This window comes from Schistosoma haematobium, chromosome 3, assembly GCF_000699445.3.
Source record: "Schistosoma haematobium chromosome 3, whole genome shotgun sequence".
Classification (NCBI taxonomy): Eukaryota; Metazoa; Platyhelminthes; class Trematoda; order Strigeidida; family Schistosomatidae; genus Schistosoma; species Schistosoma haematobium.
Window position 1 is genome coordinate 27,892,139 of NC_067198.1, and position 115,737 is coordinate 28,007,875.

General features: G+C 36.2%; 5 protein-coding genes across 8 annotated transcripts; 4 read left to right on the top strand and 1 right to left on the bottom strand.

Annotated features, from left to right (window-relative positions):
• Positions 1-17,367: 17,367 nt before the first annotated feature.
• On the top strand, positions 17,368-19,364 carry MS3_00010624 (uncharacterized protein; the record flags this gene model as incomplete). Its single annotated transcript, XM_051219010.1, has 3 exons — positions 17,368-17,484; positions 17,750-17,813; positions 19,267-19,364. The coding sequence occupies 3 exons, from the start codon at positions 17,368-17,370 to the stop codon at positions 19,362-19,364; spliced, it is 279 nt and encodes a 92-aa protein (XP_051069478.1).
• A 6,802-nt stretch (positions 19,365-26,166) lies between these two features.
• Positions 26,167-33,136, top strand: MS3_00010623 (uncharacterized protein; the record flags this gene model as incomplete). Its single annotated transcript, XM_051219009.1, has 4 exons — positions 26,167-26,283; positions 31,685-31,780; positions 32,046-32,109; positions 32,994-33,136. 4 exons carry the CDS (start codon positions 26,167-26,169, stop codon positions 33,134-33,136), a joined length of 420 nt encoding a protein of 139 aa, XP_051069479.1.
• A 15,952-nt stretch (positions 33,137-49,088) lies between these two features.
• Positions 49,089-57,093, top strand: MS3_00010625 (uncharacterized protein). 4 transcript variants are annotated; one of them, XM_051219014.1, is made up of 6 exons: positions 49,125-49,166; positions 53,148-53,521; positions 53,556-53,769; positions 54,341-54,465; positions 55,831-56,037; positions 56,846-57,093. In XM_051219014.1, the coding sequence occupies exons 2-6, from the start codon at positions 53,372-53,374 to the stop codon at positions 57,020-57,022; spliced, it is 873 nt and encodes a 290-aa protein (XP_051069482.1). In that variant the 5' UTR covers positions 49,125-49,166; positions 53,148-53,371; the 3' UTR covers positions 57,023-57,093. The 4 variants fall into 4 exon arrangements, with proteins under 4 accessions (XP_051069480.1, XP_051069482.1, XP_051069481.1 ...); XM_051219011.1 differs by having other exon boundaries at positions 53,239-53,521; XM_051219012.1 differs by lacking the exon at positions 55,831-56,037 and having other exon boundaries at positions 49,089-49,166.
• Positions 57,075-73,697, bottom strand: MS3_00005426 (uncharacterized protein). Its single transcript, XM_051213498.1, has 5 exons — positions 73,500-73,697; positions 66,351-66,496; positions 66,086-66,314; positions 59,296-60,158; positions 57,075-57,704 (listed from the first exon to the last, which is right to left on the bottom strand). Exons 2-5 carry the CDS (start codon positions 66,489-66,491, stop codon positions 57,159-57,161), a joined length of 1,779 nt encoding a protein of 592 aa, XP_051069484.1. The 5' UTR covers positions 66,492-66,496; positions 73,500-73,697; the 3' UTR covers positions 57,075-57,158.
• Positions 73,698-83,472: 9,775 nt separating this feature from the next.
• AMBRA1 (WD domain, G-beta repeat) lies at positions 83,473-109,335 on the top strand (the record flags this gene model as incomplete). The annotated part of the gene is made up of 9 exons (XM_012939674.3): positions 83,473-83,793; positions 87,236-87,438; positions 88,048-88,304; positions 98,064-98,725; positions 99,684-100,139; positions 101,734-102,199; positions 104,010-104,473; positions 105,450-106,032; positions 107,277-109,335. The coding sequence occupies 9 exons, from the start codon at positions 83,473-83,475 to the stop codon at positions 107,714-107,716; spliced, it is 3,852 nt and encodes a 1,283-aa protein (XP_012795128.2). The 3' UTR covers positions 107,717-109,335.
• Between the last annotated feature and the right edge of the window lie 6,402 nt (positions 109,336-115,737).

Genomic DNA, 115,737 nt, shown 5'->3' on the forward strand with positions numbered 1-115,737 from the left:
TTTTACGATCGACTGCAATGATTGATTTAGGGAATAACTTTCTGCGATTTAGCAACTTCTCGGTTCATTTTTAACTCTAAAAAGAAGAATACAGAAACCAATGTAGATCTGAATGCATGATGATGAAATGGATCGTACTCTGCTGGTATAAGACTCGTAAGCGCCAAGTTATGTACACTTCATTCCACTCAGCTGGATGAAACAGTCGTTTCCAGAAATATTTCGGAAACCTTAAGTGCAGTGTAGTGTGATCGCTGTCTTCTAAGGACGATAAGGTTTACATATCAGCAACATAGGTACAATTATGTAAGAAGATGAGGTTCCTATAAGACGTGAAATAAAACTCACAGCTATCGTTTGGAGTTTGGTCAAAAGCGACTTTTTCTGATCTTTATTATTCGAGCAACAACTAATGATTGGAAAGTTAGTTTCTGATGCTGTAAACGTATATTATCCCCAGTGAGTTTCTGATAAACCGCCTATAGCATCAAAGCAGGTCAAAAGATCATAAATTTCTAGGACCCAACTGTATTGAGACTAGTAAATTTTAAAGTCTTCATCCATACCATCTTATCTCAGTCCTTTTGCTCGAGCACGGATATTGTAGTCACCAAGTATATATGTGCTTGCTTAGGGGAGATATCTCTGGTCAGCCCTATTCAGAAATAAACCACAAACTCTTCGTTGTTAGATCTTATCTACAACTCGTTAACCTTCAGTGCTTTTCTATCTGTACTACGAGTTTGGCTCTCAAAGTTCACTGCTACTTCTGGGATGCTGTGCTCACTGTAAGAGTGAGAACATAAGACATCCGGAATGTCGATAATATTAGCAAGCTTTCACAAACCTACAATAATCCAACGTCATATTTAGTGATTCATTCGCAAACGTTAATGCAGAGCAACCGGCTAACCTCAACCACTTACCACTTACACCCAATTACCGAGTAAATGTATGTTTTTGTGCTAAAAATACATCTGAAGAAATAAAGTCTCAAGACTACAATACGTATAAGAACCTAAGATATCCTCTCTATATTCTCTGAAATATATGACGATACTAATCAATTCATACTTCCTAGGATATTCGCTATGACATTAGACACAAGTGTATACTCAACTAACTGGAAAACTAGCCACATTATCATACGACATGAGACTGGGGACACAGCGAATGCTGCTAGTTGCAGACCCATGAATATCACCCTAGTTATTTAATAAATCACGGAGAAGTTTGTAAAAGGCAGTACTTCAGACTACTAACCAATGTGAAATCATATCTTGACAGGTAGGTCGTGTTAAATATCACTTTGAGTTGTTTGATCATATAACACAATGCCGCGAGTTTCGAAAAGTGGCTATAGTCTTCTATTTTGATATGTTTGGCAGTTGACAAGTGAAACTCCACCTGGAGTCTCCTAGGGCTAATGTCGGTCCCAAGCCCGGATAAAGGAGGAGGGTTGGGCATGGGGTTAGTGACCCCATCCCGTAGAAAACCAACTTGCTAAAAAACGCTGACCAGCTGACAAGGTACCTAACAGCACATCATGTGATAAACTATATTCTGTTGGAACCTGCGACCCACTACTTAGCTGGGTTAAATCATTCTCGGATTATCGGTACCAAATCGCCAAAATCAGCCAAAATACACTAGCACCTAAAAGGGTAGCTTGTTGGGTTATACAAAGGGTTGTTTTGGTCACCTTATATTCTTAATATATATGATATAAAGTCTGTGTCCGCCAAGTGATTAATTGCTGTCCTTTTAAGCTCAGTAGTCTTCGCATAAGCAATACATTGAAAACGGAAGGAATACAAAGGTATTTCACAGAAATAACTTTCGAAATGGAGTGGGATCAGAGTTGCTTCGCATGATATGACACGTTAAGGCTGGAACGCTTTTGAAGGAGAGTTGGGCTTAGTCTTACAGTTTACTGTAGACACATAAACTGTGGTATGCGCTACTTATGAAGATAAATATAAGTAGCATGTAGCAAGAATTGGAAGTGAGAAAACTGATGTTGTTGGCTCTCTTCATTGAAGTGTGTAGTCCATCCTTACTGCCTACGAAGAGAATATTGTTCGACGTTTAGCGGGACTGAATGTTTACTGATAAGTAGGTAATTAGTGTTCCCAATCATGAATTTCCCCAGACTACACATTTTGACAGTACGAAATTGATGAACTCTATTAAAGGCTGTATGGATTCATCCATGAAATGTTTTTATAGTTCATGTATTTCACAGTCACATTTGTGTACTTAAATATCATCAGATTCTTGAGTTTCTCAATCTGACTATGTTCAGGCTGAAGACCTTAAGTTTTTTATCTTAGAGTCTAAGGAGGTCAGAATCAGCGTTGGCTATCTACCGAAGTATCGATTTCGTTGTTTACATTGTTTTACCTGTGAAAACTCTTAGATTTCGTATGTCAGACTTTATTATCATCCTTTTATTAATTGATACGATACTATGAAACATAGTCGCCTATTTCATATTATTTCACTTCATAAAAAGCGGTGCAGATTTCGTAGTACTACACTGTTAGTTTTCTATATCGTAGTATACAGCCGACCTGCAGAAAATAAAACTTGTTGAAGCAGTGAAGGATGGAAGTGTTGAAAACATGTAGCGCGAAAAAAGTGCTGAGTGTAACACAACAGTTAATGCAGGTGTTGTGAAAACACATATGCGCTCCAAATAAATGTAGATGCGTGGCACGTTCTAGCATAGATGTTGTCATGATAATGTGTTTATTCCGAAAATGTCGAAGAAGCTTCTAGCTGATTTGATTGCACGGTCGATTGGAAATGAACAAAGTTAAAAGATTGTTCCATGACACGTACATGTGTCGATCCGAACCACTCGTTTTTATCAGAATATTAAAGTTAGGGAAACTTTGTTGCTTTCAACCGTCGGATGCATTATGTCGACTTTTTTGGTGCTGTAATTTTACGATGTGACTAAAAAGTCAACAAAGAATAAGCGACCTTCTAAATGAACTGTCTACTGATGTCTATTACGTCCGCTTTAATATGTTCGCGGATGGTTATTCATTTCTTACTTGTAGAAATGTTGTAGAATGATGGTCTACTATGATATTAGTACTGCGCTAATAATAGACCTAGTCCTAAAATTGTAGACTTTTCATGATATAACTGCCTAATCTATAAGATCTTACGTAGAAGTCATACCATCTTCTACATCAACTCATCGTATCATAACAATCACCAATACATAATGTAGAACAAGCTTAGGCTAGAGATAGAACAATATATTTATTCTGAATAAAAGATATAAGAGGACATTCAACAAGGACCACGCCTGCAAGGCCGTGCCATGCCATTCGATCAACTCCAAGTAATTCAACTCCTCGTTAGGTATTTCTTCGCGTTAAATATTGAACATCTATTTTCCGAGTAGTCTCGTGTTCAGCTTTGAGGATTGTGTGGTTATGGTTCAATTCCACTACACCCTCACAAGACCAACTGTAAGTTATATTTGAAAGCAGCGTATACCAGCTTAGTTTAATAAATAAGTTATGTCAAACCAGTGGGTAAATTGCATCTGAAACTAGTTGAGAAAGTAATACAACCATCTATTTTAGGGTAAAGCAATGCATAGCAACGAATATCATCGTCGAAAACATTTGATTTCTGTTAGACATCGAGAACTATTAGATTCAAAAAAATAAAGACGTTTTTCTTTATGGTGAACAAGAGTATCTTGATGGTCAAAGAGAACAAACGTTTTGACCAAAGTCAGAGGTGGTTGAGAGTGAGTTTAACAATTCGAGTTTACAGTGAGTTAGAGAAGTGTCCTAAGTGAAGTATGATGTACGATTAGCAGGGTGTTTAGATTAGGGTCTTTAGATAGTACTTACATTCAAAAAATGACAAGATCAGGATCCAATATTCCACATCCTTGTTTCCAGCTCGTATAAACCGATGGACAGTTTTGTTATTTGGCATGGCGCAAGGTATTTGTTCATGTCCAGTGAGCGGCCTGAATACACCAGACAGTTTGGATGTTAGTTGTGAAGTTGCATGCTTTGCAGCTCAACTGAGTACGTTTGTCTCAGAACAGTAGGGTTTCTCGATAACAATAGCTGTCATATTAACATGCAGGAAGTTGGTTGTTTGCAATATGAAAAATAACAAAGTGGTAATTTGAGTTCTAAGAGGAGATGCTTGTTTCAAGAATAATTAACTGGTAATGCGAACGGTACGAGATTGGATTGAAAGAATAGGAGGTTAAAATAATAATAATATATTTCTACCAGGACAACTGCACGCCATTTTTACAGGCGTGATCGATAAATTACATTTCTTGGCTCATAGTATGATCTCATGTAAGGTCGTTAAATAAATGAAATCAACAAAAGTGAATAACAGTGCATTCGTGAAGGTGTCTTTGAACGTTAATGATTAGGTTTATGCTCTAGTATTACACTGAGTACAGTTTTCGAAATATTTTGCAAAGTGTAATCGTGTCCACGTTACACACCAGATCCGATCTCGGCATAACTGTGTTCGATTTGTGTTCGTGCTATGTATTTAGACAACACAACTTTTTAAGTTTACAGTTGTTATAAAGCAGATTTGTAGAGTGCTTGGTGTGAACTATGACCCTGAGAATACCTTCGACTCTCCTGTAGTTCAACGAGAATAATCCCAGCTACTGGAGTGTCCACTTAAAATCTATGTTCTTATCATGTCACTCGCATGATTTTCCGTATCTGTATTTGGTCTAAGAAATTTATGTCTCTCTTGGAGACAGGAGGCCCAAGAACTTTGTGGACTTTTAAGTGAGGCCGTGTGTTCGTTTCATACGGACTTAGGAATATATGTGGTGATTGTGCTATGATGTCTTCGCATGAAGTGGAAAAGTGCACCTGTCTTAACTGCATCCCGCTAAATGATTTAAGCTGGCATCTAGGCTCTCTTTGGTTGCTAGTCCAACGTTACGCTCTGAGGAGCCAACATGAAAATCTCTGCAGAATGTGTAAGTACACTATGTCAAATGAGGTTGAATGTTCATTACATGAGATTTCCACAGGCAAAGTTTCAAAGCTCTGTCTAGTATCCAACTCTTTATTGTCATAAGGTCCTCTTGAAGCTCAAATGGGTTTTTTCAGCTCTAATGGACATCTAGATCTTCGCGTTGTCTGTTCAGATTAGCTCCGTGGAACCATTAATAGAAACCAGAAACAGGGTTGCGCCAAAGATAATTCCTTGTGAAACTCCTGATCTTGAGACCCCCAGGTAACATGCACTCCAGTTACTTTGGTTCAAAACACCCTGTTCTCTAGGTAGTTTTGGACCAAGGATGAAAGTGGGTCAATGAAACCCATCTTTGCAACCTTCGTCATGAGAAGTACATGTAGCACTGTGTCAAAGGCTTTTCACAATAGAGGAATCGAGGGGAGAGATTTGCAAACCTATGTGCATTCAACAATATTCCCACACAAACGCATACATAAAGCTACATGGGTCTCACCGAATCACATCACGGAGAACAAGATCGACCATATTTGCATGAGTAAGAAGTTCAGAAGGACACTGGAAGACGTGAGACCCAAGAGAGGATCTGACATGGCTTCAGATCACCACCTGGTGGTTGACAACTATATGACACAATGAAGAAACTGGCACGGAGATATAGTAAACCAGAGAGACTGATCAAGGTCGAAGAAGGCAAACTAATCTCTGAGATTCAAAAACAGAGGAATAGATGGGTGGGACATTCGAAGAAACTCTTGAATAAGTCAGCTCTACTGAATCTCCAAATGTCGAAACAGCACACACAGATCTTCCTATAGGTATCACCCAACGACGATCAAAGAAGTGAAGATGACCATCGGACAATTCGAGATTAAAAAAAGCAACAGAAACTGACAATACACCAGCTGAAGCATTTAAGTCAGATATGAAAGCAACTGCAAACACTCTTCACGTTCTATTCAGAAGGATTTGGGTGAAGAGCAATTACCGATGGACTGGAAAGAAGGGAACCTCATCAAGATACCAAAGAAAGGAGATCTGAGCAAATTTGAGAATTACAGAGGCACCACACTACTATCGGTAACAGGAAAAGTTTTTAACCGTTTTGTTGAACCAGATGAAAGATTCAGTAGATGCTCAGCTTCGAGATCAGCGGTATGGATTCCGTAAGAATCGGTCGTGCGCAGTCTAGATCGTGAATCTGTGGATCATCGTTGAACAATCAATTGAACGGAACTCGTCAATGTACATCAACTTCCTTGATTATGAGAAAGCATTCGACAGTTTGGATAGGAGAACATTATGGAGACTTCTTCGACACTATGGTGTGCCTAAGAAGATTGTCAGCATCATCGGGAATTCATACGACGGACTGCACTGCGAAGTGGTGCATAGCGAGCAACTGACAGACGCATTCCAAGTGAGTACCGGAATCAGACAAGGTTACATACTCTACATTTTTCCCTTCTTCTAGTGGTTGACTGGAAGCACGGAATACAATGGACAGCTCAGAATCAATTAAAAGATTTTGATTTCACAGATGACTTTGCCATTCTGTCCCATGCAAACCAAAAACTGCTTATGAAGACAACTAGTGTAGCACCAGGCTCTGCATCAGTAGGCCTCATTATACGCAAGGGAAAATGCAAGATCCTTGAAAACAACACGGTCAGACTTAATGGAGAAGCTCTGGAATCGTTCACTCATTTGGGAAGCATAATCGATGAACAAGGGAGATCGGATGGAGACGTAAATGTGGGGATTGGCAAGACAAAAACAGCATTCCTACAATTGAAGAACATATGGAACTCAAAACAACTATCTACAGTTCAACATCAAGGTGAGGATCTTCAATACGAACATCAAGACAGTTTTACTGTACGGAGCGTAAACTTGGAGAACTACTACAACCATCATCCAAAAGGTCCAAGTATTTGTAAACAATTGTCGACCGGGTGCCATCAGTAACAGCCTAATATGGGGAAAAATAAACGAACTCTCATCTGAAGAGGAAATGAGGAAGAGACGTTGGAAGTATATAAGACACACATTGTGGGAATAATTCAATTGCACCACGAGGCAATCCCTGACTTGAAATTGTGAAGGGAAACGAAAATGAGGAACGCAAGAGAATACACCGCTTCGAGAAATAGAAGCGGACAGGAAAAGGGTGAATAGCAACTGGAACGAACTGAAAAAGATTGCCCGGGTTAGAGTTGGGTGGAGAATGCTAGTGAGTGGTCTGTGTTCTTCCATGAGGGGTAACAGACGTAAGTAAGTTGCACTTTGGCTGCTAGTTTGGCCTGAAAACATCATTCACTTCAAAATCCGGCGTTGTTTATTTGTTTCTTGATGACAAGTAAGGGCTACGGTATAAAACTTTCAGATGCTTTCCACTGATCTAAGGCTTTTCTTTTAGTCTGTAGCAAGCGATTTGTATCTCTTAACTTAGGACCTTTATCTGGGTATATGAATTGCATAATACTCTGAATGATATACCTCACTATCTTTCAGTGGTCATCCCCTGTTAGAATCCACTACATTCGTGGCCAAGGAGCGAGTTGAAGATGTTCCCTCATCATCGTGTAATGTCCCTTAGTGTAGTCAAAGTATTGGACGCCTTCGTCCCTCTGAAGTATCTGAAGACTATACCATGGTCGCCACCTCGATTGGTGCGTAGACATGGATATAATTAACTAGAAGCTGGTCATTCATCGGAAACCGTCTGAACTTTGAGGGTTTTTCGTTATTATCCCATCTTGTGGCGCCACCCACATGTCCAGTTACTCCTAAACGTTTAGTGGCTGTGACAAGTCACTCATGGAACCTTACTGTAGGGGTTGAGAGAGATCGCTTAACCGATTGTCTCTGGGGTAATAATGATATCTCTTCTGTATGAGTGCTGAATTTAAAGTTACTCTCGTTATAATTTGGCCCTTCTACATGAGGCATAGCTTGGCTGAAGTAATACCATGTTCCAGCACTTTAGAGTACTTAACCTATTGTCTTTTATCAAGTGCTGCCCTACTTTTGAGTAAGCTGCTCACCGACACTGTAACTTTGAGCAAAATCACAGATGACAACGAATAATCAGAGTCTTGCATAGCGATTGCTATGATAGCTGATTCAGAATATAATAAAAAGATCGATCTTAACAGAAGGCTCATTGAAAGTAGAGGCGTGCACAAAAATGTGCTACAAAATTACTTTGTAGAGTAAAATGGGTAGATGGTATTGATAACACGAAGATGGCGTCAGTCGCATGGATGGGAGCATAATAATCTGACTCGAAATGATACAGAAAAACTGAGAAAACTCACTGTGCGATGGTAAAACTTAAGTGGGTTGTGAATAATTTAAAATGACAATTTATTATCACTATAATGTGAATAATACTGTAATTAGGTGATTGGGCAATGCTGATTCATAGACGTTGCAATATAATGTCGGTATACGTAGTAATGATTCCACAACATAAGGGAGTGATGTGGCCACAATATGATAATGATAACATAACAGTAATGGTAATCATAGTGGATTAATTCACGAAAAAAGAGATGAGAACAGTCGATACACGAACAAAATATAGTTTGGACAGCACAGTGAAATTGACTAATCATGCTGATTAGGCCTGACAAACCGTTCAATATTTAGAAAACGGCCGGCTAGGTGATTGAGCTAGGACTCGGTGACATTACACTGGCACTACAGGATGAATGATATCTTTATTATTGGATTTGTTCAAAGTGAACTCTAGTGACTATAAATGAACCAATAAGTGAAGCCGAATAAACAACCTTAATACGCGTGGATGCATTATTTTAAATACAACAAGATAAATTAAAGATGAAAGTTTACAATGTTTTTATGAATTAATCAAAAAACAGGACAATGACTTATTTCGTATTTCACAACTTGTTCAACATGAAATCCTTGGGAATTTCAGATCTATTTATATTAATCAACGAATCTCGAAGATTCAATCAAAATTTCTACGTACAATCTTTACACCATATATTACAACAGTTAATGTTTGATCTGTAACTGTAGAAAATGAAGTGAGAGTTATCAAAAACAATTAATTGCTTAAAATCTGTTTACTTGTGAGTATACAACAGAGATCTCCAATTGTAAATGTTTACCGATAATTTAAAACCAGTTAGATTGCTTAACAAAGTTGAAGTTTGATTTGTTAAAGGTTTTTGACTAAGAATTTTCGTTCATATGATAAGGTTTCATGTTTGGCAGTTTATTATTTAAAAAAAACTTAAATTAAGGGTAATAGTAAGACAGTTTGTTATGGTTATTGATTACATGTATTTGTAAATCCATAATCTTGATTGTGAGAAAACTCTCAGTCACATATGTAAGCTAATCTAAGTTAGTTAAGTGTCAAATCAGTCAGAAGTTCACATAGGTGTAATTGAACAAAGTGCATAGTTTTTAAATATACTGTGTTTTTGGTAAATATTTTTATGAACATAGTATACGGTGCAAAAGTAGTGTAAGCAATCATCTATACATTTATGTATAATGTAACTGAACTGGAAATGAAATGTCCTTCCTTAAGTATATAGTTCTGATTAAATGGACTGTAGGAAAGAAAGACTGAAATTTAAGAGCACTATTTTTAATTCAACAAAGTTACTCATAAGACTAAGATGCCACTGAATAATCAAACGAGAGAGAAATGTCAGGGACTCGATTTCCTCGAGTAAATAAGCAAAATAAATTCCAAGTATTAACAGAATAAGGTTTGTGGTGCATCCCAGGAAAAGAGCTTATTCAACAAATATCAATACGCAAGGTTATCAATAATATACCAAGAGAGTTAACAGCAAAACCCCAGGTGTCTGTCTACGAGTAAAGCAAAAGGTAACAAATTACAGGTACAATACAAATGGTATATTAAACTACAAGATAGTAACAGTTGTTATGAAATAAACGTTACTTGTAAGCTGCTCTCTGAGATATTAAACCACAAATGAGTTCACTTGATTAATGAAAACTCCTCTGCACGTGATGGCATCAACGGCGTAATGAGAAAGATTGAATCCAATAGTATTATTTAATAATAATCCGGGCCAAAAATCCAACGTAGTGTAGAAAGGCCTAAAAGGACGTTATAACACCATTATAGTCTTCAATCACAGATCGTGGCCAATGAAGCAGAAAGACAGACGGCGGAGATAGCGTTTTTATTTTCCAACCAACGCAGTAGTATATCAGTATATATATCCGAACAATTATAGTCGTTCTTTTTAACGATTGATACAGAAAAACAATAGATATTGAATAAAAATGTGGTTGCATATAAAGTGTGACAAATTAGAGAAAGAAATGTGGCTTTTATTTTGTCGTTACAAAAATCACTGAATATACATGTCACCATAGGCTTTAGTTGAAAGTTATAATGCATATAAGTTCATAACTTATGATACATATAAACTCAAGAGGGAAATATTTCACAACTTTGAGAAAGAGAATACACTTTTACAACGGTCTCAGCCACCCTACCTTTTAATGTGGTAAAACCAACCAGAATCCCAGATATTTATATGAAAATCTTCAACCGTATTTATTAGTCTTTTTCATGTTATTTATTTATCAAGAGATGTCACACATTGATTAGTGACAAGTGCATCACCAGCATAATGTAGTTCGATAAATGAAATTATCATTTTGTTATATCATATATCGATGATGCGATTATTCTTCATTCTCTAACAGTTAAAATGATATTTATGATACTCATTACACAAATTTTATTTCAGATCAAACTTTTATTTGCCTTGTTCTTAACATCCAAGAGCGTAGTTTGTTCAAAAAGTACATTAGATGAGTAATAACGAGTATTATTCCATTCTCAACTTTGGTGATCAAGGAGTAGATAAAAATACAAAAGGGTCTTGTAGGTGGTTTAATTATAAGCTACTATCATCACACTCGATACTTCGATAGCAGAAAACGTTTTCTATGGAATTCACTTGTTATTTCAAATACCAACACTTATTTAATCGATAAGTAATTCAGGGAATCGTATTGATGTCTCAGAACAATAGTGAACAGAAAAATGAACTAGATCTATGAACCATGGATTGTAAAGCATATCCGTTTCTCCAATGTCGAAATATCACTGTATTGTCGACATCTACTCAGGTACATTTTATCTTTGCGTTCTCAATCTTCAAATAAAATGTTTACATTTCTTAATAACCACCTATTAATTGCTAAAAGGTGAACGGTAATTTGCTTCATTACATCAGTGGTTGAAAAATGTAAGACTCATCATCAATGTAAGACGAAGTAGCTCTATCTCGTGCAACAATCCATAGATTGTTCTCAGATTAGTGTATTATTTTAGCCTGTTATTATGAGGAGATATCATCTGCTGTCCCACTGGTTTCCTAACGAATAAACATAATTCACTGAATGAGTTTTTTTTACCAGTAATTGTTATCACCGTTTGACATCAGTTGAATAGACATCAAAAAAGGTGAACAGTTGTTTCGCCTTACCTTCACAGTCACACCAGTTCGTAGCAATTCATGACGAAGCTTTGAAATAAACATCGATAACTACTGATTATAAGTATCTAGGATTGGGAATGCAGGTTAGGTTTAGCCACTAATATATTTCTGAGTATAATATGTTATGCGTTCACAGTGATAAATTTGTCTGAATGGAGATTTGTGGAGATTGTATGAATTTTAATGGTTGAATTCATGAGTCGATCCAAGCTAGACCGCCATTTAAAATCTGGAAGCACTGGACGACCGATTGGGTTTAGACATTAACGCCGCAGAATGCCAGGCAGCTCATTGGTCTAGAGGTTAAGCGTTTGTGCACGAAACTGAAGGACGTGGATTTGAGTCCCGTGAGCGGAATCGTTTATGCGTACTGCTGAGGAGTCCCACACTAGCATGAAATGGCCTTCCAGTGCTTTCAGGTTTTCAGTGGTGGTCTAGATTAGATCGACTCATGAATTCAACCATTCAAATAAATTTATTTGTCGACTATTGAATCACAAGCAAATTAATTTTGCATATTCCTACACATCATGATGGTATCTAAATTTCTCACATCACTTCAAGTCTCACTAACACTCGTTTTATAGAGAACATGATAAATATAAGACATACATACTCCCCTATACATTGACTGTACTAATATAATATTGAATAAAGCCATTAATAATAATTTCAAATACCTGTATTGTAGTTTAGTCATAATACACAGTGCAGCGATGAAAAATTGTTGATAACATTTTTCAGTGTTTTTCTTTAAAATGACACCATTATGATTTGTCCCAACCACACCAACTCTGAAGTACAAACGTGGGTTACTGAAGTGCCAGATACTTTGTATTCAGCATGTATTTCGATGTTGAATGAGAAATAAGGTTTCTCCAACTAATCTTTAAGATTTCGATGAATTATTTCAAATATATGTTTCTCAGGCGACCGTGAATCGATTTTCGTGGTTCATCATTAATTTGCATTCGTTTACTTCAACTTGTTAACTCATGTATGCAAACAAACATCTAAAATGAATCATTTGTTTCGGATAATATGAAGAGACAATGTGATGCAATCAGTTATTGTGTGATGGTGTAATCGGTTATTGTGTTGAAAATGCTGTATGTTGATATTAATTAATCAAGAATTTGGAAGAAATCCTCATATTGTAATTAGTAGAGTGAAAAGTAATTAAAATAGAAATAATAATTTCGATTCATTACATCACCTAAAATTCAAATTGTCTCAAAGACATTTTCAAAATCTTCGATCAATATCTTAGATAACAATTTTCCTCTATAATCTAATCTGTTCATGAACATCTAAACCCCTAACCGGTTCAAGATTTCTCAAACAACTCAAAGTTTTGTCGTTCAATAATCCGGAAACCGGTAAAATAGACTATAAATCGTCTAGTCCTTGAAAATCATCCATGATCTTCATGAAAATAAACGAATTTTTATGAATATTCTCGCTAGTTCATCTATTTATTTTCTTGTTTAAATAAAAGAAATATTTTGTAAAGTTTATTTCAATTAAATGATAAAAGTGAAATAGAGAAATTTCAAATAGCCATAACAGAAGTTATGTCACTTCTTTCAAATACAATCTAAAGTTATGCTTTGAAACAATTAGAAAAGAACAAAAACCTACTTTACTAAATCCATTGAAAGATCAATAAAATTCTGATAAATAAAGAAGGAACGAATTGAGCGAAGAAATTTCTTTTCAATTAGTTTTTCATCATTGCTCTACACTAATATATATACGTTTTACAATAATAATATAATACTCATCGAGTGGATACGTTACGTAATAATTACATAATGACATTTAAATTAACATTGATTAATTGGAAGAAAGAGGATTATTAATATTCAAAGTGATCAAGAAGTTGCTAAGTTGCGTAATGTAAGAAACAAAGAAGTAACAGAATTTTAACGGATGGTCAATAGGATGGTAGTTACGTAAGAATCAAGAGATGAATGTTGAGAAGTTATTAAGTTCAAAAGCAACAGAAATAAAATTACAAAAGTTAAATTCAAAAGCAACGGAAATAAAATTACAAAAGTTAAAAAAATGGAAGAAGTATGAAAAATAGTTCTTTTGAAGGAAATCTTAAACTGATGGCCAGGGCAGGGAAAGTGGTTGTACGAATCTCTTTTGAATGCAAAGGTCAGGTTAGTGAACATGGATTGCGATGGCTTCCGCAATGTGCAAGAGGCGCACTCGTAAACCATGTGGCAAATTAGATGGGATATTGTAGATAACCTTAAAAGCTTTATTCAATTCGACTTGATGACCTGTGTCAACCAAGTGAGAGAGAATAGAACTTTTAATCACTTTTACCTGTCCTTTGTTTAACCACGACGGATGATGTTCAGTAATGCGATGACGGACTTGCCGAATTGTACGCCCAATATAACTGGCTCCACAAGAGCAGTTGAAACGATAGATACACATAGATTTGGCGAATTCAGGCAGTCTGTCTTTGTTATCACTTGATGTATCATCTTTATTCACTAACATTCCACTACAAGAAACAGTTGATTTTATTTGCAATGAACTAACAGAGAGACGCATAGAAACCCCGATTCCAGCATCCGCGATAAAACAGTTAATTCTGAGATGCACAATGAATGCACAATTCCGATTTGACAATGAATACTATAGACAGCTAGATGGAGTTGCCATGGGATCACCATTGGGCCCTCTACTGGCTGATATTTTCAATTCTTGCAAAACTGGAAAACGGACCACTTAAAAACATAATTAGCCATTTACCAACTTATTATCGCTATATAGACGACATCTTCATAGTACTAGAAAAAGAGAATGATAAGGACAATTTACTTAATACATTTAATAACGTTCACCCATCAATTAATTTTACATCAGAAGATGAACAGAACGACAGCATATCATTTCTAGATGTCCAGCTAAAAGAAGAGCAGATGGAACTTTAAAAGGGGTACACAGAAAATCTGCAGCAGGACAATACACTCATTTCTATAGTGCAGTTCCAATCAGATACAAAAGGAACTTGATAAAAATCTTGACACACCGCGCTAGAATGATTTGCTCTGAAGACACCATCGAAGAAGAATTGAATAATATTCGGAACCTACTTAGCATGAATGAGTATCCCATGAAATTCATCGACAAACATATGATGGAGAAGAAAACAAGGACAAAGATACCCACCGTCCATAAGAAGGTACTATTCATAAAACTACAATTCATAAATGACACCATTGAAGAAACCTTGACTCAGAAACTAAGAAGAGCATTGCAAAAAAATTTAATGCTGCCAGATTAAATGCAATCTTCTACAACTATCCCAAGATAAGAACAGCCAACAAAGACAGACTGCCTGAATTCGCCAAATCTATGTGTATCTATCGTTTCAACTGCTCTTGTGGAGCCAGTTATATTGGGCGTACAATTCGGCAAGTCCGTCATCGCATTACTGAACATCATCCGTCGTGGTTAAACAAAGGACAGGTAAAAGTGATTAAAAGTTCTATTCTCTCTCACTTGGTTGACACAGGTCATCAAGTCGAATTGAATAAAGCTTTTAAGGTTATCTACAATATCCCATCTAATTTGCCACATGGTTTACGAGTGCGCCTCTTGCACATTGCGGAAGCCATCGCAATCCATGTTCACTAACCTGACCTTTGCATTCAAAAGAGATTCGTACAACCACTTTCCCTGCCCTGGCCATCAGTTTAAGATTTCCTTCAAAAGAACTATTTTTCATACTTCTTCCATTTTTTTAACTTTTGTAATTTTATTTCCGTTGCTTTTGAATTTAACTTTTGTAATTTTATTTCTGTTGCTTTTGAACTTAATAACTTCTCAACATTCATCTCTTGATTCTTACGTAACTACCATCCTATTGACCATCCGTTAAAATTCTGTTACTTCTTTGTTTCTTACATTACGCAACTTAGCAACTTCTTGATCACTTTGAATATTAATAATCCTCTTTCTTCCAATTAATCAATGTTAATTTAAATGTCATTATGTAATTATTACGTAACGTATCCACTCGATGAGTATTATATTATTATTGTAAAACGTATATATATTAGTGTAGAGCAATGATGAAAAACTAATTGAAAAGAAATTTCTTCGCTCAATTCGTTCCTTCTTTATTTACCAAATGGCAAAATGGGAATTTTCAAAATTCTGATATTCCATCAAATCCATTAGCTCCTATTCAATATTTTTGAATCAAAGCCAATAATAAAATTGTTTGCTCGTTCATTAAATTAAACGAAAAGTCAAACTTCATTTCGATAAATAACACGTAAAATGTGAAAAACTTTATAGATTACGTTCAAAATATTAAATGAAAGTTGTCACCTTCAGTTCGATCCTACAAACACTTATTTTTATGCTCAATATCTTAGTCTTCGAGCAACTGAAACTGCTATTTATTTTAAAAATATTCCCATATTGTGAATTAGAACAACATATATAAGCGAATAATATTTTTTCCGATCAGAGTAAAGCCTAATGAGAATCTAATCGAAAACTATATTGTTCTCTTATATATATTGTTCTAATTTAATATTCATTCGACTGTCGTGACATGTGATTGTCAGTAATATTTATGTAATGACTTTTACCATCTATCTGTTGTCACATGGGTTCAGCGAAAGGATAACTTTTGAGATTGAACATCAGTATTCGAAAAATATAAACTAGAAGAACAGATTAAACTACAATATATGGACGACCTTTGAGCGAAGTTAAAGTGGTCTTCAGAATGCCTATCTAATAAATATGACTAAATGAGGCTTAAAAACCAGTGAGGGGAATTAGAATTGTGACTTACAGTTGGTGGCTACGAATTGACATCAGCTAGATAGTGAGAGCGCTATTTACCGAATGGACGAATGAAGTCCGCGCCAAAATTCATGACCTACTATCTTATATCTGATTGGTTTGTCCATAAATTATAAACTCGATGTCTTCTACAGCTTTTTCTCTCAAAAATATGCAAACATAACCATATAAATCCGTCCATGTCGATAAGAATTTTGTATTCTTGAAAAGATGTGAATACTCAAACATATATTTCAAAGTCATCGAACTGTTTATGTGTATTGTGAGGAATTTATAGTCGATGTTAGAAATGCAGTGTTACGAATTTATAGAGTGATGTAGAAGATTTACCACTGGATACTGCGTTTCACTTTCTATATTGAAACTAAGATACATAATTTTGAATGAGAGGAAAGGGTTCATTGGCAACTGACGTCAAGTCAAAACAGACAGAACTGGATCTTTGATATATTTAAAAGTATTAACTATAATATACGACCAAATAAATTAAATTTTCGTTGAAAATTAAAGCGATTTCCATACTGAAAGAAAGTAACATTTAGATTGTATTTAAATGATAAAAAATAAAAATAAATCATGTCAAACAACTAGCATGATACTAAGCGTTTAACATTAAACTAAGTGTTGCAAATACAATAAAACATATTAAAGAAACACAACAATACTGCTTACAACAGTAATTTAATGTCTTTTCGTAGTCACGTCTGAAATGTACAAAAATTAGTGTCAACTCAATAATTGTGACATAATTCCAGTATCACATGAAACTAATCCATGAAGAGTTTACTGCAATGCGTTATCATCGAATTCATCAGATTACTCTAATAATCATTATTAGGAGCAAAACTAGAGCAAACACATGTCTGCACATTGAACTGTAAAACAGATGAATTACACATAAGTGATTTTCGTCAATATACGACCACCGGAAGTGAAAACGATCAGTAAGGTAACGTATTTCGATTTCAGCAAACTGATTTGCGACACTTCAATGTCATTGAACAACAAACACGGAGAATGTGTTGACAATGTGGCACTCAAACTATATAAGAAGAAAGAATTGGATGTGGCAACAGAACACGATAAACCATCAACAAACATAATGCATGTAAGTCCACAGTTAACGATGTGTACATAGAACTAACTTGATAACTGACACGATTCGAATGTACTTCTTCACAATCTTCTTCTCATACTTGTAAATGATGCCTGTATATTTTCCATTTCATTCACTTGTCATCCGAATTTATTTCATCATAATAATGCCTCACTGTGGTGACACACAAATTACTACACAATCTATCACTAATACAATTTATCATGTTCTTGCCACAGCTACCACAGAATCTATCCTTATTCACATTTCACTTCAGGTCCAATATCTGTTTGTCATTTTCCTGATAACCCTGGATGTGATTTGCTCACAACGTCCACAAGGTGAGTGGAAATCAGTAAATTTTCATTCTCAACCTTGTTGATAACTGACCGTATTAGAATGCGGAAGAGTCTTGCAAGTAGTATTCCTTATGATTACTCCCATCACACTTGTGTGAATGCAGTATACTGACGTGTATGCATTTGCGATCAGAACATTTGATAAGTCCAATTTGACTGTGATTTTGAATAATGAGGGAAACGTAATAGTATATTTGTAATAAGTTGTTCTTCCGGATTTCCCGTGGAGGTCTAACTAGGATCGATTCGCGATTTAAAAACTATGGAAATTCGATGAACTACACAAAACATTTTATGGATAATAATCACGCGCTCACTAGTGGCTAGTTGTAAAACTCAACTCATAGGATGCTAGTAAGAAGCAGTGATCAGTGGAGTTCGACCATTTTGGATAGGAAAGTTGTCCACCAGGTGATGGAAGATGGTTGCAAAATATCGTGAATTCATTAAACTTCAACATTATCACCGTAGGATGTCGGAACACTGGTCTAGAAGTGAGACACTCACACGTGAGACCGAAGGTAATTTTTTATTCCAAGGTGTATGGTCATGAATGATTACTGCTGAGATGTGCTATAGTGGGATGAAACGGACATCCAGTGATACAAGTCTTTTCAACGCTGGTCCAACCAAGATTAGTTCGTGACTTAAAAACTACTAAAGTGGAACTTTTGCTTTGTAGACAATGGATAATTGCTGATGACATGTATTTCTTGGATAGTTCTACAAATCTCAGTCACACTTTTAGTGAGTACTGAATGGAGAATAAATACACTGAGTATTTTTCTCTCTAAAGACAACCAGGTATTCTCTGTAGAGCATTGTCACTTTTCGGTTTATGAACTTGGAATACTACTAAAACTGCCTGATTTATTTCTCAAGTGATCAAACACTCAAGACATACTAGTGAGATATAGGCGGATTCAGGCGTTAAACGTTAGGACTACTCACTGTTATATTTCTAAATATTATACATCATTCATTTCTGGTTGGAAAGTTGTTCTTTGAATGTGAAGTCACAAAGAAGTTAATTTTTAGTAACCCAACACAACAAAACGATAGTCAGATTCATCGTATCACTGCATTGCATGTTAACTTGCAATCTCACTCCTCCTATAAGGAACATTCCAAGTGCATTATTTATGAGCCATAATATATTCTTCAAAACAGTATAGAAACTATTAGAAGAGGAACTGGTATGTTGCCGTCCACAGCAAACAATAAATCGTTCTTTATACATGGAATCATTCAGCTCACAGAATACACATCCAATGAAGCATAAAACTGCTCGGCACCCAATCCTATTCCTCAGCACAATCGATAAGACATTATCGGAATCTGAATATTGACAATGACTGTTGTGAATATTCTACTTGCTTGCTCACCTCTATTTGTCTCTTTTCTTTGTTTGTCTACACTGAAATATGTTTTCTAGCTAATCCAGGTCTATCAGAAAAAGATAAAAAGATTTGGCATTGCTTAAAAAGACTCCAGAATTTCAAAAAGTCAAAGCAAAAATTATGGCCCTATTAGATGAGAAAATAGACAAATTTGTTCTGGATCAAATACGTAACAAGTAGTAAATTATTCTCTAATGAACTGCAAAATGCATGGATCTGTAATACACTACTCAACAAATGTTGTTTTACATTGATCTATTTCTTTATTAAAACGATTTGAAACTTCGATTTATTTACTGATATACATTGGCTGTGAGTTGGTTGTAATAGTTCATTGTTCAGGTGATAATTAGAAGTGTTCGAATTCATGTACGAACTAAGAATTCGTGAATTAGTGCAATTTGAGATAGGAAGAACTAAATGAACACGAATAAAAGTATTGTATTTGGAATTCGTAATCAGTGCGTAATCAAGTACTAATGAATCAGTAGCAAGTGCAAACACCATAATATCACACCAGTGTCTTAGATGTGATGTGATAGTTTCGATTGTACCTAGACAATCCATTAATTTTTTGAATGTAGTCATATCCAGTAGATGAAACTTAACCATATCAAAACTCAAACCACAATAAAACTGCACAGTTCATCCACTTTGAAATGATGATATGGAGACTTCTTTACAAACAGTCTATACGTCAATAGAGAATTGTGAATTTATTACTGAATTAAGTAATAAAACACAGAACACTTTAATGCTCACACTAAATGTACAATGAGACGTTTTATAGATAAACTATTTGACCGTTATTATACTTACCGATTTGTTGAATACACTGGAAACCTTGGATTTATTATGAGTGATTATTATGAGAATATGGAAAAGTGATCTCGAGATATATTCAGACTTGCACTCACTGTTCATTTATTAGTTCACCGAACATCCATAAAGATTTTATATCCATATTTTCATTCATGTCATTTTCTGAAATGCGAAATCTTTAATAATATTACTATCAATAAGAGAATCAATACAATTTGTATTTCGGCCGGCTAACTAATTGAATATTCGTTCATCAGTTTGTTATTTTTTGAACTGAATAACTATTTAAGTCAAGTGTGTTGAATTTCCTATTTTGTTTAGTATATTGAGTTTATAGGTTTCAGTGTCAATGTTCGATTTGATAGTTTCAGATAAATTGACTATTGGTTAGAAAATTAATATTTACCCTGTGGAAGTGGCTTTCTTTAAGTCTCGAAATGCTGGAAATACAATTTTTCTACTCGCTGGATATAAGGATTATATATTTGTTGTATGGCATAGTTCTTGTAGATAGTTATCATTAATTTTTCCCGTAATACTGTACATCTGCTGAAGTGAATGTCACTAAATGAGGTCGAGTTATCTGCGACGTTAATGCTTAGTAGTTAGCATCTCTTTTTTTCAAAGAATACCGTCAAATGTTTTTCACAGATTTGGCATGCTTTTGAGTCTACATTATCTTTCTTAATATCATCTGAGTAATCATGTTTCCAGGAGCAGCATCGAGTACTACATTTGGCATCTGATATATGAATCACTAGTAGCTGGAATATAATATGTATTTACAAACTGACATTGATCATTGCCGTAAATGCTATGCCATAACTCACATTGTTTTTCTAGGGAAATCTCTGCCAGTTCGTTTTGTGATGAATTTTGTATTTGGAATTCAAAATCATGCAGTAATCAAGTACAAAAAAATTATTAGTTCATACAGACACCACAAGTAGTCTTTAATCTTTGACATTTATCGCCATCGGTCTCAAATAATTAGCATTTCTGAAATACAATCCATTGCAGTTTTTCCGCCTTTAGATAAACAAAATGAAAACCATTGAGCATTGCACATCTAATTATGGAGAATTTATGGTTACGTTATCCAAGTGCAAACCAATTAAACACTTAGTGATATTGCTTCTTTTCTATCATATAACTAAGTTAACCTAAACTTACAGTACACATTCAGTCTTTATATAACACTTGGAAAGCCTCCAAAATGTTTCTATTCATCTTTCACAAACCACTTTTATCAGTACCAGACAATCAGACTAACAAATAATCAATTTTGACAGGTAGTTTTTCAAAGTATGAATAAGTGGTCACTGTTTAACTGTGAGATCATAAGCATTTAGTTTTAAATTATATTTCTGAATCGTGACGTTAAAGGCAATTAAATGAATTTTCTAGGTGATAAGTGGACTTTTGTGACACGTTACTTATGATATAAATTAGTAATAAATCAACATTACTCAAACGAGACACAACAATATATGAATGGTATAATATTTGAAGTACTTATTCACTACAACTTAACTAAAAAGTAGTAAGTCCCAATATGAATTATTGTAGCGACAATTCCTAGTTGATCGGTTTTCCTTTCAAATGATGAATAATATTTGGTTCTAAATTAAAAACACCTATTGATTTTTACTTGTGGAATAAAATACAGTTACAGCTGTAAGAACATTTAATGTATTTACAGAGAAGCAGTATACATCAATACAGCGAACAAAGGATGGGAGTGATTTTATCTTGAGAATAGATTGTGATAGACTATTCCAGAGTCTGGGAAATTTACTGGTGAAGCAATTCATAAAGAGAGACGATTTAGAACATGTATATTTCAGTAATGAGGAGTTACGGATGCCGTAACTAGTAATTTCTCCTTATTGAATTACTTCAGTGGGTGTAAAGGATAGTGTAATAGATATTTTGAAGAGAAAGATTACAATGAGTTTGAGTCCCCTCTTCCATTAAGAGTCCAGTTCAAGTTTATTACACTTGGACTTATAATTTAAGATGCACCCAGTCCCAGGAATGAGAATGGTAAATAGTCTCTGAACGGGTTCCAATCTTAATTAATCCTTTATGCGAACACTACTAAGAATAAACGCACAGTATTCTAGGAGCGGTCGAACACATTTTATACATCGAACTACGTGACTCATTGTTATAGAAGTTACGAATTCTGCAACCCATAAGACGGTGAAACTTGGAGGTCTGTTTCAACACCTGTTTTGTAATGGACAAATCGTAGGAGTACCTACATCCCAAGTCTAATACTTAGATAATACCTTACTATCTATGGTAAGATATAAATTGAGGGATATATTACCGAAGCACATCCATCCAGATTTACCTGTGTTAAGCTTCAGTTTCTATGTTGAGCACTACTGCACTACCTTATTAAGCTTCATACTGATGCAATTCCGCATATTGTTCAGCTCATGAGAAGAAAATTAATACACTACTTTAAGATTATCTGCATACAGAAGAAGCTTACTCATACAAAAGCAATCGTAAATATCATTTATACGAACTGAAAAGAGTAAAGGGTCTATAACACTACCTTATATTACAGCACTTCTGACTGGAATAGCATCCGAAAAGGAAGACTTGATTTTGACTGTTTGATGTCAATGGCTAAGAAAGGAATTTAATTTGACCCCGGAAGAGGAGAGTTTACCCATAAGAAGCGGGTAGTTAACCATGTCAATAGCTTTAGAAATGCCAAAGTATAGCAATAATGCTAGTTATCCTCAGTTTTGTTGAGTAAAGCCTAAATCACCGAAGTCAAACTGACAGGTCATACAATATCGAATTTTAAGAAATCCATGTTGACAATCATTGATAAATTTTTCGGTCAGTAAATAGTTGGAGAGTTCTTCACCAACAACTTTTCCCATAATCCAGGAGATAACTGAAGTAATATTTATGGGCCGATAATTTTTTCAAAGATAAGGATAAGTCCCTGTTTTCAGAAAGAGAGAGTAAACAGCTTTAGAAGAAGAATTGGAATAACCGGTCCACCATATTTGTAGATAAAGAATAAAATCTCGTCTACTCCATAACCGCTTGAAACATTAAGGGAGTTTATAGCGCTAATAATTTTTAGGTTATGTGAAGGAGATAGTTTTCATTGAGTTACTGGTCACATGCATAACTTCTGAAACGGTGCCATTTAAGAATCGATTATTATTCTCAAAAATACCATTGTGAAGGTTTGCAGTGGTTTTAGAGTCATTTAATAAAGTGCCAGTAACCGTAGGACACGTTGGTTTCTTGCAGTCTGTTTAGTATTAGGCCTGCTTACACGAAGGTTGTGGTGATCGTTCTGTGCGTCATTTTTGCAAAGTATATTTCTTTGATTTAGAAAGTGGGTTACTGGCAAGTCGCTGGGATGATGAAATGGTGGATCGACCAGTTCTTGCTCATATAATCACCCCTACGATTAGTAGAGTCAAACCTGCTGTCGAGAAGTATATTTTTGTTCGTTTGAGCTTTTGCAATAGTTTTGGTACTAGTTTTGGAACCAGACACTTCCTTATATACTTTTTTATTTTAACTGTGTTTTGGAGAACTTTCATGTTAGAACTAGGTATTTGGGTATGCGCTTCTGATGTTAAGTCAAATCTATGTCTACACTAGGTATACATTAGTTATCTAAAGTCTCTACAGGCTTAAGTGGCAAGTTAGCATTCGTTATTGATAAATCAGAGTGTTGGCTGACAGGCGATATGTTAGTCACATCAGTGGATTTTGGTGATGAGGCAATGGGATTGTTGTAAATTCGACATCATTATTTTCGTTTAAGGTATGCTCTTGCGTAGGTCTTTGATTGGTGGTTTTATCTGAGAAGGTACGAACATTCTTAAACTTTGTAAGTTCTCAGATTAACCGTTCAGATTCCTTCGGTTGTTCAGCTAATATATGTCAATCCAACCTAAACAAAATAGGGCACGCGAACGTCTGGTGCTTTTCATTAAGGTAAATAAATTGACACATACTATTTTAAGAGTTAGCTGCTTTCAGTATCAAATTACCCACAGCTTTAAACGTGATTTTTTCAGGTATGTTATAAATGTTCACGTTATTTTGAGGGATCATCCTCTCAGTAACTTCTCCAGAAATAAAACCGATAACAGGTGTTACTTTGATAATGTCTCCAAGACCCACAGGAACTACGTCCTTAGATTATAGTAGATTAAGGAGTGGTGATGCTTTGAGTCCTTACTTATGACCACCATACGTTGATGAAGAGCTCTCAAGCGATTCCCCTTTAAATGACTTCAGTCTACAACTCATGTCGCTTGATCGCTTATACATACGGCCTAATTCACCATTTGTCATACCGATGCTAGTAGATCTTGCTGTAAAATTGATTATTAAATTAGATCCTAAGTCATTCAGCAGCATGTGTACCAAAAGTCCGGTCCTAAGATTAACGATTTCTAAATCATCTACTGGGCATGAAGTGTACGCATTAAAAGAATTGTTTATATGTGACGTATAAGGGCTTTACCAAGATGGTTTTGTCGATAGGCAACCGACTTTGATATTAGTGTTAATCCTAAAGCTGTATAAATACTAGGATAAAATAATAACTATATACAGTGTAAAAGATATCGCATAATTAAAAACAGAAACTCATTAAATTGAACAGTGTAACTAAGAAGATAGGAGTGATCCGAAGCTAGAAATCTTGTATGTTTATCGCAACATGTGTATTTAAAAACCATCCAAACAACTCTAAAAAATGTTTATTATGCAATTCCGTACTACATGGATGAACTATACTATCCTTTTCTTAATACCTTATGTTTTTAAACTTGACGGTAGTCTGATTCATATCCATCTGAATTATTGAATGTGAGGTGGTCAATCTGAAGTGTAGTTATTTATTCTTAGGCATTCCGAAAGGAACATTAAAACCACTTCAACGAATTTTCGTAATCAATAACCATGTATCAATCTGTCAAGAGAACCTAGAGTGATGGCTTGATGATTACAAGTGGAACAAAAATTAATTCGAACAGTTTATTTTACCATTCAGGTCTGTCGACTTATTTAAACATCTCAAATTTTAAATTTACGGAATGTTAGATATATTTGTTGCTGATAGATTCTGATTCGAACATTAATCTGCTGTCAATCTCAGAATATAAAATCGTTTCAATAATTTAAAAAATGAAAATGGTTCAGCAAAAAGATCCATTTCTATTTAGGAGTAAATCCACACATCATAAGAAGATCAAAAAGTCTTCATGTCAAACACAACCGAAAACATAATGTAAATGGTTGTGTGAGTAATTTTTTAAAATATATTTTTGATTTAACAACTGCTATTGTCATAAGTGAAGCAGTAAGGCATTCACTAATGACAAAGTAATGAATTTAAACTTTGAAACGTTTACCGGTGTTTGTGTACCCTGAAAACCAAACACAACGTTCTTAAAGATAATTTAGATATAGATCTACTGAATTCGATTGTCAATCTATAAGACTTAAGAGCTAAGGGTAGTTATAGTGATTTACATGCTTTTCCGAAAAACAAATGATCATCATAAAAATTAAGAAGTATTTATAAAATATTGGGGATAATGCAACAATCAACCATAAGTATTTTTCGCGTTATCGTGTAGTCAAACCCCAAATTGACAGTAGTATTTGATATATGATATCTACTAAATAATAAAACTATATAAAGTGTTGAAATCAAAGAACCCAAACTCTCAAAACTCTACAATGATTAGAAAATAAAGTTATGAAAGTGAAACACCACAACACTGCTTACAACAGTAATTTAATGTCTTTTCGTAGTCACGTCTGAAATGTACAAAAATTAGTGTCAACTCAATAATTGTGACATAATTCCAGTATCACATGAAACTAATCCATGAAGAGTTTACTGCAATGCGTTATCATCGAATTCATCAGATTACTCTAATAATCATTATTAGGAGCAAAACTAGAGCAAACACATGTCTGCACATTGAACTGTAAAACAGATGAATTACACATAAGTGATTTTCGTCAATATACGACCACCGGAAGTGAAAACGATCAGTAAGGTAACGTATTTCGATTTCAGCAAACTGATTTGCGACACTTCAATGTCATTGAACAACAAACACGGAGAATGTGTTGACAATGTGGCACTCAAACTATATAAGAAGAAAGAATTGGATGTGGCAACAGAACACGATAAACCATCAACAAACATAATGCATGTAAGTCCACAGTTAACGATGTGTACATAGAACTAACTTGATAACTGACACGATTCGAATGTACTTCTTCACAATCTTCTTCTCATACTTGTAAATGATGCCTGTATATTTTCCATTTCATTCACTTGTCATCCGAATTTATTTCATCATAATAATGCCTCACTGTGGTGACACACAAATTACTACACAATCTATCACTAATACAATTTATCATGTTCTTGCCACAGCTACCACAGAATCTATCCTTATTCACATTTCACTTCAGGTCCAATATCTGTTTGTCATTTTCCTGATAACCCTGGATGTGATTTGCTCACAACGTCCACAAGGTGAGTGGAAATCAGTAAATTTTCATTCTCAACCTTGTTGATAACTGACCGTATTAGAATGCGGAAGAGTCTTGCAAGTAGTATTCCTTATGATTACTCCCATCACACTTGTGTGAATGCAGTATACTGACGTGTATGCATTTGCGATCAGAACATTTGATAAGTCCAATTTGACTGTGATTTTGAATAATGAGGGAAACGTAATAGTATATTTGTAATAAGTTGTTCTTCCGGATTTCCCGTGGAGGTCTAACTAGGATCGATTCGCGATTTAAAAACTATGGAAATTCGACGAACTACACAAAACATTTTATGGATAATAATCACGCGCTCACTAGTGGCTAGTTGTAAAACTCAACTCATAGGATGCTAGTAAGAAGCAGTGATCAGTGGAGTTCGACCATTTTGGATAGGAAAGTTGTCCACCAGGTGATGGAAGATGGTTGCAAAATATCGTGAATTCATTAAACTTCAACATTATCACCGTAGGATGTCGGAACACTGGTCTAGAAGTGAGACACTCACACGTGAGACCGAAGGTAATTTTTTATTCCAAGGTGTATGGTCATGAATGATTACTGCTGAGATGTGCTATAGTGGGATGAAACGGACATCCAGTGATACAAGTCTTTTCAACGCTGGTCCAACCAAGATTAGTTCGTGACTTAAAAACTACTAAAGTGGAACTTTTGCTTTGTAGACAATGGATAATTGCTGATGACATGTATTTCTTGGATAGTTCTACAAATCTCAGTCACACTTTTAGTGAGTACTGAATGGAGAATAAATACACTGAGTATTTTTCTCTCTAAAGACAACCAGGTATTCTCTGTAGAGCATTGTCACTTTTCGGTTTATGAACTTGGAATACTACTAAAACTGCCTGATTTATTTCTCAAGTGATCAAACACTCAAGACATACTAGTGAGATATAGGCGGATTCAGGCGTTAAACGTTAGGACTACTCACTGTTATATTTCTAAATATTATACATCATTCATTTCTGGTTGGAAAGTTGTTCTTTGAATGTGAAGTCACAAAGAAGTTAATTTTTAGTAACCCAACACAACAAAACGATAGTCAGATTCATCGTATCACTGCATTGCATGTTAACTTGCAATCTCACTCCTCCTATAAGGAACATTCCAAGTGCATTATTTATGAGCCATAATATATTCTTCAAAACAGTATAGAAACTATTAGAAGAGGAACTGGTATGTTGCCGTCCACAGCAAACAATAAATCGTTCTTTATACATGGAATCATTCAGCTCACAGAATACACATCCAATGAAGCATAAAACTGCTCGGCACTCAATCCTATTCCTCAGCACAATCGATAAGACATTATCGGAATCTGAATATTGACAATGACTGTTGTGAATATTCTACTTGCTTGCTCACCTCTATTTGTCTCTTTTCTTTGTTTGTCTACACTGAAATATGTTTTCTAGCTAATCCAGGTCTATCAGAAAAGATAAAAAGATTTGGCATTGCTTAAAAAGACTCCAGAATTTCAAAAGTCAAAGCAAAAATTATGGCCCTATTAGATGAGAAAATAGACAAATTTGTTCTGGATCAAATACGTAACAAGTAGTAAATTATTCTCTAATGAACTGCAAAATGCATGGATCTGTAATACACTACTCAACAAATGTTGTTTTACATTGATCTATTTCTTTATTAAAACGATTTGAAACTTCGATTTATTTACTGATATACATTGGCTGTGAGTTGGTTGTAATAGTTCATTGTTCAGGTGATAATTAGAAGTGTTCGAATTCATGTACGAACTAAGAATTCGTGAATTAGTGCAATTTGAGATAGGAAGAACTAAATGAACACGAATAAAAGTATTGTATTTGGAATTCGTAATCAGTGCGTAATCAAGTACTAATGAATCAGTAGCAAGTGCAAACACCATAATATCACACCAGTGTCTTAGATGTGATGTGATAGTTTCGATTGTACCTAGACAATCCATTAATTTTTTGAATGTAGTCATATCCAGTAGATGAAACTTAACCATATCAAAACTCAAACCACAATAAAACTGCACAGTTCATCCACTTTGAAATGATGATATGGAGACTTCTTTACAAACAGTCTATACGTCAATAGAGAATTGTGAATTTATTACTGAATTAAGTAATAAAACACAGAACACTTTAATGCTCACACTAAATGTACAATGAGACGTTTTATAGATAAACTATTTGACCGTTATTATACTTACCGATTTGTTGAATACACTGGAAACCTTGGATTTATTATGAGTGATTATTATGAGAATATGGAAAAGTGATCTCGAGATATATTCAGACTTGCACTCACTGTTCATTTATTAGTTCACCGAACATCCATAAAGATTTTATATCCATATTTTCATTCATGTCATTTTCTGAAATGCGAAATCTTTAATAATATTACTATCAATAAGAGAATCAATACAATTTGTATTTCGGCCGGCTAACTAATTGAATATTCGTTCATCAGTTTGTTATTTTTTGAACTGAATAACTATTTAAGTCAAGTGTGTTAGATTTCCTATGTTGTCTAGTATAATTAGTCAGAAGGGAATATCAATAAACTTCCGTCGTTTTTGAAGGAAATGTATCTGTGCTAATAATAGGAATTGTATTTTAAGTTTAATAACCTATGTTCGACAATATGTTGCTTTCTAAATGCTAATTGTTGCTTCGAGACTGGACTCCCTTAATGTATAACCTAGTGATAGAGGATCAAGTAGTTGAGTGAATCGATTGCTTCCCGTATGTTAGAAGTCTCATCAGACTTGTTATTTTGTTATCTTACGTAATTACTGAACGTATGGGGAAATTCCTCCTGGTCCTTACCAAATTGCATCACTTGTGATGTAAATGAGACGTACATTTGTCAACCAAAGTTTGAGTGTACTGGACAATAGTTCTCACTGTCGACGTGATATATGTTCATTGAAAGGTCAATACATGTATAGGGTACCGGTTCTCGATTTTCAATGTCTTCGAAACACTGCTAGGTTTTCGTGGAACAACCGAGTGAACAGTGCTGTGGTTAGTAATAGGGTACCAGACAAAAGTACTAAATCGGTCGATGGGTTGGCGGATCCTCATGAACTGAGATGCTCGAGGCAAACGTTAAGTTCTCCTAATCATCGTCTACCTCGAAGTACGACTTCAACTAGTGTAGAAGCAGATTGAAAGAAAGTTGCGGATGGTTAAACCGGGACGTATCATCAGCCGATGAAGTCAATAATCGTCAATCTGAGCCATGTTGAAAGATTCCGTCTACATGGTTGGGGTTCGAGTTATAACGGAGATTGGTGATCGGAGTGATTGCGTTGTTCATGGTCGTACAGTTGGATTCATTCTCTGTCTTACTTTCGATCTCGAGTCCCAGTATTCCTTCAGGCGTACATTTTCATTTCCTTTTATCAAGACGTATTTTCATTGTATATATTTTTTTATTTCAGCTATTGCTACATTATTTTGACTCGTTCATAACTAGTCCCGTTGTTTTCATCTGGCCGTGCTTATTTGGTACGGCAATATTACCTAGTACACCCTTTTAACGGGTTCCACTTTTCTTATGTCTGATTGGGAATAACTAATGCTTATCTCTAATCACACAACATTCCGGATTATATTTTACATTGTACGAAGTATACAAGGATTTTCCCAGAAATAATTTCAACATCTGAAGTATTACTAGCTAATAAATAACACATTTATCAATTAGAAATCGGCTACAGCAAGCAATTTCAAAAGTCAGTGAATCTGTGTTTGGTAAATCAGATAACATGTCAAGCTATGGTTGTCGACTAAAGTGAACTTTTACAAGCCACAAGTATATTACCAAATTTTAAAGTTTTGTGATAGTGAGCATTATGGAAACTATAAGCGCTTTTGAAATATATTTCTTTGGTATTTCGAATTATTTGAATTGTATTATGAACTAAGAATCCCCGAAATAACGCAATTTAATCAAGAAGTACGAGATAAGCACAAACGAATGTATTGTATTTAGAATTCGAAATCAAGCATTCCACAAGTACAATAAAAAACACTAGTTAATTCAAACACCACAATTTTACAAAGTAATAACGTGCTTTAATGTCAAAAATTATTCGTGAAACTCTCCTTCTTTTTCAGATTGTGTGATAAATAGCATGTAGTAAATCTTTTCAAATCGTCTTTAACTACAGATTACAATCCTTGAGTTTGTAATATCATCATTCAATATATCATCCAAGATTTTATAGACACCAAATTAATTGTATTAAGCATTCATAACAACAAAATGAAATCCAAATGATAAAAGCCACTAAAAATTGTACAAGTAGAAACTTCGGAACTTATGAAAGTTTACATCTATGTAGATAATACAAATAGTATAGTTTTGAAATACTCAGACTTTATAATAATGATCGAAGTATTTTATCATCATATAGTGACTTTAAAAAAACATTGATGTATTATTAAAAGTTAAGCATCCCTGAAATTATGTTACCTATCCAAACAACTTTGTACCACAGTTGATATTTCACTCGTCAATGAAGCTTTAGATTTAGACATTCATTGTGAAACTGAATACTTAAATTAAAGAGAAGACAATATACTAAATAGTAGAAATTTTGGTAAAATGAAGGTAAAGCCGTCATGATAATCAGAAACTATGGTAACAAAACTAATGTGTAGTTTATTTAATAATGTTATAATTGTAATAATAATGTAGGCTTATTATTTAAAATTAGTCGGAACACAATAAATTTAAAGGCAAACACACTTCTCTGTGTTGTATGGAACGTAACTCATGTTAATTGAATATCATATTAGTTAGAAGTTCACAAAAGAACTATTATTCAGTTTTAAGGCCCACCTATTAGTACACTTGATAATTCAAAATACAAAAATCAAAGAACATAAATATTGACAAGTATTTTCAGAATTGACAATAATGCAAATGAAATGACAGTAAAATATAATGTTGATTTCACAAAATACTGGAAATGAAATGTTTAATATTTCAGTAGAATAATCCATTACACTTAACTGTCATTGAGTGACAAATAAGGAGAAAGTATTAACAATAAGGACACTCAGACTATATAAGAAGAAAGAATTGAATGTGGCAACAGAACACGATAAACCATCAACAAACATAATGCATGTAAGTCCACAGTTAACGATGTGTACATAGAACTAACTTGATAACTGACACGATTCGAATGTACTTCTTCACAATCTTCTTCTCATACTTGTAAATGATGCCTGTATATTTTCCATTTCATTCACTTGTCATCCGAATTTATTTCATCATAATAATGCCTCACTGTGGTGACACACAAATTACTACACAATCTATCACTAATACAATTTATCATGTTCTTGCCACAGCTACCACAGAATCTATCCTTATTCACATTTCACTTCAGGTCCAATATCTGTTTGTCATTTTCCTGATAACTCTGGATGTTATTTTATCTCAAGCCGCAACAGGTGAGTGATAAATAATACTATTTTATTGAAAATGCTGAGAAAGGAGGGTATAAGTACAAAAAGGTTTCTCCCTGGTACTGATATGGCAGACACTTTGTATTCAGCATGTATTTCGATGTTGAATGAGAAATAAGGTTTCTCCAACTAATCTTTAAGATTTCGATGAATTATTTCAAATATATGTTTCTCAGGCGACCGTGAATCGATTTTCGTGGTTCATCATTAATTTGCATTCGTTTACTTCAACTTGTTAACTCATGTATGCAAACAAACATCTAAAATGAATCATTTGTTTCGGATAATATGAAGAGACAATGTGATGCAATCAGTTATTGTGTGATGGTGTAATCGGTTATTGTGTTGAAAATGCTGTATGTTGATATTAATTAATCAAGAATTTGGAAGAACTCCTCATAGTGTAATTAGTAAATTGCAAAGTTATCTCCAAGATAATGGTAGTTACACTATTTTCAGTTATTTTATGTATTTGGTAAGTATCAGAAAGTCGTGCTGGATGTTATTTTCAGTTGAAATATTTCATTTTTGTATAGTCGTTTTAAGACACTATTCATCAATGTTTCTCTCCTTAATCCCAAATGAATCTCTCCCTACGATACATGTTATATTCTCCTAATCCTTTCATTTGCTGAAATGTAGCATGGTTAGTTTGATCATGAATATCATACACTTGAATCGTATTATTGTTTCAATAACTTTTTACTTTGTATACTTCGAAAAATCGATATACATTTAGCATAAACACATCGTCAAGTATTTCACTCAAAATTCGACTATCAACAATGATTGTTATGGGTTATTTTTTATTTAGTTGATCACTTTAGTTCTTTTTTTATATGAGAAATTCTGTTTTCCACATAATTCAGGTCCTTCTGAAGATGAAGTAGTAGAAAAATTTGAAGAAATTAAAGCAACAAAAGAATTTCAAAAAGCTAAAGAAAAAGTTATAGAATCATTATCAGATAGGATTGATAAATATGTTCTGGACCACTTTCGTAAAAATCAATAAACCTACTCAAAGTCAATTGAATAATAATGATAATAATAATTAATATCTTGTGTTTTAATGATAACATTAATATTAATTCGTCTTTTAAAATAAACAAATAACCGTTTGTTTGCTTTTTGAGTGATTAAAACAAAAATTTGATTTTAATAAATCATACTTAAATGTTACACCATTATTGTTGTTGGAAATTATTCAAATATGGGCATGTGTTTCACTTTACTTAAGTTCCATTTACCTGATATTGTAGTGAACAGAACACGAGTGGGGACAAACGATGTATATTTAGTACAACATTACAAAGTTACTTGGTAAAATAGAAAAACCATACGATAATACTTAATTTGCAAAATGTTCAATAATTGTCTCGAACTTTGTTGTTCTTGAATTTCCATACTAATTGTTTTCTATTCCCGCTCTTCCTTTCTTGACCTTCCCCATCTTCTGCTACCAGACATTACATTCCCGACTCGCGTCATATACTACTTATATCAATATAAGTAGCACGCACCACAATATAACTGAACTATTCAATTTATTAATATCTTCTGGGTTATATTTAACAATAGGAAATAAACAGTTGATTAGTCTCTTATTGAAATAATCAAGGATTTTTATTTATATCAAGTTTCAAATTATGGAAATACGTATTTACAATGGTATTTATTTGTAATTATCTTCTGATAATTAGAACATTTTGGTTGTATTGGATATGGAATTAGAATTTTTGACAATTGATCAATTCCATTGATTTGATAAAAACTAATAACTTGTTTTATTCAAACATTTGAGATTTGTGACAAATCTTAATTGATTGACTCGTGGATTTAAGCTAACTAAAAAGTGGATTGGTTAAAGTTAGACATTAACGCCGTTGGATACCGGCTCAGTGGTCTAGAGTTTAAGAGTTCGCGCGCGAGAATGATAGATCCTGGGTTCGAATCTCGCAAGGTGTGATCGTGGGTGCGCACTATTAAGGAGTCCTATACTAGAACAAAACGGCCGTCCAGTACTTTCAGGTTTTCCATAGTGGTCTAGCTTCAACTATTAAATGGCAAAAAACTGTCAGTAGGATTTAATGCGATTAGCTCTAACCATATCCATATTCTCCTTTGTGAAAGAGATAATCTATTCTGAATTTGTAGTGAACCCCAGAAAATTATGTGTAATCAATCACTTACTGGGTGAGAAGTTTCAAATCTACAAGCACTTTACTTCAGTCACGCCAAATAATTGTACATGAAGCTGGTTGTATAATAAAAAACACTTAACAAAATGATATTAAACTATACATATAAATTGAAATAAACAGAAAAAGTGATTTTAAAATGCTTGATAAATGCCAACAAAACTCCAAAAACTAGGTTATTCACAGTGTAACTTTTATAAATAACAAGCTAATTGTACCATTTTTCACTTGCGAACACTTTTTGTCATTAATCTCAAACAGTATCTTTATAGTAACAATTTTTAGTTGTGTTTCAACACATTGTATGATGAATTTTTGCTGTTATAATAACCACTTCCTTATTGTCAAATAAATTACTTTACCCTTTACAACCTAGATTTGTTTACACATTTGATGTTTTTGTCTAAGAATCTACATAAATGCTTATTCGTGAAGATTTTTTAATACCCTTGTATCTTGTTATAATTCTCCTGAACTTCAGTCTCAAATATATTATGTCCCTAAATTTTGTGTTTTTTACGTATCTATTAACCCTAAGTCCATAATCCTTAATGGCTACTTTCCAATTAGCCGTTTTTGTCTAAGTTTATTCAATTTTACAGACATTTTCAGAAATTTACTTTTCAATCAATATGACTAATGACACTGATAAGCATTAGATTCGAGATTTACTACACCTACATAATATTACATTTGAAGAGGTAAAATAGCAATATAATGCTTTATCACTTTAAAAATCCCATCTATATATCACTTTTAGGTCGTCTTATATAATACAGGATGGTCCATTGTTGATAATAAGAATCACTATATATCTTCTGAAATAGTTCGTTATTGCATAACTGTGAATAGTTGTGTTAAAGTACTATCTCAAATCAAACTGTCTGATATTAGTTATTGAGATTTGTTAACTGGCTGCTGGCTAAAAAACGAAATTAGGAATCTTAATTTATCAGATTTTCAAATCACATTATTTTTATCTTTGATTCTAATATTAAAATGCAAAAGATTATCTGCATAACGTAAGCGCATGATTTGATTTATTAATGTAATTCAGAGCTTACACACAGCTCACTTTCCAATTTGCCAACAGAAGAAATTTGTATTCTCATGATAGTTGTGTTCTTTTGTTGAAATTCGAATCTAACACTCGCCATTTCAAATGCAAAAAATTAATCCACTTGCCTGATGGAATTACTACGGCTACATATTTTTTTAAAAATAGACATTATTTATTTCTGATTTCTCGATGGCATCAATTTATTAGACCCTTTGTTGGGATATTCAGAAAAATATCCCGAAAATTATCCTGTTAAGTCTAATGCTATTCTTGAACGTGAAATGGTGTCATTTTCCTGTTGGTCAATATTCGCGGTAGTCCTAACTGTATAAATATACATTTGTCTGTAAAGTGTTATTCCTATTCTTATTCTTGTTCTGACCTCATAAAAAATTTCATCTACGGTTCGTGTCCTGATATATTGGAGATTGGTTAACAGTATTAGGGTCGTACTGGGATATCTGAAGTTGATCAGTCGGTAGAAATTAAAGTAGCCACCCCGCGGTCCACAATACCCTTATACCAATAAAAGTAATTGGTTTTCTATTGAAAAAGATCAACAATAAACAATTGGAAATCATGTTTACATTATATATTGTTTCAATAAGTATTAGCTTTACTAATTCAATTAACATGTTTATTTCATTATGGTCCTATGAAGAAATAACTATTATAATCATAGAGTAGTTTTTTGGAGGTTGTAGTAATTTAATAATTAAATTCATGAATCAATTAAAGCTAGATCATCATGAATAACCTGAAAGTACTAAATAACTGTTTCATCTTAGTATTGAACTCCTCAATGTCAATCAAATTACTGATACTTTTCTACGAAAAACACCATAGAAACAAAGAATATTGTTTTTTTGTTTTGTTTTAAATTTTATTTACTAATTAAACCAATCCTAATTTCTTTTTTATTATGATACTACAAAATATTCCTGTAAATATTAAACAGAATGAAATAATAAGATAAGAAAGAAAAAAAAGAAAAAGATTGTTTATTGTCTAATATAAATGAATAAAAACAAACAATTTGTTTATTCATTTATTTTTTTTCAAATCATTCATTGAAACAATAAATTATGGTTTTTTTCTTATTTGATCCAATACATAATTATCAATTTTATCTGATAATGCATTTATCACTTTTGTTCTGACCTGTTGATATTGTGGTGTTTTTTTAATTTGTTCTAATTCCATTTTCTCATTTTGATGTTTACCTAATTAATGTAAATAAATTATTTTTTTATAGGGGTGAAGATATTATCCAGAATAATAAACAAAAACTCCACTAATAAATTATGTAATATAGAGTATAAAATGCCTTCCCAAAACATTCACCTGTACCGTAGATAGTGTCTATTATTTATATCAAATAAACGTCAATAGGTGAATCAATCTAATATGGTTATTTATTTCAGTGATATGATAGATTATTGAGATGAAAAATAAGGCATTATTCCTATTTTATTTCCTTAAGAATTTTATAATTATTCAGTTGAATATGAAATTTGTAATCTTTTTCCTATCGAGAAATCACTGGTGTTCATTGATAAATATCATAAAAGTAATTAATTATAGTTAAATATCTTCATTTTGTTATGAACAATAATTAATGTATACATTTAGTGTTTGCCTTCTTCACATGTTCATTTACCTTTAAAATACAATATTACTAATAATCTAGAGATATATTATTGTTTTTTAAGTTAGTTCAAAACTTTCTATGATAAATATACTCAAACTTTCCACAATGATTATTTGCAGAGGTCCCTCGTTTCGAGTATAAGTGATAAGCGTTTCCGATATATAACAATCAGCGACGACCAGATACAAAAAGTAGCATTAAAAGAGCCAAGACAATAAGTATTCAAACGACAAAGTAAAGTAGATGAAAATGTCTTAAATGATATAAGATTTAAAAGTCAATTACTTTAAATTGTAGAAATATAACATAAGATTGAAATGAAATCCATTCCCTATAATTATGAAAATATAGTTATATTTCAATATCATTTAAATTAGCATTATCCTTTTGCAACCTAATACATTAAAATATTAAAACATTATCTTAGTTTAACAATTAATTATCAGTCTTTAGGCATTTAATATCACAAATTGACTGAAATTAATAAGTATGCTATTTTGAATTTACAAAGTATATTCAGAGAGTAGTCAGACAAAAGTGGACTCATTGAGATAATATTATATAATAAAAGTTAGAAATTACTAAACAATACTGAAAATAACAAACTACCATTTAGTGCTACTTACCTTGTGACGTCTGTGAACAAATCACATTTATGGTAATTAAAAAAACTGCGAGTAAAAATTGAATCTAAAATTAAACATAACAAAAAACAAGTAATATGTTCAGTATGAGAACATGAAAAAGAATTTTGATACTCATAAATAATATAATAAGTTTGTTATTATGGTTTAGCAATATCTACTATGTTGTAGCGAACGGTACTGGGTTTTAATACCAAAGTGAATATCAGTTCTGATATTCAAGTATATCCATCTCATAAGTTCCAAATAGGATGAAACATGCTTCCTGAATTTCACCACTAACGATCATCCACCTCTGCTTATAACATCTATCAAGATTTATAAACTATCTAATCTGCGAGGGATAATATTTTATGTTATGAGCAGAACACAAGCAAAATGTACTGGAACAAGAACTACAACACGTGAGTATGGTAAGCATCTATTATGTCAAAGGATAAATCAAGAAGTTTGTGCGACACACCTGTAATAAATCATGAAAAGAGAAGTATTATAAATCTCGAGAAAGGTAATACTCTACTGTAGTGTATATGATATTGATATTATTAGTCATAAACTTACATGCATCGTAGTTTTGAACTGAATTTGTGTTCCGTAATTACCTATAATACTTTCTCTTTATATAGTCCAAAAAAACCACATTCCTTATATTTCCCTCTTGGTTGATTGTTTAATGACATTTTCTTATAACGAATAATATTTTAGAAATCGACATAAAATACTTCTCTTTTTCCAGTCGTCTATTATTTTGACAATAACAATATATTGACATTTTATTTGTGTTGTAAATATTTAGTTATTGCGTTAACTTTGATCTTTTAATTGTGTATTCATAGTAAATTAATAACAATACATGGAAATGAACATAAATTATTGAATGACCCTTTGTTTTACCTATGTTATTCTCTTTTGTAAATCATTAGAACAAAACAGTATATATTATTTATGTAAACAGGAGTGGCTAATAGTTTGTTTTTATCGACTATTGTTACATTTGCGAAAATTATTATCGTTATAAGTTTTTGTTCAAATACTTGTCATATAAACTAACGAATTAATTATTCTGACTTTTATACAGTTAGCGGAGAGATATGATTTTTGTTGAAAAACCTATTCTAACTGTAGAATATACTTAAACAAAACTAAAGTTCATTCCACTTTATTGTTCAGTTAGACCTAATTTAATATCAGTCCATCCTTAATAGTGTCATCTTTTCAGTAAGATATCTGCATAATTAATTCATTCAGATTACTATAGAAACAATCAAAATATGGAGGTAAAAATCAATTGAAATTAATGGAAATTTTTGAAAGATTCGTATGAAATTAACTATGGTTAGTTAAGGTCAACATAGAACTTTTTCTCTAGTTTTCGTATTTATTTTCTTGAATATAACATTAAAGTCCGATTAAATTAAACGTATAACACTTTAGTACGACTAATAGTTGGTCAACAATTAGTAGAAATATCTTGCTATTCAAATATCACGACTTTCGTATGCAAATGTACTCATTGTTTCTAGTGTCAGATCATCTATAGGGCAGGTTAAGTTAATGATAATATTATGGCATACCATTTGCAATTTTCGTTTCTTTTTTTCAAAATATTCAATCTTTCTGATTATAAATCATCACTTAGCTATTCACTCAAACTTTTTTCAGGCAGGAATTTACATGAGTAAATCCTTACTTTGCAAAACTGAAAATTTGTAGTTCAAGAGCAGAATTGTGAATCATATAAATCATAAATTATGATATTCGTGCAAACATGAGTAACTATTAAACGTAATAATACGTGCCTCTACTCAGTTCTTACTGCTACATAGTGTGTTGAACAAGAACACAGGTGGGGACAACCAGTGAATTTAAATATACAATTACAGAGTTCTTTCATCAGATGTGGAAACCATACATTCATCGCTTCATTTGCAAATCCTCCATCAATTGTCCTAAACTTCATCGTTCCTTTATTGCTATAACAATTACTCTGTTCCCGTTCTCTTCGATTCGATCATTTCAACCTTCTACTGTCAGGTTTCCCACTTTCTGTTGACGTTCCATACTACTTATGTTTGTCGACATAAGTAGCATACACCACAATAGGATTTTTTGGTGAGATTATATGCGCAATTTACAGAGAAAAACACTTCCATAAAACGATAATTCAGTATCACATAAATATTTCACCACAATGAAACTGCTACAACATTGCACACTTTTTCTGTGTACAAATATTTATTATATATTCTCTTGTAAAGGTAGTGCTAGGCATTCGGAGAAGAATTTTTATTCACTGTCTTAATCTACTACAAAGAAGTTTGTTTCTTCACCAAATTATTTCACCATTTTATACGAAATAGATGAATGCATAGTACCGGACACAGAACAACGGTCAATGAGCAAAACATGACGACCGAGGCAACTTTGATTTCTGGAAAAATGAGTTACTGAGTGGTAATTCTCGAATGCTCTTTATTCTCCTCATATTTGTTTCATAAATTTACATTTTTTCCAAAATTTCACCTTCTTAGTTTGAGATAGTCAAATTTTCAAGAAACAACTCTTCTAATGCAATATGAATGCCCCTATGATTTTCTTAAAAGAAACGTTTCTTAGTATAATTAACTGATCACAGGTTTTTGCATCTCATTCTGTACATGAAAACTACAGATATTTGAAATAATTAAGTTAATGGTTTGTTTAGCTTGTATAGAGTACCACATAAAAATACCTTTAGAACAAAAAATTCGAATTGGGAATCGTTTCCTGAACATTAAAAATATAGAAAACTAATCTTATTGGTCAACAAAAATATTATTAAAATTAAGATTGAAGTAGTCCGCAATGCGACTAGCAGTCTATTTAACTATAGAATTGATGATAAAATCCAAAAATTCTGGAAGTAAAATTCGGGAGGAATAAAAGTTTTTAAATGTAATCTACAAAAATATAATATACAATTGTAACACGTGTAATCAGCAGTCACTGACAGGCGGGAAAGACCTGAAACCAAAACACACAATGTTACCCGAGCACTTCACACCAAGAGAGAGAACACATAATGAAGCCATCAGTCGTTTATTTTGAAAATTAAAATCCGCGGGTTATGTACAGAAGGGAGAGCTAGTTTACAAAACAGTCTTATGAGTCATCCTGTAGGTTCAGTGTATGCAGAGCTTGGTCTTTTTCTTCTAAAGCATTTATTCTTGGTTGCCCTGCAATAGAAAAACAGAATCTATTAACAACACCACACATGATGATTTTTAACCCCGTTACAGAATTAACATTCAAAAATGAGAGCTCATCAATTGTAACTATGCGTACAAACACTGAATACAGATCGGGTTACCGCCTCATTATCTGATGTGAAACCTTACACAGGATCGATTATATATGCGAAAGTAAATGTAACTTTGACCCAGCCTGATATACCAATGGCATTTACACGTAAATTACTTCCAAGCCTTCTTTTTGATTATTTTTCTTTTCATTCATCACTCTTGATGCCTACATTATCAATGTTTTCAACTTTCCAGAATGATTTCAGAATAAGTTGTTTTTCAGCTTTCATCAACGCCATACTTAATTGACTCAAGTAATCAGTCTTCAGTTTCACGAGCGTATATTAGACCCTAAATTTCATTATAGTCCTTTCTTTATATTTATCAGAAATCAACAAAGATAGTGCTTTTACTTGATCATGACTCCATGGTTAACCATAGTTGTTTAAAAATAATTATACTTCTCTTGATTTTTTCTTTCATACTCATTTTGAAAGTGGACATGCATATGCTATATAAATATATCCAAGGTATCCACTACATTCCGTGCTTTTCATGAGATCTGGGTGTCTTTACAATCCACTCAACAACTAGCAAAAATAAAAGAGCTGTCAGTAAGCAGCCTTGTTTTCCATCTGTCATCACTTCAAATGTACCTGTGGGCCGCCATTTATGCGTGAAATTTCAGTCGAGTTCGTCATGGGGGTTTCGTGTGAGGTTGATGAACTAATCAGGTACTCCGTAGTGACGAGGAAGATTTTTGGGATGATTAAAATAAAATTGATTTGTAAAAACGTTTTTTCCTCATTTTTAACTTTTCATGATCCTTCTCAACTTATAAAAACACCTAAGTGATCAAAGAATTTTGTTTAAGTTGACTTCCTACTCACTTCTCCCATATGTTACTAATTACCATATGCTAAATATGTGGAGATATGCCTGACAAGCTAATTTTGTAAATAGTTTTTTGATGTTATTCGTCAATTTTTCACTGCATGTACATTTATCATTAAATGATTGTACGTGTTGTTTAAGTGAATAACCTTGAACACTTCCTTCTGTTGTGTTGCATTCATAGCACGACACACCCCGTTAACTGCTAACAAATACACTGTTACACACATACCTCTCGTTCTCCATTCGCTTGTGATTGTGTTAACTGAAATCTAAATCAAATACTGTCTACATCTATAGACTGTAGTCGGAATATATCATAATCTAAGTTGGATTATACTACTGAGAGTTCATCAATCTTACTGGAATCTTCAATCCTCTATAATTGTGGATTTTTCGTACCAGACTAAATTAGAACACGCGCAAACCTGGTGAATTAAGTAACGTCTCTAATTTTTGTTGTATTTATAACATTTAACTGATTTATATTAACATTACTATTTGTACCTAATAACTCTGTTATCATTTTTGAGTTCATATATTGTTTGATCTACCACAAATACACAGTTTCACATACACACATCATTCCGACCTTGTTGGTTGCGATTTTTCAACAGTTTACCAACAACTCTGTTTCAAAGGTTTAGACTCAAATCATGCAGAATATGCGCCATCAATTGAACACGAAAACTTTGGATCTATATCTAACATCCCTTGGAATTATTTCCCCCACATCATCACAATAGTGGATGTATATTTAGACTTATGACCATGCACAATGCTGACAGTAACAAGTAAACCATACATTTTGTATTTATTAGTTTCTGCCTTCTGTTAACGTATTCTTTATATACGTTTTTGAAGTGTTAGCTGGGTAAAAATACTTTCATATTTGTATTAGCCCGCAGCAGATTCTATAGGGTTTTTGTAACCCAGACTAATACCGGTCTTCACCTGGCATGAATCTGTAAACTGTCCATTCTCCATCTACAACATTGTAGGGAAATCCGTCTTATGAATTCTGTATAATGTTCGCAACCGAAATAAAAAGCTGAAAAAGACATCCATAGCATTTTATTGAACAGTATTGTCATTAACTTGTTTCTTTCCCCTGTCTCGTAGTTTAACTTTTATTCACGTCTCTTTTAACCGCAATTTATATTCTTCAGTCTTCCTCATCCGAACTTTTATAATGCAACTTTGGTTGAAGACCTGCCTCTTGTTACCTAATTTTACTGTTGCATGTTGCCAGACTGTTGACAATAAAGTCGTATTTGACCGAGCTCAAGTTGACGGCGTGATTCGGTGTGTGACCTTCGACTGTCAGTCTGCAAATGTTACTGCAATCCACGTAGATGGACATCTGATCCTATCTTGTCGGGAACATTTTCATTGGTCCTCAGGCATCGGATTCTTGTTTATTAAATTCCTTTTGTGGTCGCACAAGCTAGTCTGTGTTAGCACAGTCGGTACCGTTTTAGGTATTTTGTACCTTTGATACAATTTAATATCTTTCTTAAATTAGAACCGTTCAAATTGAACACGGAGTTTGTGTTTCGATATAATTTAATACGAGTAACTCAAAACGCTTTGTACGCTATACAGAAGAACGTAGTCCGACTCAAGCTGATAAATTTTGGTTCGTTAGTCCTGGGTTCAATCGGATATTAGGATTTGTAGAATTATGGTCTACTGTGATATTAGTACTGCTCTAATAATAGACCTAATCCTAAATTTGTAGATTTGTCATGATATAACTGCCTAATCTATAAGATCTGACGTGGAAGTCACACCATCGACTACACAAACTCACTGTATCCTATCAATTACCAATACATGATGTAGAACAAGGTTAGACTAGAGAAAGAACAATATATTTAATATGAATAGAAGATATAAGGCAACATTCAGCAGAGACCACGCCTGCATGCCCGAGCCATGCCATCCGATCAACTCCAATCAATTCAACTCACTGTTCGCGCCTTCTCCATCATTAGGTATTTCTCCGCGTTAAATATTGAATATCTATTTTCTGAGTAGTCTCGTGTTCACAGCTTTGTGGATTGTGTGGCTATTGTTCAATGCCACTACAGATTTTGACCGTTACAATGGTGGCGATCTTCTCAGATACACCATATTGGCAAAGAAGGTTTCATAAGGTTATCTTATCCACGCTGTCAAATGCTTTCCCACAGTCAAGGAAGATGATGTATAATGATGAACTATATTGACACTTATATTCATTGAAGTTTGTAAATACAAGAACAATGACCTTTTTTTCTTTATTTGTGACACTTTGTGTATAACCGTATTTATATTCAAAACCTATTTTTTATCAGTTCCAACTGTGAAATGGACACCATAAATTGTCTATTTTAACGCACACTCTACTGTCGGTATGTAAATAAGTTCTATCTCCGTCGTCTTTTCTTCTGCTTTAATAATCATGGCCTGAGACTAAAGGATATAATAGTGTCATAACGTCCCCCTAGCACTCTCTACATCATGCATGACTTTTAACCTGGGTTATTATTAGCATTTAAGAATGCTATCGGATTTATATTTCGCTTCACGCTATCAGTGCCAATCATACAGAGGAACCTTTGTTAACTGGGTGAACTCCCAAAAATAGGCAGCAGTCAACGTTCATTTCATAACGGTTGTCATCATGTTTGTTATTTATTATACTTTTTTCATAGGGGATTTTGTGGATATAATAGTAATTTCAATAGTTGTGATCCTGAGACAACTGAAGTTAGACCACCATGGAATACCTGGAACCGTCGAATGGTCGTTTCTTCCCATTGTGGGACTCCTCAGCAGAGCGCATCTACGACCCCACCTCGTGAGATTCGAGCCCAGAACCTACCAGTCTCGCGCGCGGACGCTTAACCTCCAGACCACTAAGCCGGCATCCAACATTGGTAATGTCTAACTTCAACCAATCCACGAAAGTGGGCGACGCATCCACCATTATATTCAGTGGATTACTACATCACAACAGACCCGGTGGAACTCCACTGGTCGCGGCTTCGCAACAGTTGCCATACCAATCATTGTTACATACCTGAAAAACGTCATAATTTACTCGTTGACACGCTCAAATGGAGATTAGCAGGCGGAAACACTAATTTATTTGTTCGTGTAACTTTTTTTCCTGTTTTAGGATACCACTAGCCATAGTAAGGCACAAAATGAATATCCCGAGCTATACCAAACGCGACCGAAATTGCCAAGTGTAACCAACAATGTTACACGTCACATCAAGACCACAGGACCACCTGTATTCCCGTAAGCGTGTCAACCAGCTCCCAAAAAGCTGAGATTGGCTAAAAACGAATTCCTTCATATGAGAGGATTAGAGACCATTCGGCCAGCAAACAGTCCATTTACATCTCCCTTTAACATGATCCCTAAAAGAACGGCGTCTGTTGTTCAACTGGTGACTAACAGATACTGTATGCGGAAACCATTCTTGATCGTTACCTAATACCTCGTATTAACGATATGACAGCTACCGTGAAAGCTACAACTGTTTTTCGACTTGGTTAAAGTACATAACCAAATTCTCATGGCTATAACAAGATTCCTAAGACCATCATCATCTCCCCTTTCGAGTAGTATGGATTTTCACGCATTCGACTTATGAAATGCTGCTCAAACTTTCCAGAGAGTAATCGGCGACGTCTTACGAGGTTTCAACTTCGCACACACTTATGTTGGTGACTGCTTGACCTCAAGTCCGGACAGAGAATCTCATCCCAGGCAAGTGGACCTTGTCTTTGAACGACTCGAAAGACACGGTAACATTCGTAAGTGTCGAATCCGCACCGACTCTTTAGATTTTCTCGGATATATTATTGATGATCATGGCATCCGACCACTGGAAAGTAAAGTGGTAGGCATTCTGGATAATTCAGAACCGAAAACAGGCAAGCAATTACGCACGCCCAACAGCCTGGTAGGTTTTTATCGAATTGCCGAATAGCGCGTCTCTCATGAGACCCTTAGGAGACCAACCTTGTGGAAATAACAAACTTGTTGGTTTGGACAACAGTAAGAAATAAGCGTTCTCCACATCTAAGAAGTCTTTCGCCAAAGCACGATTGTTTACATACCAGGATACCGAAGCACTCATTAGTAGATGTATCCAACTCGACAATCAGAGGAGTCTTACAACGATGGGTAAACGACACCTTGGAATCTTTAGCGTTCTCCTCTGGATGGTCGCAATACACTGAATCGAGGTGTAGCACTTTCGGTAGCGGACTCCTAGCCATCTGTTGTGCTGTCAGGCGCTTTCGACACCCCATGGAATGCCAAAGATTCACTTTGTCCACCGACCACAAGTCCCTCACCTTCTGAACTCCACAGTGAGACACAGATAATGAAGCACTTAGGTTGAGACTTTTCTCGAATGAATGGTTAGTCAATACGTTGTAATGTCTATTCATAAGTTAAGACAAAAGCCTCCGAAAAGACCTTTCGCGGACTTTTTGTCTGACCCCAATTAGATCGTTTGCTGATTGTTACTCTGATTGCTACCCTCGTGTATAACTATCTACATGATCCGCGTTAGGGGATAACGGAGTTAAATAAGTTGAACACGAAAGTAGCTCTTGAATACGTATGTGTCATTCATTCACTAGTTTGAACAAACAATCAGGGTAACGTAACGAATAAGGGACAGCGATGCGGATCATGGAAGGTAGGTCAGTCGATTCCATTTAATCGAGCGTTTTTTCAATATCTATAGCCAGATAAAAAATGAATCACGGACATATGATGAATAGGATAGGCAATCAATACACATGCGATCATACAAAAACAGTCAGGTTCAATAAACCAATAAGTGGCAAGGTAAAAATTGGCTTGAGAAGAATGAATAGATTGATCTTTCCAGAAACTAGAGCAGCCTATGAGCCCATCAGAGTTTTTGTGAGTGATAATCAATGGTTCATGTTATGTGTGTTCATAAACTAGAACGGAAGGTCGAAAATCGTATTCTTTAAATGACAAGTTTACAGGCAATTATGGTAACTGTATAAATTTCAATAGTTGACAGAAAACGCCAGAAGTAACAAAAATAATTACAATAATAGTCTACTTTAACTGTCCTCTCACACCTCTGTAGCTTATTCTTGTCCGACTATGAATTTCGAATCTTGCTTTATTAAAAAGAGTTGGCTTAATCACCTTCTACCAACAATTTCCGACTCACATTTCCTTTACATATATATGTATGTATTTGGATTTTAATAATTCATTTGGCCTTTTAATCAACCCTCAATTCGCCTCTGTGTTCACTCGTTTGTATGCATTAGCTTTTCTGCTTGTAGTTACTTGGAGTGCTTGTGGCTTAAAGATCTGTGCTCTTAGATTGTAAACTTTAGTTGTCATCTTGTATTGTCTTCTGAATTTGTAAACCCTTTAGAGTGATGATATATAAACCTCAAAGAATTATCTGGAAACCAATCCACTACGGCTAACATTGTAGTTTCTGACTAAGAAAGCACCATATGTAATACCATGATTCTTCGTTTAGTAGTACATTCAGTTCACGCGATTGCACTTAACATCATAAATTGATGAGAACTCTCAGAGGCTAATAGTTTTGCTCTTCATAAATGCGACACAGTCGGTATGGAGGAAGGTTTTCCAAGTTCTACATCGTAAATATAAAACAATATGAGTGGCGACAAGCTGCCTATGCAGTTAAAAACAGAAAAAGGGTGAACGACAACTTTTCTTAATGGAGATGCTTCAGGACTGGAATTTATTCAGATAATTACCCTTGCTATTCTGCAATAATGTGGTGCTTGTATGAACTAATGCTTCGTTTGTAATTGATGACAGTTTGATTTCGAATTCAAAATACGATACATACGTTCGTGCTCATCTACTACTTCCGAGTTAAATTGCGTTGTTTCTAGGACTCCTAGTTTGTATAATAACTTAAATACTCCTAATTATCACAAATAACTTTACCAAAACAAAAGTTGATGATAGGTAAAACGGGAGTCCAGAGGATAACAAGCAAAAGCACTGACAAGTGATGTGTTCACGTTCATTCGGACGAATTAGTTACTTTTCCTTTAAATTGATATTTGGAATTTCATTTTTGCATGCGTACCATGGTGCATTTCGATCACAAAAATGCCCAGATTTACATTATTAGTGAGTTACAGCAAGCAACAGTTCTGAAGATGGAGAAATATGTAAGAACTCTTAATTTTGATCAAACATCCCCTACATTCTGAACGTGAAGTCTTACTACCACTATTCGGGATTTTTTCATGCATTGCAGAAGTCATGTTCTTTATTCCATACGTTACACACCAGAACGATAGCTCCATCAAGAACTTATGGTTTCCGAGGCATACAATAAAGATATGTAGATCATTAAAGTAGATTGTTTGTAACGAACGACTTGGGGCCTACTCAAGTTAGACGAGGATAGTATGACGAACTAGCCAACTTTGAAGTTATACTTCACGGTAAGAACCTAACGTGGATTACCCCTTCGTCGTATCCAGGTACTATGACTGGTTTGATGGCCGTACAACACAAATGACGTTATTACAGAAATATATTAATAAGAGTGGGTACAATAAAAAGTGTGACCACCACTGTATGGGGCAGTCTATGGCGTGCGATCAATTGATGTGCGTTGGTTGTCCTTGAAATTGACCAGGATCGGTGAACTGTTTGACATTCAATGACCCGACTGCCGGATGATTTGGCAATAGCACAGTAACATTTCAATGACCCTAAATTTCCAAAAAGGAGAGTAAGCAATCTGTGACTAGAATCCTGCTTTTCCTATTGACGGATTAATAACTTTAACGTCTTACGCTCTGTAATTGGTAATAGACTCATCGATAATAAACTGAATCTTCAAAGAAACATTTGCTGTGGGGATCAACGAAGTGCATCTGATATACTATTACAGTTCCTGATGCCTAAAGCCTAATTGCCGTGAGAGCCGACAAAGGACGCATTGTGCAACTCGACCAGGTGTCTGAAAATGCTATGAGTAAACCCTGTGATAAGATGCTAATATTTAGTGGTTCGCGCCAGCGTTCAGGTTATGTCCTGAGGGAGAGCTTGATGGAAGAAAAAAGAGACGACTCGCCAAGCAGAAAGAATGCACTTACACTCACTGATGAAAGCATTCGAAAGCAGTAAGAAAAAAAGTGCAATATCAGGACTATTCGAAAATCGAAACTGAGAGTTGACGAGATACAACTTCGAATGCGTTACGATGATCTTATCATTTCCAAGGTCAGGCGTTTGCGAGGTCGGTAAACTTGCGTAAGTTTCCTGGCTATATTACTTTTTACCATAATATTTGCTTAACCAATTCTTACCTTATAAAAGTAAGACAGTCTGAATGCTACCAACTAAGTCTCAACAGTGCATCATGTTTTCTCATTACATAAGTATACTTATGTAATACAAAACCTACCAGTCATTTGATTTATATAAAACCCGAGGGAAACTATTTCACCCGAAGTTAATTCAAGACGGTCAGTATTTTGGTTGTTTATCAAGTATTTTTGCAGCAAAATTTAGACGACTGAAGATGGGTGAGATGTAAAACACAGGTTTTTCTGGATTTTCGAAAACTCAAAGATCTCAAGGATTAGTTGAATGAGTTAATTTTATCCCCATACGTTCTTATGGCTCGTACACGTAAACTTTTACTACACGTTCAGTAAATATTAGGATCTTCTACTTAGTAGTCTAATTATTTGAGGATCTCGGCCTGGCCATGGCCTGCAGGCCAAGAGACGTTCTGCAGAAGTAGAAATAAATGAGCGCTACCGAAACGGTGAAAATATCTCATACCTAAGGGCTTTCAAATTGTAAAGGTTCGAGGCAAAGCGACCCCCAAACCACTCTGGGTGCTAGGAAAAAGTTCTCCACGGAATTAAAGGTGTGCTACACAAATGCTCTCAGCCTACAAAATAAAATGGCAGACCTCAGTACTGTGGCGGATATAGAGAACCCGGATGTCATTGCTGTCTTAAGAACATGGTTAACGTCAGAAGTGTTTGACAATGAAATTCAGTTGATTGTTTTTTTATCCAGTAGGGCTGATAAAACAAACCGTAGCAGAGGTGGGGTTATCCTGTACACGAAAAGTACCTTAACCATACGAGCTGTTGAGTCGGTGGCACATGTCAACTGGTGCGCTGCAGGCTGAAGTGTAAACGGCAAGATATTTCATTAGTTGTAATATACCTCAGTCCAAAATGTGCAGCAGATGACTTCCTCTTAAGCAAACTTAAGTTCTGGTGTAATAGGGGTAAAAATCCTTACAGTATGCGACTTTAATGCACCATATATAAAATGAGTAGATTTAGAAGTAGGGTTATCAACAACATCATTTGATTGCAAATTGTTAGGAACCACGATTGGACTAGCTTTATTCCATCACATTGGAGATCCCACCAGCTCCTCGTCTCTCTTGAACTTAGTCTTCACACACAGTGCTGACGTTAGCCAAATGACTCTCCTCCCACCTCTAGGAAGAGGTGATTATGCAGTTATCTTATTCAAGTTCATGGCTGAGATGGCTTGTTAATCAGTCGCGCCAGCCCGTCCTAAAATATGGAAGGCAGACATAGGCGACAAACTCTGCAACATCGGTTGAAAACTGGATCAGTAGAAGAGGCGTAGACTCATTTCAGGCAGTTATACAATCGGGTAACTCAACCACATATACCCTGAACAGTCTTAAAGAAGAATAATTACAACCATCAACGGATAGATCGGGATATTCGACGTTTAATAAGACAAAAGAAGAAATGTTGGAACGTTGCCATTAGATTTGACACAGAAAGTACGACAGAACGCCGCTACAGGTCGGTAAGAAATAAGTGTCTAACTAAAATCGGGAAGCTCAGGAAAAATATGAAACGCAATTAGTCCAATCTGTACTCAAACAGCCTAAGAGACTATTATCGTACATAAATTACAGAACAAGGACGCAACATTGGATTCCAAACCTAAGTACGGAAGGGAGTGGATCTGAAATGATAGGGGATGATCAGGGAAAACCAGAGGCTATGGCAAACTATTTCAGGGCAGTTTTCACTCAGGAGCCTCTTCTAGACAAAGAACTAGACCCGAATACAAAGTCAACAAACCGTCTGCTCACCGTCGACTTTGATCGAAACGATGTACTTAAGGCTCTTAGCACTTTAGACACAGAAAAGTCAACAGGATCGGATGAACCACATGCCAAAATCCTGAGACAAGTTTCACAATATATTGCGACCCCACTGATTGTGATATTCACTGTCACTTGGCCAAGGTGTGTTACCTACGAACTGGAAGGATGCATTCGTCACTTCAATACACAAAGCAAAACCAAGACAACTTCCATCAAACTACTGATCTGTTAGCCTTACCATTGTCGTATATCCTTATACACAATCTTTTATATATTACTATCATTGAAGTAACTACTATGAATTCAGTGTTCATCTTGTTGCACTAATGAGGTATGGAAACTTGAACCGATGCGTATTTGTTCCTGGTCCTACGTTGTAGCTGACTGACTGATCAGTGTCGTAGTCAAAATACTGGAAATAATAGTCAAAAAGACCATAATGACACTCATGGAAACCAACAACTTGTTAAACAGTGCACAACATGGTTTCAGAAAAAAGTTTATCTTGCACAACAAACCTTATAGCAAGGGAGCGATGGATAGAGTCTCTAGACAATGGAAAATCAGTGGATATTGTCTACATAGACTTCAGAAAAGCATTTGACAAGGCGCTTGTAAGTCGTAGTCAGAAATTAAGAAAAAAAATTATAGGTATTTCCCCTGAAAACCATTACTTAATGAAGTACCATAAGGTTCTCTACTAGGTCCTTTACTTCTCATACTGTATGTAAATGAATTCCCAAGTGTAGTTGAGTCAACAATGTTACTATACGCTGATGTAAAATCCTGGTGAGAAATAACAGAAGACTCAAATGCATGCGCACTACAGGCAGACTTAAATATTGTGATTAGTTGGTCTAAAGAGTGGCTGATGCTTATCAACGCTGCAAAGTGCGTCTACATGCAATTTGCGGATACAAACGTAAATAGGTACAGCATAGGGGAAGTGCCCGTACTCGTGGTCCGGTCTCACAAGGATCTTGGGGTGACAGTGAGTAATGATCTTAAAATCACGGCCCACTTCTGGGAAGTTGCAGCTAAGGTGTTTAGAAACCTATAGGCTTTAAGACTGACATTCACCAAGTTAGATACTATCATGTTCACTACAGTATACACAACCTTAGTGAGAACTAAGCTTGAAAACTGCGTTCAGGCTGCAAGCCCCTGTTTAAAAGGTGACTCGGATATCCTGGAAAAAGTACAGAGAGCAGCTATCCGTGCAATATTAGAACTCCGGGGTTTACCATACAAAGAGCGGCTTGAAAAGCTAGATCTTTTAAACTGTCCTATCGCACACTAAAAGGTGATCTGATTTTGATGTACAGAATACTAAGAAATGATTTCGGACCTAATATATCCTCTCTTTTCTTTCCCACTAGATCGGGACATCTCAAAGGACATAGTAGGCATGTAGAAAGACCAAGAGCGAACAAAATACCCGTGGCATACAGGTTCTCACACCGAGTCATCAATTTTTGGAACCTGTTACCCGAAGCAGTGGTGTCTGCACTTTCAATTGACTTATTCAAGAGAAGACTAGACACTCACAGAAGTATACTATAAAAAGAACGATATAGGCTGTATGCCTTCTGTCCTTACGACACAAATCTAAAATCCGATCTGAATCTGATTATTATTTCATATCTTAGCTACCTAAATTAAGTGTGGCTTATAGCCTGTTATGTGAACCTTTCTAGCTTTTAAATTGCCTATAGTGTTAGAAAAAGTCAACAAAATAAGACCGCCATTTATTCATTGTAAATGTTATTAAATAGTTAATAACTTTACCCCATCAACCGTCTCATTGACTTCCTGACTGTTATATTGTACGCATGTAAAGACAAAAACATAATTAAAACCCACTTTTTGGATTTCTAACTGCTTGTCACTGGATTGTTTCGTATAAATGGGAAGCTGTGAATCATTATTTTGTCTGAATGAGTTTTATCTACTAGGTAGTTTCCTCGAGTACTGTTCCACCTGCCAATTTTGGGCAGTATCATTAATTCAACATGTGATCATATTGTAGCCCAGGGACGTCAATGTAATTTGAAAGTTGTTTTATTATTAGTGATATATATTTGCCTGAGTTGTTTATTCTTGTCAATTTCAAGATGTAAAACAAAACTCCTGAATACTAATCTTTCGAAATATTTACCGTGCCTTCGGATCAAATTGTTTGGATTACACAATCTTGATTTTTAGGTATGAAATTTATGCACCCAATTTGATTATTTTTTCACATTAAAACGAAAACAAATTCAAAATGGTTTATTTCACCTAAAGGAGCTGATGGATTTATGGTCCACGACATTCCTACCTGTTTTATTCTATTTTCATGAAAGTAACAAAAATTCGAGAAGCATTTTGCCATGGTTTGTGGTCACCTACTAAGTCTGACTTTCTTTTTTCCCTTAACTGTCTTCCTCTGAACGAACAGCAAGTAGCTTTGCGTTTTGCCTACCAACGAGATGTACTTAGTTCTATGGTACGTTAATTTGTATTTGTACATAACTTAGTAGGTTGGAAAGTTACTTATCCGTGGAACAGCTGTACGATACCTTAAGATTTCTCCACATGATGTTAAACTAGAACGTTCTCCGGAAGGAAGGCCATATATTTTGGGTTATTCTGATGTGTTGGACTTCAATATTTCACATGGTGGCGACTTCACCATAATTGCTGCAACTCCTGTGGGACGATGTGGGGCTGATGTCATGCCTATAGAACTACCAGGTAAGCTCCTTCTGTACTGTATTTTACTATTGTACACTTCGACATCGTCTATCTTGTTTTTTTGTGATATTCCGAATACTTAAAAAATTAATAGTTGGATATTACCAATCAGACATCAAGAAAGAAACAACTGTTTAAAAAACCATACTGAGTGTAGAAATAAGAATTTAATTTAATTTGAATGAAGTTATTTGGTCTTACACAATATATTGGCTCCATATCTTCGCATTGTCATCGTATAATAACACGAAGCGATATTACCAGAGATTTCTTTCCTTTAAAACTCGTGTAGTTAATAATCTCGGGATATTTCTCTTTCCAAAAAGTTAATACTCAGGAACTATCCAAGATTCCAATAGTTTAAGTAGTTTCGCAACTAAATATTTACAAATACTTGAAACATATACTTATTATTACTCCATAATAGTAACTCTATCATTCAGATGGTATATAATTGACTGAGTGATGTTCTTTAAATCAGCTAACTTACTGTAGTGGTGTTACTAGACTTTTGTAATTCTAATCTATACTTTCGCCTGAAATGTTGTTCTGTTTGTGAATCCCTGGTCAGCATTTCAAAGGTCCGTAAATGACTTCGTTTTGAAAATGAAGGACGTATTTTCCTCTACAGAAGTGAACCGTATTTTATCCTCTGGGTCAGAAGCCGAAAAAATGAGAAAATTTTATGAACACTGGGTAAGTAAAATTCCATCTCCAAGTAACACGTTTGATGCAGTTAGTACATTCCATGTTAATTGTCGTGTAGAACATGCATATTCTTGTGTTTATTAGCAGCGTACGCTTATACACGGCTAGCCAACTTGCGAAATCCATTGGACATATGATGTTTTCTCGATTAATATTGGACCATGAGTTGTCGAAATGCATACCGTTTAAGCCTGTTGTCGCTTGGTTAACGGTATTTGGTATATCTTCCTGGTCTTAAAAAGACTAAATAAATACCCAGCTGAAGAGTTTTCTTATTATTGTTATCTAGTATATTTTAAAAGAATAGTCGGGCTTTTGTGTCATGACAAACGTACCTGCCCTAAAACGATTTAACGTCAAATAAGATATAATATTTGGTCAAGAATTGTAGAGAACAGTCGACCTCTGCACTATCGATAAAGACATTGAATAATTGAAAACTCATTGAGACTGTTTTGGTGCCTAAGAAGATTTAGTATTACAACATAGTTACTCTGATCAAATTAGGGTCTTCACGCAACATGATTTCTTTAAAAAGTTAGGCTTTTCCAGTAACCTTATTTAAAACATCAAATGTCAGTCAATCAGCTACAACGTAGGACCAGGCACATATGTGCATCGATCTAAGTTGCCATACCTCATTAGCACAACAAGATGAACACCGAATTCATAGAAGTAGTTAATTCAGTGGTAGTAATATATAAAAGAAAGATTGTATGTGAGGACATAGTACGGGAAGAAAGAATTAGTTAGAAAGAAAAATGTAAAGCGATTCTAATCTCATAGTTTAAAGGAGGACAAATAGTATATACACCTACGCCATTGTGATCGATTCTGAGCCATCAAAATGTTCCCGTTTCTTCTTTGTGCTTGTCATATAATGACAAATTAGCGCTGAGACTTCACTCAGCGGTGATGTTTACAGATCAGTCATTCTAAATATACCTGTACTATTTATGAACTAAGCAGTTACGAATTCCAGCTACTCGTCTTAAGGGTATCAACCACTCCTCAATACGCCTAAATAATTCTTATGAACAATTAGAATAGGTTTAATTCGAAACGTGCCGATACCCAATTGTTACATGATACTTGCAGTTACTATAGTTCAGTTTATTGTTTCACATTACTCCCTTCTACCTCATATCTTTATTAATTGTTTCATTTCCACTCGATGCATATTTGTTTTAATTCCATATTTTTAATACACTGTTCAAAAAATTATTGCTGTTGTTTTAACGTAACTTGGTCCGATTGTTTAATACTCAACTACCAATAGCTGAATCCAACTAATGTCATTCTGTTAAGCAAGAATAACAAAAGTTTTAACTCACTGTTCATTATTTCTTTCAGTGTTTTAAAGAAGCTTACGTTAAAGCTTTAGGATGTGGACTTCGTATCCCCTTAAAAACAATAGAATGCCAGTTTTCTGACGATGGCAATGAATTCTCGATTAGTAATGAGCTTACAAATCAGCCAGATAAAAATTGGGCCTTTGAAAAACATAGCCTACCTGAAAACCATCTGGCGGTAGTTGCTTGGTTTGAAAACACATATGTGGCAAGTTCCTAAGTACTTTATGTTTACTATTTTCTTAGAGAATTATTGTTTACTAACAAACCAAGCGAACCATAGTTTTGCATTTTTATAATTATTGAACTTTAATGTGCCGACTATGCTTCACCTTTCCCAAAAAGTCAAAGTATTTACCTTTATTTTCAACTGAACTCTCTCGTTAATCTCATGTTACAATTCACCTATCACTAAGTACTTCGACTTTATTAAAGATTTCAGGATTTTCGCTTAGTTTTTTAAGCTGTCTTTATCCGGATGATGATGTCCGTTCACAATTTACATTAAATTTAAATCTTGTCGATCACAGAGAAATCTCTGTCTGTCTTTCCATCCCAAAGGACAAATGGGACTGTTAGAGACCTACATCTTGTTTTGTTATCTTTTTCACTCCGCTAGTACTTCACCCTTTTGATCCATGAATAACAGCTTGAGTATATGATTTCGTCCAAAAGAAAATTTCGCTGAATTCTCTTTTCCTTGTTCTATGAATAAGACCTTCATTATTGAACAGTTTTCACTAGGTGACAGTTTTTATGATGACACAAAAATGTGCTTTCTCATCGCTTCATATATGTGCAAACTATATGCACATGATATATGAGCAATCGTGTAATATTCCTGACCTTTGAAAAAGTGACTTTTGCTCAAAGCCCAGTACACATATTAATATTCGGTAGCTGAGATATGTCAATTTTAATCGTAAGCACTTCCTAACCGTACTTTATATTTAACAGCAGTGATGATTTTTTATGTTTAATATATATTTCCTTGTGAATGTTTCTCTTTTTTGTAGGAGACCAAAACCAGTACTTCATTTTCCCAACTGACATTTGAACAGTTAGTGGACAAGTTAGCAGTCCTATCGCCTGTAGATAATACTGCTTGGGATCAATTTTTGAGGAAGCCTCATTCACCACCATCATCTCGTCAACGAATTCAAGTTAATCAATTTAGATTTAATTCATTGTAGAAATTTATTTAGTCATCAATTGCATGCTAATCATTGATTTTTAAGTATAAAGTATTTTATTTAGGGGAAAATTTTGTATATTTATGAAATAAAAATTTTACTGGTCTACTCAGTTTAGCTTAGGTTTCATGAACCATTAAGGAAAATTGATTCGAAGATCGGCTTTAGGTAAATCATTGGACCATATTAAAAAACCGTCAGTGTAATCAGGTTTGATTTGGTCATCTGTTAGATATGATTCCCAAGCAGTTCCGAAAAAATGTACCAAAGTTGTAGTCAGCATAAGATAAATGAATTGATAGGGTACACATACAGTGTATCTTTGAAAAACATTGCGTGCCCAATGTGCAGGTAAACTTAACTCTAACATTGTCGAATTTCCTGCAATAGGTAGTTTTTCAATGAAGCGATTTGGATCAAATACTCTGTGAGGTTGATATTTGGTAGGCCCTTCTCCAGTCTCATCAGCAGCCCATAAATCTGGATCTGAGTAGTACGAAGGCTCATCAAAAAGCACTAGTTCTCCTTCAGCAATGTCTTGGTTTAGTATTTCCCCATCGCGGAGGGCTTGACGCAAACAACCAAAAGGCCAACCAGGTACACATAAACGCAGCGTTTCTTGAATTAAGGCCTTTGTCCAAACCAAACATTTTGTGTGCTCCAAAGACATGCAAAGATGTGACTGAAAGGGAAAATACTTTGGCGATTACCTTTTAAAAATCGCACGGAGCTAAATTACCAAAGCGTTAATGAAATCTACTTACGGTGTATTACTAAGCACCACCTAACATTGGTCTTGATCTTTCTCAAAGATCACCGTAAGAGGATACAAAGTTTTTTCTTAATAATCATTTGGATTAGATACAAATAGCGGAAACAGTTCTATTTTACTGAACCAAATGTCCTCAGTATTACGAACAAACTTGAATCCAACCACACTAATCCAATCTAGTGAACAGGATCTGGTCTATTGTAATGGTGATTTCAAACTAATACTCATGGTTCTCACTAGTGTGTGTTTGTTATGATACTTTCCGTCGCCGTACTTGGATGTTTAAACATTTCATTTCTTTTAGTTCGCATGAAAGGATTTTAAAGCATCGGCTAGTAAGTGGATCATCAAATTACTATTGTTTCACTAACATACTTGCACAGGTTGATAATTGGAGACATCGATAGAATTGGGGCACTTAAGAATCTTACCTTAAAATGTGGATTGGTCTACTATTGTCCCGTAATCTACCCCGATCCATTTAATTACTTTTGTCACTGGATCAAGAGGATATTGTGTTGTAATAGCCGGTAAGATCAGATATCATGTCGTCTTACAGATAAAATAAACTTTTCTGACAGATGAGATACCAATCTCTACGTTTGTAAATATGTGTGCAGTCGGAATAGTAAGGCTTTGGTGCATGTTTAGGACCATTCACGAAAATAAATCTTAACTCGACAATTACTTGGTTGAGATTCATTTTTAGTAAAACAGATTTAATTCTGTTTTGACTAAGTTGTAACAGCTATTACTTCCAAATGATATTTTGAAACATATACCAACCACATTCATTTGGCAATTTTAGTCGGTTGTACTCAGTATTATCAAAGGGACATTTTAGAAGCGATCAGTAACTATCATCAATTCAGTCTGATTCACCACAAAACACACATGACTCCTCATATGACAAGTTAAAACTTTAATATCCAGTTAACTTAGCTTAAAAGTCGAATCGCAAACTAACAAGTTTCTGTTCAAGATATGTAGAAAAAGGTGCCCACTAAACTTATTATCAAGTAGACAACTTAAGTCCTCTCTAACTTTTAGTAATTTTATATTGGAAGTTCAAATGAAGTGCAAGACTGAATCTAAGTTCTCTTACCTGTCAATATTAAACAACTACACACGTCTCCAATGCTGGAGAGATTTCTACTCTCTTGTAAGCCCAGACCTCTATCATATACCACTGATATCCAAATATTGACCAATAAGCTATATTTTTATAGAAATTAGATGTACGGATTTTAGTGATCCAATCCTACCGACCAATAAGTCGGATGTATTTATCAAGCTAAGTGACATGCTCTTTGTGTTTATTAGTAGGTTAAATTCTGTGAACCCTAAGGAAATTTCCTGTTTGATCTAATGTAAACCATAACGGCAAATCTTTCAGTGAATACTATCTTATCATCATCAATTCGTTTTTGCCTAAATTACTTGATATATGATCAAGAAATGAAAAATATCATCTAAGTAAATCCTGCAAAATTTAACTCACTAAAGGATGGCTGCATAATGACGCAGATCTTTGTGTTTTATGGTTATATTGGATTTCTAGAAATTGTTTACATTCTTTTCTTACATTATCTTGCCATTTTGGTTTAATAGCTAGAATCGTCAATAGAGTTTTTAAAGTCTTATTCATTGTATACCTAGTTATTAAACAACATTCACCAAGTAAATGAATAATATGTGTTAGTGTTAGGAATTCATTGGAACTTCCTTCCTCTTTCAAATAGTGATATGTATTAATGAGTTGTAGTAATAGATTTGTTGGTTTCTCGCTTCTCTGTAAATATTCTAGATTACCATCTGGATTGTTAGTATTTTCTTTTCTTTCTTTACTATTCAAAAATTTATCCAAATAATAATGAATTAAAGGATTTATAAGACTGTGAAACATAGTTACTAACTCATTCGTATTATGGGTTGATGGGTTGTTGAGAAATGGCTGTAAGATTGCTTTAAATACATTTGACTTTTCTATAAAGTTCCCATGTGTATGTAAGGATTCCAGTGAGATTATGCACTTTCTTAGATCTAGAATGAATTTTTCTCTTCCAAAACGAAATGTATTGTCTGAGGCAGTTTCGCAAAAAATTTCTGATGGACCGAAAAAAAAAACTTCTGAATATACGCTACATATCCATATGTCTAAACGTTTTTCAAATCTTGCACAGTTGTTAGTACTAACTAATATAGAGCCAAGTAATTGAGGATCAGCTCCTAAATGGCCGGTACGTTCGAATATTTTAATTGGTAAACTATTGAACGCCAACAACACCAGCTCAATCAATTCAGATCTAAACTGTAAAGTATCATCAGCAATCATTAGGCCACACCATTTTCGTCTAAATGATTCTAAAGAAAAAGGAAACATGAAATTTAAAGCAATGTTCATATCTGTTGATTTCCTTTTGTTTCTGAAGTAAAATACATAATTTAAATTTAATTGGTAGTAGAATTTATAACGAGTTTCCTACTACATAAGGCTTTTTAACCAGATCTCAGGTTTAGATTCAATTACTTACTCCACACTGTCGCTTCTTTCATTGGTATACATGCAGAAATTCTGTACGATTGTGTTGAGCTATAGCTCAAGGATTCAAACACTAGACTCTTATCAAATCAGTTAAATGTCTTAAACTGACCAAGAGTTAAACTTCTAACTTACAGTTGTTACGTAAGAAGTTACGCTTATACCCCAGTAGAGAAATCTGGGTGTAATTACAGGGTTCTATTACATACAGTAAATAAGAATCAACATGGGATTTGGTGCGAATCTACTTCTGTCCAAATCATCATATCACGGCGCAAAGATGAGATTAGCTTAACCACACATCACACTCCGAATTCCTAGTATTATCTAAACCCTTGATCCCCAAACTTTCTTCTAAAATCTCATTGCATAAACTTCCCGAACAAATTTGTTCACCTAGCAGCAGATTACTTTCCTGATTAAAAGTAATACAAACTTATCAAGTTAATTTTAATGCTAGCTGCTTATAAATACACCCTAAGTGCCTACTCTTTATGTACACACCAAATACCTACATGGTTTTCATTCTCAAGAAAAGTCTTTAAGTTTAACTTATTTAAATATTCATTTAAAACTTAAAACATTTACTATTCGTGACACTTCACTCATATATATATATATATATATATATATATATATATATATATATATTTGAGCAGAGCCGAAACCAGAAGCTTGAGACCTCTTACTTACTCCTGTTACTCCTAATGCAGCATAGGCCGCCGACCAGCATTCTCCAACCCACTCTGTCCTGGACCTTCTTTTCTAGTTCCATCCAATTCTTGTTCATTTTTTTCATGTCTATTTCCATTTCTCGGCGTAATGTGTTCTTTGGTCGTCCACTTTTCCTTTGGCCTTGAGGATTCCATCTGAGGGCTTGTCTTGTGATGCAGTTGGGAGCTTTCCTCAATGTGTGTCCTATCCACTTCCAGCGCTTCTTCCTGATTTCTTCCTCCGCTGGGATCTGGTTTGTTCTCTCCCACAGTAGGTCGTTGCTAATAGTGTCCGGCCAACGGATCCGAAGTATTTTGCGTAGACGACTGTTAATAAACACCGGTATTTTCTGGATTATGACTTTCGTAGTTCTCCATGTTTCTGCCCCATACAGTAGAACTGTCTTGACATTTGTATTGAAAATCCTGACCTTGGTGTTGGCTGACAGTTGCTTTGAGTTCCAGATGTTCCTCAGTTGTAGATATGCTGCTCTCGCTTTGCCGATCCGCGCCTCCACATCTGCATCAGATCCACCCTGTTCATCAATCATGCTGCCCAAATATGTAAAGGTTTTTACATCTTCCAAATCTTCTCCGTCAATTGTGATTAGATTGGTGCATGCTGTGTTGTATCGGAGAATCTTGCTTTTCCCTTTGTGTATATTGAGACCTACTGCTGCTGCCACACTGTTCGTCTTCTCCTGCATTTGTTGTTGCGTTTGGGATAGAAGGGCCAGATCATCTGCGAAGTCTAGACCGTCTAACTGCACCCTAGATGTCCATTGTATCCCGTGCTTTCCTTCAGACGTTGACGTCTTCATGATCCAGTCGATCACCAGGAGAAAGAGAAAGGGTGAGAGTAAGCAACCTTGCTTAACACCGGTCTTCACTTCGAACGACTTTGTCAACTGTCCTCCATGCACGATTTTGCAGTGTAATCCATCATATGAACTCTGTATGATATTGACTATCTTCTGAGGCACGCCGTAGTGTCGAAGAAGCTTCCATAGTGTTGTTCTGTCCACGCTATCAAATTGCTTTTCGTAGTCAATGAAGTGGATGTAGAGTGATGAATTCCATTCAATTGATTGTTCCACAATGATCCGTAGAGTTGCTATTTGGTCTGTACACGATCTATCCTTAAGAAATCCAGCCTGTTGGTCACGAAGTTGGGCGTGTACGCAGTCCTTCATCCTGTTTAACAATACCCTGTTGAAGACTTTTCCCGGTTTTGAAAGAAGAGTGATGCCCCTGTAGTTATCACAGTTACTGAGATCGCCTTTCTTCGGTATTTTTATCAGAAGTCCTTCTTGCCAGTCTGTTGGTACTTGTTCCTCATCCCAGATCTTATTGAAGAGAATGTGGAGTATCCTTGCAGTTGTCACTACGTCTGCTTTTAGTGCCTCTGCTAGGATGTTGTCTGGTCCTGCTGCTTTGTCACTCTTGATTTGTCTGATGGCCATGCTGATTTCTCCAATTGTTGGTGGGCCAACATTGATTGGGAGGTCCGTGGGTGCTGCTTCGATGTTGGGTGGGTTCAGTGGAGCTGGGCGACTCGAGTTCTTTGAAGTGTTCTACCCACTTGTTCCGTTGCTCTTCAATGTTGGTGATTGCCTCGCCTTCCTTGCTTTTCACTGGTCGTTCTGGTTTGCGGCGATATCCAGAGTTTCTTTGTCGTGTCATACAGTTGTCTCATGTTTCCTTCTCTTGCAGCCTTTTCCGCCATCGTTGCTAGATCTTCCACATATTTACGTTTGTCGGTTCTGATGCTCCTCTTGACCTGCTTGTTTACTTCTGTGTATTCAGCTTGTGCCTTGGCTTTTTCTGCTGTTGTTCGACTGGTATTGATTGCTGCCTTCTTGTTCCTCCTTTCTTGAATCTTATCCAATGTATCAACAGTGATCCATTCCTTGTGATGGTGCTTCTTGTGGCCCAGAACCTCATGGCATGTTGAAGCGATTGCTTCTTTGATCCGCTTCCAGTTGCTCTCCACAGTAGTTCCTTCTCCATTGAGTAGATCATGAAAGGCCTGGAACTTATTGCTGAGGACTATCTTGAATTTGTTGAGTTTGTCAGTATCCTGAAGAAAGGCTGTATTGAACATTTGTGATGTTGTCCGCCCATTTTCCAGTGCTTCTTGAGTTTCAATTTCATCTTGGCGATCAGCAATTGATGGTCTGATACTATATCAGCTCCTCTCTTGGTTCTCACGTCCTCTATAGTCCTCCTGAACGTTTTGTTGATGCAAATATGGTCGATTTGGTTTTGTGTAGAGTGATCCGGTGAAGTCCATGTGGTTTTGTGTATGCATTTATGTGGGAATACAGTTCCGCCTATGACCAGTTTATTGAAGGCACATAGATTTGCAAATCTCTCACCATTTTCGTTTCTTTCTCCCAGTCCGTGTCGTTCCATGATGTCTTCATATCCAGTGTTGTCCGTTCCAACCTTAGCATTGAAATCTCCCATCAGAATGGTCAGGTCCTTTGTTGGGCACTTCTCGATGATTGACTGCAGCCTATTGTAGAATTGGTCTTTACCTTCTTCATTGTAGTCGTTGGTAGGCGCATAGCATTGGATGATGTTCATTGAAACGCCCTCTCTTTGTTTTGAAGGAGGCTTTGATGATCCTTGGTCCATGAGATTCCCATCCCATAAGCGCATTTTGCGCTTGTTTAGACAGCATCAATGCAACTCTGTGTATGTGGGGCATTTTCTTCTTCATGGCCGGAGTATAACAGGAGCTCTCCTGAAGTTAGTCGTTGTTGTCCAACGTGTTCCACTGATCCTATGCACCTCTAGGTTGTATCTTCTCATTTCTGAAGCAACTTGGAAGGCTCTCCCGGTGTCTAACATTGTACGAGTATTCCATGTACCTAAATAAATGGTTGCTCTGGTTTTCAGAAGGGGTATCGGACTCGTAACTTCCGAAGGAGTTCGGCTTTCATCATGACGCGTCATGGTTCTTCTAAATGAAGACCTGATTCCCAGGGCAGAGTTTAAAAGGTTCGAGTAATTTTTTCTAGTTGGCGTTTTTTTAGCGAGTTAGTTTTCTCCGGGATGGGGTCGCTAACCACATGCCCGACCCTCCTCCTTTATCCGGGGTTGGGACCGGCAGTAGCCCCCAGAGGGACTCCATGCGGAGTTTTGAGATCTCTTATTAAGCAATAATGAGTCTTAATCTAATGGTTGGATGTTTCTTACTACGTAAATAGACAGATGCAGGGGAACTGTTGGCAAGTGATATGAACCGACATGTACGATGATTCTGCGCATTACATTCTACAATTGGTGGGAATCAGTTTTAGCTCTCCATTAATCGGCTCTTTAGGGGCTTTTCACTATTTTTCAATGGTTAACTAAGCAGTTAATTTTAAGGATAATCTTTATGAAGAAGTGACATCATTTTCAGCATTAAGTTCATTGTCATATCTTTTAATCGATACTTAATATATTTAAATAGCACAATCCCATACCCAAGAACACGTAATCGGCCTTAAGATATTTACTGTGTATTAGAGGCACCAGCCAATTGTGTAACACTCAAGTGCAATGGTTTGCTACTCCGTGATTCAAGAGCTGAAAACTGAATGCTAAAATCAATAGTGTAAACTAAATAGGGACTGAGATGTGGGTGTAATAGGTTTTCTACATATACTTACCATATAATCCATCCTAAAAAGTTATCTTCAGTTTTGTGAATACTCGTCCTATTTAGTACATATCAAAAGCAACCAATTCAGTTACAATAAATACTGTGTTAGTATTTTGATCAATTTGGAGTTATATATATCTAGAGACGAATTATTGCTACTAGACCGGTGTTATTGTTGATCTACCCATATTTGCACAGAAATAACAAGACCTAGTTTAAGTAACTTATTTAGTGAGTTTGTTAGCCGTGAAAAATGCTAGTAAGAAACCAATTCCGATATTGTGACAAAAATACCTGACATTTCCAGATTAAAACTCTCTGGTGATAGCATAAATAATTCCAATGGTTGTCGACGGAAACAGTGTACTGTCATATTTTCTCACCCAAACTTAATCGAGAAGTGATAACCATTTATCAGTATGCTTTACATTGGCCCAAATAACCATTTTTCATTAAAAGAGAAAACAAATACAATACTTTGACGAAATGTAAGCAACAAACTGAATGGTAAATAATGGATGTGATTTGGTCACTTCACTTCAGTGAATGGATGTCGTCTAAGTCATCTGCTATCAAGATCATAAACGTTCTAGTTATTCGGGTACTGTACTTATTCCATGTTGGACTTATGAATAACCTCAATATTCAATATATGGCTACCACTTTAGTATCACTATAATCTATCACAATGGGTGATGAAAACTGTAAACACATTCAAACTGTTTTCCCTGCCAATAAGACTAATAAATTAGAAGGTTCAAAAAAAATACAAAAATGATTCCCCTGTTGTTTCCAAATAAGTGACTCTTGCGATTCCAACAGGCTAATTGAGAATCATGAAATCTCTTTTGTCTTCATTTGCTACAAATTCAGAATATAATATGAAAATAAAAATTACGAACGAATATTCCAACTGACTTGTTTAACATTCTCCGCAATCTACAAGAAATATTTAAACCTAAGTTCTAAATTAAATAGATGTATCAGTTCCTGGTAGCCGATTTTTCAACAAAATCTCCATTAGGATTGTTAACTTTTGCCTAAGTTTCTTTACATGAACTGCCAAACAGTTTCTTCTTACAACACAACAGCAGACTTTTAACATTACTGATCTATTACCATCTTTCTTAAGACTTTAATAGAAGTTATTTAGACTTTATGCGCCATAGTTTGGTTGACACATGTGTTATGTAGGCTGTTGAGCAGACGTTTTGAGTTCGCTAAATAATTGTTTTAACCCACTGGCAGTTATCATTATCTTTTCTGACAAACAACGTTGTTCACTTTAGTAAACAGGTAAGTCAAACATTAAACAATCAGTTGATATTTTGAAATAAAATGAGGGGGGAAGCAATTAACAAATTCATTATCTTAAACTTACCTGGGGCTGAGGAATAGTGTAGATCTAACAAAGGAAACTGATTGTAAAGAGTGATTACTTTCCAATCTTCAACAAAAAGAACCTTTTGTTTATTTAAGTAACCCCTTACCAGGGGAAACTTTTGTCTCCTAGATGCATAGAGTGATGTCAAGCTGAACGATCCATTTTGGCATAGATCGTTGAAACTGTTAAAACGTAAACGCTTATCTATCGGCGGATTATTATAATGCTTCAAATTTTTAATTGGGGAATCACAGTTACTTACTCTTTTTGAAATACGCCACGCTATTAAGAATAAAAAGACTAGAAAAGACAGTACGGTCGATACAATTTTTAGTGTTAAGTCCAGCGACCGACTTTCAGTGAATAAACCCTTATAAGTATATAATCGGGGCGGAGGTTCCATCAATTCTGAAATAAAACAAAAACGGTAACTGAAAGGATGTCTTCATTTAATCAATAAAATATTCTGCACACAGATCTGGCACGAAAGGACAATGTGATCAATTGGAAGTATGGGGAATTTCAGACTACGTTTTACAAACAAAATATTATTTATGAGACAAATAAGATTATGCATAACAATCATTATTAAAATACAATTTAAGCATAAAACCACTTTGAACCCATTAACAATTCTGCCGATATAAATTCTGGATTCTACTTTGTAATGTTAAAAAATTATATTAGCAATCTCAGACCGCTACCCTGATAACTAATTTATCATGGTAATTAAAATTGCCCAAAAGAAATTTGAGGTATCGGTAAACTGTTGATTAAAATTGTTTCAAATCTTGCTGTATTTATTATAACCGCATGAGCATTCACCGCTGGTTCTATGTAAGCTAACGAGTAACAAGTCGGAAAAGTTGAATAATGAACTAGAGCAAATACATATTACTTTTTTAAGTGATTGTTTACGTGCATGCACTACTTTGTTAAGATATGATATCAATCCATCAGTATTTTCTAATTTTTCAACGACTGTTTAGCTAAAATTGCTCTCTTCTATAAACTTTACAAATACATTATCTTATTCGCAGAAGTGGGTCAATAATTAAAACACAATCATGTTAATAATGTACCGAGTGAAGTTTAGCATCACTTCGACCCTCAGATACAAACTATTAGACTCTATTTTAAGTGAATTACAATGTTGTACTTTCCAAACATGCAAAACGTTGTACTAATAAATATTCAGGAATTTTCTTGTTGGACATGTTAAATTTTCAAATACAGTTTGTTCGTGGGAACTCGAAATTAAAATCGCACATTGGTTCAAAGTGATGTTCGTTTAACTGACCTTCAATGCATACATTATTGAATAAATTAATTCACCATGGTCTTCATTCGTTCAACTTAATATTTGCTTTCAAAAAGTCTATGTGACATTCGTTTAGTTTAAAATGAGCTATAAAATTATATCGCGAATCAAGTACATTTAATAGACACTATATGTTGTCACTCAGTCACAGTACAAGCTGTTATTGATCGATATTTTTGTGTCAATTAGGTGCTGTTATCAGCTCAACCATAGTTTCCTTATAATTTATTTTTTATCAAAATCAATACAAAAAACCTATAATTCGCTATTGTATTGTAGCTTCCGTCACCTTTGACAAATTCAAAAGCCCTACTGTCAGCAGATACATCAGGCATAATATACAACAATAATAATGAAATATTTAGTATCTTCAACTCATCAGGTATACCAAAAAGTATATTATCAGTTTCCAAAAGGCGTTTATCCTAAGCTCCCTTCATTTCTCAAGAAAAATGCAAATAATCACCAACACTACAATAGAAAATGATATTTGTTGATGAAAAAACAGCTTTAGTCTTAAACGCAGCTTTTTATAGAAGAATTACTTAAAAATATGTCAACTAATATATGTTTGTCGACTCACAATCATACGTTGTGATGTTCTCACTTTTGTGCAGACCATAAAAAATAAAGTTTTTAAAAATTTTAAATGTGCCGTAACGAGCCTTTACCATTGGCAAAAATGAGTTCAGCAAGCTTATTCGGAATAAGTTCGTTTTCTTCCTAGCAAGCTAGCAACAGCTATCTGTACCGTTTCAATAATTTTCTCAGGTAATTCATGACTTAAATCTAGCAAAAGTGTAATCACAGGAAATTTTGATTAAGGTTTACAAAAATGCCGATCTAAAACATTTGCGCCTTTGTAGTTAAATGGATTAGACTACATTTATATGATCTAGACAGTAACAATTATTCCGAGAAAAAATAGTGCAAGTCTCCAACGAGTCACCGTATTTTGTTAGGAATTTTGAAATATATGTGATAGAAACCACCCAACTAACAAAATTAGTGTATCATTAGTAAACTGTACAACTAATGTGAGGTTAAAAATAGAACTAATATTAGAAAAACATAATAAAGGCACACAGGATGCAACCAGAATATAAAGCTATCAGTTTTGTAACCTAGTATAAGAGAAAGTGACTTAATAAATGATTTTCGTATTCATACGACTTGTAATGATTTTATATCTGCATGATCTATAACGCGTACCAACCCTGGGAGCTTTATTGCCACTACTAATCCGTCCCTCATATTAAGCGAATGAGATGCCACCGGAATATCTATCATCACCTTCCACGGTGTGGGCAACCGGGGAGTGATAACCGCCATCATACCTCTAACAGCACTCAAGACCACTGTATTCATAATCAACCTCCCTCTTCAATTCCTATTATTCCTCCTACATCGACTTCAAACTCTAAACTTCTTTTTTCGGCTTCCCCTTCAAGTGTCACTATAGCCAACGTTTCTAGTGCTCAAAACACTCCCAAGTCTTCTGAAACCTCGCTCCGCACAACACATTGGAGCCTTCAATGTACGCACCCTATGTCAAATCGGTCAACAGGCTTCCTTGGCTAAAACCCTAGAGTCTCTTTCCATTGATGTATGCTGTCTCCGAAACACGCATACAGGATTCCAGTGTGGTCATTCACTTGACCTCACCTCGGCAAAACGGAGAGCCAACGAGATACACCCTCCGTGTATCTGGTGACCCGATGGCCAGCTCTCGTGGACTGGCAGGAGTAGGGATAGCACTAAGCATGAGGGCGGAACAAGCACTGTTAGAGAGAATCCCCGTCAACAGTCGTCTATGTGCTGTTCGGCTAAACGGCTCCGTAAAAACTCGGAAGGATAGGGACGCACGTCGTTGCATTTTTGTCGTTTCTGCCTACGCTCCCACCGACTGCAGCTCAGATGAAACGAAAGATGAATTTTACAGAAAGCTATTTGGACTTCTTCAGAAAGCTAAACGTTTAGACATAGTACTCGTAGCAGGTGACTTTAATGCCCAGATAGGTAGTTTAAACCAAACAGAAAGGCATTTAGGTGGGTATTTTAGTATACCGGTACAGCGAACAGATAATGGTGATTGTCTGCTGCAACTATGCTCAGACAATAGTTTATTTTTAGCAAACACAAATTTTAAGCATAAGGAAAGACATCGTCTAACATGGCGACCCCCTACACCAAACCAACGATGGACTCAAATAGACCATATTGCCATCAGTCATCGTTGGAGAGGGTCGGTAGAAGATTGTCGCTCATTCTGGAGTACCTGCTTGGACTCCGACCATGCCCTAATACAGGCACGCATCTGCTTGCGCCTCACTGGACGCAAAAAAGCCACATTAAAAAGACCCATTAGAACTTAGTTGAGTAACGAGAAAACCAAAAGTAGGTTCCAGGAACAACTGAGGTCACACTTAGGTAGTTCTGAAAACGAGGCTGACCCAGATGTTGCTTGGAAAGATATACAAACAGTTGTGGAAACAGCAATGAAATCTATTTGCGACTTAAACCACAGAGTTACAAAGAACCAGTGGATTTCTTCAAAGTCTATCACACTGATGGATTCTCGCAAACTCGTCCCATCAGGTTCCGAACATGATGAAGAGCGACAACAAATCAGATCTAGGTTAAGAAAAAGTCTAAGAAACGACCGTGAGCAGTGGTGGGCAACGAAAGCAAAAGAGATGGAAAAGGCGGCGACTATAGGGAACACAAGACAGCTTTACAGACTAATAAATCAAGTGTAAGTGAGATTATTTCGGAAAAAGACGATACTCTCATCTGCTCCCAGTCCAGACGTTTAGAACGATGGGCGGAACATTTTAGGGAACAGTTCAGCTGGCCTTCAGCGACTCTACAACTACCCTCCATTCCCAGACAGTGTGAATGGAACATTGAAGTAGGTCCCCCAACTCTAGCTGAAGTTCAAAAGGCTATAGTTAATCTGAAACGAGGAAAGGCAGCTGGTCCAGATGGATTGGCTCCGGAGGTCTTTAAGGATGGTGGTCCAATTTTAGCGACTAGGTTGACTAATATTTTAGCTAAGATCTGGGAGTTAGACGTTATTCCATCTGATTGGACGCAATCACTTATCGTCCCAATATATAAGAAAGGGTTAAAATCATCCTGTGACAACCATAGAGGGATTAGTTTAACTAATATAGTATCTAAAATACTAGCCTCGATAGTTATCAGACGCCTAACTAAGACTCGTGAACTGCAAACACGAGAGAACCAAGCTGGCTTCAGACCTAGTCGTGGCTGCATCGACCACATATTCACCATTCGTCAGATTCTAGAACACAGGCATACTTATCGACATCCGACAATGGTGGCCTTTTTTGGCTTAAAAGCAGCATTTGACTCGGTAGACCGCGAGATTCTGTGGCAGTGTCTGTCATTGAAAGGAGTACCCCAGAAGTACATAAACCTTGTAAAGGCTCTTTACTCGAACACTACTAGTCGAGTCAGAGCTTATGGCGAACTGCCATCTACTTTTGCAACCTCAAGTGGTGTCCGTCAAGGCTGTCCACTTTCTCCATTTTTGTTTAACTTCATCATAGACCTACTGATGGAAATAACATTCTCGTCGACTGAATTATCGGGTATTGATCTCCTGCCAGGAGGTCCACTTATCGACTTAGAATACGCAGATGATATAGTCCTGTTTGGTGAAGACGCTGACAAAATGCAGAGTCTTCTGGTAGCACTAAGCAACAATGCCAGAATGTTTGGAATGCGCTTCTCTCCCTCTAAATGCAAGTTGTTGCTTCAGGACTGGCCTGCGTCAACACCTGAACTAAGAAAAGGGGGTGAAGTAGTCGAACGCGTTGACACCTTCACTTATCTTGGAAGTCTGATCAGCCCTAATGGGCTGGTATCGGACGAAATCTCAGCACGGATTCGAAAAGCTCGTTTAGCTTTTGCCAACTTACTTCACCTTTGGCGAAGGCAAGATATCCGTCTATCAATAAAAGGACGAGTATACTGCGCGGCAGTCCGTTCTGTTTTACTTTACGACAGCGAAACATGGCCATTAAGAATAGAAGACACCCGTAAGCTACTAGTATTTGACCACAGATGCCTTAGAAATATTGCTGGCGTCTGTTGGGATCACCGGGTAAGTAATAGTGAGGTTAGACGCAGGGTATTAGGTAATGATGGTAAATCAGTTGATGAGGTTGTTAATCTTCATCGACTGAGATGGTTGGGCCACGTGTTACGTATGCCTGAACACCAATTACCACGTCGTGCAATGCTAACGGGTGTTGGAGATGGTTGGAAGAGAATTAGGGGCGGCCAAACCAAAACGTGGCATCAGTGCTTGAAGTCACTAACTTCTAGTCTGAGCCATGTTGGTAGATGCAGACTACTTGGTTGGGGTCCGCGTGACTATCGTAACCAATGGTTGGAGACTCTTGGTGACATGGCTCAGAATCGATCACAATGGCGTCGGTGTATACACTCCCTGTCTTCCCTTAAACTAAGAGATTAAAATCGCTTCATATCTTTCTTTCTACGAACCAATTCTTTCTTCTTGTACTATATCTCTATATGCAATCTTTCTCCTACATATTACTACCTTTGACCTAACGACTGCTATGAATCCGGTGTTCATCTTGTTGTGCTGATGCGGTATGGCAACCTGGACCGATGCACATATGTGCCTGGTCCTACGTTGTAGCTGACTGACTGACTGACTGACTGACCTATCATCATCACCCGACGAAAGATCTCATTTGTGTCCTGTCGAAATGGCAAGAAAGCAGTGACCATACCGATAACGCAAACGAACGTTATTCCTCATGATTCCAAAATAATATAGCCTAACATTTATTGGGGTCGAATTTCAAGACACTATTTCTCGTCCATCCTCTCATTGGCACCAGATTTCATTGAAGCTGTAGGACCGAAGAAATGTCACTAAGCCATTGCCAAATCATCCGGCAGTCGGGTCATTGAATGTCAAACAGTTCACCGATCCTGGTCAATTTCAAGGACAACCAACGCACATCAATTGATCGCACGCCATAGACTGCCCCATACAGTGGTGGTCACACTTTTTATTGTACCCACTCTTATTAATATATTTCTGTAATAACGTCATTTGTGTTGTACGGCCATCAAACCAGTCATAGTACCTGGATACGACGAAGGGGTAATCCACGTTAGGTTCTCACCGTGAAGTATAACTTCAAAGTTGGCTAGTTCGTCATACTATCCTCGTCTAACTTGAGTAGGCCCCAAGTCGTTCGTTACAAATAATCTACGTTAGTGGTCTACAAAGTTTGTGAGTCCTCCCAATGTTTAGCCTCTACTCAGTCTCCCGATTACGAGGAAACTTTGGGGAGTTTTGGGATTGTCTCCATAGTCGTGAAAGGTTTAGTTAATTTCCCCAAACATTTTGGGGATTCTCCCCAGACCTTTGGAAATTTTGGTGGTTTTATGCTATTTCGCCAAAACTTCTCTCGGAGTTTTCTGTTGCGGCCTCTCCAAAATAGGAAGATTGGGTATCCATTGTTCCACCGTTAGAAAAGGTACGCCAGGCCAAGTTAGTTTTTGTGGGTAGTCTCCAGTAAATATTCAGTACAAAGAACCACATAAGGCTCCATGTTGCAACTCGAACATCAACTTATAAAAAGTATGAATTTTGGTAGCATGCGGACACGTTGTCAGCATGATACTGATGACACAAATTCTCCATTCTATTCAATCAACAGATGTCCGAGTGTTTTTTAAAAAAACACTCAAGTTCACAAAACCTAAATGCAATGCCTTTTATCCCAATTTCCTGATTTTTGAGAAACTGCAATGGATATTTCTCTCGAAATTTTGAGGAAATGGCACAAAACCTTCGAAATTTTCTTAAGTCTGGAGAAAATCCACAAAGATTTGAGAAATTTTGGGTTCTCAACCCAATATCCCCACAGAATTTCGTGACATATTGACGTTCTTCCCCAAAACTTCATCAAACTTTGGGGTAAATCACCATATTTTTTACGACACTGTGAAAAGCCAAAAAAACACGTCCAATGTTCCCCAAGATAGGGAAATTGAGATAGATCATATGAAACATACTCTAAGTAAACTATATAAATACTGAGCATTTGGTCAACAAACGTCATGCCAGACCGCTGGTTTCTATTCATATGGCTGGAGTAAACCTGAAAACATCTTACTCATACACGAAAACCCCGAGCCCACCTTCTTATCCGACGATAAAATTAAAAATGTCACATCCAATGCCTTCAGTTCAACGATCTTTTGAAAGACTTCAACAAATTCAGGGTGTTCAATATCTTTGTATCAAGCTTATAAAAAGAACTGTTTTTTGCACTCTTTCCTTTCTGTTTACGTGTGGTTCTGAGTAAGTGTTGGTACATTCACTTAACTGAACTAGTTTTTCGTGAGTTTGTGTACCCTGTGGCTTTAGGGAGTACTCTTGTCTCACGGCAGAAGAGGCTCTGGAATCAGCAACCAACACATCACTAAGAAAAAGATTGACTAACTGAAGAATAAAAAATAACAGAGAAAAATTTCGAATGCAGAAGAGCTGAGCAAAGTCGAAATTTAGAAGAAGTAAATAAAATAATTCATGACGCGAACAGTGTAGACAGTCAGGAATTTAAAGACACAAGGATGAAGGAGACAAAACATTGGATCGTGAGCGGACAGTGATGAACCAAAGCAATCGTTTCGATCTTTTCCAAAAATCCATCAATTCGCCTAATCTGTTTATCTAGTGCTCAGGAATTTTGGCTAACCAGTGACGTTGATAGTAAGATAACAGTCGTAAATAACTATCAATGACCCTAGGTCTAAAATGTGGTTCTCTAACCATTACCCAGGATAGGAATCAACAAACCAGGTGCAAGCCTTTCGTCATACGATTCTACTGTATCCAGAGACTAAATTATTGGCAAATTCCGGGGAACGTTTAGGGATTGTCATTATATATGTATATATATTCTTATTGTATAACTATTAAGTGACTAGATCATATATAGTTATATTTCTTTTATCTTGAGAAATTTATTTGACCTGTTGGCTACTATCATGGGATTTACCATAAACAATTTATTCCTAATCTATTAGTAACAGTCTCCCACACTCGCATCCACTTTGCGCTTGATCTTTAATGACCTATTTTTTTATTTCATAGGGTCATGTGGCCTGGTCTGTTTGTAAATCATTTACGTACCACCGATATATATCGTTTCTACAGTGGAGACGGATATTGTATTCTGAACACAATGGACGAAACTAGGCGAGAAGTTACTATATCGAGGACCATTATGGATTCAGAGTTGACTCAAGGCTGTTAACTCGGATTGACGTGTCATTGGTTTAGCCCAGGGACAAGGTCGTAGAAGTTGATATTCTGGTTGGCGGTTTTGTTACATGATATTTGAAAAGTGCATAAGACATAACAAGTTCATTGAATGAACTAGCTCATACCGTATTGTAAAGTAAAAGCTAAGCCACCAATCAGCATAACTAGAAAAATTTGTGGTTTATGAAACCATTCCATAAATAGATGACAACTGAGAAACAGGTGTGAAGTTAAATAACAATAACAATAGAAAGGTATGTCACAATAGCATTTTATGCAGCATGGGAAAACTTACGATTGATTTAAATTGAAAGTAAGGTAAGTTAGATACTTAATACATAAAGAAAAAAACACAAAACGCAAATTCAGGTGTTACTGTTCTTAAAAATCAACTTTGCTTGATATTTATTCAGTTACAGCAGGAACATCCGGTCCTTCAGGTAATTCCGTAAACATGATTGAAGCGGTCTGAACAACTCTAGTTTCCTCAACCTTTAAAATAAGACGTGTGCGCAAAGCAGTCTTAAACGATTCCATAGAGTTGAATAATGTAAGACCCAGATATTTAGATGCCAGCAGGTTTTCCAGCTTTATCCTACTCGGAGAGGATTGCACGCGTAAAACCTGCATCTTCTTCACTAGCGTTTGTCTTCGTAGAGGGTGCTATTGTTCGTACGTTTTATTTTAATTTTATTAATGACACCCAATCGATTGGCTCACTTCATACCTGAAAAATCGACATTTTAATTTCACTTTATCTCAGGCTATGGAATTTCCTAGTGGGGTCCCCCAGGGCTCAGTACTAGGACCTCTTCTCTTCTTGATCTGCATAAATGATCTTCCTCAACAGGTAACGTCAGACTTTTTACTTTTTCTCGATGACGTGAAACTTTGGAGAAGGATACGCAACCAAGACGATATGCAATCACTTCAGGAGGATCTGACTCGACTTCAAAGTTGGGCAGACGATAATGGACTTACCTTTAACACGTCAAAGTGTAAAGTAGTCCATCTGCGACCTGTCGCAGACTACAGTTACAACTTAAAAAACTCCCCTCTAGTAGTATCCCGAGTGGAAAAAGATTTTGGAGTCCTGGTGCCCCACGATTTTAAGTCTTAGGCTAACTGTGACAAAAATGCCTTCCGAGCAAACCTTGCACTGGTAACGTTGGAGCGCATTTTTGGCCAGTTTGACGGTAGAACTTTCCATATAATCTTCGATAGTTTTATTCGTCCCCATTCAGAGTACGGAAACATAGTATTTCCTCCCTCAATCCAAAAGGATAATGACACTCTGGAGCGTATCCATTGGCGAGCCACGAAATCATTTCGAGGACTCAAATTTAAACCTTATGAAGAGCGCCTTCAATCATTTAACCTTTACCCATTAAGAGTATGGCGTCTCAGAGGTGACCTAAGGACTTACAGTATTTTGGTGGGGTATTGTTCTCTGGGCTGGATGGTTTGGTCATGGAGCTTTCATCGATCTTCTGAACGACATCATCGGCACAAACTTCAGGTAGAAGTGAAGTGTTCGAATTTCTCCGTATGCGTCTCACAGCTTGTTCTGTGCACCTCGATGTTGATTGGTTCTTACTGACCTTAAATTTGTCATTGTTTACTTCTTTGTTTTGGTTGTGTCTCTCATTGGTTTGAGTGTCCACAGTTGCCCACGCGTATTGATATAAGTGAGTAGATATCATGGCGTTTGACTGCTAATTGTTGTTCACCTACACGATTGGAAAAATGTGGAAATCTTAGACAGAGGAAACTCCAAAAAAACCAGAGAATTTTTAGAAGCCTGGCACTCAGGTCATTCAGAAATCAACAAGCATATTGAAATCAATCCAACTTACCAACCAGTCAGAAAGATCATTCACAAATATAGGGACAAAAATCGAACCAATGGGAGACACAACCAAAACAAAGAAGTAAACGACGACAAACTTAAGGTCAATAAGAACCAATCAACGTCGAGGTGCACAGAACAAGCTTTGAGATACATATGGAGAAATTCAAACACTTCACTTCTATCTGAAGTTTGTGCTGATGATGTCGTTTAGAAGAACGATGAAAGCTCCACGACCAAACCATCCAGCTCAGAGAACAAAACTCCACCAAAATCGTCCACCTGAGCTACAAATATTCTTCACCGACTTACAGTACCCTTGACACTTCTGAACATCCTCTTAAACACCTACTTAAGTTTAGCTCCACCATTAACCTGAGGGGTAACACCCAGAGTTTGTGGATACAACACAGCAGAACGGACTGTAGACACAGCTTCTACTCTCTAGGAGTTGTCAAATGCTGGGATTCGCTGCCGGCCGAGCGAGTCCTAGCGACTTTCGAGGAGTCCTTCAAAAGGAAACTTGATCTATTCTTAAGGATGAAGGATAGTATCATACGATGATTTGCCAATTTATTTTTACTCTTTTAATGTTAAAATACCTAGGTTCCTGCCTGGAGGTTTTGGTGATCCCCTGCCACTAGACACGGAAGCGTGTTAAGCGAAAGCTTCTTCTATTCCGTCCACAACCATCTGAACCATTTGAAACTACTGCTTTCCTAAGTGTTGGTAATGGTAATGACCGAAATGTCAATATCTCATGGAACCCAGGACCAACGAACCAAAATTTATCAGCTTGAGTCAGACTACGTTCTTCTGTATAGCGTATAAAGCGTTTTGAGTTACTCGTATTAAATTATATAGAAACACAAACTCCGTGTTCAATTTGAACGGTTCTAATTTAAGAAAGATATTAAATTGTATCAAAGGTACAAAATACCTAAAACGGTACCGACTGTGCTAACACAGACTAGCTTGTGCGACCACAAAAGGAATTTAATAAACAAGAATCCGATGCCTGAGGACCAATGAAAATGTTCCCGACAAGATAGGATCAGATGTCCATCTACGTGGATTGCAGTAACATTTGCAGACTGACAGTCGAAGGTCACACACCGAATCACGCCGTCAACTTGAGCTCGGTCAAATACGACTTTATTGTCAACAGTCTGGCAACATGCAACAGTAAAATTAGGTAACAAGAGGCAGGTCTTCAACCAAAGTTGCATTATAAAAGTTCGGATGAGGAAGACTGAAGAATATAAATTGCGGTTAAAAGAGACGTGAATAAAAGTTAAACTACGAGACAGGGGAAAGAAACAAGTTAATGACAATACTGTTCAATAAAATGCTATGGATGTCTTTTTCAGCTTTTTATTTCGGTTGCGAACATTATACAGAATTCATAAGACGGATTTCCCTACAATGTTGTAGATGGAGAATGGACAGTTTACAGATTCATGCCAGGTGAAGACCGGTATTAGTCTGGGTTACAAAAACCCTATAGAATCTGCTGCGGGCTAATACAAATATGAAAGTATTTTTACCCAGCTAACACTTCAAAAACGTATATAAAGAATACGTTAACAGAAGGCAGAAACTAATAAATACAAAATGTATGGTTTACTTGTTACTGTCAGCATTGTGCATGGTCATAAGTCTAAATATACATCCACTATTGTGATGATGTGGGGGAAATAATTCCAAGGGATGTTAGATATAGATCCAAAGTTTTCGTGTTCAATTGATGGCGGATATGCTGATCGATTTGAGCAATTATGACGCGGAAATATCTATTCACGTGCATCTAGTTTGATGTTTATACGACACATTTTGAAAAGACAGAACATTTCATTGACCCTTTTGTGATTTAGTGAGGTTTTATGCATACACCGTTGACCTTGAGACTATGTTTTGTAAGCTGAGTGCTGTCTCACTAGTTTTGACCAGCTCGTTTGGTTTTGCATTTCAACAGTAATGATTTATCTGAGAGGCGGATCAAGATGAACTGTCGATAATAGCTAACAAGACGAAGATGCACGTAACACATAAAATTTTCCAGAGTGCTCTGTTCTGTATTTTCTAGTTTCAGAATACCGTGAATTTCTGTGGTATCTCCGAGGAAGTTCAACGAATTGGATATTACTTCAGACTTTGTGTGCTAATAGTCCTTTAAGTGCAGAATCGAAATAATGGTTGATTTTCACCCCACTGTCAATCACAAAGCCGTGAACGTTTGTAATTGCAATACGAATTCAAAACATTTAAAAGCACGGGTGGAGGGAGGGAAAAGTTACAGACCAGAAGGCATTAATGATGAGGACGATGCCTTGAATTCACCCATCTTTGTGAGGCGGAACATTTCGTTTGTTTCAGGCTCGTAATGATTAAAGACAAGGCAATCAATCAGTAATACTGAGTTTGTTCTCCTATGCTCATCACCCAGACTCATATTTCCAATTTTGTGTTGAAATCACTGTCCTACTAAGATAATCGATAACATGCTAACATAGAATTTTACATTATGACTTAGTTGCTGGCATCAGATGAAAAAAGAGAACTTAGAAAAGCTTACAATATAAGATATTGTTATTAGAGTTTCTTAGCACTACACTCTTTTTATGCATTTTTCATTCTGATAGACAAACCTTCCTTATGCTTACTTCTACTTCCCTTCCATCTTTTGAACCCATTCCACCTTGTTAGATATCATGACACATTGTTCTCTACCAAATTTATTCTCTTATCTGAAGGCTATAACAACACCTCACTTTGGCTAGTATGGGTTTTATCTACCAATTTATCATACCTTTTTGTGCTCCACTACAAATTGATAAAGATTGTTTGGGGTTTATATTCAAATGCCTTAGTACTCCTTTGTCTCCCTTTTCAGCATTACGCCCTCAAATCCCATCTATGAAGCTCCTCACGTTTGAAATAAACGTAACGTACGCGTTTTCCAGGGTCCTAATTCATACCAAGCACTCTTAGTATTTACTTCACTACAAATTCAAACTTCTTGAAAGTGGAATTGCATAAATACTTAGCATCACCAGAGTTCTGAAACGACTTAGAGTTTGAACCTGATGTACGGAATAAGCGCGATGCCATTTTCGAAACGAATTATAAAAACTGTACTCACAGTGCAATACTAAAACATAAACTTTATCATCAACTCTGTGGGACATCTGCATGAATGTGCTGTCTTTTATCTTTATTAATTTTATTTATTTAACAACCCTACATAGGAAGCGTACTGTGAGCAAATTAATGTTGCAAATTAAAAATCATGCCCGCATAAATGGCATGTACCTTCTCTGGCAAAATTATTTTATGTTGTCTATGTGATGTTTTACAGCTTAACAGACGTGAGTAAAAATTCAGGTCGGAAAGGGATTGTCATGACCATTTTGGAGATACCATCTACTACTACAGGAACTTGATAGTAAGCTTTTACTGACTTGAGAATACTTCCATATCTTTAAGGATAACTATCAAATTTTTTGCAACGAGGAATAACGATTTAGGGCAGTTGTTTGGTATGATTACTTATAACTTCTAGTTAGATGCTATACGTTGTGGTAATTTTTATGAACAACCATTTCAAAGTCCGGCGTGCGGTAACATTTTCTTTTCCCCCTTCTCACCTTCTTGGTTATCAACCGGACTGTTCTCGATAATATAGGTCATTATGTGTATGATGCGTGATGTTCATAGTTATACATCTCGATTCCGTGTTTGCTTGCTTGCCTCCAGGGACCTTGTAGGGCATTGACTTAAAGTGCTGGTTTGATGTGTTCCTGACCGTGAATAAACGTTAATTATTGCTGAAAAACTCCATGAGGAGAAACAGCTAAGTCGTTCTGTTTTTGAACATCCGTCTGTAGGGTTTAATGAGTATGTAGAATTATGGTCTACTATGATATTAGTACTGCTCTAATAATAGACCTAATCCTAAATTTGTAGATTTGTCATGATATAACTGCCTAATCCATAAGATCTTACATGGAAGTCACACCATCGACTACACCAACTCACTGTATCCTATCAATTACCAATACATGATGTAGAACAAGGTTAGTCTAGAGAAGGAACAATATATTTAATATGAATAGAAGATATAAGGTAACATTCAGCAGAGACCACGCCTGCATGCCCGAGCCATGCCACTCGATCAACTCCAGTCCATTCAACTCTTTATTCGCGCCTTCTCCATCGTTAGGTATTTCTCCGTGTTAAATATTGAATATCTATTTTCTGAGTAGTCTTGTGTTCAGCTTTGAAGATTGTGTGGTTATGGTCCAATGCCACTACAAGTATGTTATGGTGTCCAAGCAAATCAGCACAAATTGTAGGTAAAGATGCATATAAGATCCAGAAGTTTCAGTATGTAAGGTGCTGCAAACTTAGTGTAACTACTAGAATTCCAGTATTTGGTCTAAACTCAGAACTGACTAACCAAAGTTTATTCGATGAGGCCAAACTAAGTTCTGTATAGCGTGCAAAAAGTTTTGAATGTCTCGTATTAAATTATATCAAAACACAAACTCTGTGCTCAACTTGAATGGCTTTATTCCAAGAAGGAAAACAAATAATATCAAAAGTACAGAATACCTCCAACGGTACAGTCTGTTCCACACAGTAAAATGTTTCCCTAGTACAAAATATCGTGCTAAACAGCAAAAAGAATGGTTAGTCAATATCTGTTCTGTAGCTGGGAATCAACTAGAACATTCCTAACAATATGGGATCAAATCTTTATTTTCAAGGACTCGAATAACCGTTTTCATCGGGCCGTCAAATATCAACAAGCATTAATTGGATCACGCTGTGACCTTGAGTTTAGTCAAACACGACTCCATTGGCAATGACCTGGCAACATGAAACAGTAAAATTAAGTGATAAGGGCAATTCTTTAACAAAATCCAAGTAATAAAACCCCAGGCAACGAAGACTGACAACTGTGAATGTGGTTACAAGAGACATTATTAAAAGTAAAATATAAGACAATGAAAAAGAACAAGAAAATAGCAATGCTGTTCAGTGAAACACTTTTGGGGGATTTTCAGCATATTATTTTGTTACCCTAGGTACCGAAATCCCTCTACCTTCATACGGATAATTTTGAATATATTAAGCCATTGCCGTACTAGCTAACTTTCCTACCATAATGGGAAGTGCAGGACTTATAGCAAGTACGCCTGTATACCTATAAACTTGAACGACAACCGGCGGTTATTCAGTTCCCTCCCTAAGACAAAGCCCGAACACTTCCCTTCTTATAAATCCTTCTTCCGTACATACCGTTACTGTTCTTACAAGACCATCTCCATCTACCTCATACTTATCCACTAGCTATGAGCCGAAAATAGTAAAGTCGTTAGCCACCAGCACTATACCATCTAACCAAAAGTTTGCGAAGCCATTTCTGTCTCACTTGCAGTAACAGAACCTATTCTTTCATTCACCGACTCCAGAAGGCATTAAGTACACAGTTTGCCTATCTCTATCGTTCTGAGTACCTGTCCGTAATAAAGCAAATAATCCTCAAATTACCAGTCTTTTAGTAGTAGGAGGGTGTTGGGTGTGAGCATCGATTCATCGTTCTCATCAGATGTCACAGGAACGATGGAATAGTTATACGACATTCTGTTACCACAAGGTAAGCTGATAGACTGTCATCGTGTAGGACTTGTTCGTTATAAATGGCTAGCGGAATCCTTTGGACATGACTTGTCAGTTTGTACCAAACTCCTAACTAGTGCGGTGTTGAAATAGCAATGTACCTCGTATGATGTTGTGAAAACGTTTATCCTATGTTTGTTCCAGACACTCATCATTTCTTAATTTAGACGTTGACGAGACATAATAACGATCTAGAGAGATTTATAATTTCACCCTCGGTTTTTTATGCTTCCCGCTGTTCCACTGATAACCAAAGCGCAATGTACAGAGAAAGCTTATCCTCCTTCCTCGTTATTTTGACTTGGAACGACATCTATCCTAACTTGTTGTAGAATTTTGAAAAGGAGACGCTGTCAGCAACATCATAAGCTAAAGCTACTGACAGTGAAAATTCCGAATATTTGAAAGTTTATTGATTACGAGAAGTTATATATTACCACTGAACAATCTTTTAAACCTGTTACATGGTATTTCCTTCACAATAAGGAAGAGTCGGAAAGGTCGCGTGGGTGTTGTCAGGGATAAAAAATGGAGTACGTTTTTGAGTAATAGGTTATAAGGCGCTAAATCTTTCGTTAGTGTGTCTATAAGAATACAGGGAAGGGATACGAGGTAAACTAAATTCAGCCAATTATATTCAAAGCAGACGGATGTGAAAATATCTTACACAAATCTGATAATAGCTATGAACGTTGAATGTAAGTTCTGATTGGAGCTTTAAGAAAGATAAGCCCGATGGAATTCAATTATCACAAACATGGTGAAATCTTACATTTTTCCAAATCGCTGATTGATTTTGTGTTGACGACTGCGCTGTTGCCCCGTCTTTGCTTTTCCACTGACCGAATACACTATCTTTGGCAATACTACTGGTGACTTGGCGGAGAAATAATATTCTATCTACCATTGCCTTGCCATTGTCTGAACGGCGTTATCAGAGCAGAATGCCCAACCCGTTCCCCCATATCTTCAATACAGTGTACAAAGTAGGAGTGTTTTATAATTTCCTGGAATCCATTACTAAATAAGTAGCACTTTTGAAGGTGTCTCAACACCATTTTCAACTTTACTCACCTGGTGTTTTAATTAGTCTTTTCACTTATATTTGCCTCCATTGTATCAAATGTACTCGCGAGCGATGTTGTTGCGTACTTCTCGTTACTAGGATCACCAGATTTTCGTGCATGTTTTGCAGTCATACTATTCAGAAAAGTTTCGTGGAATTAAAATCGTTTGTGGACTATACAAATCGAAGAGAATTCGGTAAGACTGCATGTCACGAACATCAGAGCGTTTCGGACAAGCTCACGGCCCAGCGATCTACTAAAGCTCTAATAGCTGACACACCAGTCAATTGTCGCTCTGTCTATCTACTTCGACTTAATTGTTCCGGCCGACTTGTTGCTGCGGCACACGGAGATCGCTCTGTTTGTGTTTATTGCGCTTCCACTGGCCGACTACTGTTAAAATGCATTGGTCATGAAAAATCTCCTTGGACACTAACTGTAAGTCATACTTTCAATAAGTACTGTTTAATTGGAACTGGGTTTTGGGTAAATGTTTCCGTGTGAAGCTCTGTATTAAGAAGTGGTAAGAATATGCTCGACCTCCACTTTGGGGAAGCTGCTATAGAAACATCTGTGGAAATGGTAAAAAAAACCAAAACTTCCATAGATCTAGGAAGTTCCCCAAAACTTGAGGAAAACCCGAAAGTAACGAGACTGAGTGGGTTTCGTTCACCTAATGGTTATTTCAACTCCAATATTAGAAATGATTGATCCTGTCATGGCAACTAAATAAGCCACTGGCAGTTAAAACTAGGTCCCGTTCCTGGCTGCGTAAAGTGAATCGTTTGATTTAGCACTGCATCGAGTTTAGTAGTCAAACTTCTGTCATCCTAGTCTTTTAGACGTGAGTTTACGTAGTAGGAGCTCCTAATAGTTCTAGTGGGTTGTAACTGACCCTGTCATCGTTCTCGACTTGTGAGCTGTATTCATTGCTCGGTGATCATGTCACGATTTAAGACACCTATATACCATGAACTGCTGGCCGCACAGCCAGTTTTATATTTCTGTATTTATAGAATATCGTGGTACTTGAGGTAGTCAGTAAGCTGTGTGTGGATTCTTCTCCAATTACTGTTAGAGCGGCTAGGTCTTATCACTAACTTTTACAGTACGAGGTTATCGGGCGCAGATGCATCCACTCTTTGTGTTCTCCCAAATTCTAATATTCTGAATTATGTGTCCTTTTTTCTCTTTCCAAATTTATTTCACTGTATTATACTCCTTGGATAACATCTTCAAACCCTAATCTTTCCGACTACTGCTTATACTCTTACTACCTCTACCACTAGATGATTTGAATCGACAAATGTATCTTTGTGCTAATGTGATATGGCAACTCAAATTGATGTACGCACGTACGAAGTTCTACGTTGTTACTGACTGACCAGTATTTCAGCTACATTGTCAAAACGTATAGTTTTCAAGTCTTAACTGCAATTTTACCGATGTCATGGAATAAATTAGTCGAGAACGTTGCTTCTTGCATAATTGCCCACTCTAGTCAAAGTTGAAGCAGATTTTTAAGTTCACTTGACCGCTTGGTTGGTGACTGTATCTCTCGTTTTTTGTACTACACGTTAACTCGCTACTAAGTTTCTTAGACATGAGGTACTCAATTTCATCTTTCTAATTTCAATATCTTGTTCACTGTTTTCGGCTCCTAAAACTTCACATCTTACCTGAAAATCAGCTTTCATTAACTTCAGTCATAATCTTGGCAAAGCATATCCCTCTCTAAAATAGACAAATCCAACCTATTTGACTCGAGTCCGTTTTAGCAAGTCCTAAAGGTTGGGGTCATGAAAATCCACATTCCTGACAATACATCAGTGAGTCAGCTAGCTGTTGCGCGCTTATTCCGCTTAAAGGGCCTAAGCACATTTTACTGCGTTATCCAGGTTTAGAAATGTGTTCACATCTAATGTTAATAAATTTAATCGTTTTTGATGGTCAGTGATGCGAGTCTGGAGAAGAGGGAAATTGATTACGAATACACTGGTCTTGAGTGCTGTTAGATGTATTAGGACGGTCATCACTTCCTGGCCGCCCACACCGTGGAAGTGTTCTTCCAGAGGTACCTGAAGAGGAAATCGGGTTAGGGGTGGTCTTAGTGACCTGAGAATCTGACCGCAGTGCTCAAGAGATAACTGCTTGAGGCCGGTCACACACGACCTTTTTGTGAGTAATTTTCGTGTTAGCTCTGCACTTGTTAAGACCTTACCGCCAGAGACGGAAATCCATGGGATAATGTGAGGTGTAGATTTTTAGGGTCGACCTTTTCTAACCCCACCCTTCGTTGTGAGAAGGCAGCATCGCTGTTACGCTGGTTGCCTGAAATAAACACCTTACCGCCATCACACCTCTGTACAGTCGACAGTACGACTTTGCCTTGGGTTTGGTACTTTTATTCTTATCGCTCTTCAAACGACCTGTCTGGCATGGTGAGACCCTGAGGAACGATTGTTCTAGCTAGTATATTCCTATTGGTTCATCACAATAGACAAGCCCGACCACCACGTCAAGATAGCAGTAGCGGTCGGAAGTCTAGTTAGTTCATCTGTTGGGACGTGTTCAGTAGTGGGTAGAATGCGAGTCCAACGTATGGTTTCATAACTATACTGTCGTGTCGTATTTAACGTGTTGTCCTCCATTGCCACTGACTTAAGTTAAAAGCAGACAACAAGACAGTTTATATATCTTTCATGATTTTACCAAAATACAAACTAGCAAACCGTATTTTGTCTAGTTCCTATAGAGTGCTAGTCGTCCCTCATAAAGGATTTATAACAAATCACTGTGCAATCTCTGACATCCTAGTAATTTGATTTTTATTCATTTTGCAGAACAAGTGGTCAAATGTTGGGATAAAATCATTCATAAATGCTCACCAACCTGATTAGACAGTCAGTTAGTCGGGGAGATAAGACTGACTGACTGAGACAGTCAGTTCCTCGAAAATCTAAATACCATTGTTCGCAACTGACCAGTTGATATTGTTATAGCTTCAGGGGAAAATTAGTTGTTCAAGGTAACGTGAGCTCATATTATTCATCGGAGTGACTGCCTACTAGTTGGCAACACTAAACTGTGTTGTACATTCAGATCCCAACTAACACTGATTAGAATGAACAAAGTAATATTACTGATCAAGCGCAACTTAACCAGTTACACAATCTTAGATTCGGTTGTTTATTTGTGTTGGGTTATTTCTGAATTTGCAGTAAAAAGTTTTGGTCCCAAAATACTACATTTAGTTATAATCAAGCTGCCTGATACGGAATGTGGAATACAACACTTGGTTATCCCTTTGTTTCATACCCGATTCCCTTTATTATATTAGAGAGCAAAAACAAAGGTTGGTTCGAAATAATGAGTTCATTTTATTTCGTCAGGTTCTTATCAGCTGCTTGCAATCTATAATATTTTAAAATCAAAATTACAAATATTGGCATACTTATAAAAACGAGGGTGATTAGAGATAAATATGTTTATCATGATGTAGTGGAAATTCCAACCGAGTTAGTAAGGTCGTAAAGATTTTTGTTTCAAACAAATAAATAAAGCTTAAGGGAGGGAAAGTTCCAGAACACCGAACTAATGATCAGCACTTATAGAGTTAACAAACATTAGATGGTTGTGTAATAAAGTAACTGAAAACATTAATGGTAATCAAGAAAGATATGAGTTGAATTGTCAGCCATGAATTAAAGAAGAATGGCAAAGACGTATTCAAAACTTCAAGAGTTGAAATAACGAACAATGCAATAAAAAGGATGTTTCAGTTTTCCTGTATTTACTTGAAACCTGAGGAACGTCTAAAAGATGACCTAGTATTTCCGTTTTAAATCCTATTACCTTGTATAAATCTCTTTCTAAATAGTTTCATCCAACACAACCCTTCTTGCTTGCGAGTGGATGCCTTGGTGGCAATGTACGGCTTTGGAATTTAGAGCATTTGGCAGTACTTGGTGATGAAAAAATCGAGGGCATTGTGGAACTATCATCTGTATGCGTTTGGAAGCACACGGGTGCAATCGCATCCCTTACTTTCCATCCAGTTCATCCCATATTAGTAGCAGCATGGTAAGAGATTCCTAAATGTTGATCTTTTAGTCTTCTTTCTGTAACTTCGTATTTACTCATTTGCAGGGGCTAATTTTCTTGTTACCTGTTTGATAGCGTCAGAACCTTAAAGCGGTATTGTTTGGTTGACTAATTTTTTCAACTGGATACAGAACTTTAGTACCCTAAGTGAAAACATTTCGCTAGTAGTGTTTGATATAAAGGCTATAAGAAACTCCTAATGTTGTTACATAACATATCCTACTCAGAAAAACCCAGTTCTACCGAAATTTAGATGTTGCACTTTAGCGTTTCGGTTGCGAAAGTTCCTTTGGAAAATCATCTTAGTTAATGACAATTTAGTAGTCAATTATTTACACACCTAAATGGACTATAGTCTGTTCTCTACTCCATTCTTTAAAGTCTAGAGCACACTGTTCACGTTTATCGATGTGGCAGATTCTTAGGTGAGCCCACGAATGGAATTCGGAATATAATATCCTGTCCCCAACTAAATTCCTAGTTTTTTAATTTCTTACTCGAGTTTACTATAAATTTCTACCTTAAAGCAGCTTTTTCTTGTGACAGATTTGTGTTTAACAGAGAATTAATAAACTTCTTCACCTATAGGACTCAAGAAGTGGTCTTTTATGATTGGGTATCTGGCCGGATACTTTCGGCATGGCGATTTGTATCAAATCATTCACGCGTAAGATGGGTGAAATTCGCCCCTGATGGAACAGTCTTATACACAGCAACCGCCAATCCATCCAACAATGAATCAGTTTATGTACATAAGCAATCTGATCAACCAGTGGTTAGGAGCCCAACAAAAGTAGTAGCTACCAAATACCCGAAAGAACCATCTTATATCCAAGTGGATCATGGTATGTGCCCATCAACTTAACAATCGCATTATTTATCTTATCAGGTTCCACTTTGATACACTAATGTTTCGTCATAATTTTTCATTCTAAACAATCGTATTCATTGTCCTTAAAACGTAATCCTATATTGGTCGTTGCTTTTAAAACTTTCTATGATAATTAGTGTATTTTTATCTTATACTCTAATGGTTAGTGTAGTTGACACAGACTTTTTTGTGCAGTTGTAGCTGCCGCCTTGATTTGATGTTCCGGCTTGCATTTCTCGATGACCTAATCTGGAAATTGGGACGCTTTTATCTCTAGGCCCCATCATCCCGAACAAGTTAGTTGAAAAGTAAAACTAAAAGCAGCAAATTCCTCTGAAGTAAGTTTGTACTGCGGACTGTATAAGTCTATAACAACAGCAAGGTGTTTCGCTCAGACAAGCTATCTCCAACCATACTCACAACTGAAAAAGGGATTTAAAAGCTCTACTCTATACATGACACACCACGTTTCTTCATTTATTTTCATCTTCGGGGTTAAGTCCTTGAAAATACGGAGCTAACTCATCTGAGATTACTCGAATAAGGGCATGTGCATCCGGTTGCCTGTGTTCATGCCAGCGGGTCTCCAGGACTATTCTTAACTTTGTTTCGTCTTCAGATACCTCAAAAAGAAGTATCCTTCCACATTGTGAGCCACTGCGAAGTAGTGGACTCCTTCATGGCGCTAACAGCACGCTAAATCACTGCTTTCATTATCAGACCCCACATTTATTGCCGAATACTTCTGTTTCCACTATCGTCCCTCATTTACCACTTATTCCTCATGTACAACCAGTACTAACGATTCGAGTTCACGAATTGCTATTCGAATCCCATGTCGAATTGAACAACAGTCGTCACTTACGAAGACCTTAGGATCTCGTGTCATCAAGGTATGCAGTGTCTCCTGAAACACTCATACATGATCCTAGCGTTGTCATTTACTCGACCTCACATGGGCTCCAGTATCCTGAGGGGACAAATGGCGTATGAACCATTCGTTGGTCACTGGCTACCATGGAACTGCATCTCCTCACGATGCTCCACTGTCTTGTGGATCAGACCTTTAGGTCAAAGGCTCCATGTGTGGCCCCCCTAAGAAAACCACCTGCTTCGGTTTGGGCACCCGGGCAGTATCACAGCCCTCGCACAAATCAAATGAGATTTGTGTGGCGCATATGCATTTGGTGCCTCCTTGTACCAATATCTATATGTTCAAATAAATAATTAAACGACCTCACTCGGCCACTATGAGGAGCCAATAGAATATACCACATGCGCATCTGAAGACCTGACATCAATTTGTGATCTTAACCGTGTAGGTATAACGCTCTAAAAACAGAACATCGACTTCTTGATTTAGTTCATATCAATAGTTGCTTATGTGCTGATCATTTTGATAGCATGGTAAAACTTTGAAAATATGGGGGTACACCGTTGCCTCTTCATAGTTTTTGCCCATGGTCGCACTGTCTGCAGTAAAAGATGAATTTTGCGGGTAAACCTTCAGAAAGCCAGGCTCTCAGATTTGGCAATATTAGCATGTGATTTTAACGCAAAGTCTAACTGGCAGATAACCGTGACCGTTTGCTGCAATTATGCTCAAATAATTGCTTATTCCTAGGAAGTACAAACTCCAAGGATGAGAGAAGACAATCTAACCTGGTATCCCTCAACGTCAATACAATAGATATAAATAAGTGATATATCCATCGGCTCTCGTTAGAGAGACTTAATACAAGACCACTTCTACTGGAGCACATGTTCGGGTTCTTATCATGCCGTGGTAAAAGCACGCATTTTTGCGCTCTTGACCGGACGTGAATTCACAACAAAAAAGACCCTCTAAATATCAATTGAAGGATGAAAAGGTCAAAAATGCATTCACAAAGGGATTGGCTAAAAATCTGGTCTATTGTAGAAAAACGGTTGGTTCTGCAGATACTTGGAATAATGTTCAGGCAGTTGTAAATAAAGTATTGCATCTATCAAGTGCTCAAACCAAAGCATTTCGAAAGATTAGTGAATTTAGGTGGCATCCGCTGAATTGTTTGAGGCTCAAAAGTTCATCCCAACAAGCTCAAAAAGTGATGAAGTGATAACTCAAACGCCAACTAACAGAAATTTTGTGTAGTGATCGTGAGCAGTGGTGGGCAACAAAATCAGAAGAAACGGAAAAGGCTGGGGCGATTGGTAAATTTAGACGACTCTACCTACTGATCGAAGAAACAGGTGGTAATAACTCGAGAATTATTGAGGCTATCTAAGGAAAAAACCTGACAATTTTGCGCCCTCAATCCAGGAGATAAGACTAATGAGCAGAACACTGTAAGGAATTGATCAAATGCCCTCCAGCTACCCTTCAATTACCAACGAATTTCCTTAACTCTTAATGAGGTTGGGAATACTATAACTTATCAAGACAGAGAGAAACAGATCATGATTAATTAACTCCAGTTGTGGTCCAGGTTTAGCTGCTGAACTATGGTTCTGCTCAGTTTTGTGATTCCACGCAATCCTATCTGATCAGTGACTGGAAGTGAAGTAGTTGAGTGTATTGACCATTACATTTATCTTGGAAGTCTGATCAGGCCTGAAGGGTTGCTTACTTACGCCTGTTACCCCTAATGGAGGAGTATAGGCCGCTCACCAGTATTCTCCACTCAACTCTGTTCTGGGCAATCCTCTCCAGTTGCTATTCATGCTTATCATGTCCGCTTCCGATTCCCGACGCAGTGTGCTCTTTGACCTTCCACTTTTTCGTTTCCCTTCAGGATTCCAGGTTAGCGCTTGCCTGGTGATGCAGTTTGATGGTTTCCTCAACGTGTCCTTATCCACTTCCAACGTTTTTTTCTAATTTCCTCTTCAGCTGGAAGTTGGTTTGTTCTCTCCCACATTAGGTTGTTGCTAATGGTATCCGGCCAACGGAAGGGTTAGGGTGTCTATATTGCTCCACAATTCACTCTGTAAAACATGGACTTTGAAAGTAGAAGACTTGTGTAAGCTGCAATTTTATTAATCATAGGTGTCTTCAAAGCATTCCTGGTGATTTTTGGAACAACTTAACGAAAAATATGTAGGTTGGGCATTTGGTCATAGCTAAAATGTCAAATTGGTTGGTGAGTTTTGTTATGACTTTATGTCCGGCTTTTTATCACGTGATTTATCCACCAATCAAAATACGACTTATACAATCTTAGCACTGCGCCAAACCAATGACGTTCGACCGATATGAGCAACCTAGCGTCTTATTTAGTCATATGTCTGCCTAGCCGGTCCACTTGAGTCCAGAACACAATACCAGCTTCTGCAATATGAATCATTTATTTCAAGCATGCTCGGTTTATATATCAACCAGACAAACCACAACGTACCATAAAATAGAAAATAACATTTGTACAGTATTTGACCAAATGTGGCTGTGAACGTGGGAGTCAGTAGTCAATAAACTGAACATAGCTTAAGAACCGCAAATCGTACAATAACAAATTATAGGTCAAAATAAAGCTTATAATAAGAGGAATATAAATATACATAATCTAATTGTTGGATAGTTATACCATAAGAATATATAGATAATATTAGTCAATTAATGTCTCAGAAGTTACTCGTGATTTAATCTTCGCTCGGATATAACAAGTTTTGCAAGTCTTCATCTATTGAAGTGGTTAGAACATGTGGAGTAGGGTATATTGCATGTAATGTAACCATAATGTGTCGCTCAGTGCATCTTTCTCTTCATTTAGTTGTTATGTAAGGTACTTTGTAAACTTTATAAAATAGTTTACACTTCAGCCCAAAAAGTCGCATCATAAGCGAGTCTTTATACCACACCTTAACTTAAGAGCCGCCTTGCACCATGTTGGTTTAATTGGTGGTAGGTTGAAAAGTTTAATACTTTGGTTTGTAGGTAGGTTTTATTTCAATAAAACTGTTTAAGACCCTTTAAAGTCCCAACCGAAGCTGCTACCTTGACGCGGTGGTCGGGCTTGCCTATCGTGATGACCCAACCGAGCTATATTGGCTGGAACATATGTTCCTGTAGGTTCTACCATGCCAGGCAGGTCGATTGGAGAACGGTTAGACTAAAAGCAGCAACTCAAGGTCTGAGGGCGAAGTCGTACTGCTGACTGTAGAGGGGTGTGACAGCAGTAAGGTGTTTCCCTCGGACAACCAGCATCTGCCGCGATGCTGTCTTCCCACAAGGAGGGGTGGGTTAGAAAAGGTCGACCCTAAAAATGTCACCTCACGGATTTCCGTCTCCGGCGGTAAGGCCCTTTGAAGAACGGAGCTAACACATTAAAGACCTTCCACAAAAAGGCCGTGCGCGACCAACCTCAAGCAGTTGTCCCTTGGGCTCTGCGGTCACGCTCCCAGGTCATTAAGGCCAACATTAATCCAACTTCCTTTTCAGGTTCCTCAAGAAATACCCTTCCACGGTGTGGGCAGCCGGGAAGTGATATCAGCCCTCATACCCGTAACAACACACGAGACCAAGTTGGTCACATTCAAATCCTTCCTACACCTCCTTATACCACTCTTATCTCCCCGACTAACCCTTCTCACGTCCTTTCTTCACCTCGCACCGCTAGGGCAAGCGATTCGAGTACGCGGAACGCTATTCCTGGTCTCCTGAAAACACGCGCTAAACTACACATAGGAGCTTTTAACGTCCGAACGCTGTGCCAAATAGGACACCAGGCTTCCTTAGCTAAGACTTTAGAATCCCGCGCCATCGATGTATGCTGCGTCTCCGAAACGCGCATACAGGATCCGAGTAGCGTCATACACTTGACCTCACCATGCCGAAATAAAGAACCGACTCGATTCACACTTCGTGTATCTGGAAGCCGTGATCACATCGCTATCAGCCACCGATGGAGGGGCTCGATAGAAGACTGTCGCTCATTCTGGAGCACACGTTTAGATTCAGATCATGCTCTAGTACAAGCGCGTATTTGTCTGCGTCTTACTGGACGTAGGAAAGACGCTGCAAGGAAACCTCTTAGGGGCCTACTTAATTGATAGTCAAGCTAAGAGTATATTTCAGGAACAACTAGGAAAACAGGCAGCCATATAGGTGATGCCCACCCCGAGACAGCATGGAATGATATCCGAAAAGCTGTGGAAACAGCAGTGATATCTGCTAGTACGGTAACCCGTAAGGTTAGGGAGCAACACTGGATCTCAGCAGCATCTATCGCACTGATAGATGCTCGGGAACTCATTCCACCTGGCTCTGAACATAATGAAGAGCGGAGTCAGCTTAAGCGCAAGCTGACAAGAAGTCTACGCAATGATCGTGAACAGTGGTGGGTAGCGAAAGCAAGAGAGATGGAAAAGGCAGCGGCAATAGGTAATAGCAGACAATGGTTCAGAATCATTAGGGAAACCGACTGTTAGCGAAACACTCTCAGAGAAAGATGGACATATTATACATTCTCAATCCAGGAGATTGGATCGATGGGCAGAACACTTTAGAGATCAGTTCAACTGGCCTTCAGCCACACTTCGGTTTCCCACGATCTCCAGTCAACCTGAATGGCAAGTTAATTTAGGTCCTCCGTCTCTTTACGAAGTCGAAAAAGCCATAGGAAATCTAAAGTGAGGGAGAGCAGCAGTCCCTGACAGGTTTACTCCTGAGATTTAAGGATGGTGGTTCAGTATTAGCAGTGAGATTAACTGAGATCTTAGGTAGAATTTGGGAACTGGACGTAATCCCATCTGACTAGTCTCAATCACTGATTGTGCCAGTCTATAAGAAGGGTCAAAAGTCCTCTTGTGACAATCACAGAGGAATCAGTTTGACTAATATGGTGTCTAAAATATTAGCTTCAATAATACTTCGACGCCTAACCAAAGCTCGTGAAGAGCAGACTAGAGAAAATCAGGCTGGTTTTCAACCTGGACGTGGTTGTATAGACCACATATTCACACTACGTCAGGTTCTAGAACACAGACACACGTTCAGACGCCCCACAATCGTAGTATTTCTCGACCTTAAAGCAGCATTCGACTCTGTCGATCGTAAGGTTCTATGGTAGTGTTAGTCACTGAAAGGAGTACCAAAGAAGTACATTAACCTTATACAGGCTCTCTACTCGACAAACAACTGGTAAAGTGAGAGCTTATGGCGAACTGTCATCAGAATTGATTACCTCAAGTGGTGTTCGTCAGGGCTGTCCTTTCTCTCCATTCTTGTTCAACATTGTGGTCGACGTACTTTTAGAGATAACACTTTCCTCGTCTAGATTTCCAGGGGTTGAACTTCTACCAGGAGGTTCACTTGTTGACTTAGAATATGCAGATGACATAGTTTTATTTGGTAAAGACGCTGACAAAATGCAGAGTCTTCTGACCACTGTAAGCAACAATGCAAGCATGTTCGGGATGCAATTCTCCCCCTCGAAATGCAAAATGTTGCTTCAGGATTGGGTTGCATTGACACCCGAACTAATGATAGGGAGTGAAGTAGTTGAGCGTGTCGATTGCTCCACTTATCTTGGAAGTCTCATCAGCCCTTGCGGTCTGGTGTGTGACGAAATCTCAGCACGGATACAGAAGGCTCGACTAGCTTTTGCTAACTTGCATCATTTATGGCGTAGGCGAGATATCCGTCTATCAACCAAAGGACGTGTTTACTGCGCAGCAGTTCGTCCCGTCCTACTTTATGGCAGTGAAACATGGCCGGTAAGAGTAGAGGATGTTCGTAGGTTACTAGTATTTGATCATAGATGTCTTCGAAACATTGCTCGTATATCCTGGGACCATCGAGTAAGTAACGCAGTTGTTAGGAAACGGGTACTAGGTAAGGATGGCAAATTAATTGATGAAGTGGTGAAACTTCATCAGTTGAGATGGCTGAAACACGTGTTACGTATGCCCAACCACCAACTGCCTCGACGTGCGATGTTCAGTGGTGTAGGTGTAGGTTGAAAGAAAGCTAGGGGCGGCCAGACCAAAACATGGCACAAGTCCATGAAGTCACTGACAAGTGGACTGAGTCATGTCGGTAGGTGTAAACTACCTGGTTGGGGACCGCGAGATGATAGCAACCGATGGTTAGAGACCCTGAATGAAATGACTCAAAATCGTTTGCAATGGCGCAGGTGCATACACTCTTTGTGTTCTCCCAAATCTTGATCTCCTTGTCTCTTTTTTTCTCTTCCCAAATCTATTTCACTGTATTATACTCTTTAAATAACATCTCCAAACACTAATTTTCCTGATTACTGCTTATACTCTTATTACCTCTACCACTACGGGATTTGAATCGACCACTACATCTGTGTGCTAATGTGGTATGGCAACTCGGACTGATGTACGTACGTACGAAGTTCTACGTTGTTACTGACTGACTAAAGTCATAGTTAATTCTGTGATACATGTTTACGAAATCAAACTATTTATCAAAATGTAAACAATCTTTAGCCAAATATACTTGGTCTAGCCATACCTTAGATTAATGGGTAGACTGTGAGACTAGACAACGATTGCTAAGAATGTAAGGATAATAAGTGTTTAGGTGTGTTAGTGTTCCGTGTTTCATACTGCGACTCATTCAAACCGGTTCTGATGTTTTTTACGAAGATTTTATCCTGATATGAGTCTAAATCAACTGATTGGACAATGGTGTAGTCTAAAAATAATTAACATGCTTGGAAGACATTATAAAAATATTCATAATGTTATAGATTTCGTATCGTACAGTCTTTAAGACTTTTTTATCTCCTGAAACGAACACAAGAAGGAGAGAACGTGAACGGGGAAACGTCTTGACTTCCAGTAGTGAAGATTAGTGTTCAAACCAGAGATAGGCACAATTGATATTACACGATATCATGGAAAACCAACACAACTTTCGACACAATGAATTAACTTGTCTTTCAGAACATGGAAATCTGAAATATAACCAATTCACCAACATTCTTACATAATGCTAAACCATTAAGAATGTATTCCACCTCACATGGATTAACATTAGCAATACAGACTTAATAAAAAGAAGCAAAACGCAGAACAAAATACAGTGCTGTTAGATGTATGAGGACGGTCATCACTTCCTGGCCGCCCACACCGTGGAAGTGTTCTTCCAGAGGTACCTGAAGAGGAAATCGGGTTAGGGGTGGTCTTAGTGACCTGAGAATCTGACCGCAGTGCTCAAGAGATAACTGCTTGAGGCCGGTCACACACGACCTTTTTGTGAGTAATTTTCGTGTTAGCTCTGCACTTGTTAAGACCTTACCGCCAGAGACGGAAATCCATGGGATAATGTGAGGTGTAGATTTTTAGGGTCGACCTTTTCTAACCCCACCCTTCGTTGTGAGAAGGCAGCATCGCTGTTACGCTGGTTGCCTGAAATAAACACCTTACCGCCATCACACCTCTGTACAGTCGACAGTACGACTTTGCCTTGGGTTTGGTACTTTTATTCTTATCGCTCTTCAAACGACCTGTCTGGCATGGTGAGACCTTGAGGAACGATTGTTCTAGCTAGTATATTCCTATTGGTTCATCACAATAGACAAGCCCGACCACCACGTCAAGGTAGCAACAACGAAATACGGCTTCTACAATAGTTTATAGTAATGACAGAAGTGACGTACACCCCGCCACCAGCTTACGCTTCTGACTGATTACTTAGATAAGTGACGGGAACGTGTGTCATATGTACTTAGTCACCGTCTACCTTGATTGACCATATAGAGCAGTGTAGGCTAATGCCATGAGAAAACTAGGGACGATCAAATCAATACTCAGCATCAGTTCATGAAGTTATTGGCTACTGAATTGAGTCATGTACGTATATGCAGACTACGTGGTTGTGCTCCACTCGATGAACTCAACCAGTGATTGGAAACGGGTAACATAGCTGAAAATCGTTCACAATAGCACAAACATTCGTTCTTTAGCTTTTTCTCGATATTTAATCCTAGCATTTCTTCATACGTACCTGCTCTGTCGTCCCATTCCATATTCCGAATGTTCAATTGTTCTCATCATTGTTACTACGCTTTTCCAATCTATTTCACAGTTCATCTTGTCATGCTAATTGATTGTGTCAATGTGGGCCAACTCATATTAGTGCCACGCTATACCAACTGATTGGCAGGACAAAAAAATTAGTAGTTCTGAGATTAGATGTAAGGAATTAAATACACATGGTAATTTAGTTGATGAAGCTGTGGATTTTCGTTTATTGAAATGGCTGAGACATCCTATATATACCCAGTCATCTCCACAATGTTGTGTGGCTTGAGTTGGTTGGGAGGAAGCCAAAGATAGCTAGTTCAATGCGTATCATCAGTCCATTAAGTCGTCATTGACTCTCGTACCAAGCCATTCAATTAGATCACGAGAGTACTTCATCTTGGCCAACTCGTTAACCGTGATTAATGAATGATATGGTTCAAAGTCGATCTCTGTGGTCCAGATTCATTAATTATTTTTCTTCTTCGACACTTCTAGTACCGAATTTGTTTCATACTTTTTCGCTAATTTATTCCCTTCTGAACCATGTTCTTGGTGTTCTATTTATAACTATCATAGATACCACCATTTCCCCACTCTTTTGCTATACTCCATGTTAATTTTACCTATGTGAAACAAAATTGTTTCGGATTTGTGCTCGGTTTATAACTAACTGAAGCACTTAATATGAATTCTTAAAACTTTGTTTCAACAAAACGGAAAACTATGTATTTTTGTTTTTACTTATTCGTCTTTTTTGTAGATGGCGTCAATGTAACTCCCGAAGCCTCATGTGATCTCACAGTACCTCGTGATACTCTTTTAGAATATCTTGTCAATTGTTCTGATTCCTGGTTTCAAAGTCTCGGTATATGTTCCGTTTGTTCGGTTCGTTTATGTCGGTGGGCTGGAACTCTCGGACCTAAATTCCCAGCAACGACGACAGATATTCGCCTTGGGATGTCTGTGGCACAACAAGCCGCAGCTATTATGGCCACCAGTACTTCGTCCAACATGATACCATCACATGTCCAACATCTACTGAACCTGACAAATCCCAATAATCGTTCTGAAGTGTATGAGCGTCTCTGTCGTGATGCTAACCCAGCTGCCGTAGCCATAATTGAAGATATGCCAGTTCATGAATTCCTTCGCTCAAGAGGCAACTACTGTCAATCCCCATGGGTTGCAATCTCGAATAACGGTGTATGTTGTGGTGGTCATGCTTGTGATTTGGTGATTACTCATCGCGAGTTAATGCGTCATTCTTTATGTCGACCTTGCCTCTCCTCGTTTTGGTCTTGGGCTAACAAACATATTGCTTGGTGGCGTTGGTCGTTTTCTACAAATGATGAACAATCTCTAAATTCTACGTCAAATGCTAGCAGTACAGCAGGTTGTGTACCAACTCGTATATCCTTTGGAGTAAGTAAATAACAGATTTGTACTTACTAACGCGTAAAAATAAGGTATTATTCCTTTTTACTCTGTAATAAAATCAAAACCAATTGCAACGTCGCCCAACCAAGCTATATGTGCAGATCATAGCTACTGATTACTAACCTTTGATGTATGCAACAACCTATACTTGGAATATACAGTCTTACTTGTCAATTATATTAAGTTTGTTTTTGCAGTTCTATACGTCAAATAAGTTCTAATAGATTTGTATTTTTAACAAAGACCCTTCGATTTATCATTTTTAATTCGACTAGTAAAGGATAACTCAAAGTAATCTTCTAACCGCTCATCCTTATAAATACAAACTTACGTTCTTGGTCTATGGTTTTCGGGGAAAACATTGACTAGAACTGGTGTTGCAGTTAGAAATTCTAAGGAAGGTAAACACATAAGAAGCCTCTTTGATCGTGTTTTTGGCACGTCTGTTTACCATGTTATTTCAGTACGTGGGATTGAGTAAGAAAGTGACTATCGACACCAAATATGACTTTAATCTGTGAAGTCATCAACATGATATAAAGAGTAGTTGAGTTCCTAGATAGATTCTTTTAGATAATGGCTATCAATGGTTGAAAATCGTCAGTCTCTTAATTCAGGTTTAGTCACATTGGCAAAAATGGCTTTAATTTTTTCCCTTAAGTCCCAAATACTTTATTATTGGTCATTAATCTGCGTTGACATATATTATTGCTCGATTATTCTTTTTACCTTATGTATCGTCAACTGTGGTGACTTGAGCTTATCACTTGTGCAAAATTGTAGTTTCGGCTTTCTTTCAGTATTTGAGTTAGTAATATTAAATTTAGGTTGATTATTTCACAATAATATGATTAATCTGTTATAGATTTAGTTCATTGTAGCCTGTGTTTAATACCACGATTTTGGCATCATATTCATTTCATTGTTCTTAATGTTTATCCAGAAAACGAATAATGCGGAAAAGTCTTCTGATATTGAGCCTCCTGTTGGCATTTGCATCCAGTGTCAAGCTAAAATGTCCTTACAGTTACAATCATCACCCAGTGTGTCACTGACATGTAACCAATCTCCCGTTTTATCTCATGGAGCTGGTTCTGAACTTAAGGAATCCGACGTCCTGTCAGTTAATGGAAAAACCTCTAAATCTCTCCGCTTAATGCCGCTTGCAGCTTTGGATCTTTTGCGTTCAAGGTTAAGTAATGCTCATGAAGTTACTCCAGTAACTTATGTAGCCACCGACTTAATCAACGATTTTGTTTTCAGTCAACACATCAAAAAACTGTTAATCAATGGCAGTGATTCCGATCTCAATTTATCTCATACCCTGTGGGACTCAAATATTACTATACCTTACAATCAGGTGGGACAGATAGTCGTGTGTGCCTCTTCTTCATCTAAGGTATGTTATTTCCCATGATGACAGTTTCGGTAATTTTTGTATTTAGACTAAGGAATTTTTAAATTAAATATTTACGAGGTTACTCATCTTTTTCTCACAAACGCACCTTTATTCGTTTGATAATAATAAAAGCAGTAGTGCAGCCAAAATATGCCTTTTTGGTCTCCGTGTCTAGTGTTTTGGATATCGCTGGAGTTGTTGGTCAGCATTTTTCTCCCTGTGATCCACTAAATCTAGGTTTTAAGCTGCTGATGTCAAATATTATAATTACTATTTTTTGACCGTGAGGTGCGATCATTCCATCCATAGATAAGGTTTGTAAGAATATCACCACGAAAATAAAGCGGAGCCAACCGAAACTAAAGAAAAAGTTATCACTAGGTAAATTTGTAATATATGTGTACCGTGCAACCTTATTGGAAATCCTTGTCTATTCATTTTGTTGCTCATACTCCATACACAAATCTCTAACCAGCTAACTATGTATCTCAGTGAAATTTTCATAATTATTGTTACTAATTTTACCCCCTAATACATACCTGTATTATAACGTGATTAGTCACATTGGTTTAAATTCTGCGAATTCATATTTATGATGGGTATTTCGGTTATTACTTGTAATTGTACAAAAGTTGCTACCGAGAATGTGTAACTGCTTAGATTCTCCCTAAAACAGTTGTTGCGTTGTTTCTGTAAGATTGCACCCACAAGCACATTCATCCTGGATTAAATAGTAACGTAAACTAAGCTAGTAGAAATTCGTTTTTTCTTATTGTTATCATTGAACGTAAAAGCATAGTGACGACTTAACAGCCTTCCTACCTGAGCACAACCCTGAAACTAAATAGTTCGGGCTTTGTGTCCAGCGATCCCTAAGTAATCGCTCTTGATAGATAGAAAAAGATTATCTCTGTCATTGATAGGGTTATTTAGGGCGTAAAACATATCTATAGCAAAGGTTCGAGATATGAGCCAAGGCTTCAATGTCACTGCCAAATTCAATCGATTCATTTGACGCAAGTTGGACAAATAAAGCTCACCCAAAAGGTAGTCCAATGATAATAATTATCTAGTGGCACAAAACGTTTCTTGTGTATAGAAATTTTAAGTGAGAAACTAAATGTATTGAAAAAAACTAATCCGTAGGAACGTAAAACAGAAATATAGTATTGTTTAAATATTGAAATCAGTGTTAATTTCTTTTATCGTTTGTTAATTTGCATGAAAAAATCTCAATTATCTAGATTTGTTTTGATGGTATAGAGGCTCCAAGGCTTAAATCAGTAATACAATTTCATGACCGTTGTTGTCACTCGGCTAAAGCTTATCATTGTTTCCATCCACTGATTAGTATCCTACTCATTGACTAGCAATCAGAAATTCGCTCATCAAAAACCTTTTATAATAGTTGTTTATGATCGTACAATGTAATTTGCAGATTTTAGAATAAAAATGAAACTGCTTTATATTCCTGTACAGTCACTGAATTGCATTGATTTTGTACACAGTGGTTCGTAGAGCTATGTATTATTTTCCATCTTTGTAATTATATGTTATTGATTCTATTGACTGTTTGTTAATTTTGATCTTTCAGCGTCGAAAAATGGATAATCAATTTCAGAACAAAATACTTTTTAGTCAGTGTGGTAGTCAATTATCTTTTGACAATAGCTCAATTTTAAAGCCCGTGCTCATGGATTCTGATCCAAAAGATGAATTATTTGGATCTAAACTTCCGAACACTCTTCTAACGTGTAAATATCGTTTGCCGCAGGAGGCCTCTGATTTGGGCGCATACACGCGCGACAACCCTGATAACAATTGGAATTATCCACGTCCTGCTACCGTTCACTACACTTCTAGTGTCATACCTTGGATGTCATCGTCGATTTTCCCGTACGTCCAGACTGGAGCTTCTCTGTTAAGATCTCCCCGCCAACTTACCGATTCTCTTTCGGAATCCACTATTGTGGATCAAATTTCAGGGTTGTCAACTTCTAACAAAGTCTCTATGAACGATACACAGCATGTCGACAGTTGTGAAACTGATCCATGTGAAGGTAATCCTACATTATTTTTAGTTGATGTTATTTATAAATCCTATGTTGTTTCTCAAACTTCTTACCCACAAACCCTCTTGGGTATGAATAGGGATTGATATTCATACGGCGAGACTATAATTTATGGACGAAAGAATCAAGTATAAGATTAAAGGTTTTGGATTTTGGCGCGAATTTCATTCATCCATTTGCTTAAATAGCGTTTTTGGCATTTCAGATTATGTCAGATCGTGATGAAAAACATAATTCTAGTTTCTCACCATAGTTTATAACCGTCATTTGGTCCTAGTTAGTATGTGGACATTCTCAAGGTCGCTTCAGCGTCGCTCAAAGGTCTTCCATAAACTATGGTCTCACCATTCATACCTTATTCTCAAAGTTCTAAAGATCTCTCATTTTCGGCCCGTTTTCTGTTACTTCTACCAACTAATCTACCTTCTTCGATTAATTTTTTTCTTTACAACCACACAATACTTGCCATTTATTAGAGTAAACTTCATAATTTGGAGCTTGTAGACGCTTGTCCGTAGATGTGTGCATCGATGGGTTTCCGAAGCAGTCATGATCTTAATAATGTGAATGTTCGCTTAGACTCAGCGAAGTCATTATTTGCTTATTTCATCACTGCGATGCTAGTTAAATTAACAAACTGTTGGGGATGCTAGATCCCCAAAACTCACTTGGGAAACGTCTTATTTTTGTAATTTATTTTGGAAATTTGGATTTCTTGTTTTCGCACCAAAATCGCCCATTTTCACCTTCATATCGTATTTCCCACTAAAGGGGACATTAAATATCATTGATGCGTTGTCTCTTTTGATATGTTATTTTGTAACGTTTTCAAGAACATTTTTATGCTGTATATATACGCTTCAGTTATGCTTGTGCTTATTCCTGTTTATGGGATACATTTTCCCTCTTCTGAACCTGGACTTCTCTCTATTGTTAGTGGGACTGAGACACATCGGATTAGTTAGCTTATTTGGTCATTGTGTCACTGAATCTTCGTTCCATTTGCCGATTTAGGTGATCTCGTAGTCTCTTCAAACATAGCACAAACCTAGACTTTTGTGACCCGTTGTACATATATAACGTTTGGACTCTTCAAACTATTAACTTAACTTGCAGATTGTAGGTTTGAGTTTCCAGGTTAAGGCAATTACTTCTGCTACTCCTCGTGACGAAGCATAGGCCTCCCATCAGCAATCCCCATCGAATTCTATCTTGGACAATCCTTTTCATATCTGCTTCCGATTCTCGACACAGTGTGCTTTTTGACCTTCCTCTTTTCCGTTTCCCTCTAGCATTCCAAATTAGGGCCTGCCTCGTGGTTCAGTTTGATTTCTGTAATGTATGTCCTGTCCACTTCCGTCGTTTAAGTAGTCACATGTTATATGTCTATTTATTTGCCCACTACATCATTTCGTATACCATTGTTAAGTTGCTTTTGTTATCTGTAACGAAATCTTTTAGTTTCAACTAATTCTCGTACCTAAAGGTAGAAAAAACATTTCATGAGAAAATAAGAGTTACAACATTTCACAAGGGTAACTTTTTCCGTATATTTATTAAGTTACTCTGCAAGTTTTGCCAGTTCCGAACCTGCATTCTAAATTTTCAAGCGAAGTTCTCTTAGAGGCAAAAAATATGAAAAATAAAGCCTCTAAACAGATATGACAACCGAGATTTTGGAGGTGTTACTTTTTTCAGTCGTGGGTACTGACTGCCAAATTATTAAGGCTCATTTGTATTTACACGATGAATTTAATAACTGCCAATTATTTTGTTTTGTCAACTTGTTTGCTTTCAGGACCCAACCGAAGTTCAATGACTGCATGTTGCCGTTGTGGCCGTATTGTTCTTCAGACATTTCCCGTTGATCCACACTCTAATATCAGTGCAGTTGTTTGTGAAAAGTTAATTTATTCTGAAAATCGGTACTTAACTCCTAGTTCCCAGAAAGCTCATGGTAACATTCATTCACAATGTTCATCTAACCAAGATCCCCATACTCCCACAAATCATCCTTCTTATCAGTTTGACTTATCGTCATTGAACTCTTGTCCGTCTGGTTCTACTTCTCTGTCTAACCGATTCAGAAACGTGGAGGCTAGAAAGTCGGAAACTGCTGAAAGATCGGTGAATGCCGTGCTTCATCTGATTGACCAAACAGGAAATAATTCTGTTTTAAATGCAGTGAATCGCAGTATAACTGAAGTCATAACAGGTCTCTTTGTTGATATGGGTGAATATGGATCCGCCTCTAGTCTTCAAGTGAGTTTTTATTAATATAGCTGGAGTGTTTTATTGTAAATTTACTTCTCCACCGACCACTGTATAACAAGAATCCCACTACCCATCACTCCAAATTCTGCTAATTAGTTATCACACAAAACTACTGCCCTAAGAATATGTAATTTTCAAGATTATTCAGATATTCAATTTAAAAAGATCAAACTTAGTAATTTGTTTGAATTCTCAAGTGATATTTATTTTTTATTTATTTATTTAAACACATAAACATTGGTACAAGGAAGCACCAAATAGATATGCGCCACACAAGTCACTTGATTTGTGTGTGAGTTCTGATACTGCCCGGGTGCCCAAACCGAAGCAGGTGATTTTCTTAGGGAGCCATATCCCTAGCCTTGGGCCTAAAGCTCTAATCCACAAGTCAGTGGAGCAACGTCAGGGGGTGCAGTCCCATGGTAGTGAGTGGTCAACAATTGGTTCATACCCCATTTGTTCCCTTGGGATCCTGGAACCCATGTGCACAATTGGTTTGGAATCAAGGTTTTCAAATTCTTGTAGGTGGATCCTCCATATCCACCAACCTGGTTAAAGCGCCAGACCTTCGCTTTTCGTCCTCTCAATTTAGTAAACAACAGTAATGCTGCGAGAAGGCAGTGAGTAAGACTTCCCTGACAGTGGTTGTATGCAAGTGGCCATGTCAGAGCATTTCGAGAGAGCTGACTTTCCCCGCTCTCGGCCATACCATGGCATTTGGGGGCTCTCAAGTGATATCCAAATCTACATTCGAACAAGTAAGACATACCTCAATAATTACTCTACTATATACAGTAAATCTAAAGATGAATTAGCTTAATGTATCCTTACAATGAGTTAATCTCATCTCTATACAATATACCTCTTCTTTATAAGTTTATTACATACTTCTATCTTCCCAAAGTACTGTTAACTGTTGCTAGTTTGTTATGTAACTAATCTTCTGTTCTTTTTTCCTTGACAGGATGTTACACATCGTATTTGTCGGTGGGAACTAAGTTTATGCAGTCCTATCTATAATACTCCTTATTTGTCTTCATCTGGTGAACGTGATTCAACAAGAAGTGTGTGCTTGCCCATGCCAACCAACGTTGCTGTATCATATAACAATAATAGTCTTGTTGTTCCTCACGCTCGTTTGTTTAATGATTCATCTGTCTGTCTCTCACCAGATGGACGCCTTCTTGCTGCATTTGTTATTCCTCGAGAAACATCGTGCTATACATTACAGTCATCTCAGTCTTCCGCTTTACTCGGTACACTTCTCGCTGTGTATCGTCTGCAACCAGAACATAACCGTGGTCAGTGTCTGTTCGCTCGCCGCTTCACCTCATCTAGTCCTGTATGTGTTGACTTCAGTCCTTTAGGAGGTTTTTTGGCAGTCGGGTTAGCAACTACACGCATACCTTCGGAACCATTCTCTACCACGAGTGAGTCGTCTACACAAGAAAGTCTTTTAAGATATGGTAGTTCTTCATCGCTCCAGGACCATTCAGACCTCCGTCAGCCAAACGTGAAATGTTCGTGCCAAAGACAATCCTCTGTCGGTAAGTGTTTCGATATTATTACTCTCTACTTTGATTTTAGTGAAATGAGCATATCAGTGGAACAACACGATTCATAATTAAATAATTTTTGTCCTTTGAACAGACACATCCAGATTTTGTAAATTGTACAGTTATTTTAACAAATAGTTCCACTGTCGTGATTTAAAGGTTATTTTGTATCATTTATTGTAATAACTGCAGACAAACTATCTGTAACTGTTACGCTCTCCACCATCTAATGTCCCCTAGATACTGTATTTCTCTCGACTTTTTGCAAACCAGAACAAGCATTGAGGGGGAACAATATATATTCCAATTAACCTGAAAACACAAAGATATAATACTAGTAAGATTATATGGAATTTACATGAGCACCTCTGTTCATTCACTAGCATTGATTGATGGGAAAACGGAGCAATCAACACATTCCGGTGTGAGTCCGATCTCAACAGGGCTAGTCAAAGTCCTATGTTGTGCAAACAATAACAATATGGTTTATCATTAGTAATTTCTAATCAAATAGGTGAAATGCATTTGTAATAAGTGTGTTTTAAAGTTTTACCCATGCATACTAAAGCCAATCTATCCTGGTTCTTCATGAACGTGGCAATAATTTTTCATTATAATCTTAAACAAGAGACGAATTCAGAATTATTACTGTATGCCACTATTTAAGGCGTGATTGGTTTCAATAACAATATCTATCATTTTACTTAGACTTCGTAGTATTATCTTGTTTCGTTTCAAATGTTTGATATCATTTACCATTTACACTATCCTGTTTATAGCCCCTATTTTGTCGTTTTTGCTTGTGCCAAATGGATTTATTAACTGACACTTATAGTTATTGGAAAATCCATTTGTTTAGTAGTCTACTCTGACGGTTGCAATAAGCTTAGATTGATATATGTCAGCTTTTTAAATGTACCATTGATGTTTAAAGTTAGAGTTGGGTATTATCAACCAGATTACCTTGCATCTATAATCACAATGAATTTCAGAAATCAGTCATTAAATATTATAATTTTACCGAATCGCGTTACATTATTATGTGTGTCAATTAACTTTCAATATTAAAGATCAATCATGTTTTCACTTTAACTGTATATTAATTTACACTTCACTACCATTTATTATGCATTAAGAGTTCAGTGTTATTTTTTACATGTTTGCTCTTAGAATATGGTGATTCATGTTATGTTTTTCCTGTTACTGTGGTATTTCCTTGCATTTCTTCACCATAGCATGCGTTTTCCACCTTCAACGTTCCAAAACACAGAAGGGTCAAATTCGTCGGAGCCTGCGTGATATTCAAAATATCAAACATCCTGCACTTTTGGATCCTGTCTCATCAAGATATCTTGAATTATCTAGTCCATCTTCAGAAAAATTAGATCGCTGGCACCGGTTATTACTTTCAGCTCAAAGTGGAATCTCTTTAAATACCATTGTTTGGAATGCCAATGGCAGCATTCTTTACGGTACTACCAAAGGTCTCATCGTAATTTCTCATGGAAATCAATCTTCTTCCGTATCAATTCTACCACTCCGTTGTACCAAGTCACATATGCAGTCTGTGAACGACTGCGAAGTTTCTTATAGAAGAAAACACTTTATAAATCAAGCACAAACTATTACTAGTTCCTCTAACTTTTCCGTTCCTCAGTCTCGTGCTGTAATTTAAATACTGACTTTTTAAATCTATGTATATTTAGGTTTACTGTGCATTTAGTTTATCTTAATTTTTGCTCATTTTACTGGTAAACCCATCTGTAATCATATTTCTACTGGATTTAAACAAAAACAGACGCTTTATGGCGATTCCAATCCCACATTCAGAGTACCTATCTTAATTTTCTATCTGGAAACCGGTAGTGATTAAAATAAAAGTTTATTTTTTATAACTCCGTTCCATTTTTTTTAAAATATTTAAGTTTATTATACTACAGTTCATATAGTGTTGTTTTCTCACTATGTAAAACAGATTTCCACTAAATCGATCATGTTTGTTTATAAACCTGCTCACTGACTATTCAGGAATTGTTTGTTCACTATATTGTACGATTTTAACTATTTTCCCACTTGCGTTTTACCAAAAGCAAAGATATTTTGTTTGATACTAATCGTTTCATTTTTGTTACGCAGAAAGTTAATATTTATGTTAGAACTTGTTATTATGTGAAAGGTTTACTTCCTTGTGTTTGTTTTCTTCTTTTGTATAATCTACCTCAGCTATGTCCCAGTGATCTTTAATGTTACTAACTCGGTTTTACTTTTATTTTGAAATTCTAACTCATTTCTTATTAAAAATATATATTTCCGGTTTGAGTTTTATCTGGTCTCTTTTTTTATTCATAAACTTATTTTCTTTAATTGAGATTACAAAGTATCTATGATGAATGTGCAACACAGTGAATTCTTTTAAGTTTATGTAAACTACAAGTAACTTCAGTTATGTAGATACTTCTAGTTGTTTCCAATTGTTTTCCATCGAAGTCAGTTCTAAACCTTGTAAGTTAATCGTACCTATTGTTATATTTTCTCTCATACAACAGTGAAAAAACGGGATAAGTCACCACTCATTTATTTTATCACATATTCTTGCTAGTAGCTTTACGATTTTACAGGACATATATATCTTTTTAGCTTACTCATTTCGTTATTCTTCTATTCGACATTTTTTATTATTATCATTTGATGGTGGTTAGTGCTTTCCATAAAATATCTACAGTATCCAATTTATTCATTGATCTCGGAAGCTAAAAATATCAAAAACACTTATTCGTCCTGTGTATGCCTGAACACCGATTACCACGACGTGCAATGCTAACCGGTGTTGGAGATGGTTGGAAGAAAGTTAGGGGCGGCCAAACCAAAACGTGGCATCAGTACTTGAAGTCACTAACTTCTGATCTGAGCCATGTTGGTAGATGCAGACAACTTGGTTGGGGTCCGCGTGACTATTGTATCCAATGGTTGGAGACTCTGGGTGATATGGCTCATAATCGACCACAACGCCGTAGGTGTATACACTCTGTCTTCCCTTAAACTAAGAGATTAAAATTGCTTCATATCTTTCTTTTTACCAACTGATTATTTCTTCCCGTTATACGTTCTTATATGCAATCTTTCTTTTATATAATACCACCTCTGAATTAACTACTTTTATGAATCCGGTGTCCATCTTGTTGTGTTAATGAGGTATGGCAACTTGGACCTATGCATAAATGTGCCTGATCCTACATTGTAGCTGACTGACTGAGTTGCTAGTTATTCAGATGATCATAGGTACCCATCACGGAGTTACTCATTTCCAAAATATATATAACTTCGTAGGGGAGGTAGTCTGTTTCCTGAGATCCTATGTAGATCCATAGAATCTATAAGAATTGAACCAAGAAATCTTGACCTTAAATAACTAACGTTTGCTTGTTTTCGTCAAATAATGAACGGAATTTGTTTATTGGTTGTCGACCAAAAATTTCCAATTTTAAGTAATTTATCAGGTATAGATTCGTATACTTTGAGCTACGCTCTAAGTGTGAGGGCTAGCAATACTATCAGGCTCCCTGAACTAAGGTAGGCAACGTGGAGTTCGGGCCTGTGACTTATTGACTGAATTGAACGCTTTAACCATTGAACCACCATCCTTGGTAATGTGCGGTGTAGTTTGCCATTTATATTTGGGAAATAACCATGTCCATTATTGTGAAACCGCTCATATAGAAATGTACATTTCTATCGGAAACCTTTGTTAAACAAAAAAAGTTGTGAACCTCACTTTGCTTAACATTAGATGATGGACGTTTACATTCATTTTGGAAGGACTGAAATTACTAATATGTAGGAGCGTTTCTGAATTTAGGGATGATCTGAATTAGTCATTCTAAAAGTTATGGACTTTTAGTGAAAATAAAAACAGTCATTTTCTGTAAGTCTCGGAATATAAAAATAATACAATCCATTCTCATATCTGGACTCTATCTTGGCTAAGGCTTTTTCAACATGACTTTTTAAGACCGCTCATTTTTCTGATCGCTATATTTAAATATTTTACTACTTAAGTACATAAAATTCAACTAAAATAGTGATGTACAAAAGTGATCGTAAATTTATCGTCAACTGTATGCAATGAATCCGATATTTGAAATCGACTGATCGTTATTTATAAATGTGACCTCAAAATGTTAACCCCGAATGACATATATATCGACCTGCTATAAGCAATGGTTGAATACATTAAACAGATCGATCTATAAACAATGAAGTTTGTAATTTGTCTCATCAGTATGATATATCTGAAGATTGGTTGTGGTTTCTGTGCGAATTTCTATTCAGTATGTGAAATGAGAAAATTAAGTATTCCTTCTAAACTATTTTCAGGTACTTCTAACTAGTTACGGTATTTATAAATAGTATTTCTAACCAAAGGGTATCTTCTGTTTTTGAGACTTACAAATACACAGCAGTGATATATATGTAGCTTGCATTTATTTGTTTTGAGTCACTCATCATCTACACAATCCTATTTGACTAATCTCGATCGCTGATCGTTCCAGTTTATGAGAAGAGACAAATTGTCTTATGATAACCGCAAGAATCAGCTTAATCAACATGGTGTCTAAAATACTAACCTGTAATAATCCGACGCTTAACTAGGGCTCATATATAGCAAACCTGGGAAAACCAGGGTTGTTTTTGACATACATGTGGATGTGTTGATCGAATATTTACTGTTCAGGTTTTAGAACACATGCATTTTTAACAGCTAACTAAAGATGTGTTTCTTGGCCTTAAAGTAGTATTTGATCCTGCTGATCGAGTGGTGTTGTGACAGTGTTTCTTACCGAATGCCCTCTACTCGTACACTATTATTCGATCTAGAAATTATTTCGAACTGACAAATTGGGCCGGTGGTGGGAAACAATGAGTGAAGTCACAGAAGCATTTACTCTGTCTTCCCTTGGATCTCGAGTTTGAAAATGTTTTTCCGTTCTTCTCGAACTATATTGTCTATAATAATTCTTTCTGCTACTACCGATACCATTATCTTGATAATTTCATCTCTCTATCGTGTGGCATGGTCTTGAATCACTCACGGTATACTACGCAGCAATTGTTTCTGTTCTACTTTACAGCTACGAAACGTGGCCATTAAGGGTATGGTAACTCATAGGTTACAAGTATATGCTCACAGATGTCTTAGAAATATTGCTCACATCTTCTGGGATCACCGGGTAAGTAATGGTGAGGTTAGACGCAGTGTATTGGGAAATTATGGTAAAACAGTTGATCAGGTTGTGAATCTACATCGACTGAGGTGGTCGGGTCATGTGTTGCTTATGCTTGAGCACCGATTACCACGAAGCGCAATACTGACTAGTGTTGGAGATGGCTGGGAGAAAGTTAGGGGCGTCCAAATCAGAAAGTGGCATCAGTACTTGAAGTCACTAACTTCTAGTCTGAGCCATCTTAGCAGATTCATACTACTTGGTTGGGGTACACGCGACTGTTGTATCCAATGGTTGGAGACTCTTGGTGACATGGCTCATAATCGACCACAACGCCGTAGGTGTATGCACTCTTTGTCATCCCTTAATCCATGAGATTAAATTACTCTATATCTTTCTTCCTACGAACTAACCTTTTCTCCCTTTATCATATGCTCATATGAAGTGCTTTTTTCTACCATCGAACTGGCTGCTTCGATGAATTTGGTGTTCATCCTGTTGTGCTAATAAGATATGACAACTTGGACCGATGCAAATATGTGCCTGGTCCTAAGTTGTAGCCGACCGACTCACCCACGGGACACGAATGAATAGTTTTTGAATTCATAGTTTCCAAAATCCATATTTAGCTCAATGATAATTTGGAATAATTTTATTTACCAGCTGGCTTATTACTCAAAATCTGAGAATACTAGGCACTGTTTTCATTGGAGTATAAAACTTGGTGATTGAGCACTTTCAACTTAACTCAGGAAGAGGCATTAAGTTCATGTTTCGAAATGACACAACGACATGAAATGTTAGCAGTTAAACCCTAACCATTTCGCGATATTTACAGACTGCTATTTGTCATCATCAGTGAATGTGTTTTCTTAATCGTGACCAACTGCAACTGAACAAAAATTGGCGGAAGCTGTTTGGCGACTAATACTCAGTAGCTAGTAACCGAGTGCTGAAACATATAAGTTGTAGTTTCATTGTAATTGTTAAAACGATCCAAGTAAAATATGAAAATTACTGAAAAAATCAAGAAGGGCAAATTGATGTTATGCTCATGGGCTTAGTTTTCATATTCTAACTATACGGATTTTAGAAGACAATATGATTGTACAAAGTATTTAATTAAGTCATTGTAAGTGGGTTATTTAACAGATAGCATGTAATTAATATGCACCAATATTTAATGATGAAGTTGAAAAGAAAAAAGAAAATTCACAACTTTCAGCTTATCAAAGTGTGATCAAGAAGAATTGATTAATGAAAGACATATCCAAGTGGGTTTGTATACTTCTTTATTCTAAATAAAACTCAGTTATTTTCAATATTATTAATTCTGTCTACTTATTTTTCATTCTAGACACCTTTTTGTCTAGATTGTTTATTTGGATTTTTTTCTCCACAAAAAATCTCTTTCTATACTCTTCACTAAATAACTGGATAGATGAAAATGTCTATGTTCATGAGTGTATTCATCCATTCAAGAAAAAACAAATGACAAAAGATAAACATTAGAAATAGTTGACCTGACCTCATTTCATTTCTCTATCTTCTTGTCTTAGTTACACATTGATTCCTAACTATTATTTAATAAATACAATCATTTGATAATTATTAAAAATACAATGATAAATATAGTAGAAAAGAATAATAGAAATGATAATAATAATGATAGAATACTTGTATAATCGGTGATCAAAATGTATGGAAGTTAAACTTTGAAAGAGAAACTGTTTAGAAGCAATCAACTTTGATTATATATTCATTCTAAGGTATATAAATATATGTACGTGTAGATGCATAGGGCAGTATAAAATTGATTTTAACCTATAACTAACGTAGTAAAGGACTTTTAAAAAAGTACGAAAGTATAAATCAATCAACTTCAAAACATTTCATGCTCCGTATGAATGTAAATATCCCATACAGAAACACCTGACCACAAAAGAACTAAAATGTATATTTCTGTTTTTTTTCCTGAACTTAGTGATTGGATCTGAGTATGACCAATCTTTGCTGTCATATAAGCTCCTTGAACAGATTTCTTGATGTTATTTGTAATTACAGTTTGATTATATTTTGAATAACAACAGAATTTACGTGATAAATCCCGAATAAGATGAAAAGTACCTCACGAATCTTACTACTATCACTTGTACAAATCATAAATTTTTTCATCACATTTTAAAATAAAACTAATGGTCAAGAGTCTGTCAAAAATAAACTACTCTTATCATGGTAGAATTATTCTCTATGGATATGTACTAGACAGTTATATAATAACAAGTTTTCTCAAATCCGAATAATCCCACATAACAAATGAATTAAATTAACCCCCATAGTTATATATAGATATATATGGATTACTTTCCACCTTTATATCGTGTATATATATCTGTGATTTAGATCACTGAATTGGATTAGATCTAATCAGGGAAATTTTTATTATGCATAAGTTAGCGTATGTTCAAACCAAAGGTTTTGTAGTTAATGTAAATGTTGATAAGTTTTAAATTAGAAAAAAATCAGTTGTTGACTGCTCTTCAGTTTTTAATAATTTATTGGCTGTTGTTAATTTCTGACGAAAATTACCTTCGAAATAATGATTAAACATAGAATAAAATGTCAAATTGAATAATAACACTAGGATAACAATAAAATAAATTGGTAAAATCACTAAACAAGTAGACGAATTAATAAAGGAAGAATGTATTAAAGAGCAAATCATATGAAAGGGAGGTATTTAATATGTAAGTAAAGTTGATTAGATGTTTATAATGGATTATATGTTTCGCTATCGATGAACCTGGTTTTCTACCTCCCACATTTATCAGATCATTTGACACACATTGATTTTGAAGCCATCTAGGCACATTTTCAATTACCTTTGTTTGCATTGTTCGATTACTCCTCCCTATGTATGTGTGTCCACACAAACATGTAAATTGGTAAATACAATGGGACGTGACGTAATCATTAGTGCATTTTCTAGGTCTCTTTGGAATCATGGGCTTAGACTTTTCAATCACAACTAATTAAGCAGTATAATAGGTTTTCTCGATAGCTGCTTTCAATCTCTCTTAAAACTTTACTGTTGGATTCACCTCTATGTGGTAGATGGATATAAACTTTTTTCTTTGGAACTGAATAAGCAAGAGGTCTTAGCATTAACTGACTTTTGCATCTATTAATACACTTTAGTAGATAACTACTTTTATGAATCCGGTGTCCATCTTGTTGTGTTAATGAGGTATGGCAACTTGGACCTATGCATAAATGTGCCTGGTCCTACGTTGTAGCTGACTGACTTTAGTAGATAACTATTTGTTATTAATGTGTCCGTCAGTAACTATTCATCTTTTTCCACAGTGTCAGAAATAGAAATTCTTTGACTCCTCTTAAAGAGACACTTAACCAAGCCTTAGGATAGAAGTACATCTTGAAAAAAATTGATATTTCATCTAAGTGGAAAGTATAATATTATATTGAATAAATTATTTATTGTTCTATGTTTATAACAGAAATCATAGTGATAATATTACGTAATAAATTTTTATATATTCTAAATTTTATGAAATATTTTGTTTCATTTATGCATATAATGAACTTTTAAACTTTTCACCGTAAATATGATTTATTATATACAAATGATATCTTTGATAATATAAAATATTGATTGTAAGACAAATAGACAGTAACCTTTTTGTTTAATCTGTATATTAAAAACTATAGACTTAACCGTTGATTGATATATCAATTAATCAATCAGTCACTCATAAATTATCAGACAGAAACATATATCAACCTAAGATGCTATCCCTGGCATCAATAAAGGGATCAAAACAATTGTAGTATCAATGATAGTAAAGAAAGAATAAAACATGCAGAATATAATATATTTATTCTCTGTTAAGTCTCAATGAGTAGAGAAGTTGTATTTATGACGTTTCTTGACTTAATGTACTAAAAATATTCTGAATTGTTTTCGTTGTACTATTTAAACTTGTGTTAATTTAATGTCGATTATTTATTTACTCTGAAGAAGTGGCTTACATTAACTCATGACACATCAGAAATACAACTTTTCTACTGATCGAAATATAACTAATAATGTATATTTAGAGACGGATAGGTCCCGGGTTTGAATATCGAGGGGGGCGAGATCGTGGATGCACACTGCTGAGGAGTTCCACAATGGGACGAAACGGCTGTCCAGTGCTTCCAGGTTTTCCATGGTGGTCTAGCTTCAATTGACCCATGATTCCAACTACTGAAATTTCTAAAATCTCCAAAAAACTCCTTCTGATATTAACTTTTTACTCAATGCTCAATTTATTTGAAACTATCAAGTCCAACCTTGGTATTGATACCTATACAAAATATAGTTTTAAATTAATGAGTGAATTCACGGGATAAAATGTATGTGATGTAATTGATAATATCAAAATTTGAAGGAAATGAAGAATGAATATAGTTA

Coding starts and splice junctions, on each gene's coding strand:
- MS3_00010625 (XM_051219014.1), top strand. CDS start 53,372: ATGAAAGTAACAAAAATTCGAGAAGCATTTTGCCATGGTTTGTGGTCA. Junction 53,522..53,555: donor GAGATGTACTTAGTTCTATG/GTACGTTAATTT, acceptor ATAACTTAGTAG/GTTGGAAAGTTACTTATCCG. Junction 54,466..55,830: donor GAAAATTTTATGAACACTGG/GTAAGTAAAATT, acceptor TATTTCTTTCAG/TGTTTTAAAGAAGCTTACGT.
- MS3_00005426 (XM_051213498.1), bottom strand. CDS start 66,491: ATGGAACCTCCGCCCCGATTATATACTTATAAGGGTTTATTCACTGAA. Junction 66,315..66,350: donor CGTGGCGTATTTCAAAAAGA/GTAAGTAACTGT, acceptor AAAAATTTGAAG/CATTATAATAATCCGCCGAT. Junction 57,705..59,295: donor CATTATGCAGCCATCCTTTA/GTGAGTTAAATT, acceptor TTTCCCTTTCAG/TCACATCTTTGCATGTCTTT.